Here is a 144,179-nt window from a genome sequence, read left to right as displayed (position 1 = left end):
TGTTTGTCCTTCCAAAAGAGGACACAGCTAGAAATCAGTAGTTACATTTACATTTACATTTATTCATTTAGCTGACGCTTTTATCCAAAGCGACTTACAATTAAGTTGTATTTACAACACTGTTCCAGAGCAATTCAACCCAAATATTCAGATGTGTGCATTGCATTTTATGAAGGACAAGTACTGTTTCTTGTGAGAGTAGCCTACAATGCCGGTGTCTGTTTCTATAAAGTGGGTCAATTCTGTAGTAGTTAATACTGTACGGTAATTATAGTACCAGTACTAGAGTAAATACGGTAAGGGGGATGGTGACTTTCCCCGGAACTTATCTGTTCAGTGAAGTACTACGAAGTAAACAGCACTCACCTTGGCTCTGTCTCTGTGTGTGTTATTGTTCCTCTGCAAATATTACAGTGGCGACGAGGATATAGAGTTAATGAATCCACACGAGGAAGGATATTGAAGATATCTGACGAGTGAAACTCAGTATAAAGGCAACATTCCGCCTGTTTTCGGGTTCAGAGGAAACCAAGACTGCTAGATACTCAAACGGCTAGGACAGGGACAGCGCATGAAACTGCATGAGCGCCCTCCTGTGGTGAGTGGAGGTAACTGAAAACAAAAACTGTGTCTTGCAAGACGAAGCAAGTTATAAATGAAAAGTGGAGATTAACAGAAGGAGCCATAGGAAGAAGTGTGCTGGAAGAGGGAAATTGTAAAGAAATTAAATAAAGAAAACACCTGAAGAGATGGCATTGATAGGAAGAGTTCCAGAATTTGAAAGTAAGAAAGAAGATTTTGATTCATATTTAGAACGATTTGAAAGATGGCTGTCAGCAAATGAGATTGATGCTGGGAAGAAAGCAGATGTGTTTCTGAGTGTCTTGGGTCCCACTGAATATGGACTGTTGAAAAATTTGATTGCACCTCAGAAGGTTACAGAAGTGTCATATGACAATATCACAAGTGCCCTGTCACTGCATTTTAAGCCGAAGCCCATTTTGATTGCAGAACGATTCAGATTCTACAAAAGACAGCAAAAGCAAGATGAAACTGTGGCTGAATACATTCTTGTACTGAATACATTAGCGAACACTTGTGAGTTTGGACAATTTCTCAATGATGCCCTCAGAGATCAGTTTGTTTGCGGCCTCTCAGGGGAGGGATATCACAAGCGGCTATTATCTGAAAAAGATCTTACATTCAAGAAGGCCTGCGATATTGCACTTGCTCTTGAGTTGGCTTACAAAGACACTATGGAATTGAGAGAACATGCTGAAAAACCAAAAGGGGCAGTTCACAGAGTCTTTAACACTTCTGGTTACCGGCGGCATCACAAGAAGAGTAACAGTTCATTTTACAACCGGCAGGATGATGGAGGAGCTAAACAGCGCATCTCTACAGAGAAAAAACAGAAGTGCTATCGATGTGGCAAGGACAATCATCAATCAACTGAATGCTACTATCGCACCGAAACCTGCCATGGTTGTGGAAAAGTCGGACATCTAAAAAGAGTCTGCAAGAAAATAAAGCATAGGGACAAAGCTAAAATGGTGAACGCAACTGGAGTAACTGATGATTCTGATGATTGTAAAGATGATGTGCTGGACTTGTTTACGGTGTACACCGCTCAAGGAACAAAAGATGGAATTTTTGTCAAAGTTGAAGTAGCTGGGAACCCAGTGAAAATGCAAGTTGATACAGGCGCATCTGTGTCCTTGATTCCAGAGTCTCTCTATCATGACCAACTGAAGGACTGTTCTCTGCAGCCAGTAGCCATTCATCTGTCTTCATACACAGGAGAAACCATTCCTGTACTTGGGAGAATTTTAGTGCCAGTGAAGTATGAGGGATACGAGTGGAAGCTGCCACTTGTGGTGGTGAAAGGCAGTAAACCACCACTACTGGGAAGAAATTGGATGCAGAAGATAAAGCTGAACTGGGGTAAGATCTTCAGTCTTCAAGGCGGCGAGAAAAATAACCAGCTCACCCTGCAAGCAATGCTTGAAAAGCACAAAGATCTCTTCAAAGACGGATATGGGAAGATTAAAGACTTCAGAGCGAAGATTAGAGTGCAAAGTGATGCCAAGCCCATCTTCCACAAACCACGACCAGTACCTTATGCGTTGAGGGAATCAGTGGAAAAAGAGCTGGAACGCTTACAGAAGAATGGCATCATAACACAAGTGGAAAGGAGTGAATGGGCGGCACCTGTGTCGTGGTACCCAAGAAAGACAAGGCAGTGTGACTGTGCGGTGATTACAAAGTGACCGTGAATCGATGCATACTCCCGGAAGAATATCCACTTCCAAATGCAGAGGATTTGTTTGCTACTTTGGCAGGTGGGAGAGTTTTCAGTAAGCTAGACCTGTCTTTCGCTTATCAACAACTGCAATTAGATCCAGAGTCAGAGCAATATCTTACAGTGAACACACACAAAGGCCTCTTCAGATTCCATCGCCTTGCCTATGGAGTTTCCACAGCTCCAGCAGTGTTTCAACACACAATGGATCAAATACTGAATGGGATGGAGAAGGTTGTGTGCTTTATGGATGACATTCTTGTATCAGCACCTACAAAGGATGAACACCTGGAAATTTTGAATCAAGTGATGGCAAGACTGGAAAAGTATGGTGTGAGAATCAAGCTTTCCAAATGTGCATTCCTGCAAGACTCAGTGGAGTACCTAGGGTACAGAATAGATGCACAGGGACTGCACCCAACCACAAGCAAGGTCGAGCCCATAGTAAACGCACCAGCTCCGCAAAATGTAACAGAGTTAAGATCATTTTTGGGGTTGCTTAATTACTATGGAAAATTTGTGCCAAATCTGTCCACATTGCTGCACCCACTTCACCAGCTGCTACAAGCTGAAGCACCATGCAATTGGTCTCCACAATGTGAAGATGCATTTCAGGGCTGTAAACAACGTCTTTTGAATAGCAAATGCCTTGCACACTATGATCCAGAGAAGCCTCTCAGGCTTGCTTGTGACGCCAGTCCATATGGTGTCGGAGCTGTAATTTCTCATGTGTTTCCATCCGGTGAAGAGCAACCAATTGCTTTTGCATCAAGAACTCTCTCATCTAGTGAGAAGAATTATGCTCAAATTGAGAAAGAAGCATTGAGCATAATTTTCGGTGTCAAGAAGTTCCATAAGTACTTATACGGTAGAAAGTTTGAGTTGTTGATGGACCACAAACCACTTCTGACAATTCTAGGCCCCAAATGTGCAGTTCCAACACTCGCTGCACTTCGCATGCAACGCTGGTCTTTAATCCTGTTGGCGTACGATTATGACATTCAGTACAGACGATCCAGTGACCACGCCAATGCGGATGCATTGTCACGTCTTCCTTGTGATCATGACACGGATGACACAACAGATGAAGGCGGAGTACTCTGTGTCTCACACATTGATGAGCTGCCTGTGTCAGCAAAAGACATTGCAGAAGAGACAAGACATGACCCGGTCCTTTCCAAAGTTCTCGATCTGACATTGTCAGTTTGTGCCAAATCCAGATCTTAAACCATTCTATCTGAGAAAGGATCAGTTGTCTACAGACCAGGGATGTATTCTCTGGGGGTCGAAACCAGAAGTTTGTGCCAAATCCAGATCTTAAACCATTCTATCTGAGAAAGGATCAGTTGTCTACAGACCAGGGATGTATTCTCTGGGGGTCGAGGGTGGTTATACCACCAAAGTTCAGACGGAGACTATTGTCTGATGTACATGATGGACATCCTGGAATAACACGAATGAAGGCATTAGCCCGAAGTTTCCTGTGGTGGCCAGGACTGGATCAGGAAGTAGAGAACTTTGTAGGCCAGTGTGCTGCATGTGAGATGACACTGAACAGGCCAGCAGTAGCACCCCTCCATCCTTGGTCATGGGCTGCATCACAGTGGGAAAGAATACATGTTGATTTCGCTGAGATCAATAAGCAGCACTACTTGCTGGTAGTGGATGTCTATTCAAAGTGGCTAGAAGTTCTGCCTACACAGCAGACAACAGCTGAGAAGACTGCACATCTTCTCAGAAACCTATTTTCATCCTATGGCCTGCCAAAGGTGTTGGTGTCAGATAATGGCCCTCCATTTACATCAGTAGAGTTTGAGCAGTTCCTCAAGAATAATGGAGTCCGACATGTTCTATCACCACCCTACCATCCTGCATCCAATGGAGCAGTGGAACGAGCTGTGCAGACATTCAAGAAAGCCTGGACTCGACTGGAAGCTCAGTCTGTGTCACCCCAGCAACGGCTTGCCCGGTTCCTGTTCACCTCTCTCCACTTTCAATACCACGACTTAGGTGCCCTTGAGCAAGGCATCGAACCCCCAACTGCTCCCCGGGCGCCGCAGCATAAATGGCTGCCCACTGCTCCGGGTGTGTGCTCACAGTGTGTGTGTGTGTTCACTGCTCTGTGTGTGTGCATTTCGGATGGGTTAAATGCAGAGCACAAATTCTGAGTATGGGTCACCATACTTGGCTGAATGTCACTTCACTTCACTCATACAGAAACACTCCTCACACAGTCACTGAGCGCACCCCGGCTGAGATGTTTCTAAAGAGACTACCTCGCACTCGCCTGTCCTTATTGAAGCCGGACATATCGGAAGTAGTGCTCAAGCATCAGCTACAGCAGAAAAAGGCTCATGACAAGCGAGCAAAGCCACTCCGGATGTTCTGAGCGAACTCTCTTCTCCTCACCATGGCGCGTCTCGGGTGCTGCGCTAATCACTCCGCCCAAGTAGCCACTCCGCCCAAGTAACGTTAGCTGTGCTCCTACGCCTAGTGAGAATATAGTTCCCAGTATTTATACGATTAAAAATGGTCTCTGTATCATATAGCCTTGTTATTTGTACACGCTGTGACTATACAGATCACAACATGTAAATAGGAAAATGTTTGCATTATTTTGTCACTTATTGGGATTACTATGCTACCAGTATCCATTTTACATCCAGTCTTTGTGCTAAGCTAGGCTAGCGGTGGGTGCGTCAAATAACACTTACAGAACGCACAGAAATGAAAAAGGTATGTATGGACTTATCTAACTCTGGGTGATACTGTGAATAAGCTAAAGTCCCAAAAAGTCGGAGTGTTCCTTTAACAATTTCTTATTAGCATGCCATTCACATTACTAGCATACTGGCTGTTTATTATTACTTATAAAGCAAATATTAATGCCTTATTCTGCATTACAATATTTTAGATCCCATAAGCCTACCCTTGACAACTAATATTAAGAAGCAGCAAGTTAGTGAGGCACAAGTCATAGTAAATAGTTAGTTCTATTATGATAAATGATTTTAGCATGATAATGGATACAACAATGTTAATGTATTTGGTCTGTTTAGATCTGCTGTTGTTGTACATGTAGATTTATGCCTAAGTGAATGCTTTCCAGCCATTTAAAAGTAAAGCAGTAAGCTCATTACCTGTGTATGCATAAACCAGTCATGTGCCAAGTCGTTTAACACTTGTAACATGGGTTACAAGTCCGACTCTCTATCCATAAGGCCATTGTCACCTTTCACAGGAATCAAGGAGCAAGGAGACGATGGAGTTTTCTTCAACATGGAATCTCTATTCAAAGATATGGAAAACACAGGAACTCATAAGACATTTAAGACCGGACATGGTATATCTGGAGACTCGGGCGGCCATTGCAGAACCTTACTACCACCATCCCCCAACCACCCCAGAAAAATATATATACTTGTGGAAATTTACAGGGCTATACTCGGGAACAGGAACCCATCCTGGGTTATGCTCTGGGGCTGGGCTGGGACGACATTGGAGCAAACTCTGGGGCCGGACAATATTTTGTACAACTATTTGAATATCTGGAATCTGAGGGTGCAAAAAAATCTAAATACTGAGAAAATCACCTTTGAAGTTTTCCAAATGAATTCTTAGCCATGCATATTACGAATCAAAAATTAAGCTTTGATATATTTATGGTAGGAAATTTACAAAATATCTTCATGGAACATGATCTTTACTTAATATCCTAATGACTTTTGACATAAAAGAAAAATCGATAATTTCGACCCATACAATGTTTATATATTTATTTATTTTATTTATTTGTATATTTTTTTTAGCTATTGCTAAAAATATACCCCAGCGACTTAAGACTAGTTTTGTGGTCCAGGGACACATGGACTGAACACAGGGAACACTATTTAAACACAACAGGATAATGGGAAGACGAGACACACCTGGGATCCAATCAAAAACAACAGGGAACACCGGGAATGAAAACAAAAAAACACACAAACCACTGGACAGTATGACAGCCATGTCTGCCACGTCATCCTTTTAATGAATGATGTTAATAATATGTATACTATATATAATATAGTGTTCCTGTAGCTCAATTGGTAGAGCACTGCACTATCAAGCGCAAGATTGGGGGTTTGATTCCCCGGGAACACATGATATGTAAAAAATGATAGTCTGAATGCACTGTAAGTCGCTTTGGATAAAACCGTCTGCTATAAATGCATAAATTTAATTTTAATTTAATAAAATGTTGTTTTCTTGTTATTTTTTCAAAATACTGCTCACTGGTAGAGAGACCTTTTTAACTCTTAAACTTGAATTTATCAGTTGTTTCAGGCATATGACTAAATTTAGAAATACTCCCTTATTTATTTTACAATGTCACAGAAATGCTAGTTACAAATATAAGTTTAATTCATAGCCTATGAAATGTGTAAATAATTAATTTATTTGTTTTCATTTATTGTGTTGGATAAAATGTAACATTGGAATGACTGGGCAATGCAGTTTAAGCTTAAAGGGTTAGTTCACCCAGATAGCAAAATTATGTAATTAATAACTTACCCTCATGTTGTTCCAAACCTGTAAGACCTCCGTTTATCTTTGGAACACAGGTTAAGATATTTTAGATTTAGTCCGAGAGCTCTCCGTCCCTCCATTGAAGCTGTGTGTACAATATACTGTCCATGTCAAGAAAGGTAAGAAAAACATCATTAAAGTAGTCCATGTGACATCAGAGGGTCAGTTCGAATTTTTTGAAGCATCGAAAATACATTTTGGTCCAAAAATAGCAAAAACGACGACTTTATTCAGCATTGTCTTCTCTTCCGTGTCTGTTGTGAGAGAGAGTTCAAAACAAAGCAGTCTGGATATCCAGTTCGCGAACTAATCATTCAGTTCACCAAATTGAACTGAATCGTTTTAAACGGTTTGCATCTCTAATACGCATTAATCTTCAAATTACTTAAGCTGTTAACTTTTTTAATGTGGCTGACACTCCCTCTGAGTTCAAACAAACCAATATCCCGGAGTAATTCATGTACTCAAACAGTACACTGACTGAACTGCTGTGAAGAGAGAACTGAAGATGAACACCGAGCCGAGCCAGATAAGAAGAATCGAGGAGCTGATGATACTGCGCATGTGTGATTCAGCGTGAAGCAAACCGACACACAGAGCGCCTGAACCGAACTGATTCTTTTGGTGATTGATTCTGAACTGATTCTGTGCTAGTGTTATGAGCGCAGGTAAACCGAAGGCTTGAATCAAGGACAATCATCGCAAATGACGCCATTACGTCTAGCGCAAAAGAACCGGTGAACCGTTTTCTTTAACCGGTTTATTGAATCGAACTGTCCGAAAGAACTACTGGTGATCCGAAAACCGATGCAACGGGTTCATGACTCGTGAACGAGTCAGTCTATTGTTCGTTATCTGGCTCGGCTCGGTGTTCATCTTCAGTTCTCTCTTCACAGCAGTTCAGTCAGTGTACTGTTTGAGTAAATGAATTACTCCGTGATATTGGTTTGTTTGAACTCAGGGAGTGTCAGCCACTTTAAAAAAGTTAACAGCTTAAGTCATTTGTGGATTAATGCGTATTAGAGATGCAAACCGTTTAAAACGATTCAGTTCGATTTGGTGAACTGAATGATTCGTTCGTGAACTGGATATCCAGACTGCTTTGTTTTGAACTCTCTCTCACAACAGACACGGAAGAGAAGACAATGCTGAATAAAGTCATCGTTTTTGCTATTTTTGGACCAAAATGTATTTTCGATGCTTCAAAAAATTCTAACCGACCCTCTGATGTCACATGGACTACTTTGATGATGTTTTTCTTACCTTTCTGGACATGGACAGTATACCGTACAGACAGCTTCAATGGAGGGACTGAGAGCTCTCGTACTAAATCTAAAATATCTTAAACTGTGTTCCAAAGATAAACGGAGGTTTTACGGGTTTGAAACAACATGAGGGTAAGTTATTAATTACATAATTTTGCTATCTGGGTGAACTAACCCTTTAATTGAACTGACAATGAATCAATAGGGTGAAAGAGAGTGACAGAGACAGGGTGAAAGAGAGACATGAAGACAGGTTTACTGAGGATATAGCAGATGAAATAAAGCTGAGCAAGATTAGCTGATATTTTGCTGTAGCTGATAGTTAATGAGACCTTCCTGGTTTGATATGTCTGCTGACTGAAGAGCACAAGCCAGTCTCAGCCCTGAACCTACCTAAAACCCTCCACTTCAGAGCTTTTTAAAATTGGAAAAGGTTACCTCAGCAAAACAGCAAGATGCAATGATATTTTTTACATTGTTTTTAAGCAATCCAAAAATGTGAAAAAAATTTTCCACACAATCATACATTAATATGCAAATGTTAATAGTTTACCCAAAAAAGAAAATTCTGTCATCAGTTATTCATGCTCATTTCATTCCACACTCAAATGATTTAGTTAGTCTTCTAATCACAATATAATTTTAATGAAACCTGAGAGGTTTATGTCTCTCCATTAAAAGTCCAGGTAACCAAAACTTAGAAGATCAGATAAGGTCATAAAGGGCTGGTAAATAAAAAAAGCCTAAATTAAATGTGTTCATCATACAAAGTGACCAAATCTCTTCATGAGACTTGGATTAATTGACTTGATTTACATGGATTAATCTTATAATGCCTTTATGACATTTCTGAATACTCAACTTTCAGTGAAGGGACGGAAGCCTCAGATATGTTAATGTTAAGTTGTTTTTCAAAGATTAATCAGTCTATGAAATTACAAAAGGAAAGTAAATGATGCAATAATTTTCTTTTTGGGGTGAACTGTCTCTTTCAGGTGGTTAACTTTTGCTTTAGTGTGCCAGTATAAAATATCAAATTTAGATTCACACATCCCTTCTGAGAATAATCTGGTGTGATTTTTGTATGAACAAGGAGCCCTACAGCAAATGGTATGACCCTCACAGAGATCTGATCTGACTGTAATAGAAATCATCTGAGATTACATGGAGACAGTAGCATATGAGACACTATAAATCCATAGAAAAGCTGTGGCAACTTCCTCAATATGCATGAAGTTACACAGTTAATTTTTAATACTCAAGGATTGAACACAATAGCATACCAGTGCAATGATAGTGCTTAAGTATGCTTAAAACACTCAAAAGTCATTTTTTGTTCACTGTTATCCATTTTTTTTACATGACTATGCCTATTTTTAAGAATAACTTAATAAAAGGTGTTGTGTATGCTATTGTGCTGAGCCATCCTTTTCCAATTTTAACAGCAATTGAGGTGCCTCTTCCCCTCACCTGTTCTCAAATCAGTTTGATGAGATCTGGGAGAAGCTGCTGCCACACATGAGACTGAAATATCCTACATCAGGCTTTTGTGTATAGCACACATTGCAAATCTGTGGAGTTCACACACCAGGGAGCACATTGTGTCTGTGATGCACTGTACCTGTCATATCAAACATGATGTTACAAATAAACCCAGCAACTTTGTTCATTTACCTCTCTTTATTGCTTTTTCATCCCTTTCTCTCTCTGTCACTCTATAGCGTACATGTCTATCTGTGTCAGGAAAAGAGAGAGTGGTGGAGTTTGCAGGCAGCCTGTGGCAATTTTGTAAAACGCTGATCAAAGGAGACGGTCCAATCCTAAACATCCTCTGCATCTCACATGTCCTCCTTGCTTCAACCACACACACATTACTTTATGAGGTAGGAGAGGCAAATGTAATTGGTATTAAGATGCAGTGGTATCTTTTTGGAGATGACTCATGTATACAGCTAACAAAAGAACAAAATGTGAATGAACAAAGCGACAGATAATTCATTTTTTTGTTCCTTTAGTTCCTTTATTATTCGTCATTTGAAGTGAATGCACACACAGCTCTGAGAAAAATTAAGAGAGCTCTCAAAATTTTTCTTAAATCAGCATCTCTACATGAATTACAAAATCTCTTTTTGCTTAATTAAGTACTGATTAGGTGATCACCTAAACCAAATCTTAATAAGAACAAGGTCACGGCATAGACATTGGGCACAACAAAGACCAGCAGAGGGCAAAAATGTCTCTCCACTGACCAGGATGACTTCCAACTCATTCAAAGGTCACTCAACAACCATAGGATGACATGAAGTGACCTACAAAAAGAACAGCAAATGGCAAATGGGTTTAAGTGTATGGCGAGGACGGTTCGAAACAGGCTCCTAGGGGCAGGGCTGAAGTCGTGCAAAATTAAAAACCATAGAACCATAGGACCATAAAAGACAGGCGTAAGGACATCTTCTCTGACGAGTCCAGGTTTCAGCTTTGCCCAACACCTGGTCTAATGGTTAGATGGAGACCTGGACAAGCCTACAGTACCAGCCACCCATTGTGAAATTTGGTGGAGAATCGGTGATGATCTGGAAGAACTTACTTTCTTCTGCTCTGACAATGTTCCCCAACTCTAAGGATTGTTTTTTCCAGCAGGACAATGCTCTATGCCACACAGCTCAGGTCAGGTCAGGTCAGGTCAGTCAATGTGTGTAGAGACCACCACTTCAAGACCCTGTCATGGTCAGCCCAATCTCCAGACCTGAACCATTGAAAACCTCTGGAATGTGTTCAAGAAGAAGATGGATGGTCACAAGAAATTAAGCAAAGCTGAGCTGCTTAGATGTTTGTGCCAGGAGAAGCATAAATTCACCCAACATTAATGTGAAAGACTGGGGGAGAGCATGCCTTTGAAAATCAGGGTTATTCCACCAAATATTGATTTCTGAACTTTTCCTAAAAACATTAGTATTGTGTTGTTTAAAAATTAACATGAACTTGTTTTCTTTGCATTATTTAAAATATAAAAACCATAGATATACGGTATGTACTGTACGTAGATGTCTCATTATCGACTGTTTCTATGGGATGCTATACGTAAGCCGTCCGCCATATTGTAATGGTCAACTTGATGTCATTCAGCATAGTAATCACTGAATATTCGAAAGATGCCACAGTCCAGCACAGAATGGTTCAACAGCTCTGTAAGAACCGACAGTGGTGAATGACGTCAGGTTGACCATTCCAAGATGGCGGCCACATCTACATGCCTGGAGCGGTCGAATGGGGCATCTATAAATATCTATGATAAAAACACTACATTTATTTTATTTTTTTTGACTAGTTATAATTTTTCTGCAAATATTAATAAATAAATAAATTGCTCTAATTGTATGTTTGTTTGGAAATTTTGGAGAAATGTTGTCAGTAGTTTTTAGAATAAAACAAAAATGTTCATCTATGGGGTTAGAATTGTTGCTTTATTCCAAATAAATAGATTATGATCCACAAATAAATGTAACAAGATTCACAAAAATATATCAAATTCACAAATAAATGTACAGAGTTTCACAAAAAAATATAAAACTCACAAATAAATAAAATGAGATTTGCAAATAAAAATATATATATTTACAAATGTGTTTAATGTCACAAACACAACTCTACCTGGTATTTATTTGTGAACCGCTGTCTGTGCATTTGTAAATCACTGCACGCATTTGTGGATCGGTTCCTGTGCATTTGTGGATTTGAAACACTTCTAGCGTCGACGTGCAGATTAATCCACAAATAAGTGGACTCCACCCACCGTTTACTCAAGCCAATCAAATAACGGCCACATTGAGCTGACCAATCGTAGCACGTTATCGCTTCAACCAATCACGTTTTCTATCTCGTCTTGCCTGATCAGCCATGTTGTGCGTACTTGTCTGTAACGTTACTTGTGGACTTGTGAAATGTCATCAGTCGCTGCCCAAGTACTGTTTCCCTTTTCAAAGTTCACATCTAGCCAAGTCCAGTTCAAATCCCCGGATGTGTTCTTGCTCCGCTCCTTTTACCGAGGATGCATGGAGAGGTGACTTGTGCGGACTTGATACGGGCCATAACCCAGAATTCAGCTCGAACCAGGTTAGCATCAATGGCGGAGGAGAAAACTCACAACTGTAAGTTATACATTTCGAAATACTATTGTTGTTTTATCACAAAATGTAACGTAGTTCTAAGAGCTTTGATGCCAGAATGTTGTTTAAACTTCAAAGCTACCGTCGAATTTTAAGGAACTATTTGAAAATTTGCTCAGACGATTTCGTTACGAGTTGAAAAGTAGCCTAACCCTCGGCAAGTCCTCCTAAAAAGTAGCTAGGCCCTGTAACATTTTGTAAAATATGGGGCTGCCTGTGTTGATTCTGTAGTGGATAAACATTTGATATATTTTGCTTTGGGTATATCTAATGGGCAATTGTTTTGCCTGAGGGAAAAGTTTCCTAACTAACGTTTGCCTAACGATACTTATATCAAATGCAAACCTTATTTTAGAGTGCTCTTGTCATTTTAACCAAATAGTTTGCTTGTCTTTATTTACATTTTTTTTACAAATTCTTTTATAATTGTATTATTTTTCATCAACTTAAATTAAGCATTATTTTTTATCAAGGGACTGCTGAGGAAACTCGGGCCTTGATAGAGTGGCGGGCGGCCAACGAAAGGCTTTTCACCGGGAGGCGCAATTCCTCCAAAAGTGGATGGGAGTGAGTATTCATTTTGAGTGCTTGTATAATTCCCTGCATGTCTGAAGGTTTGGAGCTAGATTTGGACAGTCTTCATCCATAAAAATGAATACGTTATTGAAGTGGAATCATGTAAATCTTTATGGTTTTGTTTTGCCTATAGGCATTTTGTTCCACTTCTGGTTTGGCCATAACTGCCAAACAGGCAAAGAAAAAATTGAATAACCTAAAAGATAAATACAAGGTAATCTGCCTGTTTCTCTACTTTCTGTTACTGAAAGAGGCTTACCAAGATGTGTGTAAAGACTTTCCGGTCATATTTGAAACCTAACATAGATGCATTGGCCCTTACATTTTATTTTGTAAAATGTAGTTTACTCCGTTTACATTGTTTACTCTGAGACTGTAAAAAGAATAGTTCACCCCAAAATGAACATTCTGCCATTCACCTACAATTTTAAGTTGTTTCACACCTGTATACACTATTTATTTATTCTTTTTTTTTTTTTTTTGCTTTACACAAAGGAAGAATATTTGTAACCTAAGAGTTCTGGGGCACCACTGACATGTGTAATTTTTTGGTGCCTCAAACTGTTAGGTTACAAAAATTCTTAAGAATATCTTCCTCTGTGTAGAGCAAAAATAAAAAATGTCTAAAAGTGTGGAACAACGTGAGGTGAGAACATGACAGCATTTTGCTTTATTTCAGGAGCTTAGGGACCCACCCACAGGAAAAGGGGTAGAGGCCGGTAGTGTGACTGCTGCCACCTGGCAGTGGTACACTGCAATGGATGCTGCACTCCAGGGGCAGCACTCGAGTTGTTGCATCAAACCCACTGCCACTACAGGTGGCTCAGTCAGCACACCAGGTTCAGCCCCTTCTGTGGAAGCCAGGAGTAGCCAGCAGTCAAGAAATAGGCGACGGGACAGCCAGGCTCTTCTTTAGTTTCTAAAAGAACAGGCAGAGAGGGAAGAGGAGAGGGAGAGAGAAGCATTGGCGAGAGAAGAGGAGAGAGAGAGGGCAGCAACAGCCAGAGCAGAGACATATTTCTCTTTTAGAAAAACTTAATAAATTCTAAATTAATGTTGTATTTAATGATAAATGATTTTATATAGATTATTTGAATAAAAAAAAATAAAAATGAATGTTTCAATTTCAACCCTGGCAAATCATTGTTATAGCAACAGTGTATTCTTTATATTTACAACAAAAACACAAATAATATAAAATAATGTAATATCCAATGTCTATAGTGGTATACAATTATTTACAATCATGCAGTTAAATCTCAAGAAGAACATACCAACATTAAGAAAACGTATAAATGTATCTATACCCATCTACTTGCACATTTATTCATACCTATCTTTCTAATTAATGTCATAGCTATTTCAACTGTTTATGTTGCTCTTTTAATGAACATGACAACATCTGGAAAGGTTTACTGTCTAGATGTAGTACTGTTCAGTTAGACACCCAGGCAGTTCCACGGGAGAAGAAAGCTGAGCAGCCAGACGTCCTCTGAGATGGTTCCCTGATAGGTCCCTCTCACCCACTGCTGCATTCTCACCATCCTCGCTGTCTTCTTGTCCTTGGCTTTCCTCCTCCTCCTCCAAGAGATCACCTCCCATCACACAGATGTTGTGGAGGATACAACAGGCACCAATCACCTTTGGGGCGAACAGTGGCCTGATCTCTAGGGCCCGCAAGAAAATTGCACGCCAGTGAGTTTTTAATATCCCAAAAGTGCGCTCGATGATGTTCCGTGCTTGTGCATAATGCCTGTTGTATCGGGCTTCAACTTGGCCTGTTAATCAAAAATCGTGTAGAAAATGTGTAGTGTATTGCAAATTCATAACAGTAAAAATTTGGTTTATCGTGTGTGTGTGTGTGTCTGTCTGTCTGACATTAAAAAAAAGTGTTCTTACTTGCGACAGGCTGGCGGTATGGGGTCATGATTGCAATAGGATGCTGCAAGCAAGGGTATCCCCCATCTCCCAAAAGATAGTATCCAGCTGGTGAATACAAAGCCTGCTGGTACATTGGTGATCTGCGCAGCACAAGGGCATCCTGTACAGAGCCTGGATTGCCAATATACACATCTATAAATATGCCTTTAGCATCACAGGTGCCCTGTAGAATGATGGAAGGGAAGATCTTTCTATTTATGTAGCATCTTTTTTGTGGCATTGCAGGAGGAACAATCCTGATGTGGCACCAGCAGCACAGCGGAATGCCTCATGGCCAGCAAGGCCCCCCACCTCATCCATTTCCTCTGCTTTTGGAAAATGAATAATTTTGTGGAGGATGGTCATCATCTCCTCCACAACATTGTGAACAGTCCTACAAACTGTTGAAAGTGGCATGCTGAAGTCATCTGATGTGACCCTGTAGGATGCTCAACAGGCAAGCCAATAAACCGTAACAAGTACTTCAATTTCACGGCTCCATCCATGGGCTTTTTGACGGGGCAGCATCTGTACCAGCATGTTGATGCTGTTCCTGGAGAGCCTGAAAGCTGCCTTTAAATCCTCTCCAGAAAAAAACTTGACCAGGATTGGTACCTGGTCATTGATCTGTGAATACCTGCGAGTGGGACTTTGTTCCTGTTAAAATATATAGATAATATATTAAGAATGTTTTTACTTTTGTTGTATTATGTATTTGTTATATGTATTGCTTTTAAAAAGTTGTTACTATATGTACTGTCGTTGCATTGTATTTATTATATTTTTGGATTTAATATAAGCTATATACTCTTTTAAGGATTTTGTCTAAAATTTACTAAAATCTGCCATAATTAAATCTCCCTCTAACATTTGCTCTTTTCGTGAAGTATTTCTTTATACTCTATTTCGGTTTCATTCATTTATTGATAAGCTCTAGCACAACATTCATCCCAGAGTCTAAAAGTTGTAGCCTATATGATTATTATAGATATTAAATTGTCCTGTTTGTGTTAATGCAGTAATATGATGTGCACCTAGCTATATAAAGATGATAAACTATAAACTTATTTGAGCACCACAAAGACAAATAAAAGGTGTGTGAAGTGTAAGCTAGTTAATTTAAATGTTATCAACTGTCAAACCTATTGTACTTGTCAGTTTATTTGGTATACTGAAAAATCTAATGTTGTCTCATTACATCCCTGCAATAGTTTACATAACTTTTTGTGAGATAGTACTTTGTAGTCTGTTGATAGGGTGCCTATATGATACATTATAATAAATTTTTATTATGACTTTTCATTTGGATATACCTAACTAAGTCCACATAAGTATATGGGCAGTTTATGAAGAAAGAATAATTAGAAAAACGTACAATGCTAGAGAGACATGCTAATATGGCACGTCTCTTCGCCATCCTCCGTTGCATCCTGGCTTTTCTTTGAAGGATTTGTCTCCTCCGTTCGGCAGCCTCCTCTTCAGCATCTTGATAAATAGCAATTGCAATGGCAATCCTAAGCTGTTCCATTTTGATTTACACTTATTTACAATTGATTTACACTTTTCAACCGTATTATTTAAATTGTAGCTGAGTGGGTTTATTGCTAGATTGTTCTTAATGAAAAGAGGCAGTTGTTTCCACATATTTTATTTATTTTGAACGACGTAAATATAATCACAGTATTAATGTTACCTGAACCACATATTAATGTTTAATAGTTTTTAAAATAAAAAAGAGACAGTCGTTTAATATTATATTCAATTTCATTATAAATATAAAGTGAAAATAATCAGAGTAGGTAAATATTAGTTTTTTAATACTAATATATTTAATATATTGAAAATAAAAAAGAAGTTAATTCAAGTAAAACATGCATGCTGAGTGAAGCTATCAAGTACGCTGCCGTTCCATTTGTAGAATGACTGGACTCGCGTCCTCCCGTCCTCGAGAGTTCGTTCTTCTGAGTCCAACTTGGCATGTCCAAACTCGGAAGGACGGAAGTCCAGACTCTGCGAACTTGGTATTGAGAAATGCCCTGACTGTCTGTTGTTGGTCTCAAGTTCGGTGTCTATTCCCGCAGTTCCCCTGGCTGTAAGCCAAAACGTGATTGGTTGAAGCGATAACGTGCTACGATTGGTCAGCTCAATGTGGCCGTTATTTGATTGGCTTGAGTAAACGGTGGGTGGAGTCCACTTATTTGTGGATTTATCTGCACGTCGACGCTAGAAGTGTTTCAAATCCACAAATGCACAGGAACCGATCCACAAATGCGTGCAGTGATTTACAAATGCACAGACAGCGGTTCACAAATAAATACCAGGTAGAGTTGTGTTTGTGACATTAAACACATTTGTAAATATATTTTTTTTTATTTGCAAATCTCATTTTATTTATTTGTGAGTTTTAAATTTTTTTGTGAAACTCTTTATATTCATTTGTGAATTTGATATATTTTTGTGAATCTCGTTACATTTATTTGTGGATCATAATCTATTTATTTGGAATAATGCAACAATTCTAACCCCATATTCATCCCATTAACTGCTATAATTTCACTGTAAACCATGGCTTCACGGGGCTTATTGCTTTTATAAAACGGTTATTCCATATAAGTAGTAAGGTTTCACAGAATAAAACAGAGCAAAGTGTAATGATATAAATAAAAACAGTATTCTTCCACTAAACAATGTAGTCCCTCAGAAACAACTGTAGTCCCAACAAAGTGCATTAGAATTAGCCAAAACTTAAAATATCAATTATGACTAAAGGCTGTATAGAAGGATTAAATTAAAGGTTTAGGGCAAACTTGTATTAATGCTCACGTTTTTTCTCGTGCTGATTTATGCAATCTCAATTGTGTCATACTTAAGTTGTTAAAATATAGAAATATTTCCAGCCCAAAGATCATTTAAAATAAGTTTGATCATCTTAATCGAGTTATATCTCTGTGACTGCGTGCAACAATTGAATGTCATTATGCTGTGAAAAAGAACGGGAGGTTAATCACAATGAATATAATGCAAAAATAAACAAAGTAATATTAAAAATAAAATTATTAAATCAGTCCGAGTATTCCTCTGGCAGTTATTTGAGCTGCGTTCTCTTCATTAATATGACTGGCAGTGCTGACAGTCGCGTCACTCAGAGAGGCTAATGATACACATTAGAATAAAGGATGACATGATACATGGAATGGAATCAGTATAAATACACACTAAACTCAATAGGTTTCATTTTCTTTACAAAACTGGCGTCTGTCCATTGAGAATAAAGCAGGCGTAAATTCCTTTACGCTATAATCGGAGATGGATGTGAAGACACACGGACTGTGATAAAGGCCTATTATGTGCGGCTGATGCTATCCGCCATCTTGCCCAACATCTAAGGCCAGTCTTCATAGAAATCCATGTTAAAATGGGGTAAAAAGTTTTTAAAAATATAACTAAATATAAATATGTGTGGAGGGTTAAAGGGATAGTTCACTCAAAAAAAAATTATTTGATGTTGATCTGCTTAACCCCAGGGCATCCAGGATGTACTGTAGGTGACTTTGTTTCTTCAGTAGAACACAAACCAAGATTTTTAACTCAAGCCGTTGGAGTCTATCAGTCTTATGATGTAAGTGGATGGGAATCACAGCTAAAAAATACAATAAAGTAAAAAAAACAAATTAAACCCACGGCTTGTGACAATACACTGATGTGTAAAGACACAAAAATATCGGCCTGTGCAAGAAACTTAACAGTATTTATTTTGTGTTTTTTTTTTCCGCACAGAAAATACCCAAGCCGAAGCTCTATCCCTTCTTGACTTAACCACAAATCAGTCAGGAGAGTAGATTAACTTTGGTGGACTTAAACATGAAAAATGGTGTGTTACGCAGTTGACTTAAAATACTTTTTGATAAAGTAAATGATATGGAAATTTGAATAGACGATTGGTATACGTGTTTAAAGTGAGGCAATAAAGTGATCTGTCACAACACACTGAAGAGCCACAAAATGGTATTTATTGTTTGAATTTCTTTAGAAATGCCAAAATTTAAAAGATGAGAGTCCTGAGACCTTGTTTCATATCAAAAGTAGCCAGGTCTGTATTGTCTGTCTACATGTTGTCCTCTCTACCCATGTTTTTTTCACCACGTGAGAAGAACGTGTAGTGTGAAAGCTGCATTATTTGTCTGGGATAGCAACAGTAACTACGGAGGGCGAGTCTTTGTGAACAGCCAGTTAAGCAACAGTTACAATATATGCAATGCCTTTTATTTAAATATTTAATTTCTAATTGTTAGACAAGACATTGGCAATAAGAATTGATCTTAAAGAAATGATAAGAGTGTCCATGATAAAAATAGGGGGAAATCTTTGTAAATTTATTTTAAAACACATTTTTTATAAATGCAACAGAACACAGAAACACAGAAACACTTATACGTCCAGTGCCAGGACAAAACATTTACACAAGTATTTTTACTGCTTATTTTCAGGAATTACTAATTCATATATATATGTTAATCATATTTCTGATAATAAGAAGAATAATAATAATGATTTTGTTTTGTTAAATATTGTAAATAAGATTTTCCTGACAAGAATGAGATGTTTTTAAGAAAAAAAAATAATTATATATATACTATATATATAATTATGTATATATATACATTTTGAAGGCTGAAATGTAAAAACACGATTATCTTGTAAGATATGTATTCCAGTCATTGCATGCATGAATTGCTTGGAATTTGAATAAATTAATAGATAGGATTAAATGTCATTGACCCAAGTGCAAAAAAGGATAATCTTTTGAATAATTGGTTTTCAGATGCCAACTTGGTTTAATATTTTATCTATCTACAGAAATTCATATGTTGTGTCCAAATGTATTTTGGGACAACTATATACAGGCAAACTAAACAACAAACATCTAGAATATATAGTATACACATCTGTATGCATAATTATGTTTGCTTGTCTGTATGTATGCATAAATGCATGAGGTGCATGTGTGTGGGAGTAAAGAAGTGTTCAGAGTTCACTCTATTAAACAGCTGAACCGACATGCAATGAGTTTATTTTAACTTATCTCTAAGTGTGTGAGGCAGAGATTTGGCAAGGCCTGTCACATAGATCACGTCAGTTTGACTGAATGGTGAGTGACTGCTGCTTTGAACTTTCTCTTCATCCCAGACCTGCCAAAACCCTAAATTATTATTAATATTACTCTCTCTCTCTCTCTCTCTCTCTCTCTCTCTCTCTCTCTCTCACCCTCTCATCGACGGAAACATTAAATAAGCCTGACGCTTATTTAGTTGCATGAAGTTGTTTTGCACACTATGAAGCTAAAGAGCTTGTTTTGAACTCCCACAGAAATTTCACCCACGCTCCAACTCTGACCAAAGCAAAACTCATTCAGTGTTTACTTTCATCTTTGTACATTAATAATTTTGAACTTTTTGTATCTTGTTTTGGTACGTTGTTGGATAATTTTGATGAAGGGAAGTAGTTTGACTAGATATCTAAATGGGGACACACATCTATTGTTTTTAGATCATTTTTAAATAATGATAAGCAGGCTGATACAAATATATAGAAGCTTTTTTGGAAGTTCACTGCAAAGTTTTATCTCACAGTTCTGAATGTATATTTCTCAATTCTGAGTTTATATCTTACAATTCTGAGAAAAAAAGTCTGATTTGTGAAATATAATAAAATTAACTTTATTTACGAGGTGTTGACTTTTGAACTTTTTGTCACAGAATTGCATGTTTATATCTTACAAATTGTAATTTTAATCTGAGTTTATATATAAGCAATTTTGAGAGAGAAAAAAGTCAGAAGTAAAAGGGAAAGTCAGAATTGTTAATATGTCTGATTTGTGAGATTTACAAAAAGAAAAATTCACAATTACCGTTTTTATTTTTAGCTTCCATATTATTATTATTATTATTAATATGAATTTTATTTCCATAATATTATTATTAATATGAATTGTATTTTATTTTTTATTTTTATTTATTTTTTATTTTCAGAAATGAAGCCTTTTCAGGATTTCCCTACATTAAGGTTTTGTCAGTTTTAGCTAACTTCTGGGGATAAATTTGTCCCCAAAGTAAAGCGAAATATGAACACCCACACACACGTCAATGTATTTAATTTTCAGATAAGGTGATCATATTCTAGCCTTGGGGTTTGTGGAAGAGATTTGTCATGTACTTTGCAAGCGAATACGTTTTTAGAATGCAATTCAAAGCACCCATTCGCTCGTCTGGTTTAGAGGGGGCGACTTTCACACACATACACATGCACCTCTGTTGTCTCGGATCTTCTGATGTGGAGGAACAGGAAAGGAAGTGCAGTGCGTTATCTGAGACGACGCTATCGAGTTTAACACATGAACACTGCCGTCATATCTCTTCACTCCCTGTCTCTATTTACACTTCAGCCTCATAAGTGACACAATGAGCAACAGCGAGGCAAGAGACCAAAACAGAGAGAGAAAAAGAGCGAGAGATTTACCTGAGAAGCTTTATCTGAGATGATTTGAACTGTGACATAATTCTTTATCTATTCTGCTGTGAAGACGGCAGAGAATAGAGTTTACCTGAGGACCCCAAGCAGTTTAAACAGTGAAATTTAAATCCCAGCATGAGGAAAGAAAAGAACACACACACAAGTACAGACCTATACAAAAATTAATCTTAATAATTATTTTGACCCTTTTTTATTTGCAAGCATAATTATAAGATAATAAAACATGTTCTCAGATTATCTTTATTGAAAATAACTTTGTAATAAAAAGTGTTAAGAATTTATTAAAAAACTATAATCTGAGATAAATTAAAATGTTTCATATAATGTCTGTTAAAATGGTTTATTTAAAATAACATGTTGCTGTTTAAAATGTTTTATATAGCATTAATTGTCAAGTAATTTTACTTTTTTTTAATAAATATTTCAATATTATTACTTGAAAATATGTTTTTACACATTAACCACATCTAAACATTAAACTTACCTAAAGTAACATGATAAACAGAGCAATGCAAATTCCATGATGCTGAAAACGCAAAGGAAGATGCAATTGTCAGGAATTCATCACAGTCACAGCCACCTCCATCATCACAGTCACCATTCCCACTCACACCAGATCCCTGTCACCTGATTACTGATCACCCACACCTGGCTGCACTCACCAATCAAGTCAGCTACATAACCACTCTCACCACAGTTTGTCAGCATCTGGTCTACTGTTCACCACCCCGAACTGTTCCCAGACTCTGTGTGTAATTACCTGTGTATACCAACCTATTGGACTCTCGACAATCCTCCTGTTATTCTCCTATGTTGCGCTCCTTAGTTCCTGGTTCTTATCTCAGATGATCCTGCAACGAAAACCATCATCAACCTTCAACTAAGACCCATTGAACTGTTTCTAAGTCCTAGATACTCACCTGCCATTTGCTCCTAACAATCTGCCTCCAATCCTGTCAATAATTCACCCTGTCATTTTATTTATTTGTTTTCGGCTCGATTTGTGACAGCAATGAACATGAACATGTGAAAATGTTATTATTAAAAACATTAAATTGTTAAATTGCATAAATTCCATGATTTAAAATTAATTAGACATGCTTTTTAATGATTAAAACAGATTAAAGAAAATGCAAACAAAACAGACAATTTAGGGTAAAGTATATTCGTTAATTAGTTCACATTTTATTAGGATTAGGATTGGTATTAAGGACCAATTCTCGCTATTACCAAACCATTAACTATGACTTTTGCATGAATAAACTAGTTTGCTTCTTATTAATAGTTAATAAGAAGTTTAAGTATTGGATTAGGGGTGTAGAATGTGGTCATGCAGAATGTGCTTTATAAGTACTTATTAACAACCAATATGTTAATAATAGGCATGCTAATAAGCAACTAGTTATTAATAAGAACTGGTCCCTTTACTAAAGTTACCTTTAATTATATTTAAATATTGACATGTTTGTGTATGCATTAATGTCTGTTTACATGCACACAATTCCCAATGATTTTTTTTTTATACAGAGCTAATGCTATTTTCTATCCCCAAACCTTTGTTTTTACATTTTTAGTAAGACATTATTTAGTATGTTTATTAAGCCTTGTGGGAACCGCTGGCTGAACCACACAATGAATGTAATTTTCAGGTCACACACAACCATGCCTGATTAGCTGGCACAGGTGACCTTGACGTGATGTCTCTATACTGAGGTGTTTAGATGAGACACACATCAGCTGCCAGGTGTGTGTGTATGGGACAGGCATCCCTCCTTCTTAGCAGTGCAATTTATCACTCACCTGGTGGCCAGACACTCCGTCTGGACAGAGGTATCGGTGACATTGGGCATGCAAACACATGGCATCTTTTTCAGTTTCTGATTGTTGAGTAAAGGATTAGTTCTGAATTAGTCTGTTCAACATTTCCAGAGGTATATTCATCTATGTTCGGGTGCAGCTTCCTGCTTATTTCATTTTCTTTACAAGTTATTTTTACTTGTGTATAACTCTATATGGATCCGTTTATAAATGCTGACAAATCTACCATCCACTTAAATGTATACAATCAATAAATGAATTGAGTCTTTTACCATGTACTCAGAGGAATTTTTATAAATGTTTTCATATGCAATATGTCTCTGGGTATTGACAAAAACTTGGATCACATAAACTTTAGGGGAAAACTGTAATTATATTGAAATGAATTTAACGCATTTGTTTAAAAGACATTTATATTTCTGTTTTTCTACATTTAATCTAGATGAAATATGAGTGCTGAGTGTTGATTTAGGACTGGTGAGTCATATCATAATTTTGATAAAATTAGGTGAAAATCAAATAAAATTGTAAATTGTATTAGATTTTAAAGTGAAAGTTTTGCCATTTAAAAAACTAATAGCATCACTGATAAATATTGTATTTTTATGGCTATATTGTACACAACAAAACAGAAGTGTACCTCTCTGTAGATATGCATTTTCCTTTTGGATAACATTTCAAAGAAATAAGATAAAAATCATGATTTGTCTATTTCACAGTTCAGCCATCAATACTGTTTATCCCTCTCTCCCCATTCTCTCTCCTTTATGAACCCTGGTCTGTAGCAGTCTCTCCTCGGTGAGTGAGTGAGGGGTAATTACTGTTAGATAAATGCCTGCGACCTGTTTTAATTAGATGCCCAGGGGAGTTCTGGATCTGCACCGAGTCCAGACAGTCACTGCAGCTAAAATGATCAGACAAATAGGACATGTGTACCAATGAACTCCTCGACAGAGACCTTTAACACTACAGTGTTAAAATAGACCTTTTCTACTGCTTCCTAGTAGCCATGTTTGATTTGTTGTATTTATGAGATTACACACATTTACAGCAATACAAATGCCTACCTCATGATTTGAGGCCATAGGAGCAGGAAGTGGGTCTGCTGCAGTATCCCCTGTTTTTTTCTGTGGGCAACTGTTTAACTGTTGGGAATAATAATAAAAAACTGAGTGTCTGTTTACACAAAGTGCAAAAAGGTCGCCTTGTTGGGAGAGATATGATTGGACTAGTCAACATTACAAAAGACTGTCATTTCAGCCACCTCCATCATCACAGTCACCATTCCCACTCACACCAGATCCCTGTCACCTGATTACTGATCACCCACACCTGGCTGCACTCACCAATCAAGTCAGCTACATAACCACTCTCACCACAGTTTGTCAGCATCTGGTCTACTGTTCACCACCCCGAAACTGGTCCCAGACCCTGTGTGGATTTACCTGTGTAAACTAACCTATTGGACTCCTGACGATCCTCCTGCGATTCTCCTATGTTGTGCTCCTTAGTTCCTAGTTCCTAATCTCAGACGATCTTGCAACGAAAACCATCATCAAACTTCAACTAAGACCCATTTTGAACTGTTTTTAAGTCCTAGATACTCACCTGCCATTTGCTCCTAACAATCTGCCTCCAATCCTGTCAATAATTTACAGTTATTTTATTTACTTGTTTCTGGCTCGATTTGTGAAAGCAATGAACATGTGAAAATGTTATTAAAAACATTAAAAGAAGGTCATCTGTCCTTAGATTCAATGCAGTAGATGATAAAGCGTCTCATAATCAATTTGATGTGATCGACCAGGGTTCGAATCTGCCTTATGGCAAACTTTTTTCTCCCTTTTCAAATATCAGAAAAGCATTTCTTTTTAATAAAAATTATGGATATAATCAAAAAGTTGAAAAGTATCAGGTAGGGTTAGGTTAGGGCTTTTGTCTCAGTAATGTGGCATCCGTTTAATAATTTGAAAATGAAATCAATACATTTATTTGAAATAAATCAATAAGTTATTGTTGCATACGGTTTTATAATGTATTACAGTGCTGAGAATTGCCACTATTTGCAATAAGTAATTAGCAGAATATCCTGCTATTTTAATAGTATAAAAAGAATCTAGCTATTTGCACTTAGTGTAAATAGCATATAACAAAAAATATGCTATTTTTACTTTGTGTAAATAAGCTCCATCACACAAACACAGGAGCGCAGATCACAAATAATTTTATTTAGATCAGAAGTTTGGAGCATGTTTCGCAAATCGTTTGATCCAGATCATGACTTGAGCATGTATTTGTCACACTACACTGCATAGAGCGGAGTATAATCGAAACGGTCTTTATTAATCTAACACAGGAGTAAATCCAACACAAAGAACAGGAGGAAGACACACGTATGATGGACGAAGGATGTACCCCCAGGAGGGGGCCAGCAGACAGACTACGGAGGGAGGAGCCAGGGAAGAGACGACGGAGAGAGGAGCCAGGAGAAGCTTGGAGCAGGAGGAATCCAGCTGGACCCAGGCCACAGCCATAGTGATGGCCCATGTTGGAGCCGACGGTGGGAGGAGCCATGGAGAAGGAATGGTCACTGACTCCAGGGGGCGGAACATAGGTGGCAGAGCAGGTCGAGTAGGAGCCTGAGGCGGGGACGGAGAGCCAATGAACCAGGGTGATGGCGAGGATCCGGGGGGGGCCAGGGTGGAGCCGAGGGCTCTGGCGACCGAGGCGGAGGCGAAGATCCAGAGATCCGTGGCGGAGCCAGGGTGACTGAGGACCAAGGTGGAGCTGGCGGAATGAGAGAGCAGGGTGGAGCTGATGGATCGATGGTTGATGGTGGAGACGAGGGAGCTAGGATTAGCATAGTCCCAGCAGCCTAGGTTTATCCGCTGGGACTCTGGGCCGAGGAGGAGTCCAAATCTCAGAGGATGTGGAGGTGAGGGAGACTCAGACCGCAGCGACGCTGGAGGATGGCAGTCCCGCAGGGCACACACTGCATAGATGGTGGCTGAGGGCGAGCAGAGGGGCTGCAAGATGACACCGGTGAAGGAGGCAGGGGCGGGTGGGAGGGCGGGCATTTTCGAGGAGCGAGCACTGGAGGACACTTTCTAAGAATAGGCACTGGAGGAAACTCGGAGCTCGGAGCTCCACTCCATGCTCACACCGTCTGCGGCTCTCTCCCTTGCAGTGGGCACTGTAACCAGCTCTCACGCCTGGTCTGATGGGTTAGGCTCCATATCAGTATAAAAACACAGAAACAAAATGGAGTGGAGACATGCAGTTTATTGTTGTTTGGTTGGGTCTTCTGTCACACTATGATGCCAGAAGGAACACGGAGCTGAGGATAATCAAATTGTTTTTATTAATCCAACACAGGAGTAAATCAAACAGGGAGAACAGGAGGAAGACACACTTATGAAACTGGTAGACCCGAAAAAACTGAACTGAAAGGACTAGGGTTTTTTAAAGGCAGGATAATGGGGAAAACACAGGTGTATGGAATGACTAAATTAATGGGGACATGGAATACATGGGAAGAAACTAGACGCACCTGGAATCAAATTAATAACTCATGGGAGACAGAAACTGGGTCACAGGGGCAAAAACACACAGACAGGTCCATAATCCTGACAGTATGAGTGTGGGGGTGAGTGGATGGGTGAGAGAGAGAGAGAGAGAGAGAGAGAGAGAGACAAAACAGTTCAACTCACAGATGAAGACTAAGCTGTAATGCAGTCAAAAATAATTCAAAAATGCTTATAGATCAATAAAATCATTAAAAATGCTCATACACAGCGTGCATAATATAACATCCACATACATTGTCTGATTTTGATCAAACTTCAGTGGTTTGTTCTTTGCATGATGCCGATCGCATAGATGTGACTTTTAGAAGTCAAAGTTATAGCTCCTTGAGGGCCTGAACATGCTCGAAAAGTCATATGATATGGTTTTCAGAAGTGGACATGGCAAAATGGCTCGATAGCGCCACCTATACATGTTAAACAGGCAGCGCCTCGAGTTACATTTCACATAGATCGGTACACACATGTAACACAACAGTACCTACAAAAAAGTCTATTGGAACAAAATCCGAAAGCATACATGAAGTCGGTTATTTTGAATTGTCTAAACAACAACAACAACAACAAAATACTGATTCTTTTTTTCTGGTGATTAAAGAGATGTTTATAAGTCTCTCTCTCTCTCTTTCTCTCTCTCACCCCCTCACTGACCCCTACACTCAATGCACACACTCTGTTGTGACCTAGTTTTCCTGAGCTGCCTGATTATGTCATTCTGTTCATCTGTTTTCTGTTAATAATCTCATTAGTTCCCTTTGTTTGGTTCATGCTTATAAGTCATCAGTTCTCCCTTAGTCTTCATCTGTTATCTGTCAATGTTAAGTTGGTTTCTGTGCCTGTTCTCTTGGGTTTATCTTATTAAAAGGCTTTACGTTGAGCTCCTTCATAATTGTGTAGTTTGTATCACCACGCGTGAAACATAGCTGTGACGAACCTTTTAAGCACCTTTATTTTTAGAGTGTACCATATAAAGATACAACAATTGCTTCCATTGGTTTAATACTTTGAAAATATCAACTCAAATATGTTTGAAATCAGGAAATGTAAACTGTAGAAAAAAATGTAATTGGAATTTCACAAGCATGCTTGAAACCACATTTGTAGTAAAGGTAGGTGTAGTTTATAAGTGGTTTTGTTTAGTCTCAAAAAATTAGCAAAGGTAAAAGTATTGAAAAAATGTGCCACTCATGGTATGAGATACTAAACAGCAACAAAAATTGATGACTGATGCTGACACATCTGTATAAATCTGTATAAAAGATGCTGACACATCTGTATAAAAACCCACCTTTAAAAAATATTGTACATAGAATACAATAACTTGTCATGTATAAAGTTTACCATGTACAAACGATTAAAATAGAAAATGTTTAATTGAAAAATAAGAAAATACATGTAGGTATTTACTGAAAAACAAGACAAATTCTTCCATCCATCCATCTTCTTCCACTTATTTGGGGCCGGGGCGCGGGGGCAGCAGTCTAAGCAGAGACTCCCAGACTTCCCTCTCCCTAGACACTTCCTCCAGCTCTTCCGGGGGGATACCGAGACGTTCCCAGGCCAGCCGAGAGACATAGTCCCTCCAGGGTGGGACATGCCCGGAACACCTCCCTAGGAAGGCATCCAGGAGGCATCCGAAACAGATGCCTGAGCCACCTCAGCTGGCTCCTCTCGATGTGGAGGTGCAGTGGCTCTACTCTGAGCTCTTCCCGAGTGGCCACCTCCTCACCTTATCACTAAGGGAGTGTCCAGCCACCCTACGGAGAAAGCTCATTTAGACCACCTGTACCCAGGATCTTGTCTTTTTGGTCATGACCCACAGCTCATAGCCATAGGTGAGAGTAGGAACATAGATCGACTGGTAAATTGAGAGCTTCGCCTTGCAGCCCAGCTCCTTTTTTACCACGACAGACAGGTACATCACATAACTACAGAAGCTGCACCTATCCGTCTATCAATCTCCCGCTCCATCCTTCCCTCACTTGTGAACAAGACCCCAAGACACTTGAACTCCTCCACTTGAGGCAGGAGTTCTCCACCAACCTGAAGGGGACAAGCCACCCTTTTCCAGGCTGAGAACCATGGCCTCGGACTTGGAGGTGCTGATTCTCATCCCAGCCGCTTCGCACTCTGCTGCAAACCATCCCAGCACATGCTAAAGGTCCTGGCCTGATGAAGCCAACATGACAACATCATCTGCAAAAAGCAAAGATGAAATCATGTGGTCCCCAAACCAGACACCCTCCTGCCCCTGGCTGCGCCTAGAAATCTTGTCCATAAAAATAATGAACAGGACTGGTGATAAAGGGCAGCCCTGCCGTAGTCCAAAATGTGCCAGGAACAAGTCTGACTTACTGCCGGCAATGAAAACCAAGCTGCTGCTCCGGTCGTACAGGGACCAAACAGCCCTTAACAGAGGGCTCCGGACCCCATACTCCCAGAGCAGCCCCCACAGGACCCCACGAGGGACATGGTTGAATGCCTTCTCCAAATCCACAGAACACACGTGAATTGGTTGGGCAAACTCCCATGAACCCTCCAGCACCCCAATGAGGGTATAAAGCTGGTCCAGTGTTCCACAACCGGGACACATTGTTCCTCCTGAACCCATGGTTCAACTATCGACCAAATTCTCCTCTCCAGTACCCTGACATAGACTCTCCAAGGAAGGCTGAGGAGTGTGATCCTCCTGTAGTTGGAACACACCCTCCAGTCCCCATTCTTGAAAAGAGGGACCACCACCCTGGTCTGCCATTCCAAAGGTACTGTCCCCAACCACCACATGATGCTGCAGAGGCGTGACAGCCAAGATAGCCCCACAACATCCAGGGACTTGAGGTACTCAGGGCAGATCTCATCCACTGCTGGTGCCTTGCCAGTGAGAAGCTTCTTAACTACCTCAGTGACTTCAGCTTGGGTGATGGATGATTCCACCTCTGAGCCCTCTGCCTCTGCTTCCTCAATGGATGACATGTCGGTGGGGTTGAGGAGATCCTCTAAGTATTCCTTCCAACGTCCGACGATATCCCCAGTTGAGGTCAACAGCTGCCAACCCCCACTGTAAACAGCTCCAAGTGGTCGCATTGACAATGGATGCAGAGAACGTTGTCCACCTGGACTCAATGTCTCCAGCCTCCCTTGGAATCTGGTTGAAGCTCTTTTGGAGGTGGGAGTTGAAAATCTCTCTGACAGGGGGCTAAGCCAAACGTTCCCAACAGACCCTCACAATACGACTGGGTCCGCCGAGTCTGTCCAGCTTCCTCCCCCACCATTGGATTCAACTCACCACCAGGTGGTGATTAGTTGACAGCTCCACCACTCTCTTTACCTGAGTGTCCAAGACATACGGCCGAGGTTCAGACGAAACAACCACAAAGTCGATCATCACCCCAGTCTGAGCACTTTCCAGCACCCCTCCCGGAGACCCCAAGAAGGCCGGGTACTATACACTGCCATTCAGCCCGTAAGCATAAATGACAGTGAGAGACCATTTTAGAATAGCATTTTATAGAAAAGCTGTACTGTTGAGTGAGTTTTATGAAGCAAAATCTAAATGCTGACATTTATAGCAGTAAAGAAATGAGAAAAATAGAGAAAGTCTCTGTTTTAATGCTGATATGGTAAACTCATGGTCTTGTGTACAGAGTCAAAGTGAGAGAGACTACATTATAATGTTCCTGTTGTTTTATTTAGGAGATCACTAATGGGTTTTAATGATTCGCAGTCAAGAGTAATGCTTTCATAGCCTCATTAACATGTCAGTTAGCCTAGCAATAGCTAACTGCTGTCCTGAGGCTGGTCACTTCTGGAATCAAATTCTTAGTTCCCATTATGAATGGGAATCATTTCCACTCACACAGACAGACATTTCACAGCGGGGTCAAAAGCTACCCTTTCTAAATAGTGTTTTCCTCTCAAAGTTCAATATATCTAAACAATAAACTAGCATAATATAAGTATTTCAAATTATTAGTCTGAATGATGTGAAATGGTGTGTTGCTTATTTTGCAGTCAGCACATGAAACATTTTGTTCAAACCAAATTCATCATGTATGTACACACACACAGGCTCTGGAATGTGAACTGGAAACATGCTGCAGTCTTTGGAAAAACATATTATGTATAGGCTTATTTTCAAAGACCCTGTCTTAAGTAAAGACTTTAATTTATTTATTTGTCAACTGTTTTCTGCAGCTTAGAACATCTCTATTGTTTTATATTTTATATTTATCAGGGACAAAGTAAAAGGAAATATTCAAAAGTTTTAGAAATATAAATATTTTAAAACATCCCACAAGTTCTTAGCGAAATGTACTCTTTGTATCAATGTTGGTTTTATATGTGGTTATGCACATTGGGTGTGAACATTTTAATCAAATTATGATTATCAAATTTTCCGATCTTATTAAGAGACTTAATGACCTTTGACCTCTCTATATGATATTTTACGTTTTAATTTTATGTTTTGTTTCTGCCCGTTGGTTGCACCACATGACTTTTGGTGCACAAATATTTTCAAATATATTTATAATATTTGAACAAAACTTCCCTGCTTTGTAAAAGATTATGCCAGACTACCTGAGATTTTTATTTTTTAAATAAGAATTTGTTTTAATGAGGTTCCTTTTCTTCATATGATATCAGGACAAAACAAAATGAATTGAATACTAGTAGAATTTTACTCATTTCTGCTGCAGGACAAAAATAAAAAAGTATATAATAAAAATTATATATTTTAAAAACTTTTTTCAAACTCTCTCAAAAAGATTCTTTCTTGCAATTTTGTGTTTCTGTTTTACAAATCATGAACTTTTTTTGACTTTTTTCTTTGCTTTTTTTTTTGCAGTTCTGATGTGAAGTCAGAATTGTGAGATATAAACATGCAAGAGATAAAAAGCCACAGTTACCTTTATCATTTGTTTATGATAATAAATATTAAATATATTTTATAATAATTGTGTCATAAATTTTGTCAAACATATTGACTGTGAATTAATACTAATATAAAGTACATTTTATTGTCCTATTCTGCATGAGCATATTTTAGATCCCTTAATCATAAATCATTCCTAAACTTACTATTTTAACTAATTTAACTAATTAGGAGTTTATTGAGTCAAAAGTCATAGTGAGAATTGGACCTTGAAATACAGTGTTACCAATATTTATTTTATTTATTTATTACTGTTTTTGGAGGCGAGATGACACACAATGATTTAGCAAAGTGTGCTCTCCACTGAGAAAATCGATTAAAATGGGCTGTCACTGGTGGCAGCTGCATTTAAAAAGTCTAAAGGTTAAAGTGACAATTAAGTAGTGGATGTTTCATCACCACTCCCATTAACATGGAGAGTTGTTTGGGTTGCTTGCACAAGAGGAATCACGCATGCACACATGCTCACCTGACTTCACTCAAATATCACCATCCCATCATACACCAAGCCCATGTACAAGCAACCGGCCTCCACACAGCAGGTTACATACTATAACCTATCCCCGTGCATATTGAAACTTTGCAACCCTGGCATTCAGCAAAGCCCATTACAGTCATTAGTTTGCTGTTTGTCTCCGTGCATTACACACAACAGTGACGTGCCATTTATTGAATGGCTTTTGCTGCTGGGTGAAAAAAGAGCACCAGGGAAAGAAAGCCATTACAAACAAGCGCGTGATTTATGAAATCAATCTCCCACGTGGCGCAGTCAGTGTCCCTCATTGTGTATGCGTGCTGTGAGACAGACACAAACTAAACACCTTATGCAAAAGAAAAATAGCCTTCAAGTTAAACAATGAGTAAGAAATAAGGAAAATAGCTGTGCTAAATCAGCTTCTAAAATTAAACATCAAAAGTACCCAAATTATTGTGTGTGGCAAAGCGATTTGTCTGCAATTAGGTGACTTGCACATCAGTCAGAGTGCAGAGAAGTGGAACAGAACGTTAATGGAATGGCAGAGGCCATTAAGACGTTTTAAAATACAGCCTGACCCGATGTTTTAAAAAAACATGCAGAATTAATAAGCAGGACAGAGTTAACAAGAGCCGCGGTAATTTGTCCCCTGCGACTTCATTTGCTAGTGAGCCATATTGAGGGTTTTTAAAGAGGTCGTTGTTTTTGTTTATTGTCTCTACGGAGGCATTTATTGAGGCGAGAGGGACATAGAGAGAGCGGGAAGGGAAAGATAATGAAATCCCGAGAGAAAGGGGTGATCAAAGTGCCAAATTGAAAGGCGCGGAGTGATTGAGGGTGGATAAAGGGATGCATGAGAAAAAGCTGCTTCTTGATTCGGCCAGTAAAGGTGCGATACAAGCATGTGACGTGACATTTATAAACAGAGAAGTAATGAGTAGGCTAACCATCACGCTCTCTTTTAGGAGGTGATAGCATTTTGTATGTATGTGTGTGTGAGGAAGGCTGGCCCTTTGCTTTGGCCTACAGGTCTTATTGGCACTGTAATTTAGTGTGACGGACCTCAGCTCGGGTGATAAAGTGTGACACACAAATTGTGTGCGCACACCCGTATGTGCTCTGGATTGCCAACACTGCATAATTGCGCAGCAGTGTGGATAATGAATTAGGCAGCGCTGTGAATGATATGTGCTGTATATTATAAAGATGGACTCAAATGTCTCTATCTATCTGCAACGTCTCATCTCTCTGCCAAACTTCCATTCTCACCCTTTTCAACCTCTCTCTCTTTTTCTTCTCTCCCCGGTTTTTGTCTCAAAAATCCCAAGAAAAGTTCATTTAAAATGTCAGAATAAAAAGTCCCTTGGGTTCCATTAATTTATTGTCATGAAAGAATACCACTGCCATTACTCTTGTATTTATAGGCATAGGTCTCCTCACACACATCACAGGTTTGCTGGACTTATCACATACCTGAACTTTTGAAAGTTAATTTAACACACCCTTCTTCTTGTAGACTGTTGTACCTCTATATCCTTTCTGCATGTTACCGTGTTGCATTTGTTGCCAAGTCTCTACTCCTCTTCATTTCCTGTAGTGTTGTTCGAATGTCTTCCATGTAGTTCCAGAAAAGAGAGGGCGGCACTGAAGAAGATGACAGGATGTTAAAGGAATGCTCTAAAGCCTGATCTGCTATGTTGCTGTAATATAATATATAAGAATTTAAATTGAGACTAATGTAACTTAAAGTAGTTAGCTTAGTAGTTCTACTTTTAAACTGTCTATTAATTAAAGAATCATATATATATATATATATATTTATATCACAGTTTCCATAAACAATTAAACAAATGATGCAGTGCAACTGTTTTCAACACTGATAACAATATTTTTTTATCGACCACTAAATAAGCATATTAGATTAATTTATGAAGGATTCTATTCACGGAAGACTAGAAAATATTCTACATATAAATAATTAAAAAAATATCACTTCTATTATATTACATTACATTTAATTAGTTATTATTTTAGTTCATCCACAAACTAACTGACCAGCATTCATATGCATTAAATATTCTTTCAAATAAAAAAGGTATTATGGACTCTTAACAGTAAATATTCTGTACTGGCATTGGTACCATGAAGAACGTCTAACATCCTTGAGCCTTTCCATTACACTTTTTTTTTATAGAGGAAAAGGGTTCTTAAAATTCTTAAAATGCTCTGTTACACAAAGAAAAGAAAAAAATTGTTCTCCGAACTAATTCTATTACCAAAAGAAACCATTGGAAGCTTAATTTTAGGTATTCCATTTTTTGCATTTATTTTCTTTTTCTTTTCTTTTTTTGTAGGTATAGCAGTCTCCTAGCAGTGATGCAAGCATTGCCAGGAAATAATGATATAGTCTCCATTTAAATAGTATAATATGAAAGAACATTTTTTCTTGTAATATGTAGATATTCATAAAAGAAACAGCCTGCAGGGTGCTCAGCCTGAAGCCAAGATCTATCTGTATTTTTAAACTTTGCTCAATATGATGTGCTGATAAAATTTTCATGTAGCAATGTATTTTGAGTCAATTTTATAAGCTCTGAGGATATTTTTAAAATTGCCAGATAGCTACATTTCAGCATCAAGGACAGCAGGCTGGAATCAAATTCCAGCACACCATTTTTTATTTTTTATTTTTTTGCTATGAGAAGAGCGAAACTGCAAAATCAGCTCCAAGTCATACCAAGTAAAGAGTAAACTGAGCTTACTGGTTTATTGAAAGTGTGACTCCTTCCCCTGACTCAGTGTGTTATTCAGCTTTAGTTTGATTCAGAATCCACCATCTTCTTTTTTAATTTTTTAATTTTTTTGTAATTTTAAAAACTATTGACAATATACATCATTACAACAGATATTGTGTAAAACTGTGACGATCGTGTACCCAGAGAGACACAGGGAGAGCGAGAGATCCAATTGCAAATGTCTTTATTCGTGGATAATCCAAATCATAGTCAAAAAACAATCCAAGGTCAAAACCAAAAGACAGTCCAAAAATAAACAAACAAGGAAAGGGACAGGAAAGGGAACTCGGAAAACGAGAGGACTCGGAGGACGAGCAGACTAGGAAGAATCTCAGGGAACGAGAATGCTGGATACATGAAAGGTAAGGACTCCATACAAACAACAAAAAACAACGAAAAGACTGGTATTTATAGGGAGGCTAATGACAATAAAGTGACTGCACCTGGTGCAATTAACAGGAGTGCAATTACTATGATGACAGGACATGACTAAAGGAATTCTAGTGCCTACGGTGAAGTGCCTAAGGGGAACTGAGCCCACTAGTGGACACCCAGGGAAACAGAGACTAGACAGCGTGACATTACCCCCTCCTCCAAGGAGCAGCTGCCAGATGCTCCACCCGAACCCAAGACCAAAAACACAAAGAGACCAGGAGGGAGGTGGAGCGGTGGAGGACCAGGGGGAGGGACGGAGGGCCAAGAAAATGGGGAAAACAGAGACAAGAGGACCAGGTAGAATGGGGAAACAGAGACAAGACGACCAGGTAAAATGGGAAAACAGAGACCAGAGAAGTGCAACACAAAACAAGGAGTCCAGGAGGGTGGTGGACCGGCGGAGGATCAGGGGGAGGGAAGGAGGGCCAGGTCCTTAGAGGGAAACAGAACGAAAGACATAGACAAGAAACCCAGGAGGGAGGTGGACCGGCGGAGGATCAGGGGGAGGGACGGAGGGCCAGGTCCATAGGAAGAAAACAGACAGAAGAACAAAAAAAAAACCACAAAAACACAAGTCCAAGAAGGACATCACGTGACGCCCACCACGGCGGAGCAGAAGACCACCACATCAGTGCGGCTGAAGCAGACGCCCCCCAGGGCGGAGCAGAAGACCACCACATCCCTGTGGCCGAATAAACAGGAGGATAAGTCTGATTGGGCAAGTCTGAAACAAAAAACATGAAGAAGTTAAGGGAAGCCTCCGTGGCCACAGCAGGATCAGTCGGGTGCTCAGAGAGTTCAACTGAGACGTGACGAGGCAATGGTGACTAGCTCTGACTCTGGAAGGTCAACGGTGACTAGCCCTTACTCTGGAAGGTCAACGGTGACTAGCCCTGAATCTGGAGGGTCATCGGTGACTTGATTTGACTCTGGGAGGTCCACGGTGACTAGCCCTGACTCTGGAAGGTCAACGGTGACTAGCCCTGACTCTGGAGGGTCATCGGTGACTTGACTTGACTCTGGAAGGTCCACGGTGACTAGCCCTGACTCTGGAAGGTCAACAGTGACTAGCCCTGACTCTGGAAGGTCAACGGTGACTAGCCCTGACTCTGGAGGGTCCATGAGCACCTGACTCGACTCTGGAGGGTCATCGGTGACTTGATTTGACTCTGGGAGGTCCACGGTGACTAGCCCTGACTCTGGGAGGTCCACGGTGACTAGCCCTGACTCTGGAAGGTCAACGGTGACTAGCCCTGACTCTGGAAGGTCTACGGTGACTAGCCCTGACTCTGGAGGGTCATCGGTGACTTGATTTGACTCTGAGAGGTTCACGGTGACTAGCCCTGACTCTGGAAGGTCAACGGTGACTAGCCCTGTTTCTGGAGGGTCATCGGTGACTAGCCCTGACTCTGGAGGGTCCACGGTGACTAGCCCTGGCTCTGGAAGGTCAACGGTGACTAGTCCTGACTCTGGAAGGTCAACGGTGACTAGCCCTGACTCTGGAGGGTCCATGAGCACCTGACTCAACTCTGAAGGGTCCATGAGCACCTGACTCGACTCTGGAGGGTCAACCGGAATCTGACTTGACTCTGGAGGGTCCACGGGAACCTGCCTCGACTCTGGAGGGTCAACTGGAACATGACTCGACTCTGGAGGGTCAACGAGAACCTGACTCGACTCTGGAGAGTCGTCTGGAACCTGACGCAACTCTGGAGGGTCAACTGGAACCTGACTCAACTCTGGAGGGTCAACGGGAACCTGACTCAACTCTGGAGGGTCAAAGGGAACCTGACTCAACTTTGGAGGGTCAACGGGAACCTGACTCAACTCTGGAGGGTCAACGGGAACCTGACTCGACTCAGGAAAGCCCACTGTAGCTGCCATCCTCTGCAGTGGCTCCGGGCTGGCGGCCACCTTGTGCAGTGGCGCTGGGTTGGTGGCCATCTTGTACTGTGGTGATGGCTCAGCAGACGTGACGTGACCACTCCTGGGAATCTCTAGGATCTTTGACAACATGGAGAAATAATCCAAAAACGTCTCAGCGGCCATCTTGGGCGTTGGCGCTGAGCTGGCGGCCATTTGCACCGTAGAGCTGGGCTGGTGACCACTTTGTGCTGTGGCGCTGTGCTGGCGTCCATCTTGCCTCGTGCCGCTTGGCTGATGGCCATCTTGTGCAGTGTTGCTGGACCTGCGGCCATCATGGGCAGTGGTGCTGGGCCGGCGGCCATTCTGCGCAGTGGCTCTGGGCTGGCAGCCATCTTGTGCTGTGGCGCTGGGCTGGCGTCCATCTTGCCTCGTGGCGCTGAGCTGGCGGCCATCTTGTGCTGTGGTGTTGGGCTGGCTTCCATCTTGCCTAGTGGTGCTGGATTGGCTGCCATCCTGTGCAATGGCGCTGGGTCGGCGGCTATTCTGCGCAGCGGCGTTGGGTTGGCGGCCATCTTGTGCAGCGGCACTGGACTGGCAGACATCTTGTGCAGCGGCGCTGGCTCGGCAGACTTGCGCCTCCTTTCCCCTCTCCGTCCACAATGGTGAGACGGCGGCTCCCATCCGTTCTTCCCGAACCCAGGGTCGACGGGGTGCCATAGTGGAGAGTCATGCCGGACCTCCTCTCGACCACTCACTCCTGAGCAACCTCCCCTGGTCCCACGAAACACGACCAGGCGGGTACCCTTGAAACCATTCCTCTCCCACTCGGTGACTGGGGAGGAAATATTAACAGACATTCCGCTCGATCTCTTATGATGGAGTCCTTCTGTGAAGATCGTGTACCCAGAGAGACACAGGGACAGCGAGAGATCCAATTGCAGATGTCTTTATTCGGGGATAATCCAAATCGTAGTCAAAAAACAATCCAAGGTCAAAACCAAAAGACAGTCCAAAAATAAACAAACAAGGAAAGGGACAGGAAAGGGAATTCGGAAAACGAGAGGACTCGGAGGACGAGCAGACTAGGAAGAATCTCAGGGAACGAGAATGCTGGATACATGAAAGGTAAGGACTCCATACAAACAACAGGAAAAGACTGGTATTTATAGGGAGGCTAATGACAATAAAGTGACTGCACCTGGTGCAATTAACAGGAGTGCAATTACTGTGATGACAGGACAAGACTAAAGAAATTCTAGTGCCTACGGTGAAGTGCCTAAGGGGAAGTGAGCCCACTAGTGGACACCCAGGGAAACAGAGACTAGACAGCGTGACAAAAACACACCGACCTCTCTGGAAACTACCCCATGCAGAAATCCCATCATGCATCTTCTTAATATATCAACTTAATGTGTGTGTGCATGTGTGTGTGTGTGTGTATTTGTGTTTTTGTTTAACTATCAGTTATTTTCCTCAACCCTTAAATGCTTAACATCATCCACTACCTTTCCCCTTTCCCCTTTGTTTTTTTATTTTTTAATTTTTATTTATTTTTATTTTATTTTTTTGATCTGATGACACCGCTGCTAGCAAATTATATTTTAAAAATATATTTAAAAAAGGGAATTTGCAAATTATCAATCTCTCAATGGCCATTTACTTTACATAAACTTAGCTCTTTATTAACATCATGTTCAACAGTTAATAATCAAGTTAATTATGCTGTTTTAGTTAAGTTATTTACTAATCAACTAAATCATCAAGTTAATTACAAACATGTAGGTGTCTAAACCAGAGCATATTTCTATGCATATTTCTAAGTCTAGTGCACCCTTTTATAGAAATGATGATGCCATTGCCACTACCATCCACTCAGCACTCACACATCTAGAGAAAAAAGACTCATACGTCAGAATGCTGTTCATAGATTTCAGTTCAGCATTCAACACAATCATCCCTCAACAGTTCATAAACTGGTCCAGCTGGGGCTCAACACTTTGCTGTGCAACTGCCTGTTAGACTTTCTGACTGGAAGACCACAGGCAGTATGGGTCGGCAGCAACACATCCAGCACCATCACACTGAACACTGGGGCCCCCCAAGGATGTGTGCTGAGCCCCCTCCTCTTCACTCTGCTGACCCACGACTGCACACGGTCACACAACTCCAACCTCTTTATTAAGTTTGCAGATGACTTGTGGAACTGTAGTGGGTCTCATCAGCAACAGAGATGAGACAAACTACTGGAGCGAGGTGAGCCGCCTGGCCGGATGGAGCAGTGACAACAATCTCTGAACGTGGAGAAGATGAAGGAGATTGTTGTTGGCATGCTCCTCTGACCATCAACGGTGTGATTGTGGAGAGGGTGAGCAGCACCAAGTTCCTGGGTGTGCACATCACAGAGGATCTCTTCTGGACCGACAACACCACAGCACTGGCCAAGAAAGCACAGCAGCATCTCTACTTCCTCCACAAACTGATAAGAGCCAGAGCCCCGGCCCCCATCATGTGCAACTTCTACAGAGGCACCATTGAGAGCATCTTGACTAGCTGAATCACTGTGTTATGGCGCCTGCAACATGTCCTGACAGAAGACTCTACAACGCATAGTGAGAGCAGCTGAGAAGATTGTAGGTGTCTCTCTTTTCCCTCCAGGACACTTATGGACACGTCTCACCTGTAAAGCCCTCTGCATAACAGGTGATCCCACCCACCCATCACACAGCTTCTTCAGTCTGCTGCCATCAGGGAGGAGACTGCGGAGTCTCCAGGCCAGGACCAGCAGACTGAAGGAAAGCTTCATTCATCAGGTTGTGAGGAAGCTGAACTCCCTCCAGACCTTGCCTCCCACCCCTCTTTTTCCCCATGCAACACTGAATACTGAACCTCAGCCCCCCCCCCCCCAGCACCCACTAACACACTGGGACCTGCACCAGACACTTTGTGCAGCATTGGTATGTTCACTACCTCATTCAGCATTTAACTAACCTCATTAAACTACCTCTTCTGTCATTTTAAATAAAGAACTGCTCTCTGAGATTTTTGACACTTTAATCAGACTGAATAAGCTCTTTTGCACTACAATCATTATATCTGCACTGTTTACTTGATTGGTTTGCACTCTTTCTTTACTTATATCTGCCAAGTGCTGCTTTACTTATATTTCTTTTTATATGACCTATTTGTGTATTTGTATAGTTGTATTTTATATATTATTATCTGTATTTAATGTACTGTTAGTGTTATCTGTATGCACCAAGGGTCTTAGAGTAACGCAATTTCAATTCTCTGTATGTATGTACTGTACATGTGGAAGAATTGAAAATAAAGCAGACTTGACTTGACTTGACTTGAAATGCTTACTAAATTAAAACACAAAATTTTTTAAATGTTGGAGTTCAAAACATACTGCATAACAAGTTTGGCCCATCTTCATATGGAGTTTTTTTTATGTATGTATGTATTGTTAAATATTTTATGTACATTTATTTTTTGTTTACCGAAAAATTAAAACAGATCGACCTTAATTGAAAATGTAAGGTTCTGGACGACTGGTCTTGACACTTTTAACACACATTCTGTCTCCTCCCAACAATCCTTACTGCGGGATGTTTGACCTATTTATGGTAAAAAAAAATAAAATAAAATTACAAATAATTAAAAATACTGCTGTGGTTGCAGAATTTTACTGAAAAAATATGGTAGCAACATTTTAGGTTTTACGGATTCAAGTTCTACATTTAAAAACTGCATTTTATTAACTGATATAATGTTAATATTGAAATATTTAAATCTGTTTAGTACCTTTGTAATATATAACCACTAAAGATGGTGATGAGGAAGTCACACGATGAACCAAAGCTCATCACAGCTTTTCCACAAGTTGAAAAGGAAAATATTAGCATATATAGAAGGTGCACAGTGTCATTGACACAAACACTAAACAGCATGAAAATTAACTAATGCATGACATCTCTCAAAACTCTTTAAAGGAGGTGACTATGAGATTTTACCCATCATACCATGGGGTGGGATGCAGTGTTGTGATTGGTTTCTAAATGGAATTGTTTCAAGGCCAATTAAGCAGCTACTGAAATTAATCTTTCTACAGCTGTTATAAATTAAAGTCTTTCATTGCTGGCCAAACACTGCTGCAGGGAATGAAAAAGAACTGGTGAAATGAGGGGTCTGGAAGATGGGCAAACTTATTATAAAGATGGGCTTGATGGAAGAAGTAAGGCAGAACATGCAAACTGAAATATGGAGAAAGTGTATGATCATTTTCACAGAGATTCAAAAGGTGTTAGTATGATGGTGAGACAACTGTGAACCTACATCACTGTTTTATTTTAGGGACAAATGTTTTTTTTGTACCCAAAAGTAAGGTAAATCTGACAAAACCTCATTTTGTGGAAGACCTATACAGTATAAAAATGTGATAAATAATGTTAAAAATAATAATAATAAAATTATGTTAGGGTTGGGCTGTAGTATGCATAACTATAACTTTATATAAACAATAGTAAGTGCAATCTTACCATTTCTATATTTTAGATTTATAGAACTGAATTGCATGTTTATGTGGTGCCACACACCATCAACTGACAGGTTTGACACCAACACCTTTGGTTTTCACACGTCCCTTAACTGATTGCAACATCCAAATTTCAAAATACAAATGAGGCTTAAGAGCTACTGTGTAGGGCAAAAATATCAAAAATCTTAGAGGGTTTAATTGGGATATTATGAAAGTCATTTCCCATGTTTAATTTTGAGATGAAGTAAATGCAGAAATGTTTCTCTTTTTCAGCTCTACACCCATAAGCTGTAGACAGTGGTCAAACCTTTTTTCCAATATATCCTTTCTCTCATGTTGAGAAGTTCAAATCGTTATAGTGAATCAATTCAGACAGGTTATTTATGTGGTTCAAACAAATGATTCAGTGTTTTACTTTAGTTTTGGCAGATACGTGACCACTGAAAAATGTGGTGTTGGTAAAAAAAAAAAAAATGTATGGAATAGTTCACTTAAAATTTAATATTTTCTGAAAATGATCATACATTCAGGCTATCCAAGATGTAGATCTGTTTGTTTCTTCATTGGAATAGATTTTAAGAAATTTAGCATTACAGCACTAGCTTACCAACTGATCCTTTGCAGTAAATGGGTGCCATCAGAATGAGTTCAAAGAGCTGAAAAAAAAAAGTAATAAGCTACACACAACTCCAGTCCATCAATTAACGTCTTGTGAAGCGAAGAAAAAAAAATGTTTGTAATAAAGTCATCAGTAAGATTTTTTTAATGTGTTTATATGTTTAGATGTTTACAACTAAAATATCTCTCTATCCATAATTCTGCTTTCTCCATTGGAAAAAAAATCTCATCTGAATTAGGAGAGAAGTATTAAAGATTAATAATAGATTATAATGACATTTTTATTATTTTTTTGTACTGAAGGCACCCATTCACTGCAGAGGACTGAATTGGTGAGCAAGTGATTTAATACGATTTTTCTCCAAATTTGTTTCAATGAAGAAACAATTTTAGATTTTCAGCAAATTTTCATTTTTGGAGAACAATTCTTTGAAGGAATCATTTTATGGAAAAATTCTAAGGCAGCCAATTTCCACATTTTACAGTAAATAATAAATAATAATAATAAATAAAGTATAATTGCAACTTTATATATCATATTTGTGACTTTATTTCTCAGGACTGCAACTTTATTTCTCATAAATTTGACTTTATATCTTGCAGTGTGACGATATCTCGTCATTTATTTCATCATCTCAGTTGTAATTTTGCTTGATTTATTACAAATATTATGTTAAGTCAGTTTTTGAACCCAGCATAAACATATCTTATGCATTTATAAAATATTTATAAGTTGTTTAAAGTGTTTTTGGTAACAATTTCTATGAAGCCCGTATTTATAATTATAAGGGAATTTTTAAGGTATTACAAGGAATGCATAATTCATTATAAAAAAAACTTATAATATGTTATATCATCTCATGAATATTCATGAGATCAGTTATATATTATAACGTTTACTTATTTGTGGTTATAGCTTTTAAGAGTATAATGATTTATAACACAATGAACACGTTGCATCAACATTTACGATGGACTATATTTCTCATAGTTATAAGTCTCATTTCATGCCATTTTTCTTATGTTACTTTACTTAAAGGGGTCAAAGACCACTTATAAGTAGTAATAATAATAATAATAACAAAAAAAAATTCCCCTCAAACAGCCATAATATCAGATCAGATGAATGTGTAATATGACACATTTGCTTCACATTTTTATTTTAATATCACTTTGATTATTTTGATGGTACAATTTAGACAGCTGTTGATAAGTAACTCTGACTGCAACTACATGTCAACTAACGGTCACTGGAGTATTACTATGTCTGCTACTGTAAATATATGCTAACACTTTATTTTAATGGTCAACCAATACATAAACAGATAAATAGATAAAAGTGTATTTGCAAGTACATCAACTAATTCTACCATACTAGATTCTACCATTCTTGAGCATACTAATACTCTAATGAGAGTTAGTTGGCATGTAGTTGCAAAGTTGCTTATAGTCGATTGATTAAGGGGATCATAAAAAATAAAATGTAACCGTATAAAACATTGTATTTCTTCAGTTGGAGTATTAAGCTCACATCAATTAATTAACATTAGGTCCACAGGAAACCCTCAAATAACAGTCTAACCACTCACAAGCTGTAGTAAGATACTGTGCAGATCTTAAATAAGCAATGTCAAGATATGATCCATTATACTGTAAATGAAGTAGATTTAATATGGTGTTCACTGTGTGTTATAAATAATCATACTCTTAAACTTAGAACCACAAATACACAAGTATTATGATGTATTATAATTGTTGTTATGATTATTCATGAGTTGATATATGTTTTTTTATATATAATCCATTATGCATTCATTATAATGCCTTAATAATACCCTTATAATGTATTATAAATACGGGCATCATAGAAAGTGTTACCGTGTTTTTTTTTCTTTTCTCCTCCTTAGTATTTTTTCTCACCTAGAAAGCCACTGAAGCTCTTAAAATTGAAAAAAAAAAATTGCAGAACTAGTCAATCCAATCAGCCACAGTACTACTCCAGCATTTGTGTGTGTTTCCTTGTGCTTCACATCTGACTTTTTCAACTTAAAATGAGTGTGGTGTGTAACATTAGTTTTATGTGTGTGTGCTTTGTTATAGCAGCAGGTGCTATGGGAAAGTTTTGGCCTCTGAGGAAAATAAAAAACTCTGCAGGGATCCTAGTGAGAGCCGTGTGTGTGTGCGTCTATCAGGAGAGTGTGAAGGAGACTATTGTCTATTAATTTTCAGCGGAGTGAATCTAATCTATGTGGCTGATTTTCTTTAAGATCCAGACACACTCCCGCAGTCTCACAGCATGAGACAGGAGTAAACAACGCACATATGCTAATGTATGATAGTTAGTCGAAAAAGTGTGGATGTCTTCCTGTGCATGACTTCAACATGTATGTGTGTGAATGTTGTGTAGCCATTTTTTCCTGAAAGGCTTTGCAAGCCTCTGAGCTGAATGCTAGCTGCCTTGCCTGGGGCACTACAGGCTACTACAACCTACACACACAGACACACTCTTGCAGGGTTAAGCACTGGTGAAGCTCTAGAGCCCCACTTTCATATATTTTTCAACAGAGGTTAGCTTCGGAGACACTGTGTGTGCGTGTGCATTTTTGTCTGTTGGAAAGAGATTTGTCTCCGTGATCACTTTGTACACATTTGTTTAATAATGGAAAACATAGTAATAAGTGATTATTTGATAATATTGTTTACAACTGCAAAGTTCTATTTAACCTGAAACCATGCTGTACCAGATTTGAAACCAACTGTTCTGATTTGTCCTGAAACAGATAGGAACCAACCAGGTTTGAATTAGTGGAGTTAAGTGCAAATAAGACTTGAGAGCTATATTCATTTAGAATATTATGGAAGTCTTATTCCATCTTTAATTCTGAGATGAAGTTAAGGCAGAAACAGGCCTTTTTTGAATATAATGGACCACATGGGTGGTGTACAATTTTAGTGAATCAGTTTGAACATGATAAAATGGTTCATTGGTTCAGTTGAGTTTCAGCAGATACATTACCATTAAAAAGTTTGGTATCAGTAAGATTTTGTAATGTTTTTTTTTTCAAAGGAGTCTGTGTATTCCTTGGTTTTCTTTCTTTATGTATTTTTCTATTTTATTCAATTTTATTATTTTATGTTTTATTTTATTTATTGCTTTGCATCACTATTGTATAAAATAGGGTGTTTTCTGCTTTCTAGGTGTGTGTGTGTGTGTGTGTGTTTGTGTGCGTGCTTGTGCATGTGTATAGAAAATAGCATTATCTCAGTATAAAAACTATTAAACTCCTTGTAATTATAGGTGTACCAACATGTGTGCATTTGTGTGTAAATTAATGTTTAATTTAATTATTTAATTACATTTGAATTTAACCAAATGTGTGAAATAACAACTTCCCCAATGCTGCTGTTTTCATAATATGAAAAAAGCAGCCTGGACTTTCTGCTAAATTTCACCTTAAGAAAGAGAATCACATGGGTTTAGGGCATTATAGGGGTAAGTAAATTCTGGGGAAATTTTCTTTCATTTATGACTGATACAAAAGAGAAAGCAAAAGTGGGAGAGTAGGTGAAGAAGGGATGCTCAAGACTTACAAGAAAAAGCTGTGTGTGTTGAACAGGTTGTGTGTGTTGGCAGTTATACGCCTACGTCCTTCTCACAAACATGGAGGAGGGGAGAGAGGGATGTGGTTCACCAGAACAGCAACCGAGGTGACGATCTACCTTAACACATAGAAATACTCACATGTACGCATACACGTACACACACACACGATGTCAAACTCCCACGCAACTCCACAACACCCACAGACCCACGTGCTTTCTTAAACATGTTTACAGTTTAAGCCACAAGAACACTTGTGACTGACACACACTTTAACCATACGCTAATAACACAATAACCCCCTACACACACTGTTACACAGCCACAAGGCAATTTATAAAGCGGTATGTCTGTGTTATATCAGTGTTACTCCTCAGAGTTTTCAAACAGCAGTTCATGATTAGATTAAAAAAAAAATTAAGCACATCTCCCACACATACGTTTAAATTCTCTGCTATTTTTGCCCAGATTTCGTAATTTCTTTTGACTTGATATAATTACATTCTGCACTCTCAATGGAAAGCATTTTAAAAAGATACAGCTCATCAAACTGTCTTAGCAGTCATGCCAGATTATTGTTCACAGTACAGTATAAGATGAATATTATGTCCGCTGTCTCAGATAATGATTACATTATGGATTTTAATGTCTAAATGTCTCCTTAAAAGATGTAACTTCAATTAAGTGCTTGACAGTTTTGGAACTTTGGAGTTGTTTATGTATTACATATATTATTAGCATCATTATGAGTGATAATTTCAGTTTGGGAAAAGCTGTTTGGATTTTTGAAAGGTTGTTACTTGGGAGATGAGGCCCTTTGGTACAGCACTAGTGATAACAAAACACTCTCACGAGGCCAGTGTTAATGTCATTGACGTAATTACTGACAAAAATTCTTGTTTTTAGATTTCAATAACAAAGAGAAAGTTTAAAAATGTGTCATTATGATAAAGCAATTTAATAATCTTGACCAAAATATGACAACAAAAAAACGGTGTGTGTGTGTGTGTGTGTGTGTGTGTGTGTGTGTGTGTGTGTGTGTGTGTGTGTGAGAGAGAGAGAGAGAGAGAGAGAGAGGTAGTAATGCTCTTTTTTTAAAGAAATTAATACTTGTATTCTGACAGAATTTTTCCTCTTCTATTCAATTTGCTGTTTTCTAGAATAATAAAAAGAAATGTTTCTTGATCACCAAATCAGCAAATAAGAATGATTTCTGAAGAATCATGTGACATTGAAGACTGAAGTAGTGGCTGCTGAAATGTAAAATATATTAAAATAGAAATCAGTTCATTTAAATAGTAATAATATTTCACAGTATTAAACAGTTTAATATAATTTGGTTAAATAAATTTGCAATGGAGAACATAAAAGAATTCTTTTGAATAATTATATTTGTGACCCAGGACCACAAAACCAGTCATAAGTAGCACGGGTATATTTGTAGCAAAGGCCAAAAATACATTGTACGGGACTATGGGTCAAAATTATTGGTTTTTCTTTTACGTCAAAAATCATTAGGATATTAAGTAAAGATCACATTCCATGAAGATATTTTGTAAATTTCCTACCATAAATATATCATATTTTTGTTTAGTAATATGCATTGTTTACAAATTCATTTGAACAACTTTAAAGACGGTTTCAGATGTTTAAATAGTCATATATCTCAGCCAAATATTGTCCTATCCTAGCAAACCATACATCAATGGAAAGCATATTTACTGTATGTGGAAAATGGAAATCATGTATGTGACCCTGGACCACAAAACAAGTCATTATTTTTTTTTATTATTTATTTTTTTATTTTTTAGATTTAAACATCATCTGAAAGCTGAATAAATAAGCTTGTGTGTGTGTGTGTGTGTGTGTGTGTGTGTGTGTGTGTGTGTGTGTGTGTGTGTGTGTGTGTATGTGTGTGTGTGTGTGCGTGTGTGCGAGTGTGTGAGGAAAATATTTTATATTAGAACATTACATTTTATATTAAACATTATTTTTATAATAAAGATCCAGTCGTTTGTCAAAATCAAATAATTTTAATTTTGAGTAAAAACATATATAAATATATATATATTCACTGCATAAACAACTGTAACAAATTTACCACTAAACAATCATGGTTTAAAAATACAAGCTCGAGAAACTACAAAATCACTGGTCGATTCTGATTTAACTGCTGTGAGATGAAACGTTTACTTTATGCTGAGAAAACATTTCGCTGTCACGGGCGCTTAATAAATCAGTTATCAGATCCCAAATATGCGATTACTGCCTGAGCCCTCCGTGTCATCATATTCATATTACTGCTCTCAGCAAAAGAGCAGTTGCCAAAAGTAAAGTGGTTTGGCCAGAGTGATGGAGAGAGAGAGAGACAAGGAGGGAGTTGGAAGGGAGAAAGATGGAGGGGAAAAAAAGAAGTAAAACAAGAGAGACAATGTGAGGTGGGAGAGACAGAGAGGGAGAGAGGAAGGAAGAGAGAGAAAGAGAGATGACTTGTATTGGCAGTGAAAAACGTGTCCAGAATGATCATATCTCAGTGACAGGGAAGCTACTCAGCAGAAGTGGGGAGTGTGTAAATGATCTGCCCCTGGACACACACACATACACATGCACACACACTGACCTTGCTCAGTCATGGGGAAAAAATGGAAAAAAAAACTTGAGTTACGGTGTGAAATTAAAGGCGATCTACTGCACCTCTCAGTCATAAATCACCATGTAATTACTAGAGTCCATCGATCCCTATCTCTCTCTCTCCTCTCTCTGCCTCCTCTCTACGTCTCTCTCCTCATTCCCCTCATTCCTTCCATCATTCTCTCATTTTTGCCTCCCCTTTGTCTCATCTCTTTCATTTAACCTTTTACAGTCAGCCCATCTCTCTCTCTAGATGTATCTATCAGTGGGGCAGAAGTGTAGAGGTGGGTGTAGGCTGAGGGAAGATGAGCACTTCTCCTCCTTAAGCTGTGAAGCTCTGCTTTGGTTGTCGAATAATGAATAAGGCCCTGAAGTTGCCGGAGGAAACCACTCGGTTATTATCGACAGCCTAGGGCCCACCTTAACGTGACTCTATCAAAAGCAAAGGCAGCAAGTTACATTCAACACTTCAAACACAAAATAATCATCAGAGTTTCTAATTATCACACATAAATAATGCACAAGGGTCATACTTAAAAGTGATAGTAAAATAAAAATCAGTCTGTGTTTACTTACTGTCAAGATGTTCTATCTATATGGCATTCCCTATATGCAGTGTTGGGGAGTAACTAGTTACATGTAACGGCGTTACGTAATTTAATTACAAAATAAATGTAATAGTAATTAGTTACAGTTACTAAGAAAAAATGAGTAATTAAATTACAGTTACTTATGAAAATTGTAACGATTACAAAGGGGATTACATTTGAATATTTACACACATCCACATACAGATTTAACTGGTTTCTTTCCCAAATTGCACTGACTATTCTGAGACATACCGCCCTAATAATTTCCGAGATGCGGAAATACAGTCATTCATAAAAACGGAATGCCTAACGCGGACGGAATATGCCACATTTTGGATGACTAAATCAAAAGTAGGTCAGTAGCCTACACTTGAATCAAAACATGACATGGACTAGTGTCTGTGAATATTAAGCCCCAAAAATGCAATATATGACTTGCACATTCTGCCTGTCTGTGGAAATCAGGCGCGGACTGGACACCGGGAGAACCGGGACAATTCCCGGTGGCCTGGCAGCCGATTTTGCCCCACTATTTAAAATCATTATTGTGTAATTGCCTGCCGAATGTACTACTAAAGCGATCATTTGCGAATCCGCCATTTGATAATTAAATCTCTCATAAGTCATGAAGTGTTAGTCATGACTCGCTCGCTCTCCGCGCCTCCGCCAAACGGTTCAGTCTGGATCAGACTCAGAGTAATCAATGCGAGAGAGAGAGAATAGAGTGGAGTGTGGAAGCGCACAGCTGGAGCAGAGAAGCAGAACTACTGTTCAGGGTTTCAGGTCAGTTTCATCTGTAAAGATGTTTTTTTGTCTTTGTTTTTTTATTTATTTAATCAAGCAGCAGCACGTTGCTCATCAGTCATCACTCAAAATACTATATAAAGGCCATCATTATTATCTGTTGTAATGTTACAGTAGGTATTTAGCTGAAAAAAAATCTGATTTTTTCATAGGTTTAGGGGGAGCTATGACAGACAACACAACCCTTACGAAAATTAACATTTTAATATTTAACTATAAATCCAGAGAAAATGGTTACTATTGTTTAACTGTGGTAACCAAAAATGTAAAATTATTTTACAAATGTATTTATTTAAAAATAAATACAAATCCATTTGCAAAAAAAACAAAAACAAAACAAGGTTATTTTACTTTTATATAGGCTAATAAAAGCATGTTTAACTTTTGTAAGGGAAAAACATGACTCATGTACAGTATTAAGATTTTTCTATAAAGATATTGTATTGTAGAGTATTGTATTGTAAAGTATAGTTTTGTTCAATCTTGAGTATTAAAGTCACGAGAGAGATGGATAACAGGGCAAAATAAAGAGACTGAAGAGAAAAATGGAAGTGAAGGTGCAGTTCAGGAGAGAACTTTTAATTATTTTGCATGTCCCCAAATTAAAGATTTAAACCTTTTTTATGTCAGGTCCATACAAAAAAATAGTTTTGTCCATGAATTTGTTTGTATGAGTTTGAATTTTCCAGTCTGAATTTTTTTCCCAGTCCGCCCCTCCTGTAAATTAATGGCAAAGACATGGTTTCATTTACTACACATAGGCCTACTGAAGCTCGCAGTGTTTTCAACCTCTGCTGCCTCAATATAGGAGTACACGAGCACATAAACATAATTTCTAAAACTGCTTTGTGTCACTTAATGTGCATTTTACTTATTTTGAGAAAACTATCATCATATACAAAGAGACAGCAGTTTAAAAAAAACACCAATGTTTCAGGAGTTTATTACACAGAATAGGTCACACTCTTATTAGATAACTGTATTTAAGTTGATGTATATGCTTTTATTTATTATTCTTTAATTTTCACAAATTTAGACAAGTAATCAAAAAGTACTCAAAAGTAATTAGTTACATTACTTTAATAAAGTAATTGAAAAAGTTACACTACTATTACATTTTAAACAGGGTAACTTGTAATCTGTAACCTATTACATTTCCAAAGTAACCTTCCCAACACTGTTTATTGTATAATTGCAGGCCGAATATACTAAAGCGATTATTTCCGAATCCGCCATTCGATAATTAAATCTTTAATAAATCATGAATCGGTTAGTCGTGACTGGCAATGGTTGGGCTCGCGCGCTCTCCGCGCCTCCGCCGAACGGTTTGGATCAGACTCCGAGTAATCAATGAGAGAGAGAGAGACCGGAGTGAACTGTGTAAGCGCACAGCTGGAGCAGAGAAGCGACACTTCTGTTCAGGGTTTCAGGTGCAGGTAAGTTTCATCTGTAAAGATGCTAATGTAGTTTTGTCTTTGTTTACTTAGTCAAGCAGCAGCAGCACATTGCTCGCAATCACTCAAAATACTGTATAAACGACGTCATTATTATCTATTGTAATCTTACAGTAGTAAGTTAGCAGACAAATCATCATATTTTATCATAGGTTTAGGGGGAGCTAGTGCAGACAAAAACACAACCTTAGGAAAATTAATGTAGCCTATGGTATGGCACTAACCGTGGTTTAACTATGGAATTTGTAGTAAAATAAGTACAAGTAGTAATTCATTTGCCAAAAAAAACAAAATTGCACTTACAAAACATGGTTAAGTCAAATAAAAATCTTCAGTAGGCCTATTAAAGTCATGAGAGAGATGGATGGATAATGGAAGTGAAGGTGCAGTTCAGTAGAGAACTCTTAATTACTTTGCAAGTCCCCCAACCTAAGGATTCAAATCTTTTTCATGTCAGGTCCAAAAAAAAAATAGGGTTGTCCATGTTTCAGAATGGGTTGTGGGTGTATGAGTGTGAGATTTCCCAGCCTATTTTTTTTTCCCAGTCCACCCCTCATGGAAATTAATCTCTAGAACAGTCACTTCATGAGCATTTTTTACTTATTTTGAGAAACTATCATCATATCATATACAAAGAGACAGCAGTGTTTCAAAAAGACACCAATGTTTCAGGAGTTTAGTACACAAAATAGGACACATGCTTATTAGATAACCGTATTTGAGTTGATGTATATGCTTTTATTTTTTTATTAACTTTTTCTCCAAACCATTGTTAGATGCAGTTAGATGCCTGTAGTTATGCAAAGATTTGGTTTCAAAAACAGTATCTATAAACTATTTCTTTGATTTTAAATCTGCTTTGAACTTCAGATCAATCTCTAAGTAAAAAGCAGTACTAAAGTCTGATTGTGTGGTGGATGTGTTCAAATGTAATCATCTTAATTCAGGTGAAGAAGGATGGTGAAAGTCTGACAGTATTGAGCACTACTTTAAGGTTAAACCTGCATGGTGTAAAATGGTTGAAGATGATTAACAGTTGCAAATTAACATTCATTAGAAATTTATAGAAGTAATCAAAATGTACTCAAAAGTAATTAGTTACATTACTTTATTAAAGTAATTAAAAAAGTTACACTACTATTACATTTTAAATAGGGTAATCTGTAACCTATTACATTTCCAAAGTAACCTTGCCAACACTGCCTATATGGTCTATATAACCTATATGACACTCATTCTTCTGTGGAACACATAAGACATTTTTGTGAAAACAACTTTTACTCCTCTTCATAGATATATTATTACAATGGCAGATTATTGATTCAAATCGCAAATTTTTGCACAGTTCCATGAATATTATGACCTCAAAACGAGGTATTTTTTAAACTTGCTCTGTAGGTCACCCAGTACAATAATGCACTTGCGATACAGAGCATTCAAGTACATGTCATAATAAAAGATTTGCAGAAGCAAGAAAAATGGCATGGTTGCTTCAGTAAATATGTTTTTATCTCACATTTGTTTCAGTTAATACTGTCTATAGGTTTATGGTAGTGTTTGATGTAGGTGGTATGTAATTTTCAAATACAATATAGCATTAACCTTTTAGCTTCACTCAACTGCTGCTATACAACAACCAACATAATACAAAGGATGCCAGATTCATAATTTATTTATTTTTTCAGATAAAACTTAAAGCCACATTCATTGGACATTTCAACTAAGAGTGTTGCGAAATATGCAAGAAAGAAATATAATTTTGCTGAAATGTCACCATAGGCAAATTATTTCAACTTTATACACAAACCTGGGTGGTTAGGCTATATAAAGTACAGTACTAGCATCAAATTTTACATCTAAAAGATGTTCTGGACAATGTTCAAGAGCAACAAAGATTTCTCCTCCATTCTGATGTACAAGATCTGTACAGCTCAGTCATGTAAGTAAAGCTCCTGTAACTGAATAGAAAATACTGAATTTTAAAAAACTGCATGCCAAACTCACATTTCATCATATTTCAAATCAGCAAAACATTTTTGCCCATAAAAAGACACTAAAAACCTGTTTATGTTTCATGATTTCAACCACCATCAAACAGCAAGAACTGAAAAATAAATGTTTGAATTTTTTATTTGGTAATTGGCTCTTTTATTTGGAAAGCAAGGCTTCCTTTTCGAGAGCCACCATATCAGCATTCTCTCATTTATTCTAAGTGACTTGTCTCAGATATATATTGTCTCTGTAGGAACACTGTCTCTAAGCAATCCTGAAACGAGAGAAAACAGTCGCTTCCACACACACACACACAAACCCCACACCATTTACATACTTTTGCATGGTACGCATCAACAAAGACCAAAAGGAGCGATACAATCAGTGAAACTTACCAGTGCTGTTGGACTAAATATCTTAGAATACCGCTTGTCCTAACAGACTAACAAAAAAGGTAATGCTGTGAATTGAGGTTTCTGTTGCACAATGACACCAACATTTATCGTTCACAAAAACTTTGCTCAAAACCAAAAAGATAAAACTGGATGAATGAGTCAGTGAGTAAGGTGAGTGAGAACAAATCTGTGTGAGTGTGTTTGTGTGTGTGTGTGTGTGTGTGTGTGTGTGTAGCTGTCTGTGTGCAAGGCTCCTGACACAATGACTAGTGCAACTACTAAAAACATGCACACGTTCACACCAACTGAAAAGAAGTATGACAAATATGGAAAGAATCTGCATTGCTTTTGTAATACTGAAACACATGGTGCAGCATTGAAATGTATGACTTAATTCATTGATAAATACTTTTATATTTTATCAGAATAGATAAAACTCTGCAGTTCCAGTCAAATCTTCCTGACACAAAAGCATTTCTTTCAGGTGACAATAGGTCAACCTAATGTGCTTAGCTCATTCTCATCTGTTACTGGGTGGATAAAAATGCACCCTCTTGTTTGTCACAACTGAAATGGAAATGCATTTACTCTTGATTGTTTCAAACTGTTTATATATATATATATATATATATATATGTTTTCAAAAACTGTATTTGTGTAGTCTTGCATGCAGGAAGTGCTTTTATTTCTACTGCACTAGATTCAGTTTGAGTAGAATAATTCAAGTATTTTCTCTAGTAGTACAAAGCTCACAGTGTCTTTACATCTCTAAAAGGCAAATTTTCACCTGACACTGACTAATATACTACCTTATACATTGAGAAGTTTTAACCTTCTCTTCCAGTTAAAGTGAGCTGAAGTACAGAAACCTACCAACCAGTTAAAAATAGCTAATCAATTCAGATATTCTGTATACATAATTCTAGGCCTTTTATTTGCATTGGTCGGACATTCTCATTGATGGGTAATGCTGAGGAAAAACATGGTCTGTTAGTCTCAGGCATAACCAGTTCTCTGCAGCCATAACCTTAGTTCATAATGATGTCTTAAGTGAGTTAGCGATGAAACTTTAAACTGTTTTAGGTTATTCTGCAGCATCAAACAGAACTGCAAAAAATGTATCTGGATCTGTAAGGATTCTTGATTATTTCAATGTCAGTTGCTTGGTTGGCTCTAACTTTGGATGCTGCAATTTTTTGTGTATTATTTATTATTTTATTTTGCTTTATATTACAAAGCAAATTATATTAAATTGTTTATATTATTGCTTTAAGGCTAACTTATTACTAAATATTTTACTTATTAGTAATTTATTACTAAACAGTAAAATACCCTATATAATGGAAATAAACAAGCATATTTACAAAAATATTTACAAATAAAAATGTTCAATGGACAACCAATTTTTTTTTTTTCATTTAGGTCATTATTTTATTTTATTTTAATCAATACTTCTAAATGCTACTTATGTGTAAGTGTAACAGAAATAGCCAAACAAACTTAAGAAAAAAAAATACATGAACATAATATAAAAAATATTGATAGAAAATGTAATTTCCAATAAATAACCAGATGATTTTTCTGATGTGAATATCACTCATGATTATTTTAATTTATTTAATTTGTTTAAAATTAATAAAATTGTATTAACTTTTTATTATTATTATTATTATTATTATTATTATTATTTTGGAATTATTATTATTATTATTTAAGAAATTTCACTTAAATTTATGGGTTACTGGTTGTGCAAATGTTTTTAAAATGCAACTTCAAATGGCTTACTCATCTCTGCACAATAAACAGGGATTAGATAAAGTATTTTTATCATTAAAAAGATTTCAGCTTTATTGTAAACTTTTCACCAACAAAAAAGACCATCTGATGTTTTCATTTTTTTTTTTTATCTACATCTATTATAGACCCATTTAAAGTGCTTGTCAAGGATGCCTGAAGAACTCTCAAAAATGTTAAGAGAACGTTTACCAGATAAGCCTGGCTGATTTGCTGATGGAAAATGATGTGTGTCTGCTGACAGGCTGCTTGAAGTATAGTTGTTGGCTGTCATAGTGATGCTATCTCTTCACCTATCAAAGCGCAGGTAGGGGATGACAAGGAATTTATCTCTGTGTTAGAGAGCTCTATATCTCATGGCCTCAATTACAGCATAGAGTGTTAAACCTTCATTCAGAGGAGTGTGTATGTATGTGCGTGTGTTTTTGATGGTGTAAAAGAGGAAGAAAGACATGAATCAACAGCAATACCCTGACAGCAAGCAGGGGGTTTTGAAGCCTTGATAGCGAGATCACACAGTAGCGACGTGCTTGAGTGTGTATGTTTGTGTGTGGCAGTGAAACAGAGACTGGAAAAGAAAGCTATAACATGCTGAAAATGTGAGACTAAAATTTGGCAGTTTAAATTTATTGTTAGTATGCATAAAATTTATGCTGTATCTGATATGCACCATTTCAAATGGAGATTGCCAAGTGGGGGAAAAAATATTTTATTAATAGAATTTCTTTTTTTTTTTTTTACATAATTAAGGGATAATAATAAAGGGGTCATATGATGCAAAGTTTTCCTTTCTCTTTGGAGTGTTACAAGCTCTTGGTGCATGAAGAAAATCTGTACAGTTTCAAAGACTAAAGTCTCAAGTCCATAAAGATATTCTTTATCAAAGTTAAGACTTGTCTACGCCCCCTAAAACGTTTAAACAACCCCCACATGTCTATGTCACGATGTGGGAAGATTTGCATGATGCCACCCAAATGTTCACACAAAGAAAGAAGGCATAACTTTTGATTCTTGCTGTTGCCGCCAGTGCAATGTCGTGGAAATGTTTCGTTGTGAAGGTGAAAATACTTTGTTTGGCCTTCCAAAATAGGACACAACTAGAAAAAATTGGTTAAGTTGTATTAACATGTTGACGCATCACAGTATGGCAAGGGGCATGACATTTCCGTCACACGCATTTGGCATTCGGCCAATCACAAAGCACTGGATAGCTGGCCAGTCAGAGTACACCTCACTTTTCAGAACAATGAGCTTTGTAAAAAACAACTATTTCAGAAAGGCGGGGCAGAGAAGAGAAACAATAATGTACAGTATGTGTAAAATAATGGGATTTTTGAACCCTAAACCACATAAACACATTTCATTTCACCAAATACACCAAATAATGTTATTTTTAGCAACATCATATGACCCCTTTAAAACCAGATAAATTTACATAAACTAAATTATGAAATAATTTTAGAAAATATAATGTCAGTAAATATTCATGTTCACCAAATTGGAAAATAGTTTCTCAAGTTTTAAAGAATAAACTTAACTAAATTTTCTTAAAAAAATGCCAGTGATGTCAAAAATGTATTCAATATATACTATCTAAAAGCAAGTCTTAATATTTACACATTCTTTCTTCTTAAGTGAGGCATTTTTATTAATGGGTCACCTCTGCATAGGGCTTAATTAGTATAGAACCTCACTAAGCCCATCTCACGTGAGTCAACAAAATGTTCATGGTTTTTCCCTGACTTTGATGCCAGCTCACAAGTGAAATATTACAGAGACATTTTCCTGTTGAAAAACAGCTTACGACAGTATGAATTTCCATGCTGGTTTATGCTGTTTAATTCTGGTTTAGTGCTGGTCAAGCTGGTTCACCAGCACAGCCTGTCTGCATTTTTTTTTTTTTTGCTGATTTAGCTATTGAGGCAGCCTTTTATGGGACAAACATCATATCATTATTCAGGGCTTGAGGACAAGAATTCAAAACTGGTGGCCAGCTATGCTTTATTTTTTGTATTATTATTAAATTTAGTCATATTTGCTTGAACTATGTTGATCATTGTGCACTGGTGTGACTATCCAGGTTAAAATTCCTTCATTTTAAACAACGTTATTTAAATAAATAATACATTTAATTTGTATACATTTCTTTTTCAAATAGAATCAACCACATTTTATTTATTTATTTTTATTTTGTGATGCTTAAAAAGTACTTTTAGATATTTTGTTTTACAAATGTGTTATAATTTTTGTGCATGAAGTTTTTCTATACTCTACTTTGAATATTTGTACTTTTAAATTATTTTAGCACACCATATAGAACCATTTAAAATATTGAAATATTTGATAAAATGTTAAATTCAATTAAATTCTATATTTTAGAATTGCAATGCATTAATCACATATTTATTGCCAGTGCGTGAACAGCTTGCATCAAAACTAAAAAGTCTACATGAATTCAAATCTCCAATATTTATTTTGTTAGTGCACATTGCTAATCTTGAGGTGAACAATTAATCTGTGCAAGTGAACCCACGGTAAAAAAAAATAGTTTTCTTGGTGATCTTTAATCAAAATCTGAAAATTTGCTTCCACTCTGGAATGGCATTTCTTCTCTGATGACATCAGTTTGATGGCTTTGGGCAAACTACCTTAACCAGTCCCTTCTAACCCATTAGTTTAGCTATTTAGTTTTGCACCATGTCGTAATTACCGTATTTTATGATAACAACACATGATGTTGTAATTGGAGTTGCCCTCGGTTATGGCTGGTAGGGACACAGCTATGACCAGAAGTGACACAAACTCTTGCCACAAAATAACAATAAATTAAATTTGCTATATCACATTGTATTTTATTAACGTCTACACCTTCCCCAACCCTAAACGCACCCTTACAATAATGCAAATACAGTAATTGTTGTTCAGCATGACAAAAATGTCTGCGAAGGCACACTGGCCGGTCTAGCCTGAAAAATTGTTTTTTTAAAGACTATTTTTGCAAAAACAGCATTCATGGGGCAGCCCATTTCAGATTTTGTTGCTGATTTTGAAATAGGACTTGGTCTTGTTTGAGCTGCCTGGAGGTGTTGCAAATATGGCAACTAAGTGAAATGACTTTCCATGAAATTTTAGTAATTACGACATGGTGCAAATGCAGCCTTTGCTGTGAAAAAGAAAGGGTGAAGAGGAGCACTAAAATAAAACTTTGCAATCTATTCATTATTCTGTTCCTGTTGGAAATACAAAAAAAAAAAAACTTTTTAAATGTAATACAAAAATATGTTTGAAAAGACTTCAACCTTCTTATTTGTTAACTACTCATATGTATAGGCATTCAGAGCTGTATCAAACCTTCAAATACTATGAGTTGCATTTATATTATATTCAGGGCTGGTAATTTAATGCGTTAATTAGATTAATTAATTATGGAGAAAAATAACCTGTTAAATTTAACACATTTAACTCACTTGCCCCGCCCCAGACCTATGTGGATCATCTGCCATTTCATATAGTCCATTGATGTCTAATATGAGGCAGGGCAACAACTTACTGCGTGATGGAGCCTAAATATCCCTATTCAAGATATGGGGCAAAATACCCCGTTTGAAAATTTGACTCATGTTTACATTACATAGTTAAGAAATATCACATGAGCTGTAGGCTACGTGCAATATCACACGAGTGCAAATGGGATACTCATCTTATACAACAGTTAATTAAGTGTTATTTATTGTGTTATTTTAGACAATGTTGTCTGTTTTGCTTGGTATTGCCAACCAAAATATAAAGACAAATCACAGTGGCAAGCGACAGTGGCATTTAATTTCTTAATCCACGTTTTGAACTAATCTGGTGAACCATTTGGCGGGTTGAACCACTGGCCATAGTCGCGTTGGCTTTGAAGTGGTGCTGCACAGACCGATCGGTGTATGACATCAAAGTAACACAAGAGCGATTCAAAAGCACAAGGAGTCGTCTGCTCTATAAGCTCTTGCAGTTCTTTGACTTCACCAGAGCCTGTCTACGGAGAGCCTCCCCACGCCCTATTAAGTCCTATTGTACCGAATTTTGGTTGCAGTACCACCAGAGTTCCACTGGGGGCGATCGCCATGAGTGCAAAATGAATGGGAGTCTATGGGGCTAGACGGCTAAATTTGTCCCTTTCACCCGATTGCCGTTGAGAAATCTCAGATCTGATTGTAGGTTTTTGCAAGTTCAACATGGGTTATAGGTCGAAAGTTGAATGAACGAGTACTTATGTCCTTTCGATTTCTTACAGGTTGAATTGTTGTTGCCCATAACATGTTAGCATTCTGCTAATGAATGTGAATGTGTATGACATCATTGACATTTTAAAAGACTTTTTAAAGCAAATAAGTGACTAAAAAATCGTAACACCCAGCAATGTGTAATTTCTTTGCATCTCCTTTCGAATACAACATTAAAAATTACTAAACAAAAAATTATATCTTGAGAAAAGTGGATTTTGAGGGGTATACTAGTGATGCACGGGTCAGGGTTTTTTCCAACCCGCGGGTCCCGCTTTTATGAAATTATTTGGTCCGCCTCAGCCCGCCCCGCAAATAAAATAAAATTTCTTGACCCGCCCCGACCCGCCCCGCGCATCAGGACACACATGGAAGTTGCGTTGCTACTTATACCTTCGTATCGTAACCTTATCAAAGAACCTAATAAAATATGAAAATATCTATTCCAGATATTTAATATAGGCTATAGGTAATTGCACTATGATGAATCGTTCGTGAACAAATCTTTTAGGTGAACAAATCGTTCTCGTTTACGTAATCCACTGACCATAGACAGTAAAAGACTCATTTCTCGTTCAATGAAGTTCCTCCCACAGCAACGCGCGAGCGCGGCGCTATTAGCAACGCATGCGCAGCTCGTGAACAGCTCTGTGAACTGTTTCATCCTGTCAAAGAGTTACTCAAGATGTGACGGAGCATGTGATTTGTTGAATGTACTGAACGAATACGATATTCGCGTAGGTGAAAGAGTTGAATGAACTGATACATCTCGTTCGTGAATGAAATGAATGAGAGTATACAGGGTCAGTCGGCCAAGCATGTAAATCTCGATCAGCAATCAGCAGATACAAAGTGCAGTTATTGGTGCACATACACGTGTTTTCATATTTGGAATACAGAACATAACTCCACGTTTAATCCCAGATAAAACCTCGTGCTTTGTTAATCTGAACAAATTTATTTAGACTATTAATTTAATGCGATCATGCACACACTAATAAAGCCAAATCAGTTTTTGTCACAAGTAAATACATTCGTTGACTTAAGACATAACACATAAGACACTCTTTTTCGCCAACTGCTGGCGTATTTGTGTAATATGAAGCAATGGTCACTGAACGAATCAGTGAATGAATCATTTTGGTGAACGAACTGAAAATCAACGAATCTCTGGAAAGAATCAAAATTTCCACCACTAAATTCCATGCAACATAAATGGATTTTTAAAAATTTTGTTTCTCGGGTTTACCCGTGGGGCCCGCGGGTTATGAGACGGCCTGCGCATCACTAGGGTATACTGCCATTGACCTCCATTCATTCTGCACTCATCCTGTGAGCGCCCTCATATGGAATCAGAAGCCGGAAGTGTAGTGAGAGTGAAACTTCTCGCCATATTAGACATTCTCTGATATCACACACTGATCGGTCTGATGGTGATGATCCGCTTCAAGTCGAACAAGCCTAACGATTCAATGAACCATTCATAAAGAACCATTTACCTCACTCCTAAATGAATCAGCCATTTGAACGAATAAAAAAAAATGAATAAATGACTCGATTACTTAATCATTAAGACATTTACCACCACCTACTGGCAGTTTTAGTTTATTATTTAGAGTATAATTTCATTAAAGAAATAATTGTATATTTTCAAAGTAATAATAATAAAATTAAGAAAATAAATTATTAAAGTTATAGTTCACCCAACCAAAAATGACAATTCTGTCATCATTTACTCACATTGTCCACAATAGTAAATGTCATAAATTTTATCAAACAAAATATTTATTGCTGAACCTACTTTTTGTAATCTCTGTTTGATGCTTTGCACAACGATTTAAATTATCTTTTCAGAGTAATTTCTCCAAATTTGATGTGCAATTAATTAGATTAATTAATCACCACATCATTTAATTAATTAGATTAAATTACCAGCCCTAATTATATTTTAACACACTGAAAATGGTAAACTAAAATGGTAACAACTTGATAGTTAACTGGTTTTATCCAAGTCGAAAACCTTATTTAATATCACTGAATCAACCTTAATGCATGAATTTACAAAACTTGCAGTGCACTTGCTTATGTAAAGCTGTTTATAAAGACTTACAACATATAATTTATGCAATTCATAATGAAACAGCAAATAACATGCAACATACGTACTAGAAAAATTCCACTTGAGATGTGAAAATTTCTTAGTTTAGAGTTTAACAGGAAGTATATGTTAATGTTTGAGGAGGGAGTCTGGCAGTTCATAATTTGCTATAATTTCTTTTCTTCATGTGGGGGATGGTTTTGAAAAGTTAAAGTGTTGGTCCTGGGTTTAAATCTGAACGGTTGACTTGAGTGTAGCACAATGGATCCATAGACAACTGAGGAGCCTCAATTAGAATAACAAATACTAGCTGGGCTTCTCCTGTCACACACACACAATTTCCCTCTTACACACTACACACACACATAGACATTCAGAGTTTTCTCTCCGTCTCGCTCACTTGCGATTTTCACACACATATTCTCCTCAGTCTTTCTCTCACAAACATACACCTTCTCTCTCTTTTTCACTTTCTTCAGACTCTATAGGGCAGAAAACAATAGGTAGTAAATAATCAAATTAAACGCATGTTTTAGCAGAGAACTGCTGGAAGCTTTCAGCCCCATTAGCTCCAGAAAGGAAGGAGGGAGAGGCGAGAAAGGGGAGGAATGGACAGGGAGGGAAACAGGGATGGAGAGGAGTGGTGGGAGAGCAAGAGGAAGGAACGCTTGCCAGACCATCACATTTGGCCCAAATGAGGCATACACTAATGCTGCCTCTTCAGAGTATCTAAAAACTGTGTGTGTGTGTGTGTGTGTGTGTGTGTGTGTGTGTGTGTGTGTGTGTGTGGGTGTGTGTGTGTGTGTGTGTGTGTGTGTTAGAGAGAGAGATTCTTTGGCTCCTGTCTGTATCAACTCATCAGACTTGCAGGCCACCCAACAGAAGCTCTCATCCTGCTTTAAATAGCTGTTTAACTTTGAACGTGTGTATGTGTTTGCATGCCCATAGTGAGTGCTGGTTTGTTCTAATCAAATCACACAGGGTCTTAAATTGTGGAGTGCACTCATGTTTGTTGTACTGCATTGTAAACATGTCTCTAATGACCTCCTAGGTTGTGTATGAGTACAATAGTTTTTGCTTCCTTGTATATTATCAGTTTAAATAATCTCTAATCATCAACCAAAACTGCACCTCCCTTCATCCTGTATAAAATCACATCAATCTCTTTATCCCAGTTGTGGTTAATTCTGCAGAACAGTTTGGTCCATGCTGCCTTTAGCATTTCCGCAGTAGTCAGCACTGTCCTGATTCATTTTGATTTGAACCCTCAAACCGTTTTGATTTACGAAACGCAGAACAGAAATTCCTACTCATGGAAACCAGACTGAGTGCTTCTAAAGGCCATTGGAATTAAATGCTAAGATAGGTTTTAAGAATCTCACACTGGAGCATTTTTTTTCTTCTTAAAAAACTAAAAGAAAATCACATGTGTCTAACAAATACATTCTTGTTTTTTTATTCTCTTCTGTCCCATAGTCCTCCTTGCTGTGGCAATTTTTAATCTTGGAATTGTATTATGTGTAATGTTCTTAGAGTCTGAAATAACAGGAATTTAAAACAAGCATGCTTTTTGAGGAAAATATGATTGTCTAATTATACACCAACACACTGCCCAGCAGGGGCAATGTGTTTGTCTAAGAAATATTATGGATCATACACATTTTTGGTTTAAAAGAAAAGAAAAGAAAAGAAAAAGAAAACTGGCAGCTGTTTATAAGCATTGCAGGATTCCTTCTTTTTTTTCTTTTTTAATTGTCATTAAATTATATGGTCAATAAATCAACATATTTGAGATATTAAAAAAAATACATGTAGGTTATAACAGATCAATTATATTTAAGATTAATGGCTTAAATAATCAAAATAAAATAATGACAGATCACAATTTTACCATCCCAAAACCCCATCATGGTGATGCACATGACGATAAACATAAACAATAGGCATAGGCAAAATGCATGCATTCAACATTAAAAAAATATTTTAAAAAATCCAAACAAATTTGATGTTCATGCAGGGAAATCTGGGAATGCCCATTTAGCCATGTTATTTTATGTTATGTTACTTATCAAAAACATAATTTTACAAATATTTCACCATTAATGTATTTCCTGAAATATAAGAAATTACAATTAAATAATATATAAATTATAAATAAATATAAGACATTTGAATAATCTTGTGAAGAAAAAATACACGTATTGTCTTTTAAAATGCAGTATGATTTATGGTAGGTGACTTAATCAGTTTTAAGTCTGACAAAATAATTAATATAGCCTATATTTTTTTTACATTAGTAACGCTATTTTTATGAATCAGTATACAAAGGCTTAATGTGGTATTATTTTGCTGCTTGCTCATTATAATTTAAACAATACTACCTTCTTGTTATAATTACCATTATTAAACTAAAATTGTGTAACTAGGAATTCTGTATTTTAAAAAACAAAGTATTAGCATTTGTCACACCTTGCATATTGTACCATACAGCTTACATTACATTACATGTCATAACATAAAGTGCCAAACTCTCAGCATTTATCTCTCTCTCTCTCCTCCGCTCTCTTTCTCTCTCTGTTTGTAGGTGAGCTAAAGCGCAGAGAGCGGCAGCGCACTATTCAGTCACTGGTGACAGTGGAGGGGAGTATGTCTCAGCGCTCCTCTCGGGAAATTCTCTTTAGTTCGTCTTTTGAGCGCTCCTCCTGTCTCCAGTCCTGTCTCTCCTCCTGTCTCCAGTCCTGTCTCCCCCTCGCGCTCCTTTAATCCGTGTCGCAGTGAGAGAAAGGGAAAGAGGGCGCGGAGAGAATAGCGAACCGGTCCCTGCATCATTCCAGATGGCTGCTTCTGAATCAGCGGATGAGATTGGGCTCTTGGGTTCAGAGCTGTAAGGAGCTGGTGTTCCGTAGAGAGAGGCGGTTTTGGTGTGACAGCTTCCCGTTCAGCAGTGCTTCGGGTTCGGCTTAAGGTAAAGTCTCGTCGGCTGATGATAGCGAAAGTGCGGATTAATGTGAGTTACGTTTAATGTTGTAACTTTGTGCTGAATGGGGTGCTGATTGCTGAACGTCTTTGTGTGAGAGATTTAGAGATGCGCTGTGTTGGAATGTCACGTTACCGGTATCTTACCGGACCTGTGCTTGACTCGCGTTGTCTTTAACCGCTTTATTGGTCTTTATTAAATTATAATTTATCTTACGCGAAATCGGTTCTTTAAGCGCGACTGATAACGGTCTCAGGTTTAGTTTTGGAAGAGCAATCGTTAATGCACAAGCACATGTGTAGCTATGTTTGTCGCCATCAGTGTCTTGGACTCAATTAAATTAGGCTATTTGAAAAAAAAAACTATTTTTTTTAATAGCCTTTTTAACTAAACTAAAAAGGCTATTATTTTGAATAACAGAAAATCGTAAACATTTCAAGATTTACTGGTCTTTTTAGAAACCTTGTTTTAGACTGGCTAATCCGCTTTTGTTTTCTTTTTTCTTTTCTTTTTTTCTTTTCTTTTCTTTTCTTTCTTTTTTCCTTCTTTTTTAGATTTAGATATTACCTCAGGTTATTATTTGCGTAAAATGTTAATATATTAAAATGTTTTTAATACAAACGAATTGATGCATTAAGTCTGTAGAACATGAGAGGACCGAGCCAAGAAATGTATAAGACGTTACAATATTATTAGTATTAATGAAAGTTAAAGCAGGCAAAAGATCTCATCTTTGCAATGTTTCCCAGTTCAAAGAATGCGCCGCCTCGCGGGGAAACACGCGTGCGCACGTTGCAGGTTTATATATATATATATATATATATATATATATATATATATATATATATATATATATATATATATATATATATATATATAGTGGTGCTGCTATTTATTAAACCTAACCCTTACACAAACTTGTTGACGTTAGTTCTAAAACTAAATATGACTTGGCTGATTGTTGAGCCTTAAAAATTTTGAAGGCCACTTCAAATATTTAAATGTAATGTATTTTCAAAAGTGTTAGCAAGTTATAGCCATATCAGAACAACCTGCAGAGTACATTAAACTCGATGATTATTCTGTTATTAATAAACATGGTTGAAGAGTAAAGTAATAATATGCACATCCAAAAATCACTTGTGATTTGATAGCGTGTTATGTAAATGAACATTTACTATAATGTCACAATCTCTAATATTCCACTCTTTAAGTAAAGCCTGTGTCTCAGTTATAATGTGTAAAAATTTTCTTTTGGTAATCTCAGTTTTTCTACCGCTATGAAATTAATCCTGTGCCTCGATCTCACATTCCCACCTTCTTGAATTCCCCTGTGAAGTTCTCGCACAACGCTGTAATCTGTTATATCAATCTCGTGTAATTCATGTCCCTTTAATTACGTACTCCGATATCACACAGACAGTGACGTGCACATTGTCGCACACACACACATAAACAGAGAGTGTACAAGATGGTGTACTTGTTGGATGTTCTAGATTTAATGTGCTAATGCATTTAATGCATGTACTAGTCAATGCATTTAATGAGTAATCAGCCTTATTGTATTTGCCCCTGCCTGTTTTAGGGTGTCTACAAGGGGAAAACGAAAGTGTACACTTTAGCCTCCATCTCTTTTTTTATGCGGAAGCAACTTTAAAGATAAAATGCAGTCGTGTGGATTACCTGATGTACACAAAGTATATGTGTGATACAGTTGATTCCCATTAGACAAATGATGAATTTCTCCCTCAGAGCCACCCTGAGGCTCCTATTGGCTCATCCTCCAACTTCCTATTTATATACAGCCAATCACATGCTCCTCCCGGGAAGTGTTGGCCACAGCTTGTGAAGTGCTGATTGAAAACAACCTGAAGGCTGACGGCTGTATTGCCCCTCAAGAGCATCCATACACACCCTTGATGAACACTTCTGTGACAGAAAAACACACACATCTCAGGGAGGCTTAAAGTTAGGCCTATACTAAAATATGAATTTATTTGTCTTTTGTCATCTGTATTCTCTGCAGGTTTGTTGGGGGTTAGGAGAAATCTCAGGACATGGAGGGTTGCTAGTTGGATGAGGATTCATTTCGGGAGTAGCTGAAAGTTTTGTGTCACATTTTCAACAAAAATCTCTTTCAGTGGCCTGTCTTGGAAGCAAATTTGCCAGTTTTGTGAGATGGTCACATGACTGCAGCATGCTTACCAAAAAAGCCAATTTGCAGCTTTAGCCCACCTCAGCGAACAATCAGAGACTCCCACCCACACACACTCCCACACATGTGTGCCGTTTGCCATGAATCTGGCCACCAAGCTGCGGAGGAATCTGAGGAGGCTGGTCATCCTCCTCGCCACCTTCTGTATGGTCAGCATTTTAGTCTCCGCCTACTACCTTTACACAGGCTCCACCCAAGAACTGGACCTCGCGGACCGTGCCGCAGGTCCAGACTGTGCAGACCTCCGGGTGCTCCCTTTCCGACAGTCAGAGCCTCGGACACCTAAACCGATCAATCCTTCACGTAAGGATCCAGTGGTGTTGGTATTTGTAGAGAGTCAGTATTCTCAACTTGGACAGGACATCATCGCCATTCTAGAATCCAACCAATTCCGTTACCATGCCGAAATTGCACCAGGAAAGGGTGACATCCCACCTCTAACGCACAAAGGCCGTGGACGCTATGCACTGGTCATCTATGAGAATCTTCTCAAGTATGTCGGGATGGATGCATGGAACCGTGACCTTCTGGATAAATACTGTGCCGAATACAGCGTTGGAGTCATCGCATTTCATCGTGCAAGTGAAAACTCCCAGCCTTCACTGCAGCTTAGGGGTTTCCCTCTGACATTGCGAACAAATGTTGCTCTTCGAGACTGCTGTGTAAACCCCCGCTCACCTCTGCTTTACTTAACTCGGGCGGAAGTGGATCATGGCCACTTACCCGAAGAGAACTGGACTGTGTTTCAGTTCAACCATTCCACGTATGAACCAGTCCTATTAGCTAAAACTCGTCCCAATGAGGGTGGAGGGGCCCAGATAATACCAAGTCCCCAGGGTCTCCATGCTACCGTTGTGCAGGACTTAGGCCTGTACGATGGGGTGCAGCGTGTGCTGTTTGGACATGGGCTGAGCTACTGGTTACACAGACTTATACTGGTGGATGCCATCTCTTATCTCACAGGCAGGAAGCTGTCACGATCTCTGGAACACTACATCCTGGTTGACATAGATGATATTTTCGTGGGGAAGAAAGGGACAAGAATGAATGTGAATGACGTGAAGGTAAGAGAACTGTTCAAAGAATTAGTCTTTTAATTTTTTTTTTTTTATATGATTTTTTTTTTGATCAAAATAAAATGTTCAGTCACACTTCATTTAAAGGTCCAGTACTGTAGGATGTACTGTAGAATATGGTCATGCAGAATATGTGCTTTTTAGGTACTAATAAATAGACAATATGCTAGTAATATACATGCTTATATGCAACTAGTGAGAATTGGTCCCTATAATTTTCTTAATAAACAAATTATTAATTAGCGCATTTAAATGGTGTCATGATAGGATGAGTCAACAGAGACATTCTGCATTAAACACACACACACTACCATAAAATTATTTCCAGTCTGTTTCAACTAAATCACCAAAGACAAAACAAAGACTAGTACCCAAGCTCTAATTAGCTGTGTGGGATTTTGGAAGAAGCATTTGGTTTATATTTAGTTCCCTTTCGCAGGTGTTCACGTCTGAATTACTGAATGTGAATGTTTTTGTGGACAAGAAGGGGATGTTGTGTGTGTGTGGGCGTGTTTTTGTGACATAATAGGACACAACTTTGTATAATGACATGGGTATGACACAGGTATTACAAGGAGAGGGTGACTTATGAGGACATAACCCATGTCCCCATTTTTGTTAATGCTTATAAACCATACAAGAATGAGTTTTTTTTTTTTGAGAAAATAAAAATGCACAAAGTTTCCTGTGAGGGTTAGGTTTAGGTGTAGGGCGATAGAATATACAGTTTGTACAGTATAAAAACCATTACGCCTATGGGATGTCCCCACTTTTCACAAAAAAAGTGTGTTTGTGTGTGTGTGTGTGTGTCATGGAATTGAAGTGGGTGTTTGAGTTGGCGTAAGTCAGTATAAAGAGGCTATTTAGAGGGACAAGAGCAGTAAAATTGTGTTCATTCTCTCTTTCACACACTCATTCATAATCCCGTTCCCACGTCTGGCCCCTCTCTGAGGCTGTTCAACAGATTGAAGGGCTGCTCACACTCCATTGTGAGATGACTTCATGACTCCCAGAGCTTTCAGATTCAAGTGCATGCACATGAGTGTATATAAATAAATGCAGGCATTATGCAACAATAAGTAATGCATACACTGATAGGAGAGAGTCAAATATTTAAAATAGCAGTTTTATTCTTTCTTTTTTTTTTAAGGAATTGTTACACAGCTCTTTCCAAAGTTTGTAGTGAACTGTTAAAAGGACAGAAAACCCCATAAATGTAATATATACAACTTCTTAAAGTCTTCTCAAGCTTTTGTGAGGAACAGATTAAAATAAAATAAAATGAATGAAAATTTAATGAATATCCACTTGGGGAAATTCAGTACAATGGCAGTACATTGTGACTCAATTTAATGCTTAACGGAGCATTTAAAGAGTGTCACCAAAAAAAGGTTCCAGGTCTGAAAATGGCAAAGCTCAGAGTCCTAAACGCACACTAAATCTAAGTCTAAGTGGATTCCATCATTTTTGGGTTAAACTTTGTTAATCTGTTAACAGTTTTACAACATTTAAATGGACATTTTGGTAAGTACAAATTGAGAATACGCATATGTCTGTGACGCTCCCATAAATATTTAATAAGGGCAATTATAAATGAGGTACCTAACATTCACACATCTTTGTCACATTATAAAATATTAAACCCACTGGACACAGGAATTGCACATTCTTTATACTTTCTCATTATGGGTCATTTCCTTGTTAACTGTCCCTCTGATTTCAAACTAAGATACTCTATAAACAGTGTGATACCTTTATACCTAGCATTTAATTTCTGAATCTAACATTCTCTGAGAAAGGTTGGTGACTAAGCACGTGACACTTTCCCAGATGTTGCTAGCTAAGAATGTGCACTGTCAAATTCTTCCCGATTGGTCGGGGCTAATTTAGACCTGGCAAATAAGCCAGTGGTAAGCTGGAGGTTCTGGAGGGGGTGCTCAGGGAGAGAATTAGAGCTAGTCGCTCTGGAGCACGACTGGAAATGTCAGCGGAAAATTCCCGGAGGATTCTGGGGAAAAACAAGGCGTGTAGTGATGGGGGAGAGAAGTGGGAAGGCTTTGATCCACCAGCCATTGTTTTTAGCCACTGTTACTGCTGGTTATAGAGAAGCCCCTGACTGTTTATGGCGGGGTGTTCCAGAAATCCAGAACAGGTGCATGTGTTTGTGCATGTGTGTGGAAAGGCCGATACTAATCCTGGTGAATGAAACGGCAGATAACAGATAATCAATGGAAACCCGTGGTTCTTAACTGGTGGGTCGTAAACCAACATTGGGATATGAGGGTGTTCTGATAGGTTCAGGATGGAATAAACAATGCTAAATACCAAAAATATAATGCAACTAATCATATAATCACACACTAGTAGGGTAATGAACTTTTAAGGGGGGAGAAAACATTCCCTATTTTGCTGTGTATTAGTAGAAACTGCTTTGTGGAAAGTAGACAACTTGTCGTAATTCTCAAAAACTTAGTAAAACAGCTTAAAACAAAACACAACCAAACCATGTCAAATATGTGTTCACTTAAATTAAATCTATTTTAAAGCAAAACCAGTTGAGAACCACTGGTTTGTAAAATATCACAAAATAATTTTCTCTGTTAGACTACTGTAACAATCATAAAACAGATACTTCTTGACTTTTGTTGGAATAGGCTCATCTCATGTATTTGTAGAGAGTATAACGATGAGAGAGAAAAAACAAGAGCCAGAGTGAGAGAGAAAGGAACCATGTGAGCTCTAGATGTAGGTGTTGTAGATTAGAATGTCACTCTTAGTGACTGCTTGCCATATCTCCCATCAGCCCATGGGGCAGGCTGAAAAAACGGGGGACACCAGTGATAAATGACTTGATGCACATTTGCACACACTCACAAACACAAATGGGATTTACCCTCACTTTATGTGTGTGTGTGTGTGTGTGTGTGTGTGTGTGTGTGTGTGTGTGTGTGTGTGTGTGTGTGTATGTGTGCATGTGTGTGTGTGTGTGTGTGTGTGTGTGTGTGTGTGTGTGTGTGTGTGTGTGTGTGTGTGTGTGTGTGGTTCCCCAAGCAGAGATTCTGCTGAAATTCCAGTTAAAGTGACCTTGTGTTTGATGATTGTATAACATGGCATCTCAGTTGTGTGTGTAAGGCAGTTGTGTAAGTGACAGCATGTGTACTGAACTTAAACTATATGAGTATTTATGAATTTTATTATGGACACTTGGGGAATATAAATAAATGCAACAATATTATTTAAATTAAAAATAATTGTTTTGTGTGACATTTTCAGCAGTCAGACTCATTACTTGAAATAGAAATCTTCTGTAACATTTAATGTTTCCTTGGTGAATGAGATATTTGTCAAACGTCACCTGTTATGATACTCTTGGTATCTCCTTTAAAGGTATCTTTAGTAAAACGGTGATAAACAAAGCATACACAATGACCTGGACCGGAATGAATGCGACCCGTTTTACAGAATGAGGAAGTTTTGCCTATTTATATCAAGTATGGTGCTAAAATAAAAAAGCAACAAATAATAAAGATGACTGTTATCTCTTCAGCTGCACTTTGTTTTAGTTCATTTAGGTGAATCAGACTATCTATTTCAGTGAATGGATTAAATGATTAACTTTTGCCATCACTCAAAAATGTTCACTGTGCAGCTTTTCCATGTATTAAAATGTTTTAGGTAAATAAAATAAAAAAATACAGCAGTTTATTACTATGCTTACAGTTGTGGAAAACCATGGAATGAATTAATTGTTGTTTAACTAGATTTTGATTGTATTTGACATCTTGCATGAATTCTAATTGGCAATGATAGTTGGTCAAAATAATGGTTTCTCTTAAACAATCGCTCTTTTAATTTCAAAGCAAATGCATAAATATCGAGACTGCTAGCTATACTGTATCTTGTGGTCCTAGCTCACTTAAAGCAGGTCTTTGTGTGTGTGTGTGTGTGTGTGGTGTGGTGTGTGTGTGTGTGTGTGTGTGTGTGTGTGTGTGTGTGTGTGTGTGTGTGTGTGTGTGTGTGTGTGTGTGTGTGTGCCTGCATGGTGAGTATGATTCTTGGCTTTGAAGCAGCATATACTGTAGCTGAGGATTAAAGTCAAAGCTGCCACTTCTTCAACTGCACACTGACTTCAGCATGTACAGTAAGACAGAATCACAGTGAACAGAATCACAATATCAAAGCTATACCTGCACACATTCAGACAGAGACAGAGAGCATAATCAAAGTGACTCCTGAAGCGTTCCTTTCACATACCAGCTCAAACATACACACAAATGGGTTAGAAAACAAGGGAAATGAGAGAGAAGAACAGAACAGCCACTCATTTCCGTTACAGAAACTTCTGAAGAGAGAAAAAGTGATTTAAAGGGAGTTAAAGAAATAGTTCACCCAAAAATAAAAATCCTGAAAATGTAATCAATCTCAGACCATTCAAGATATAGATGAATTTGTTTCTTCATGGGAGCAGATTTGGAGAAATTTGGAAATACATAATTTGCTCAACAATGGATCCTCTTTGGTGAATGGGTACCATCAGAATGGCAGAACAAAAGACTTATAAAAACATCACAAAACTCCACATGCAATCCACACCACTCCAGTCCATCTGTTAATGTAAAGTGTGTGTGAAGTGAATAATAGTGTTTTTATAAGAAACAAATCCATCACAAAGGCATTTAACTTTAAACCATTTAAAGTTTTCAAATTCCATAATCCATAAATGCATCCTTCAGTAAAAAAGTAAATCCCCTGTTGTCCTCATATTGAAGTCTACAGTTTTGGACTGTGTTCACTTCTAAACAGTGTAAATTTCTCTCCTTATTTAGATTAGATGACTTTTTCACTGGAGAATGCAATAAAACAGATAGATAACTTTTTTATGAGTGTTGAGGAATAGTCTAGCCTGAAGCAATGTTGTGAAGTCACAACAGTTTATTGATAAATGTTTATTACAAACAGCTTTTTGCTTCACAAGATGTTAACTGATGGACTGAATGGAGTTGTGTGGATTTCTTGTGTACTTGGATTATTGTGATGTTTTTATCAGTTTGACTCTGTTTCTGATGGCACCCATTCACTGCAGAGAATCCATTGGTGAGCAAGAGATGTAATGCTACATTTCTACAAATCATCTACATCTTGGATGACATAAGGGTGAGTAAATTGTCAGCAAACTTTCACTTTTGGGTAAACTATTTCTTCTTAGGCCCATAGGACTAGCAGAAATGGATTTCTAGAATGTTCCCTGTGAATTTATTCTGTTTTTGTGTTGTGAATGCCAGATAAACATAGAAAATTTACACTGAAATTTGAATGTGATCTTGTTAAAGAAAAAAAAACGTATACTCATGAGGTCTAACCTACAGTAAAGCTGCATTTGACCAAGAACCGCCCACTTAGACTGGAAGAGACATTTTGTCCGACATGTAAAGCTCTAAAGCTACCCTCACCAACTGCAATTTTTATGTTTTACTTGCTGTTTAGCGGCAACTTTGTCAGATGTGCATCACTCTCCGCAATCTGTTGTATAAAAGTAGCAGAAATGTGGAAATGTAGGAACTTATATTCATCTCAAATTCTTCCCTGAAGTGCTTGAATTGTGATTGATTGAATGAACGAGTTCCTTGTTAACGTGACTTCTCTTCCCTGTGGACTGATAAAAAACCCTTAAAAAAAAGTGAGCCCTTACACCTGGAAATTGTCAGAGATTAGAGTTTGCCAGATTGAGCAAGTGCTTTTCCAGTTTTCTTTCCACTGTGGGTGGTTCATGCCATCTGTGAATGTAGGACTAACAATTTTAGTAATAGTTATGCTACAAATTTATTTGCATTTGTTCAGTGATTAATTCTGATATTTTTGCGACATTTTAAAATCCTAATGTTTGGTATTATTGGTGCACAAACTTGTAGTGAGAAAAAAAATTACAGAAATGTACTGTAGCAACAATGACTACAGCCAATGATGAAGCGGAAAAGGAGGAATTGCTTTCTTTTTTTTTCTCACAGAGCATGTGGGAAATGTACTTTAAATTACCTGGTTCGAGTACCAGATTATGTTTTCTTCCAGTCCCATTGCCCATTTTCCACTTTGCTTCCTGTCTAGTCCAATCTACTCTAAGTCTAAATAAAGGCAAAAAAGTAAAAAATTAGTGCACACACCAACTTGGACAGCCACCTGTTTCTTAGACTACATTTGTGGCAAAGTCCCAATTTCAGTGGCAATTCCTCTTTTCTTTTGTATAAACAGACTCCACTGAACAGGAAAACCTCTAGGTCAGAGATTTTGTAAATTGTGCTTGATTGTGTAGTGTGTGCTGCATTAAGCTAACAAGTCGACAGACTGAAAGAATGTTGTAAAATGGTAGTTTGAAACTCATGTGAACCTGACACTTTTAAAGCAGATTGAAACTGAAGCATCAGTCTGATGTTAAATCGGAGCTTCAGGAGGTCAAATACAGACCAACCAGAGAAAAACTCAAACACCAGACCTATTTTCAGAAAATATTGATCCAATGATATTTCTGTTTTGAGTAAGATTGAGCTGGTGTATGTGTGTTTCCGTTAAAGGGCTACGAAGGTTGCTAAGCAGCTGTCTTCATTTTCAGCCGCACACTTACGTCAGCAACACACTCACACATGTGTGTCCTCTCACACTTGACACATTATGAGCCGTGTTCGGGAAGCTATTCACCAAGCTACATAAAATTTAAAATACAGACAAGCTACCCTTAAGAAATGTTTTTGCAAATAACAAAAAGTAGCTACTTTTTTCAAAGCAACTACATTGAAGATAAGGGGGTTATCTTTAAATGTATAAAACAAAACAAAACAAAAACAAGATCAATTAGGGCACCAACCTCAGTATATTGATACACATAGATTTACACTAAACCTATAAAACTGAAAACAATGCAATATCGGAGTTGAAAACATAATGGGAAATAGCAGTGTTTAACAAAATGTATTTTTTCATTTCACTATATAAAAGAAGGCATACATTCCAATTTAATAAATGAATGTATTTCTGTACCGGTTCTTCAGAATGAACTGTCTGAAAGAAACTGTCTCACTAAAATGAATCATTTACATTTAGTCATTTAGCAGATGCTTTCATCCAAAGTGACTCAGAATCAGACTTACAATTTGTTTGATAAACAGATATTTTAGTAGAGGGCATTGTGGGTTTTATATTCCAAGACTATAAAAAATGTTCTTGCAGTTTCAGCCAGTTGACATATTTAAAAATGTTAAATTTATTAAAAAAAAAAAAAAAAAGGAAAAGAAAAGAAAATATTTGAAGGCTCTGGCCCAATAGAGTAGGTTATAGTTTTTTTTTTTTTAATAAAGTTTTGCTACGATAAGATGCCAGTATAAATATTCATGGATAGATAAACAGAGACAGAAAAAGGGTGGTAAAGGGAGGGGAAACAGAAAGCTGTGTTGCTGAGAAAAGAGTGTTGCTGTGACAACAATATGTTTGGCATTTGTGTGGGATTATTTCTTTTTGCCAGCCTAATGTTTTAAAATGTACAAGCTTTAGCAATCGCCTGCTTTAAAAAATTATTGTTTATCTCGATGATACTCATCCTCTCTGCATTTGTGTCAGGGTTAATGCCCCTTCTAATCCAGATCTTACCCGAAAAAGAGCCTGCAGTGCTGTTAAAGTCCTGTTGTAGAGATGCCCCTGTGTAAGCAAGAAAGATACACATTATTCAAAGCTGTCATTTCAACTGCATCTCAGGTCAGATGGAGTGTTTTCTGTTGCAGCTATAACCCTCTAAAGGAAAGTTCTGTTAAAAACATTCAACCACCTACGGTACATCTGTGAACACAATATAATCGTAACAGCGTCAGAAGAATCATGTCCATTCAAACTGAGTGGGCACGTGCCTCCTCAGATTTCTAAGCCAGGTGAATTTTGTATGCAACTTCATAGTTGCTAGCTTGAGACTTAACTACTTACTTTGGTATAAAAAATATACTGCACATTTCTTAATATTAAGCATACAATGTGTTTTAATGTCAATATTGATGAGGATTGTGTGATATTTGAATAATCTCGGTATTTAAAGTATACCGGGAGAATACTTGAAATAGTTCCACTTTAGCACATTCAAATATACTTCTAGCACTAGCACTACTTCTGCACAATTAAAGTGCATTAAGTACAAAATTAGTTGTTTCAATTTAGCAGGCTTTAAGTATATCAGTTTAGTATACTAAAAGTAACATTGCATGGTATTTTTATTAAGTACATAAATATGTAAATGTATTTGTAGGATAATTAGCATGAAATAAATGTATTTCAAATACATATTTATTTTTCACTAGGGGTTGCATGAATATCACATGTCAGATCTGCTGTTTTCCATAAGAACATGTAATCACTGGCTGTAATGGTACACAAAAATTATGGTTCAGTGTATGCTTTGGTTTTGATGTCACAGTCCAGTATGCTTTAACAGAAGAAAGAAAATATATGTTTTTGGATGCTAAATATTTCAGGAAAAAAAAGTATATTTAGTCAGAATTATGCTCTGGAATAATTTTATTGCTGAGATCAATACATATAATGTTTAAAAAAAAAAAAGAAAACAAGAAGAAGAAGAAGAATTACCTTTTAGTAAGGTACCTTTTAGTAAGGTAGTTCTTTAGTAAGGTGAAACTCCATAGCTCAGTGCTTAGAGCACTGGTCTTGTAAATCAGAGATCATGAGTTTGATCCTGTGAATTATTTGGGGTGTTGATGGCGTAGTGGATAAGACACATGCCTTTGGTGTGAGAGACCCGGGTTTGAATCCACTGTGAGACACCAATGTGTCCCTGAGCAAGACACTTAACCCCTTAGTTGCTCTAGAGGCATGCAAACTCTGACATATATAGCAATTGTAATTCGCTTTGGATAAAAGTGTCAGCTAAATGAATAATGTAATGTATCATGAAATGGTCGTGTTTTATATATATATATATATATATATATATATATATATATATATATATATATATATATATATATATATATATATATATATATATATACAGTACAGACCAAAAGTTTGGAAACATTACTATTTTTAATGTTTTTGAAAGAAGTTTCTTCTGCTCATCAAGCCTGCATTTATTTGATCAAAAATACAGAAAAAATAGTAATATTGTGAAATATTATTACAACTTAAAATAATAGTTTTCTATTTGAATATACTTAAAGAAATAATAATTTATTCCTGTGATGCAAAGCTGAATTTTCAGCATCATTACTCCAGCCTTCAGTGTCACATGTAACTTCCAGTCTATCACACGATCATTTAGAAATCATTCTAATATTCTGATTTATTATGAGTGTTGGAAACAGTTCTGCTGTCTAATATATTTGATGAATAAAAGAACTGCATTTATTCAAAATAAAAAAAGTTCTAATAATATATATTCTAATAATATATTTTCTTTACTATCACTTTTTATCAATTTAACACATCCTTGCTGAATAAAAGTATTGATTTTATTAAAAAAAAAGAAAAAAAAAATTACTGACACCAAATTACTGACCAGTAGTGTATATTGTTATTACAAAATATTTATATTTTAAAAACATAGTTTTTTTTTTTATTCATTAAAGTATCCTAAAAAAGTAGCAGATGTTCTGAAACAATATTAAGCAGCAGAACTGTTTCCAACTTTGATAATGAATCATCATATTAGAATGATTTCTAAAGGATCATGTGATAATGATCCTCAAAATTCAGATTTGCATCACAGAAATAATTGATCATTTAAAGTAAAAATTTAAAAACAATTATTTTAAATTGTAATAATATATCACAATATTACATTTTTTCTGTATTTTTGATCAAATAAATGCAGGCTTGATGAGCAGAAGAAACTTCTTTCAAAAACATTAAAAATAGTAATGTTTCCAAACTTTTGGTCTGTACTGTGTACATGTATGTACAACCCGAATTCCGGAAAAGTTGGGACGTTTTTTAAATTTTAATAAAATGAAAACTAAAAGACTTTCAAATCACATGAGCCAATATTTTATTCACAATAGAACATAGATAACATAGCAAATGTTTAAACTGAGAAAGTTTACAATTTTATGCACAAAATGAGCTCATTTCTATTTTGATTTCTGCTACAGGTCTCAAAATAGTTGGGACGGGGCATGTTTACCATGGTGTAGCATCTCCTTTTCTTTTCAAAACAGTTTGAAGACGTCTGGGCATTGGACTATGAGTTGCTGGAGTTTTGCTGTTGGAATTTGGTCCCATTCTTGCCTTATATAGATTTCCAGCTGCTGAAGAGTTTGTGGTCGTCTTTGACGTATTTTTCGTTTAATGATGCGCCAAATGTTCTCTATAGGTGAAAGATCTGGACTGCAGGCAGGCCAGGTTAGCACCCGGACTCTTCTACGACGAAGCCATGCTGTTGTTATAGCTGCAGTATGTGGTTTTGCATTGTCCTGCTGAAATAAACAAGGCCTTCCCTGAAATAGACATTGTTTGGAGGGAAGCATATGTTGCTCTAAAACCTTTATATACCTTTCAGCATTCACAGAGCCTTCCAAAACATGCAAGCTGCCCATACCGTATGCACTTATGCACCCCCATACCATCAGAGATGCTGGCTTTTGAACTGAACGCTGATAACATGCTGGAAGGTCTCCCTCCTCTTTAGCCCGGAGGACACGGCGTCCGTGATTTCCAACAAGAATGTCAAATTTGGACTCGTCTGACCATAAAACACTATTCCACTTTGAAATAGTCCATTTTAAATGAGCCTTGGCCCACAGGACACGACGGCGCTTCTGGACCATGTTCACATATGGCTTCCTTTTTGCATGATAGAGCTTTAGTTGGCATCTGCTGATGGCACGGCGGATTGTGTTTACCGACAGTGGTTTCTGAAAGTATTCCTGGGCCCATTTAGTAATGTCATTGACACAATCATGCCGATGAGTGATGCAGTGTCGTCTGAGAGCCCGAAGACCACGGGCATCCAATAAAGGTCTCCGGCCTTGTCGCTTGCGCACAGAGATTTCTCCAGTTTCTCTGTATCTTTTGATGATGTTATGCACTGTAGATGATGAGATTTGCAAAGCCTTTGCAATTTGACGTTGAGGAACATTGTTTTTAAAGTTTTCCACTATTTTTTTATGCAGTCTTTCACAGATTGGAGAGCCTCTGCCCATCTTTACTTCTGAGAGACTCTGCTTCTCTAAGACAAAGCTTTTATAGCTAATCATGTTACAGACCTGATATCAATTAACTTAATTAATCACTAGATGTTCTCCCAGCTGAATCTTTTCAAAACTGCTTGCTTTTTTAGCCATTTGTTGCCCCCGTGCCAACTTTTTTGAGACCTGTAGCAGGCATTAAATTTTAAATGAGCTAATTAAGTGGATAAAAGTGTAAAATTTCTCAGTTTAAACATTTGCTACGTTATCTATTTTCTATTGTGAATAAAATATTGGCTCATGTGATTTGAAATTCCTTTAGTTTTCATTCTATTAAAATTTAAAAAACGTCCCAACTTTTCCGGAATTCGGGTTGTATGTATGTATGTGTGTATGTATGTATGTATGTGTGTATGTATGTATGTATGTATGAACCAGTCACTGCTATTTAAATACTTATACTTTTTAGTGTGCAGGGAAAATATGCAACTTAAAAAACTATTAGGCTTTCTTGAGGAAGACCACTTTTGGTCCTACAGGAAGCAGTCGAATGTCACCCACAATCCTACATCAATGGCTTCATCTTCCTGTATTCCTGTAACTGTATTCTTCTGCTCCTCATGATATCAGTAGGATTTAACATGCTTTGTATACTGTGTATGCATAACGAATGAACAGTGTTACCAAAAATAAAGGGCCTCATGATACACCTGGTGTTTTTGCTAGTTTCAGCACAACACAATTCCCATTTTCCCGCCCTGCGCCGCGTTGTTTAAATAGCAAATGCATTTGCGTCCATTTGTGGGCTCATGGGAATGCTGGTCTGAAAACGAGGTGTGTTCAGGTGCATTGCTGGTGCGTTGCTATTTTGAGTAACTGAAAATAGACTGTGCCATAGACCAACTCAAACCTGGTCTAAAGTCTGTCTTTTTCTTTGTTATTTAAAGAGCTTGTTAGTATATGCAGGTCCACAATATGCATACACGCTGCTTATTAAAGCAGGGATGCACAGCAGCACACAAATATGCCAAATATTAAAAAATAAAGAATTACAAGGCAAAATAATATTATTGTGTAGGCTACATAAATATAAAAATGCCTACATGTCATAATGGATAGACATCACATGTATTTGAATTAAGACCAATGTATACTTCTGCATCGAACCTACACCATACGCTATGTGTAGTATGCCGTAGCCTGACGTGCACCTCTCCAAAAATGTAACAGTGCGTCAATTCTATGCGGATTGCAAGCACTGTGATTGGTCTGCTAGAACCCCTCCCTTCGTATGTACTGGAGTTTTGTGTGCGTTTATGTCTACTTAAATATATTTTAATGTTACCATTTCTTATATAAAATAAAACAAAGCAAAGAAAAAACATATCAATTCTTATCATTTATTATACTACATAGCATTATACATCAATAGTTGTCCGCGACCAACAATGTTGATCTGCCATGATACAAGTCCTTGTGGAGACTGAAAGAATGCCATCTTCTCTTGTTTTCCGTTGTTGTCTCCTTTTAGTATTTTTAAATAATGATTTAATGATTTGATATTAATTTGCCACCGTCACGGCTATAATGCTTCTCCGTCGAGCCGCTTCTTCTTCGGCTTTTGTTGTGATATGCGGGTTACACCAGCAACATGCCCATGGACACTACAGACTAGCGGTTTGCATGTGTACTGCACATCGACCAGGACAACGATGCAGAAGTATAAATGAAAACTGATGCATAGCCTATGGCATAAAGGCTACATCGTAGGTCTGACGCAGAAGTATAAATCAGCCTTTAGGCTTCCTATTTGCTTGTGCACGAGCAGCTCCATTTCCTCTCTGGAGAGGAAATAGCAAATCCGTCGTGGCACGAACGCAACTGTCTCTTAAAAGGAATGGAAGATGAGACTCTGATTGGTTTATTACACGTTACGCCCAAAAAACACACATTACTCATTAAGAGAATATTGACAACCCGTTCAGACAATTTCCCGTCATTAAACTAGCAAAAGTCGATTCGAACACGCCCTGAGTGCACCTTCCATGTGCACTTTAGACCATGCACTTAGATCGTTACAGTTTTTCTCTGTTGCTTTGGTACATTTCTCGAATCATCCTTGAGATTTGCAAAACAGTAAGTGCATTTCTCAAAACAACTTGTAAAAATAGCAAAACACTATGGATTACCTGCAAAAGCCAGTCTCCTGCTCAAAATCCTTAGTTAATCGCTCAAAAATAAATATCTGTGTCAATGAACATGTCAGTGCCATCGAATGACAAGTCCTTGTGTCATAGTTTACAGATAAGACAGTCAAATTGCTTAGTCATGTTGTCAATATAACAGTGTACTCTGGAGGGATGTTCTGATGTAAACTATGGCAACATTTTAGATGACAGTGACTGTATGCCATATGCTTATGTATGCCATATATCCATTTCAAAAGTAGAAATTTACACATTACTGTATGTTTGATATTGATTGAAAGAGACTGGATAGAATTCCCAGTTACACTTTTACTAGTGGTCTGACCCAAAAATTTATAATACTGTAAAAAAAAAACGATGTCACTGTGAAATATAAATGGAAAAATAAATATGGGCACAAAGATGAAAATAAGTCAATTTTCAGAATGTGTAACTCTTGTGTTGTCCTCTGTCTATACAGTATATGCTTTCTAACTGAAGATTCATGAGATGAACCTTTGAGCTATTTCAGAGAAATGGTTTATCATTGGTTTATCATCTACATTCTCTTCATTAGTAAAGATTCACTTGCACAATTCATGCCAGATTGACAAAAAGTCTAATAATAATGTGTAAAAAAAAGTGTGCTTGGCAGTTTATGACAACTAGATTAACCATTTTGCATTTAATGACTTATACGATGAACTAAAGACCCGATGTTTTGGGGGGTAAGACTAATGCACAGAAACCTATATAATACATTTTGAGCAACATGACATTAGCAACTGATAAAGTTCAGAAGGCGAAACCTGAGCATTGAGCAGAAAGCATTTTCTTTCCTCCCGATGTCTGCCATGTTCATCCACAGATGTCTCTCCACTGCAAGCATGGCCGCCATAGTCCCGCCCATGGCGGAGGCGGCCTGCTTGGTAGCACGGAGAGAGATCCTTGGTGCAGCGCAGCTCAGCTACCTGATCAGAAAAAGGCCCCTGCCTCTATCCAGGTATCTTAGCAGATCAGTCTGATATGCTTGAAGCACCAGCATTGTGTGTAATAAAGCCACAGCCTGACCTGCTACTGCGTATGCCTTGCCATTTAAGCGAGATGATTTTCTGAAGGGGCTTAGCTGGCAAGGAGGGAGATTAAGAGAGGATGTTTCCCCTGCAGAAAGAAAAAATTTTCACAGATAAAAATTATTTATAAATTATTTATAAAATTTTTTAGCTCTTTCTACAGGGGGCATTCCCTCCTAGCTGCTTTCGCGCATCACCTCGATGTTGGCAGATTACTTTCATGTCGAAACTGATGGATGCGAGAAGAAAACGGCATCTTTCATTTCTTTTTAATCTCTGTATGGAGATCATGCACAAATGAAAGGCTCACCTGAGCTGGAGGGCTATGGTCAAAAGGTAATTTTCGCTCAATAACCTCCAACAGCTCTACATACGCAGGGCAGGAGAATTGAGAAGGCTCAGCCTCAGCTTCTTCACCATCCTAAAATATCTCCTGCTTTTCCTGGGTAAAAACCCAGCAGAGCACTAACCTCAGTATGAGAAAGTGTTAAAGATATAACATCATCCTCCCAAGGCTCTCTCTTGTCCGCCGCCCTTTTTTTATTTTTTTTTTACGAGCGCAAAAGGGAAAGTCCCTCTTTAAACCATTCAGACAGATCCACCTGTATTTTCACGAAGTCATTTTCTTCTACGCCTCAGCGCGGACAGATCCTGAACCGCGGGAAGCAGATGGCTGCCTTTTTTTTTTTTTTTTTTCAGAAGAGAGACGAACAAGAGCGGAGCTTTTTCCATTGAAAAAACGCTCACAATGCATGCAGATTGCCTCCTCAAAGACATCGCGTGCGTGCTCTTCACCCAAACAAATGACGCAAAAATCGCGTGTGTCATCGGGCGTCAAATAACGCCGACACGGATGCACACATCATCTAAATGCTTGCTAGTTGTCGCCATGATAAACAGAGAAAGATCGCCCTTACCGGTTCTTTCAGATGCACGCTTCAAACAAAACAGTCAGTGAAGATGAAGAAGATAATGACGTCCTCTCCCGGTGCTGATTTACAGTCGCGCCGGTAGTGACTTCGGAGGCTGTCGCCGGCCAACAAGTTGGTGTTTTTTTAATCTATGCTTCAGACACGGGTCACGACGAGGTGTTCCCAAAGCGCCCCCTAGAGGACGCAGTTCGAAGTTCCCTCGAAAGGGAACTAAAGACTAGATGTTTTGAGGGGTAAGAATATTGCACAGAAACTGTATAATACTTTTTGAGCGACATGACATTAGCAACTAATAATGTAGGAAACCGCAGATAAATGTGCATAATCAATTGCATGAATGTACAAAAGCAATCGCAATTTGTTCAAAAGAATGAGAAACTGGTTTTATGATGTGTATAAATGACCAGATGATGTAGAAATTGTACAAGTAGTTTTGAGAATTTCATTTCTGATTTTAGAAATGCACCAAAGTGACTGAGAAAAACTGTAAAATAGGACACAAAGAATGCACACATAAACACACAGCCAAACATAAAAAAATAATAATTGACAGATATAAAAGTACCATTTTTCCTCCAGAAATCTGAGAATGCGGTTTCACTGAGGTAGATTAATAGGCATGTACTATATATGCGCATGCTCCTTTTTCTCATGGCCTCAGGAATAAGCAATGATTTCATGTCCAATAAATATTACATGTGGAGTCTTTCCCGGATCCTCTGGTTTATGCACACATATGTATACGTATGCACATAGTCTGCCTTTGAAAAGCATATTTGATCCACAACAGACCATGTTGAGCTTTATGGATTTAGAAAGTCATTAAACACAGACCTAACATAATCTGGCTGAGGTAAGATTGTATGGATGGATGGATGGATGGATGGATGGATGGATGGATGGACGGACAGACGGACGGACGGACGGACGGACAGACAGATAGATAGATAAAGTTGGTTTGTCAGTTTAATATTTAAGAAACATGTTGCTAGCAGAACTCAAGAAATGGCTGTCTCTCTCTTTCTTTTTCGCTCTCTCTCTTTCATTCTCTTGGGGCATGTTCATCTTCTTGCCTGCCCAGATGTCTTCAGCTATTTGTCATCATTTCAACAGGTCCCCTCCTCCTTCCTTCCACCACTTTCACTCTTTTCTCCCTCCTTCCCTCTCTCTCTATCTCTCCCCTGTGAGGAATCGATCAGTGCTTTCAGGTCATTAACATGCATCTCTGTCACTCTATCTTCTCCCTGATCAGGCCTCAATGTCAGCAGAGAGATGCGAGAAGAGAGGAGAGTAAAAGAAATGTTCAGATGAAAGAGTGAAGGATGAGACGAGACATTTGTGTGTCTCTACATATGTGTGAGAAATTAAATGGAGCACAGGTGTTTTGACAATCTTTAAATGTAATTTGCTCACGCCTCAGTCTAATAAAAGCCAGTCAATCTGATTAAATCTGGTTAGCAGTCCCTTTCTCCCCCTCACTGTTGTTTTATGAGGATCTAAACACTATGAACTCACTGATAGACTTACAGTTTGGCATATTGACTGTCTCTTTTAACCTTCTGTATAACAATATCTAATAAACTTTTCCCCAAATTTTATTTTCTTTGTAAACACGACGTATATACAATAACAATAATGTATTCAGTAAAGAAAGTGTGACATATCCACATTTGTTAATGAGTAAACTTCAGTTTCAAACATTTAATCTAAATTAATTGTATGCTATTTGCTATTATATTTTTTGCCTAGAAGCAATTTGTGCAACAGTCTAATGGATATGAACATAACGAAGGCCAGCATGATTAGTATACTATTCAGATGGGGTTTTTTCATCATCCATTATTAAATAAGTTTAAGTATTTACTTAGCATTTGATAAAATGAAAAAGACAATTTTCATTAGTTTCCGTCATGTAACAGTGTTTGATATTAAGCAAATGGCAAAGAAGTAGATTAATTAACAGTGTTGCCTCCAGGAAAAGAAGCCCCTAAATATTACTTTTCAAAAATTGTTTCTATGAAACTCTCCAACATTATATTAATGAAGTCTATTTTATGCAAGAATATTGGACTTTTATTTCAACATTGCCTTCAGTCAAAGACAATTCAGCAAAAAAGTATTATGAAACTGCCCCTTTGTATTGCATACCTGCATTGAGCAAGTGAATTATACATCTCTCCATTACGTCTTAAGGGCACTGATTAAATTTCTGTGGAGAAAAATTCAGTAGAATGCACTTTCCTTAAAGAAAACGTATCATTGTATGCTCTGATTACTTTGTCTGATTATTAGCTCAGTGGATGAGAGTCTGTGTGGTTACTTATTAGGCTGAAGCTGATTAATGAATTCAAACAAGTGATTCCACCACTTTAGTTCATCCAAGGCATTTTAGGTCAACCAAAGACAATAAGTTTAAAAATGAGCTCTATTGTGTGTGATCTCTATTTGAAGCTGGCAAAGACAGCTTGTAAGTGTGGAAATGAGGCTTTTGTGTATGTGTGTTTCTTTCTGAAAGCCAATGGCAATTTTCCAATGCCACAAGCATGCAGAAACAGCATCTGGATTAGTGCAGGCCATAGAAGTGATACCAGTCTTAATCTTGGAAGAAACACCCATTCCTAGTGGCTGATGTTGGCATTTACAAGTTACAAATATTTGTTGATATATATTTTATATATTTCCCCCATGCTTTTGAGTTATTCAAGAAAACTGCCATTAAAAAAACTGAAATTATGCAGAACTATTTTATGGCATTTTTGACTAGTTAGAAACATTAAAGACATTATTGAACAGTATATGTTTTTTTCTGATGTTTATAGATTATAAAGCTTACCCAGAGTGGTGTGAAATAACAAACTATAAATATTTTAACCCTTTCATTTATTAAAGCAGCATATTTTAACATAATAATGCTAAAAACGTAAGTTAGATTACATAAAATCAAATATTAAATATGAGGTTGCAAATATTTACTGTTTATTTGTAGTTTAAATAAAATCAATTTTCAGGACACAGCCTGTGGAGGTTAGTCATGTTCTTCTGAAGGTTTAAAACGTTTGTGGTTACTTTTTTAGTGGTTTCTTATCTAGATTTTTTTCATGACATTTTGTTCTATGCATTTATATATTAGACAGCTCAGGCAATGTCAATAGAATGACTCATAGGGGTGGATGAAATTATATTGTATTGTTATAATATGATATATATTAATTATATAAAGCTTTACAAGCTGTTTAAACTTAAAATGTCAAATTCAGGCTGCTAAGCATAAATGTTTTTTTTAATCATTCATTTTGAAATCAGTTTTATCAGGTTTCCTCTTTAATTAGATTAACTAGATCTCTGTATTCCTTCCTAAACCTCCTTGTAATTCACACCCAGTGCAAAACTGTTGTCATAAATCCTGTACATGTGAATGCTTTGCACAATGTGTTAAGTAGGTTCACAGACTTAACATTGTTTGTTTGTCCTGGAAGAACCTTCTCAACAAAAAATCATATGCTGAACCCCATAAACACCCACATGGAAAGAACCTATATGTGGATATATGCGCATATATGAAACCTATAGGCAGTGTATATGCACATATATGCTGCATATATGCACATATATGATAATATATATGCTGCATATATGCGCATATATGCTGCATATATGCGTATATATATACTGCATATATGCTGCATATATTTGTATATATACTGCATATATGCTGCATATTTGCGTATATATGCCACATATAGGCAAAATTGAGGTGCATATATGTGCATGTACAGGAAATATAGGTCTCCTGTATTGCTTCTTCATATCCACATATAAGCCCTATACATACAAGATATGTCTCCTATATAGCTAATGGCAGGATCTGGTCATTTTGTAGCTCATATCCCATTTTTGACTGTCATACATGATGCCTAGCTCATATTTTCTATTATCAAGGCAAAAACTAAGAATTAACGAAAAAAATTATGCAAGAACTTATGTATGTGCGAACATGTGAAATTGGTATCACATGTAATTGGCATGTTATGGAATTTAACTATGGCAATATATTAACATGATATACAGAGCCGGACAGGAACGGAGTACATTTACTTAAGTACAGTACTTAAGTACAATTAAGTACAAAATGACTTTACTCAAGTACATTTGAGAGGCAAATATTGTACTCTTTACTCCACTACATTTCTATCCATAACCGTAAGTACCCGTTACTTCTTCGGCCCTGTCCACACGGAGACGGAGCCCCGATCTTTTTTTCCCTCGTCTCAAGAAATATCCACGTCCACACGAAACCGATGTAGTACACATGCCAGACCAGCATGTGGTGCTGGAATTCTGCCACAGAGATACACTTAAAACGGAGAATAAGACATGGATTTGCTGATGAACCCAGGCGGGAAGGAAGTCGACCGGAAGTTGAAGTCGGCCGCGTGCCGCCATCTTGTAGCAGAACTTCACTTGCGTTAGCATCCCATTGACTCCCATTCATTTTGGCGTCACTTTGACAGCGAATAACTTTACATCTAAGGCGTTTAAAGACTCCATTTGTCCATTATTTGTTTCTAAAGATACACGACAATGTATAAAGGGCTCCATTACCTTCTATGTTACATTATGGCCCCGTAGAAACAGTTTTTGTAAAAATAGGCTAATGATTGCGTCATAACCACTTGACTCTCTGTCGCACAGTAGAGAAATTACCATACAGACATGAGGAGAAACTCGCAGGCAATCGGGGAGACGTCAAGAGAGAAGCCCATAGATACAAGCCCTGGTGTTACATTTTAAAATACTATACAAAATAATTAATCAGAATACTTACTCCTGCTCACTCACGCCAAAGAACTCCCCGCTCAAGCTCACCGTCTCTGCAAGATTAACGATGGCAGTTTGCACGCACAGCTACTAGAAGATTTACATCTGTCCGACAGGTTGCTGACGTCATCAAGCTTAGTTTGAGTCTGTGCATCAGAAACGGAAGTGCTAAAAATCGCAAAAAATGGGCTTCACTTGTCTCAATTGAGTTCCAATGGGGTCGCTGTGTCCATTTCTTTTACTGTCTATGGATGAACCTTGTGCGTGGTACACCAACGAACATGGAACAATACATTTATTAATCCGTGTTAATGTTAGCGTTCAGTGTTTGTTCATGTTTTTGTTGCTGTTACGTGATGTAGTGGTGTTTGACTAGGGGCGAGACGTGGGCTGATGACGCCATATTTTCAGAAAATGTACGGATTCGCCGTCCAGACGCAAAGGTGGCGTTTTCAAATATATCCACTCTGGGACCCAGTTTCAAAACATCGGTTTCACTCTTTAAAAACGCCATATCCGTGTGGACGAAAATGCCTATCCGCTAAAAAATTTGGACTTTTATTTAAGTTGCCTAGCAGGTTTTTTGTCTTATTTTTGTTCTTGTACTATATTTTTTGTTTTGTACTATCTGATTGATCTTGAGTAAATAAATAATGTACATTTCTACATTTTGGACTTTTATTTATGTTGCCTAGCAGCTATGGATTTTAATTTTACTATTATAGGTGAACATATAGGTGCATATATACGTGCATATATGTACCTATATAGGTATATGTATGCACATATATATGTGTACATATATGTTTAAATATATGTGTGCATATATGTATGTACATATATATGTACATATATATGTGTGCATATATGTACATATATATGTGTGCATATATGTACATATATGTACATATAATATAGGAAAACGGCCAATTTTATATATGTCACATATATTAAAAACCTATATTAAAACCTATATTGATATTGTTTATATAGGTTTTTTCCATGTGGGGCACCCTTAACCATAAACTGTGCCTGGAGTGAGACCCAAAAGACTGGTTTATAAAAATGTAGTCCTAGCCAAAGGCTCAACATTTACAGTTACCCTAAAACCTCAAAACCAGAAATAATAGCTGGGGTAAAGCATGTGGAGGTTTCGGTTATTATAAATTACAATAAAACACATATTATTAAAAATTTAAACATTTTGGCTCTTTGTGACAGTGTGCACTGCATCTCCAAACTGACGGGAAGCATCAGAACTATGCCATTATGAAGCTGCTTCTTTGGCTTATTAATGCATTAATGATTCATGTGCACTTTTGAAGTGTGCGCAGTAAATGTAAGGAATCGATTTAAGACAGAGCTGTTTAAAACCTAACCATTAAATAATTAATTTTGCTCAGTTTGTTGCATTTTAATCAAGAGGACCCTGACAGTGGATGCAAATGCAGACTGTAGAAATAAGCTGAGGAAGTTTCGGTAACTTTTCAGATATGTTTGTTGTTTGTGTTGCTATTTTAGAGGCACATTTTAGAAGAGTTTTGCGATTTATGCATGTGTGTGCATGTCACAGCTTGCTTAGACAACAGGAAACTTTGTGTCTAAAAATCTCCTAGAATAGCTATCTCTTTTTTCCTTCTGTCATCCATTTCAGGTTCACTCTCTTCTCTCATCCTGTCATTCCCCTCCCATCTCTCCTGCACTTGGCATTCTTATCTTATGATGTCAGATTCCCAACATCCCAGATTCCCACATCAATATTAAATGTGTTCTCTCTCTTTCTTTTATTTGAGCTCTTCCCTCTCACTCCTGCAACACAATACATCCCATCTACATTTTGCAGGGAAAGATGAGGTCCCGTTTGTTGTCACTTTTTAAGGTGTCTATTATCATTGAATAAAACAAGACTCTCATTGGATAAATTCAAGATTAAGTATATGACAGAATGCCACAAACATATGGCTTTTTTGAAGTCAAATTCCACATACATTATTTCTTATATTTCATTTTTCAGCATTAACCTATTTATTAATTATAAAATATTTATTGTCTTCCTTTCTTTCATGATTTAATTCATGGAAATTTTTTACATTTTTATTTTACATGCATATTAATATAAAATAAACCACACAGAGTTTGACTCTGATGCTTTTTACTACTTATATACATTTTTATTATATTTGTATTATGTATATTTTTCACACAAAAAAAACATACAGTATACTGTAGGTAGACAAAAAAAATATTTTAATATATATATATATAATAGTTTAATATTTAAGAAACAGGTTACTGGCAGAACTCTAGAAATTTCTCTCTCTCTCGTTCTTTTTTGTTCTCTCTGTGTCATTCTCTGGAGGCATGTTCATCTTCTTGCCTGCCCAGATGTAAAAAAAAAAATAAAAAATAAAAAAAACACTCCTTTAGGTTATCTTATTAATTACAAATATCATAAACAAGGCCATTATTGCAATAAATTAATTTTAATTCAAATATGTTGCTGAAACCAATCAAATGTTTTAGCAAAGAAGTCATTAAAACTTCAAATGTTAAAAAATATATATAACTTTTTTTATACTTATAAAAATGTTATGTTTAATTCAATGTGTTACTTTCTGTTTCTTTGTAATTATTTGCAAAATGTATTAGCAATTTCTGAGTGAAAATTGTTTCTACACCAAATTTCTTTTGCCATGTTCTTGAATACTGATTAATACTTCCTAATATATAAACATATGATCACATGAAGAAAAAAAAACAGATACCCTGATGCAAGTGTTGGTGTAACTTACTCACAGGTTTATCTTACCCACTCCCCTTTACCTTGCTTCCTGAGCCATGAAGCATCAAACATCAGGCTGAACCTCCCGAAAGACACATAACACACTCGGCTCAATATTTAAAAAGGCATCTCACCAAAAGCCTCCGTTTTAGTAATATCATATTACGGCATGAACATTGAATTAGATGAGGCCAGATCATTTTAAATTAATGAGGACTAGATCAAAATGCCACTCTATTAGGTTAGGATGCAAAGCGCACATAGACTGGTGCACTGTCACGTGGGTGAGCTGATTTGATTACCAGGATGCGAGTACCTGTGCTGATTTTGTTGCTGATGTGTAGTTGAATGTAAATGGAATTAATTACCAAAATGTCATCAGAGATAACTGCCACATTCTCACTGAAGGATAAAATCAAATATATTACACCTGTCTCCTGGGTCCCGTCCGTGTGTGTCTGCCTGTGTGCCAGAGTGTGTGTCAGCATATCTTCCCGAGCTCTGTGAGTAATGATTTGATGACACCGTCTAAGTCAGCCAACACGCCCCTTCCTTCCTTCTGCGATATTGCCATATATCGTACAAAACAGTGACATACACGCTCACACTCACTGTCAGTTGTCAGACAGATATTGATTGTATTTGCATGGTGTCTTAGGCTAGAAATATATGAGACTGTTTTATTGGAACTGCTGCAATGAGGCACCTGCCAAACCCAAATGCCATTACTCATCCGGGAAAGATCGATCACATCCTTATACGCATATACTCAAACTGTGAGCACAAATACTACTGCATGATGTTAATCCAAAAAGTTCAATATTGTGGTGTATATTATATTTGATTGATATATAATAGATAAATGGACATGTACTGAGCAGTGGATAGGCAGTCAACAGTGCAATCTTCAGCTTCTAATGTTTGATGTTTTTATCTTCCAGGCTCTTCTGGAAACACAGAACATGTTGAGGTCGTACATTTCTAACTTCACCTTTAACCTGGGATTTTCTGGGAAATTCTTCCATACAGGTAACCATGTGTGTGTTAAAAGATAAAATGTGTTAAAAGATAAAATGTAAATCATAATTGGTTAACGCATACATAATCACACTGCTATAAAAAGGTGTTTTGTAATATTCTGACTGGCATGGTAACAGAACTCTGCCATAGCAACTCTGAAGTTTCTCTGGTTAATCGTGTTCTATTTTTGAAGTGTGTGTGTGTGTGTGTGTGTGTGTGTGTGTGTGTGTGTGTGTGTGTGTGTGTGTGTGTGTGTGTGTGTGGATAACTAAATTAAATTAATATTAGAGTCACTGATTACTTTAGCAAATTGAACCTTATTCTGGACAAGAGCCACGTACATAGACAGGAAGAGACCAGTGTTATTTTAGTTTAGTTTAGATATTTTATTTAAAGTATTAGTAATTTCATTATTTTAAATCAGCTTTATTTTTAAGTGTTGCTTGTTAACCTATTAAATTAAAATTAAATAAGTATATAAGAATTCAATATGTTTAAGTTTAAGTATTTCTATTTCATTGGTCATACTTTATTTTAAGGTCCAATTTCCTCTATTAACATAACATTAACTGCAACTTTTGCCTCAGTAAATTCCTAATTTGCTGCTTATTAATAGTAAGGTAGTGGTTAAATTTAGGTATAGGGTAGGATTAGGGATGTAGAATATAGCCATCCAGAATATTTTTTTTGTAAGTACTAATAAACAGCCAATATGTTAATAATAGGCATGCTAATATAACCAACTAGTTAATAGTGAGAAATATGAATTGGTCCCTATACTTAAGTGTTGGTTTAGTTTTGTTAATTTAGTAAAGTAATGAAATATGTAAAAAAAAAAAAGTCCCCACAATTCACAGAAACAAATGTGTGTGTGTGCATATAGCATAATATCCAATCAAATCTTATTTTGTCAAATTATATAAAAAGTACAAATATTTAATTGTATAAGAATACATAAAATGCTATGCATACATAAATACTATGAAACTATTAAATTCGCCTTAACAGTACAAATGAGTCTAAAATTATATTTCCCTCACCATCATTTCCACCACAGAATCCTATTAAACTAAATAAATGTTTGAGCAGTAGTGGAAGTGATACTTCAATGGAAGTGACATTTGTTCTTCCATGATGCCGTTAGAAACTGACTAAGAGTTTTAGGAATTCAAGATTTTGACATTTAGGAATTCCACAGGCCCAAAGGAAATCCACAGTATGCTAATGAGCTAATGTTTGTTTGTTTAGGTACACAGGAGGAAGATGATGGAGATGATCTGTTGTTGAAATATGTTGATGAGTTCTGGTGGTTTCCTCATATGTGGAGTCATATGCAGCCTCACCTCTTCCACAATGAATCCTCTCTGATGGAACAAATGATCCTGAACAAAGACTTCGCTTTGGTGAGTAAATCTACACCTCTAACTTGCCCATACACAATCAGTGAACAACCATCATCCAGGTATTATCACGTCCGGCGAAATACCCATTCACCTAAGGTACCATTAGCCCGCCAGCGAGTCGTGTCATTTACTGGGAGAAAATGAACACTAATTATGCATGTTTTACATGTGCTTTGAGACTTCAGTTGTTCCTCAACTAGAGAAGTGCCTCTTATGATTTTGACAGAATCATTGAAACCTACACAAGAACGGTGGAAGTGTGAGTGTAAGCGGGTGTGTTCTCATTTAGTTATCTCTCGGTAACACTCCTGCATTTATTTGTCCCCCTTTTTCTGTGAAGCAGCACTCTCATGTCACATTCAAAGACACTTTGCTAGCAGAATGTAAACTCTGACACATATATTTACCCTTCATGTAATTTAGAGTGATACACATTCTCTAAATTGATGCAAGTGACCCGAGTGCAAATCCGACTCATTCCGTTTCCTGATCCCTTACACTCGTCTGCTCCTTTTTGTTCCCTGCCTATAAAATGGACAAGATATATCATATATAAAAAATTAGGAATGCCCTATTAAGATTTCCAAGAGATTTTCAAAGGAAAAGAATCTAGCTGTATGCTGGCACACAGTTGGGTGATCATTGGCATTCTTCGTTGTCACACAGCCTGTTTTATTTAGTTATGAGATGTTTGGAAGCCAAACACTATGGCTAAACCCTAAAGAGAGGATATCTGCATGACCCACTGAACAAGTAAATTGTCACGCAAGTAAACTACCTATCCATTGTGTTGTGCAATGCCACTTGTGCACTTGTGGTGTAGTTTGGCCTTTTGGTTCTTTTTGTAACACATTGTAATAAAGGAATAGTTCACCCAAAAATAAGAATTTTCCTAAAAATGTATTTACCCTCAGGCCATCCGAGATGTAGATGAGTTTGTTTCTTCATCAGAACAGATTTGGAGAAATGTACCATTACATCACTTGCTCACCAACGGATCCTCTGCAGTGAATGGTTGCCATCAGAAAGAGTCCAAACAGCTGATATAATCTACAGTTGACAATACTCCAGTCCATCAATTAATGTCTTGTGAAGCAAAAAGCCAAGTGTTTTGAGCATGTGATGTAATGCTACATTTCTCCAAACCTGTTCTGATAAAGAAACTTAACTCAGTTTTCATTTGGGGGTGAACTACATCTTGTGATGGTGAGTTACAGAAAGAAAAAAAAAAAGATTCAAAAATCTGTTTATATATTGATATGTGTACAACAACGTATTGTAGATGATTCTGTACTCACTAGCTGACTATGTATAGACTTTACTGTTAGTTTGTATATTAGCATCACTGTCACTTGGCTTTTTAGAAATATAATAATAATATAAAAAAAATTATATTAGAAATACAGCCATGTGATGTGAATGCCAGAGTGAGTGATAAACTACAGAGCGTAAAGTGCCCCTGCTGAAAGTCACAAACAAGCACAGCCTCTGTCTGAAAACATAACCACCAGCTAAATTATAATTTGAGTAATGCCCTACGGCTTGAGCAGTTTAGCTAATAGTTTTTTATGCAAATGCAGTTTGCATTAAAATTTGACTAAAATTAAGATTTAACAAAGTTCTTATGAAAACAATAATCTGTTTCATAAAGCTACTCATTGATTTAGCCATATAATTATTATCTTTGTTGTTTATTTCCAATATATATATTTATCCATAAAGAGGCCTTCATGTTACAATACAACTTTAAACGGCTTTTAGTGTTTAGCCATCTGAGAAATAGAAATATTAGAAATTAAATTAGCTTAAAAGGTTAACTTTTTCAGCAGCAACAAGTTACTTTTTTCTGTCAAGTACAGTAGTAATGTTGTATACCAAAACAATGCATTTCTGTAAATCACTTTGTTTGCTTTAGAGCTGAGACAATAATCATACACATTCTCTTATGAAAGCTGTCCCACAATGTCCTCTCTTTCATTTGTAGCTTTGGAGCCAGATTAACTTTAGTAATTCACTTTGTTCAAATGATTCATGAAATGAACTGAATAAAAAAAGATGTTTCACAGATGCAAACCTTTGCTTGTGGTATCAAGTCTCTTGTGGTATTTTCTGTGTTTTTATAGCAAAATATTGCATTTAACAGTGCTGTTCATTACTATGTTTTTGACTCTAGTATTCTAGTTTTTTGTTGTATTTTGTGTAAATGTAACTGATTAAGTTAAAAGTTTTAATCACTTTACACATGAAAAGTCTATTAAAAAAACATAGTTTTTGTCGCAGACCCAGACTTTCTATCTTAAGATATACAACATACAAATTGTAATTAGTTTATAATTAATAAATAAAGTAGAATAATTATCAATCATTTAACTGTTTATTGTGTGAAAATGAACAGAAAATAGAAATACCCTTGAGATTAAAATATTTAACTACTTTAAAACCATACCCTTTCAAAGTAGCTCCCCCAAAACTGGTGTTCCCTTTCAAGGGAACTTCGAACTGCGTCCTCTGAGGGGACACTATGGGGAACACCTCGTCGTGACCCGTGTCTGAAGCATACTTTGAAAAACGCCAACGTGTTGGCCGGCGACAGCCTCTGACGTCACTACCAGCGCGACTATAAATACGCGCCCGTAGGACCCGTCAACATCTTCTTCGTCTTCAGTTGACTGTTTTGTTTGAAGCGTGCATCTGAGAAACGACCAAAACGGTAAGAGCGATCTATTACTGTTTTCATCATGGCTTCCACTAGCAAGGCGTTTAGACAGTGTGTGCATCCGTGTCAGCGTTATCTGACACCCGATGACACGCACACTCTTTGCGTCTCTTGTTTGGGCGAAGAGCACGCGCACGATGTCCTTGAGGGGGCGGTCTGCGTGCACTGCGAGCGTTTCTCTATGAGAAAGCTCCACTCTCGTTTGTCTCTCTTTTCGAGGAAAGAGGGACAGCCATCTGGATCCCGCGGCTCAGGTCCCGCCGTTGCCGAGGCACGGAGGAGAATGAGCTCGTGGGGATCACAAATGGATCTCGCTGAGGGGTGTAGAGAGGGACCTTCCTTTTCACACTCTCCGGCGGCCAACGAGAGCGAACTTCGGGAGGCAGATGTTGTATCATTAACCCATTCTGACACTGAAGTTAGTGCTCTGCTGGGTTCTACCCAGGAAGAGCAGGAGATGTCTGAGAGTGGTGAAGAAGCTGAGGCTGAGCCTTCTCAATCCTCCTGTCCCGCGTATGAGGAGCTGTTAGAGGTTATGGATCGCGCCACGGCAAAATTAGATTTGCCATGGAAGCGTGCCAGCAAGGTGGCGCCACGAGGTCGCCTCGCTGAGCGGTACTTGTCTGACCATAGCCCTCCAGCCCAGGTGAGCCTTCCATTCTTGCCTGACTTACATGCAGAAGTCGAAAAGGAATGGAAGAGGCCGTTTTCCTCTCGCATCCACCGGTTTCAGCATACGAGCTATGCTAATATCGAGGGCTTGCATGAGAACGGCTATGAGAGGATGCCCCCTGTAGAAGAGACGCTGGCTTGCTATCTCTCTGTGGGGCAAACATCCTCTCTTAAATCTCCCGCTTTGCCATCTAAGCCCCTCCAAGATACATCCCGCTTAAATGGCAGGTCATACGCGGCAGCCGGTCAGGCTGTGGCTTCACTGCACACGATGGCGGTGCTCCAGGCCTACCAGGCTGACCTGCTGAAGGACCTGGATACAGGTGAGGGCCTTTCACCTGACCAGGTAGCCGAGCTGCGCCGCACCACAGACCTCTCTCTCCGAGCTACCCAGCAGGCCGCCTCCGCCATGGGCAGGTCTATGGCGGCCATGGTGGTGACGGAGAGACATCTGTGGGTGAACCTGGCTGACATCGGGAAGGAAGAAAGGGGGTTTCTTCTCGATGCTCCGGTCTCGCCTTCTGAGCTTTTTGGTACCTCCGTCGAGATGGTGGTCGGGAAGTTCAGGGAGGCAAGGGCGCGCTCAGCGGCCTTTAAATCCTTCATTCCACGAAGGTCCAGGTCCGAGCCCGAGCAACTCAGGGGTCCTGGCCCATCTCGATCTGAGGGTCGTAGAAGGGCGCAGAAGGCTAGTGTTGCGGCTCGCGCTCCTCCCCCGCCTAAGGGCAGGGGCAAGAGGAACCGCGGGTCACGGATCGGTAAGCAGGGTCTGAGGGACGTGATTCAGCCCCGCAGCGGGACTCCAGTACAGGAGGGTGGGTGAGTAGGTAACCCTTGCTCTACCTGTTTATGGACGTTATGTTGCTGGTGGTTATATGTCTACTAACAATCTCTGTGAGTTTCCTTTACAGTAGCTAGGTGGCCAAAGAATTGGCACAGCACTGCAGGGAATTCCATAGATGTCCGGCCAGGTCACCCTGAGGGGCCGCCTGGCGCATCCGGGGAGGTGGTGGTTACGGCAAGAAGCTCTGTATTTACTGCCTCAGGTGATGCTCCCCTCGCCTAGAAAAGAGGGTTGGAGCTCACCGCTCCCGTGCGATCCAGCGCCTCTGCGATGCTTGGGAACCTCTCTGTACACACGCTTGCCTGTGTACTTTCTCAAAGCCACATAGTGGTCAGTGTGCACGTTAACGCTTTGCGCACTGTCTGAAATCCACGTAAAGTGGTAAGTGTGCACGCAAGACTCTGCGCACTTTCTGAAATCCACATAAAGTGGTAAGTGTGCACGCATGACTTTGCGCACTTTCTAAAATCCTGTATGGTAGGGGTTACGCGCTTCGCTTCGTTCCCTTTTTTTGTGATGATTAGCCCTGGGTTCCATGGGCTTCATTCAACCAGTGTGTATTTGTTATACACCTCAAGCATCGCTTCCCTTAACATGAGGGGCTGGGTGGACTCCCACATATTGTGGTTATCAGGTGGTAGGCTTCATCAGGCCTCCCTGATGGTGAGCTCCCACATACTGTGGTTGCCAGGTAGTAGGCCTCACCAGGCCTCCCTGGAGATTTGGCTCCCACATACGGTTCGTCTCCACTAAATAGCATATTGTGGTTTTCAGATAGTAGGCTTCACCAGGTCTCTCTGAAGGTGAGCTCCCACGTTCGGTGGTCGCCAGGTAGTAGGCCTCACCAGGCCTCCCTGGAGATTTAGCTCCCACATACTATGCGTTTCCACGGAATAGCATGTTGTGGCTTTTTCAGATAGTAGGCTTCACCAGGTCTCTCTGAAGACGAGCTCCCACATACTGTGGTTGCCAGGTAGTAGGCCTCACCAGGCCTCCCTGGAGATTTAGCTCCCACATACTATGCGTTTCCACGGAATAGCATATTGTGGCTTTTTCAGATAGTAGGCTTCACCAGGTCTCTCTGAAGACGAGCTCCCACATACTGTGGTTGCCAGGTAGTAGGCCTCACCAGGCCTCCCTGGAGATTTAGCTCCCACATACTATGCGTTTCTACGGAATAGCACATTGTGGTTTTCAGATAGTAGGCTTCATCAGGTCTCTCTGAAGACGAGCTCCCACATACTGTGGTTGCCAGGTAGTAGGCCTCACCAGGCCTCCCTGGAGATTTAGCTCCCACATATTGTGCGTTCCACTAAATAGCACATTGTGGTTTTCAGATAGTAGGCTTCATCAGGTCTCTCTGAAGACGAGCTCCCACATACTGTGGTTGCCAGGTAGTAGGCCTCACCAGGCCTCCCTGGAGATTTAGCTCCCACATACTGTGCGTTTCCTAAAAAACGAGCTCCCGCGATTTGTGGTTGTCAGGTAGTAGGCCTCACCAGGCCTCCCTGGAGTTGAGTTCCATATTGCTTTCAGTTTCCACTGAGGTGGTTATCTGGTAACAGATAGTAGGCCTCTCTAGGCCTCTCTGTAGGTGAACTCCCACATATTGTGGTTATCAGGTAGCAGGCTTCACAGGCCTCTCTGAATGTGAGCTCCCACATACTGTGGTTGTCAGGTAACCTTTCAGTACACACGCTTGCCTGTGTACTTTCTCAAATCCACATGGTGGTCAGTGTGCACGTTAACGCTTTGTGCACTGTCTGAAATCCACGTAAAGTGGTAAGTGTGCACGCAAGACTCTGCGCACTTTCTGAAATCCACGTAAAGTGGTAAGTGTGCACGCAAGACTCTGCGCACTTTCTAAAATCCTGTATGGTAAGGGTTACGCGCTCCGCTTCGTTCCCTTTCTTGGGATGATTCGCCCCGGTGTTCCTTGGGCTTCATCCAACCAGTGTGTATTTGTTATACACCTCAAGCAAGCATCGCTTCCCTTAACATGAGGGGCTGGGTGGACTCCCACATATTGTGGTTGTCAGGTGGTAGGCTTCATCAGGCCTCCCTGATGGTGAGCTCCCACATACTGTGGTTGCCAGGTAGTAGGCCTCACCAGGCCTCCCTGGAGATTTAGCTCCCACATACTGTGCGTTTCCTAAAAAGCGAGCTCCCGCGATTTGTGGTTGTCAGGTAGTAGGCCTCACCAGGCCTCCCTGGAGTCGAGTTCCATATTGCTTTCAGTTTCCACTGAGGTGGTTATCTGGTAACAGATAGTAGGCCTCTCTGTAGGTGAACTCCCACATTTTGTGGTTATCAGGTAGCAGGCTTCACAGGCCTCTCTGAATGTGAGCTCCCACATACTGTGGTTGTCAGGTAACCTTTCAGTACACACGCTTGCCTGTGTACTTTCTCAAATCCACATGGTGGTCAGTGTGCACGTTAACGCTTTGCGCACTGTCTGAAATCCACGTAAAGTGGTAAGTGTGCACGCAAGACTCTGCGCACTTTCTGAAATCCACGTAAAGTGGTAAGTGTGCACGCAAGACTCTGCGCACTTTCTAAAATCCTGTATGGTAAGGGTTACGCGCTCCGCTTCGTTCCCTTTCTCAGGATGATTCGCCCCGGTGTTCCTTGGGCTTCATCCAACCGGTGTGTACTTATTGTACACCCCAAGCCCCCTGAACTTGGGGGGGCTGTGTGGGCAATTCTCGGGTAGTTCAGCAGCGCTCCCCTTTTCTGAAAGGGTCACCTATGAGCATGCTGCTCGGAGCTCGGAGTCTTCCTCTCTTGGGAGACTGATTCCCGGTTCTTCAGAGCGCTCCAGTACCACATACTGTTTGAGACGCTCTGTGAGAGCAGGCATCCTGCTGGGGCAGGGGCTGAGGCCTCCAATTGCTCTGCTCCCGGGCCATTCTTCTACGAGCTGCTCTGACAGAGTCCCACGAGAACCCCTCCTTAGAACAGTATTTTAAATCCATGTTATGGTAAGTGTGCACGGGAGTCTTTGCGCACTTTCTAAAATCCACATTGTGGTAAGTTCGCACGCTAGTCTCTGCGTTCTTTCTAAAATCCCTAGATGGTAAGGGCTTCGCGCTGCTGCTTCGTGCCCTTTCTTGAGTTGGTTTAAGCCCCGTTCATCTTGGGCACCACTCCACCTAGGTATCCTCGGATACCTATCTAGAACAGGGCGCCGCTACTAGAGTGCTGTGGGGACAGCCCTTTCGGCAGGTTTTTGCGAAAGCTAGCAGTAGCCCCCTGTGTGACAGGCAAAGACTTGGTAGAGGAAAGTGCCAGGCTTTTAGCCGTATCCCTTTAAAGGAATCTCTGTGATTCCATGCCTTTAGCTCTACCCCGGGCCAGGGCCCTACAGGATAAGTTGGGTATGTAGCTTAGGCCTTTGGCCGTAAGGGATAATGTCATAAGGCAGCCGTCAGACCGTCCCAGGGGCGACTCCCGGTGAAGAGAAAAGCGGTAGAGTTGGTACTTAGTGTTTGCCATGATTCTGGTCTGCACTCCCCTCAGCATGGCGGCGTGGGTATACTGTTCCCCATAGTGTCCCCTCAGAGGACGCAGTTCGAAATTCCCTTGAAAGGGAACGTCTCAGGTTACGAATGTAACCATGGTTCCCTGAGAGTGAACGAGACACTGCGTCCTCTAGCTCCCTGCCATGCTTCGGACACAAGCTTCACGAAGAAGATATTGACGGGTCCTACGGGCGCGTATTTATAGTCGCGCTGGTAGTGACGTCAGAGGCTGTCGCCGGCCAACACGTTGGCGTTTTTCAAAGTATGCTTCAGACACGGGTCACAACGAGGTGTTCCCCATAGTGTCCCCTCAGAGGACGCAGTGTCTCGTTCCCTCTCAGGGAACCATGGTTACATTCGTAACCTGAGACGTTTATTGCCCTGTGTATGGGGGTCAGGTTTTGCCTAAATAATGCAATCCAAATGTCCCCACAAGGATAGTAAATCCAGAAATCAACAACATTTTGGAGAGCAGCCAACAGTGCCTGTATGGAAAAGCACAATAAATATAATAATAATATCTTAATTAAGATTCATGTGATGGTTATGTCATTTGCAGGTTTCAGTGAGGGTTTGGGAAATAGAAAATATAATTAGCACAGTATACAAAAAATAGATGCCAGTGGAAAGTCTACACCATTATAGACAAACAAACATGTGTATGTGTATGAGTTGTGTATTTCTCTAGAAGTCTAGATGTAATATAAGTAGTAACGCATGCTTTTTTCAATATTGTGACGCACATCTGAGTAAACCAGATTATTTAAAAGAAAAATGTACAATGGGGTATTGGTTCACTATATTGGTTGCTGATTGGATGTAGGCAGGCTTAATGTGATCTTAAAAAAATGAAACATATGCATGGATGAATAATTCACAATGAGTTTATGAATTTAGAAAATAGATTCCATGTCATGCTGACTTTAATACATTTTCCTTTCTCAGAGCTGCCATAAGGTTCTTTTCACAGTCAATGACAATCAACAAACTGCACACTTCAAAAATTTCCCAGTAAAAATCTCCTACATGAGTGACCAAGGTCAAGCAGTTAGCATGCGCTTGACTCTGGGCACAGAGTTAAACAGACTAGTGTCTGTCTGCTCAGAGGGCAGAGACTGAGAGTAGGGCTGACAGAGAATTTTAATGGGACATAAGCAGAAGTTTGATAATCTAGAGAAGACGGCTTTGATTAGCCTTTATTGGTTTGGGGGTTTGATTAAATCAGAGAGCTGTGCAGCTAAGCTAACAGATGAGTTTACATGAGAGGATGTAGAATGTGGGTGGCTGTGTGTGTGTTTGTGTGTGTGTGTGCGTGTGTGTGTGTGTGTGTGTGTGTGTGTGTGTGTGTGTGTGTGCGTGCGTGCGTGCGTGCGTGCGTGTGTGTGTGTGTGTGTGTGTGTGTGTGTGTGTGTGTGTGTGTGTGTGTGTTCTCACATTCTACATTCTCTTGAGGGAAATTCTGTGGATTACTGGATCCTCATGATATGGAAGTTACATCTGAGAATTCACCTCAAAATACAGTTATCGACTCAGCTGTTCTTTAGATGTCTTTTATCTCACCTATCTGATTTTAATTAGTTAGTCCAGAGAAATTTAAAAATGAAAATGGATTTTTCATAAAAATCATAAAGTCTCGAATCAATAGCTCAGAGGTAGGTCTGTGTAACTCTGAAGATAAGTGTGAATGAGCACACCAGCTATAAAAATGTGTGTGTGTCTCTGTCAGGGAAATGGGATTTTTGGTAATTTTGTCTACTCAAGCACTCAGCAGATGAATTAATGCAGTATTAACAGTACTAAATATCTATATACATATATGTGTCACAGTGTGTTCTAACCAGTTATGACATATAAGCTTTCTCTTCAGTGTAATTCTGAGGGTTTTTTTTGTCATGTCCAGCCACAATCGTGACAAGCAACAATCAATAGGATGTATTACAGTGATTTCTGATGTATCTTGTGGCACTGAAGACTGGAGTAAAAATTCAGCTTTTCCACCACAACTGTGAAGACGACGAGTCTGTGTTCCAATTAATCTCTTAAACCAAAAACAAAGAAAGCACTAGTTTAACAATGAATTATTAAAATGTAAAAGCAGCCTGCAACCTGCATTTATTTGATCAAAAATACAGAAAAAAAATGTAATATTGTGATATATTATTACAATTTAAAATTAGGGATGTCCAGATCCGTTTCAGACTCGATCGGAATCGGACGTTACCTCCCGATCAGGACTCGGATATATATATATATTCTCATTCATTTTTAACACATCTTTTGTTATCAATGGCACAGAGTTAGACCCTTTTGACTCCACACAGAAACAGCGATGCGTGCGGCATGACATCACTTTGTTTTCAAGAGCTGGTGTGAATAAATATAGATTCAAACTCAAAGAGACATGATAGTTTGCGCATGACCTGATATTTCATTCGGACTCAGGATACAGCGAGATGAACATCACAGAGCGCTAAACTCTCATGCAGTGTGTGTTTCATTCATACTCGAAGCCGGAGCGCGCTCTCGCGCTGATATCAGGAAATTCCTAATATGGACAAAAGCGTCCAGCTATGCTGTGGTGCGCACAGGAAAAATGAAACTTATGCAAACACGAAGACGTTAATATACGATCACGACAATAAATTATTCTTCAAGTCATCTCCAGCAGGTGATAAATAAAGTATGAACAATGCAGTGCTGATTGACATAGTATTTATTACAGTATAGAAACTATTCTGCATTATTATGTGATAAACAGTGTTTGTAGTATATAAACAAATCATTATTATTTGTTATTGTCCAGCATTTATAGATTTCTAAGCCAATTAAAAGCTAGAAATTAGAAAAAAAATAAAGTTGCCTATACTACCAGTCAGAAGTTTTTGAACAGTAAGCTTGTTAATGTTTTTTTTTAGTTTTTTTTTTTAAGAAGTCCCTTCTATTCACCAAGCCTGCATTTATTTGATCCAAAGTACAGCAAAACAGTAAGATTTTGAAATATTTTTACTAGCCTATTTAAAATAGCTGTTTTATATTTGAATATATTTCAAAATGTAATTTATTGAACATCCTGGATCTGTTTTTTCGCTCTTCTTTATTCTTTTTTTATGTATTATAGAAGTATCGGATCGGGACTCGGTATCGGCAGATACTCAAAATCAAATGACTCGGACTCGGACTCGAGGACAAAAAAACCTGATCGGGACATCCCTATTTAAAATACTTGTTTTTAAATTTATTATACTTTAAATTATCATTTATTTCTGTGATGCAAAGCTGAATTTTTAGGATCATTATCACATGATCCTTTAGAAATCATTCTAATATGATAATTCATTATTAAAAGTTGGAAACAGTTCTGCTGCTTAATATTTTTTCAGAACATGTGATACTTTTTTTAGGATACTTTGATGAATAAAAAGTAAAAAAAAAATATATATATATATATATATATATATATATAAATATAAATATAAATATAAATATTTTTAATAACAATATACACTACTGGTCAGTAATTTGGGGTCAGTAATTTTTTTTCTTTCTTTTTTTTTATAAAATCAATACTTTTATTCAGCAAGGATGTGTTAAATTGATAAAAAGTGATAGTAAAGAAAATATACTATTAGAATATATATTATTCAAATTTTTATTTTTATTTTGAATAAATGCAGTTCTTTTTAACCTTTTATTCATCAAATATATTAGACAGCAGAACTGTTTCCAACACTCATAATAAATCAAAATATTAGAATGATTTCTAAATGATCATATGATAGACTGGATGTTACATGTGACACTGAAGGCTGGAATAATGATGCTGAAAAATCAGCTTTGCATCACAGGAATAAATTATTTTTTTTAAGTATATTCAAATAGAAAACTATTATTTTAAGTTGTATTAATATTTCACAATATTACTGTTTTTTCTGTATTTTTGATCAAATAAATGCAGGATTGATGAGCAGAAGAAACTTCTTTCAAAAACATTAAAAATATAATTTATTTCTGTGATGCAAATCTGAATCTCCATCAGCCAATAATCCAGTATAAAGTGTCACATGATCCTTAAGAAGTCATTATAATATTCTGATTTATTACTAGAATTATCAATGCTGGCAACAGTTAGGCAGCAAAATATTTTTTTGAAAACTGGAATACTTTTTTCAGGATTCTATGATCAATAAAAATTTAAAAAGAAAAGCATTTATTCAAAATACAAATCTTTTCTAACAATATAAATCTTTGCTATCACTTCTTATCAATTTAACACATCCTTGCTGAATAAAAGTTGGAATTTCTTAAAAAACAAAAAGAAAGAATATAAAAATGTATTGACCCCAAACTTTTGAACGGTTGTGTTGTTAGAAAATATCTCTATTTTAAATAAATGCTCTTGTTTTTAACTTTTTATTAATCAAATAATCCTGAAAAAAACTATCACAGGTTCCAAAAAAATATTAAGCAGCACAACAGTTTCCAGAACTGATAATAAATCAGCATATTAGAATGATTTCTGAAGGATCATGTGACACTGAAGAGTGGAGTAATAATGCTGAAAATTCAGCTTTGCATCACAGGAATAAATTAGATTTTAATCTATATTAAAATAGAAAAAAATTATTTTACAACGTAATATTATTCTAACAATATTTTTTTCCCTGTATTTTTGATCAAATAAATGCAGCCTTGAAAAGCATAAGAAACTCCTTTAAAAAACATACAAAATGGTTCTGATCCCAAACAACCAAACACATATGTTTGCGCGGCCCACTGCAAAAAAATTAACTGACCCCGCTATTGTTGGGTTAATAACTTAGTACTCAGAAGCTAGATTGTTAACTGTCTTTATTGAATGAACTAGGGCTGTGCGATATAGACAAAAAAAAAAAAAAAATTCTATGATCAATTTTGCAATTTTGATTTTAATCACGATAAGGCGCATCACAGATAATGTGTGAACCTGGAGTTAGGCATATGCCCAGTCTGTTCTGTTCTCGCGCTAGGCACGTTGCATTCTGATTGGATCGGATAGCATACTGCGGGAGGTCAGGGCCGCGGAAAATCATGCTATAAAGCGATTTAGAAATCGCGCACGCTCAAATCCTGATTTTATTACGATTTCGATTAATCACACAGCCCTAGAATGGACTGGAAATTAACAGAAAATAACTCGGGCTGGCACCGCTCAGCAAAACGGGAAAACCAGATCCAGGCAGAGCAAACAGTCAGGAGGGAACATGTTGACAGCCATTTATGTTGACCCTGTTGACAGCCATTTATGCATGTTTGAATTTGTTGTTTTGTAGCATATGCAACAAAAATATCTAAGATAAATTGGTGGTTTATTCTTAAACCAATCAGCGAGCTCGAATAGTGGAAGCATAGTAAGAATTTAATATTTATTTTTTGTTATTTAATTAAATATATGAAATTAGGTTATTATGTTATGACTTAGACATTTTTATACACATTAACAATATTATTATTTCTTTTTAATAGTAATTGGCGTAATTTGCTATAAAGTATATTTATTTCTGTGTATTTCTCCTTACAGGAGCATGGTATTCCAGTAGATCTGGGATATGCCGTGGCCCCTCATCATTCTGGTGTATATCCAGTCCATATTCAGCTGTATGAGGCTTGGAAGAAAGCATGGGGGATACGAGTTACCAGTACTGAGGAATACCCACACCTCAAACCTGCACGCCACCGCAAGGGATTCATTCATAACGACATCATGGTACGGCGCAACATACAGAGGACACATCATTGCACAACACAGAAATGTTGCGTATGCATATGACAAAAAAAGTTCGTCATCGTTTTTTTTTATGTTGAATAAAATACTATTTCTCTGGGATCAAAATTGCAGGAAACAATCGCACACTCGAAAGGTCAATATCACAGAATATTAATATTGGAAAGTGTAATAGTTTAATATTTGATTTCATCCACAGGCAGTGTCGTACATGATCCTTCCTCAAATCCTGATTAAAAATGTAGCGGGTCTCATTTGGTAAGCCAATCATCTCTGAGTTAAAGAGAAAACGCAAATGAGTGCATCCACTCATTCATCTTCAGTGAAAGATTGCTTCAAACCTTTCCTATTTGTTCTTTCAGACTGGTAGAACAATGGGTAAGCAAGCCTTAAAGTCTCTACCGAGACCACATCCCCACCATATGGAGGTGAAATGTGGAGATACTGATATGAACTGACCCCGGGGGCAGTACTACATTTGGAATGGGTCTCTGAGGCAGGTCCTACATTAGAGTAGGGATGGAACGTCTGCTAGAAGAGACTGACAGAGTGGGTTTGTCAAGTTAAGACATGAGTTTACAGAGAGGGACACCTTACCATGGAAGAATATAAATATGGGATTACCCGTAGGGAATCAAGTCATATGTACATCTATTCCAGTACAGGGGCTGACCGAAACTCAGCATTCTAACACCAGTACTGGGCCTGGCGTCAGACTACTTTGCCAAGTCTGACTGCCGATGGTGATAGAGAATGCTCGACCAAGGTTCGCCAACCGGGGAACTCTACTGGGAGAAGAAAGGTGCTCGCATCCCCGTGTGAGGGGGAATGGTGCAGCAAGCGTGACAATAAGCCAGTCCTTTCAGCCCCTTACCTGTTACCCAACACACTGGAAGAACCAGCTCTGCAAGAAGGTTGTAAAATCTTGCGAAGCTGTTAGGTGTCATCCAGCCCACAGCTAGACAGATGTCTGCCAGAGAGGCACCATGCGCCAGCGCCCAGGTGGAGGCAAAACTCCAAATGGAGTGGACTCTTACCCCCCGGGGGTCGCCTAGGGACTGGTATGCCAAGGAGATGGCATCCACTATCCAGTGGGCCAACCTCTGCTTGGAGACAGCCTTCCCTTTCTGCTGAATTCCAAAGCAGACAAGGAGCAGCTAAGAGCTTCTGAAGCGCTGGGTGCAGTCCACATATATGCATAGCACTCTTACGGGACAAAGCAACGCCAAGGCTGAATGTGCCTTCTCCGGGGGCAGCACTTGCAGGTTCACCAACTGATCACGGAAGGGAGTGGTGGGAACCTTGGGCACGCATCTAGGCTAGGGTCTCAGGACAATGTGAGAGCCAAACACAAGGAACTCGTCACTTACCAAAAATGCTTGGAGGTCCCTGACCCTCTTTATAGAAGTGAGCATGATCAGGAGCGCTGCCTTAAGAGACAGGAACTTCAGCTCAACTGAATCAGGCAGCTCAAATGGACCCCTCTTGAGTCCAGCCGGGACAACAGAGAGATCCCAGGAAGGTATTAGGGGTGTCCTAGGAGGATTCAACCCTCTGGCACCCTTCAGGAACCTATCGATCATGTCATCCCTTTCCAGGGACCAGCCACGTCCTTTGATAGCAGCAACATACACTTTCAAGGTGGAGGGTGACAGCCTACACGCCAACCTTTTTTGTAGGAAAGAAAGCACGAGTCTGTCCGAGCATCTCCGGCGATCTTCTCGGCCAGAACACCACCAATTTGTGAACAGACTCCACTTCAAAGCATAACCCTGTCTCAAGTGGCCTCGTATGAAGCAATCTGAGTGGCTTTACTGTGGCTGCGGATGTCATATGCCCTAGGTTGTTTCAGTGGGACCACTGTCCTGCCTCTGAAGGAACTCAGGCAGTTCAGCACTGACTGGGCACATTCGTTGGTGAGACATGCCGTCATACTTACCGAGTCTAACTCCATACCGAGATACAAGATTCTCTGCGCAGGGAAGAGTTTGCTCTTCTCTCACTTGACCTGAAGCCCCACTCTGATAATACGTTTCTGCTTCAACATCTTGAACGTGAGCTTGTGAAAGGCCCAATTCAAGACTTGCAGGTTCAAGATAGATCGAAGGCAACAGCAGCTTGGCCCGCGGCACTGTAAGCTTTGGCAGCGAGAGCTACCGACAGCTTACATGCTTTGGACAGGAGATACGGACGATTCCTCCAAGTGGCTGTGTTTTGCAGGCACAAGTGCAAATGTCAACATACCCCCTGGCTGCCCAGTGTAGAAGCTCTCACAGTCACCCTCAGATCTCCCAGAGCACTAGCCAGCGGTACTGTGCTCATGGCAGAGAATCTGTGATGGGTAGTGACAGAGGGGTCTGCTGCACTCACCTTAAGGAAAGAGAGATGATATCGCAGCCCTGCCATGGTCATACACCCACAAAAGATGCATAACTCATCCATAAGCACCGCTTCAGCGTGCTAGAGGCCCAGACACTGGAGACAGTGATCGTGGCCGTTGACAGAGGAAAGGAAACAACCACATCCAGAAGGACACGGACGAAACTCATCCATGATTTGCTCTTTTAGAGGAAACTGCTCTTTTAGTTGAAGCGCCCAGGGTAATCGCTGATAATGCGCCAAAATACCATCCAGGAACAGCCCTTCGAACACAAAGATGAATGGCTTTGTAGTGAATATTGAACATCAACTACTCAGCTCCGAAGCAAAAATCTAATAAGTGGATGCGTGCTGTCGCCTTATATACCCACAGGCACAGGGTTTGAACCAAATGCAAAATCCACTAACCAATTTTCATTGGCATTTTCTCTTTAACCCTCTGAAGTCGATTAACGTTTCTACGCGTTATGAGTCATTTTCTCCTGATAACCCCGAAAAGAACTTAAATTACACTTTCAGTTTTGATCGTACAGATCGTACAGCAATACATCAATCGAATCTGTAAAGGGTTTACTTTTTTTGTATACAGAGGTAATAACAACAGAACTTTGTGCACTTATAAAATAAAGATAACAAACAAGGTGTGCTGTCTGCAGCCTTTGTCTGCGCTGATCTTCATTTAGAAAACAGATATTCTGTGATAAGGTAATCCATATGAAAACAACGCGATGTCCGTTTTTCACGTCTCCCTTCATTATCTTCTAATGTGACCATGCCCCCGCGCTGAATGCTCTATTCAGATTCTAATGTTTCACTGAAGCGCGCAGCTTGAATACGCCCACACAATTGAAGACAACGCAGCGAGATTGTTCTTCAAGTTTTTTTTGTTTTACTGTTTGCTTTGCGATGAGAGGAATAAGACATAATTCACTCCGAAAAGATGTGATGTGGTTGAGGATTTGAGATTTGGATTTCCTCAGAAAAAAAAGAATAAAGCACTTTATTCAGCAGAGATCATAAACATGAGTAAGCCTCTTTTTATTTATTTATATACTTGTACTAGTTTTCACATAACGTGTAAACATTTTACTAGTTAGACTTTTTCCAAAGACTTTTTCCAAACTATAATTCCTGACTAAATGTATAATCAAGTGAAATATTATGAAGTTTCAATAACAATATACAATACTATACCATTTAAAAGCTTGAATAAATGTAACTGTAACGAATGTAACAAACAATGCTGTTCTTTCAATTTATCAGCCCTAAAAAAAGAAAACATATTCAACATTAATAATAATAATAATAACAATAATTTTTTTTTGTAGAAAATAAGATTGTTAAAAGGATTTCTGAAGGATTGTGTGACTGGAGTAATGATGCAAAAAAATCTGTTTGAAAGTCAGCTTTGATTGTTCCTAATAAAATGTTTAATTGCACTCGCAAGTGGATATTAAATTATGTTGTGGGATAATTAAATATATTTTAAATAAACTACAAACATAAAATTATATAGATTTATTTTGTCCTCACATTCTTTTTCTTGTAACTCCTCCCTCTCAGTGACACACAGCTGACTGAAAGGCTCATTATGCAGCTCATTATGCAGGCCTTTGTCTTCTCAGGTGTAAATCACAATGATATTCATGATAGTTGACGCCTATTTGCATAGGACTTTTACTAACAAAATCTGTCTCAGAAAATTTAAATCAATATATTGTTTTCTGTAAGTGAGTAAACAAGATGATTTTCACATAATTTAGAAAGAAAAATTCCAGGCTACAAGCTCCAGTTCTCAAGTGATTTTACATTTTTAGTTTTTCACTAACCACGCATAACATTTTTTTTTCTCAAAAACACAATCATGTACATACATGCTGCTCACATATTATTATAGCCCAGTATGTGCTGATTACAGTGAGATTAGACTTTAGCCATTTAGATGTGTATAAGAAACTGAAAAAAGCACAAATGTCAGGGCATGACAAAACTTCTCCAGGCCCCAAAAATACCCTTAGACTCCAGAGGGTTAACTCAGAGATGACTGGCCTCCCAAGCTTAAGACCCCTTATGTCATTCGACATGACTCGTAGTGACAGACAGATAGGGAACTTTTCTTAACCCGTTAGTGCTATGCTTGCAAGCTAAGCTGTCAATAACAAACTTACTTAACATACATAACATCAGTGATTATGGACAAGACCCATCTCATGCTTTGCAGGAGGCTGTATAGATTTGCAAACTGCCACTGGTTGCTACACAGGTAGTGTTGTGAAAAAGCAATGAGAATTTCCTGCAAGAGACTGATACAAGATACAAAATACAAAATACAAGCAACATTTAGCATATTGAATCAATGAAACACATATACACTCCAAAAGAATTAATGATGATGCACTGGGACTCAGATGAAATACCCCACAGTACATTCACCACAGCCAAATATATTAGTGGTACACACACACACAGAGATCTAGACTAGATGTCCCCAACCGCAGCTTTGAATAATTTTTTTAAATAACTTTCGCTGTCTCTGTCCCTCATTTCTGGTTAAAGGCTCTATAGTTATCTGAAGATTTCATTTAAAGTTATAGCTCACCCTGAAATGAAAGTTCTGACATAATTTACTCAACTTCATGTAACGTTCAAACTCAGATGTATGGAGCCAAAAGAGTCTCAATAAAGATAAATGCACACACTACATTCACATATGCACACACAGGATTCATACATGCACACACATGATTCATAAATACAAACACAGGATACACAAATGCACACACAAAATTTACAAATGCACACACAAAATTTAAAAAGCACAGAAGATTCACAAATACATACAAAATTCAGAAATGCACACAAAATTCAAAAATACACACACAATTCAGAAATGCAAACAACATTTACAAATGCTCTCATGATTCACAAATGCACAGGACAAGATTCAGAAATGTATTTCTGATGCACACACACATATATCTTGATTTACAAACTGCTTGCGGTCTGTGAACTTCACTGCATTTGTGTGTGAATTTTGAGACTCCCCTGACTTGGCTCGACACACAAATGCATTTTTTTAAACAGGGAATGATCTGCAACCAATCAGATATCTCCCTTCTTTTAGCCAATCACAAGAACGCAATCCACCTGGGGGATTGTTTACTTATAAGCCAATCACATGAACGCATTCACACAGCGGGATATGCCTGTGGTGCGGCATATAATAGCCTACTTATTTATAAAATTGTATGAAAATACAGATGTTTAGATTACAATTCAGGTTTATTTTTTATTATTTTTTACAAAATATAAATTTAAAAATGTCTCAATACATATAGCCCAGTGACTGCAGAAAAAAAGTTAACCATGGATTCATAAATTTGCAATAGGCAATTATTTCATTTTATTGAAATATTTTAATGAAAGTAACAAATTTTTTTACACCTTTTTACACCTAAATATTCTTTTGGATGATATATACGAGTCACTTTAAATTATAATATTCGGTCCCTACATGAAGAGAGAGTCAGTGGTCCGCTGCTAGAGGAAAGTGACTCTCCGACTGCGAAAAGTGGGTCTCCGGCTGCGTGAGGAAAGTGAGTCGTTCGTTTAGGAAAGTGAGTTGATCGCTGCGTGAGGAAAGTGAATCGTTCGCTGAGGAAAGTGAGTTGCTCTCTGCGTGAGGAAAGTGAGTCGTTCGCTGCGTGACTCGTGAGGAAAGTGAATCGTTTGCTTCGAGAGGAAAGTGAGTCGTTCGCTGCGTGACTCGTGAGGAAAGTGAATCGTTCGCTGCGAGAGGAAGGTGAGTCGTTCGCTGCATGACTCGTGAGGAAAGTGAATCGTTCGCTGCGTGAGGAAAGTGAGTCGTTCGCTGCGAGAGGAAAGTGACTCTCCGGCTGCGGAAAGTGAGTCTCCTGCTGCGCAAAGTGGGTCGCCGGCTGCGTGAGGTAAGTGAGTCGTTCACTGAGGAAAGTGAGTCGTTCGCTGCGTGAGGAAAGTGAATCGTTTGCTGAGGAAAGTGAGTCGTTCGCTGAGGAAAGTGAGTCGTTCGCTGCATGAGAAAAGTGAATCGTTCGCTGAGGAAAGTGAGTCGTTCGCTGCGTGAGGAAAGTGAGTTGTTTGCTGATTGGCTTATAAGTAAACAATCCCCCACGTGGGGTGCATTCTTGTGATTGGCTAAGACAAGGGAGATATCTGATTGGTTGCAGATCATTCCCTGTTTAAAAAAAGGCATTTGTGTGTTGAGCCAAGTCAGGGGAGTCTCAAAATTCACACACAAATGTGTGTGCATCAGAAATACATTTCTGAATCTTGTCCTGTGCATTTGTGAATCTTGAGCGCATTTGTAAATGTTGTTTGCATTTCTGAATTGTGTGTGTATTTCTGAATTTTGTGTGCATTTCTGAATTTTGTATGCATTTGTGAATCTTCTGTGCGCATTTGTGTATCCTGTGTGTGTATTTATGAATTATGTGTGTGCATGTATGAATCCTATGTGTGCATATGTGAATGTAGTGTGTGCATTTATCTTTATTGAGACTCTTTTGGCTCCATACAGATGACTTCTTCTGTGGAACACAAATGTAAATGTTAAGTAGAATGTTGGAGACCTTTTTTTCTTTTCTTTTTTTGCCATTCTGAGTGATATCTGTTTTGAGTACCACTAAATAAATAAGGTCATAAAGGTTTTTTTTTTAAATGTATTTTCCATTTGCTTGAATCAAGATAAATGTAGAAGTAGGGCCTTTAATTTTGTTATAGTACTTAAATTTATATAACAATATCTTTAATTAAGTCATTTTATTTCTTACCCAATGGACCTTTATCACAGCGGAATTGATTACCGGAAGTGCACATCAAAGCAGTGTATCGATTCTTCCGGTTATGTATATTATTCAATATGCTGTAATCACCTAGTTGAATAAAAGCCTGTTAAAATGAGCATCTGCAGGATAATTTCAAAATGAAAAAAAAAAAAAAAAATGCAATTTTAGTGAATTCGATTATTTTAAGATGTTCAGATATTTTAATGAAAAAAAAAACTATTACTGATTAAGAAAACGAGTTTTTGAAACACAGTGCAATCAATTTCACTAGCGTGTTTAGCTTGCTTTAAAATGATGGTTTTTATTTTTATGCGAGGGTCCGCGTACAGTTAATGCACCATTAAAATTAACATTGAAAGTAACAAAAGTTTGTACAATACAATATTATATTGTATTTCTGTAGCCAACATTTGTAAAAAATGACAAATGCTGTGAAAATACAGGTATTGGTATCCGTATCGACAAGTACCAAAATGTAAAGTATCGGTATCGGTATTGGAATCCTTTTGAAAAAAAAGTTGTATTGGTGCATTCCTAGTTCTTATGAATACTTGTGTCTTGTCTTTGTTAGAGCACCAGCCCACTATAAAATGTCTTTCTTTCTTCTTTCTAGTGAATTAGAAATGTGTCACTTTTTCCTCATTCACAATACAAAAGAACAAACGCTGGCAGACCTAGCTCGGATAAGATTTTTTTGCATGCAATTTAGCTGTCATCATCATTTCTTTTTATGAGCGTTCTGAATTTAGCCAAAGGCAGATTTTTTGCAGCAGGTGTTTGTAAGCCCAAATCTCTGGCTTTTTTTATTTAACAGATGCACCAAAACAGGTTTTAGGTCAATTGTTCGGACACCTGTGGCCTAACTACTGGCCTCCTCGGTGCAAGCATGACAGTTCTCAGACCAGAGAACCAGAGCACTGTATACTGATGAGTGTGGATCCATGGGTCTATGAAGCATATCAGGGTGTTACAGTCTGATCTGGCTCTGCAATACAGCAAGTCGACAGCGTGCCATAGAACTAACTGCTTCTTTCACAAACCACCACAATAATATACTGACAGGGCAAGTTATATTCAATGAAAAGAAATGGCAGGAAATGTGGTTGGCAGAAAAGCATACAGTAAGGACAGAGCACTTGAATAGAGTTTAATAAATTCTTCAGCCATGCTGGTGGGACAGACAGTTTAGTGTGTTTGCACTGGAATTGAATTTTAGAAGATGGAGTAGATTAAAATATTAAATCAAGACTACATGTGTGCAATACAATTGTTCTCTGCCCGTCAAGTGTGTGCGCATAGTTTCAGCAACAGCACACGTATAGTGGAACATGCGTGCCGCACAATAATACACAGAGAGAGATGTTAAAGTGAGAAAAGCAATTAAGTTTAAGTTAAATGGAAAGATTGGAGAGAGTCCCAAAGATCTGTTCCAGGTCAATCAAACAGTCCGAAAACAAGCATATGGGCGATGAAAGCTCTTATCAGTGCATTAGAGCCCAGTGTGTTTGTGGGTGTGTTAATGTAATAGATTTAGCTTTTTTAGCAGTTTGTTGTAGGAGTCTAGCTGCCTCTCTGATATTTACACACTGTTATGGTGTGTTGAGAAATTGACTCTGGTTGGTTCTTATAAATGTACCAGCATCTCTCAACTTTCTTGTCAGAGGAAGTACAAGTACAATTTGTCAGACATACAATATACTGTTCGAGAGCCGGGAGTTTGTAGGACAAAAAAAAATGTTTTTGAAAGTCTCTTATCAAATGTAATTTCAATTAAAAATATACATTTTATATAATTATATATATATATATATTTGTAGGAAAAAAATTTTTTTTAAATTCTCTTATCTAATGTAATTTCAATTAAAAATAAACATTTTATATAATTTTATATATATATATATATATATATATATATATATATATATATATATATATATATACTGTATATATATATATATATGTGTGTGTGTGTGTGTGTTTGTGTGTGTGTGTGTGTGTGTGTGTGTGTGTGAGATGGCATAGCTGAATTTTAAGCAGCGTATTACTCCAGTCTTCTGTGTCACATAATCAGTCTAATTTTCTTGTTCTCAAGAAAAAATTCTTATTATTTTCAATGTTCAAAAATGTTGTGCTGCTTTAAATTGGCTGATATAAGTTAATTAGTTCTTGGAAGAATCTGATAAGAAATGTTAAAGAAATGTGAAAATGCTAAGAAAAATCTCCTTTCCATTTAATCTCATTGCTTTAAGGGGAAAAGTTATAATAGTAAAATTAATAAAAAATTAAAACCTTTATATTTAGTGACCTTCATGCTGTTCCGAACTGTATTATTTTTCTTACTTCAATACTGTATGACAACTTAGCAAATTTCAAGCAAAAAAGCAGTCTAGATTTCTAGTGAATTTTTGTAGTGAATGATGAATTACATTTCAAATTGCTCACATAAAGCTATTTCAGAACATTTAGAATATACTGAACATTGAACTACTTTAATGATACATTTGTGTATTGAAACCTGAAAGCCTCAGTCACATTCTTTTTGTAATTATATCGCAAAGAGCAGTTGTTTTGTCAAAATACACATATGTAAAGTGCTTTACTGTGCCTGGTCGTGAACTAGAAAAGGAGACAGCAGTTTTTCTGTTGTTGCCAAACAGTCATTTTGTCAAATTGAGTCAGTGTATATTTTTTATTCTCTTTCTCTTTTCTTCTTGTCAGTCTTTGCCTGTTTGCCACATATTTTATTGAAGGATTCAGCTTTTTCCCACTGAGAAATGATTCTGTTTTCTTTGAGTGATTTAGACAGAAAGTGAATGGATGAATATATATGAAATTGTTTCCTCGCAACACTTGAATACAGATACATAGACATGAGGCCTAATAAAATGTCATGTGTAGAACTCAAATTGGCAGTATTAGATGATAAAAAACAGAGAGATTAATTAATACACCATTAAAAAATTCATAATTTGGTTTGCACTGTATTGACTGCAAATCTTTGTAGCCTTAAACTCTGTGTGTGTGTGTGTGTGTGTGTGTGTGTGTGTGTGTGTGTGTGTGTGTGTGTGTGTGTGTGTGTGTGTGTGTGTGTGTGTGTGTGTGTGAGCAGGTGCTGCCCCGTCAGACATGTGGTTTATTCACACACACCATCTTCTATAAAGAGTATCCGGGAAGCCCTAAAGAACTGGACAAAAGCATACGAGGAGGAGAGCTTTTTCTGACCGTCCTTCTCAACCCTGTGAGTGTAAAACACACAAGACATACACACACACTGCTACTCCCTGTCGTCTCGGCTCATTTCATTCTATCAGCCTGTTCTATTGTTTTTCTCTGTCTTATTCTGTCCTCATGCCCCCTCCTCTCTCTCCCTCTCTGAGTTTCCATGTTAGTGTTGCTTATAGATTTGTTCTCTCAGCAAGAATCACTGTTCTTATGTTGAAACCCTGCTCTGCTTGAATCAGCAGCGAAATGAAAAACAAGAGTGTGGGTGTACATGTGTGTGACGTGTATGTGCGCTGTGTTTCTTTCTACGTTAATTCAGTTCTTCTGAACTAGTAGCTTGCGACCCAGAATTGAGTCACAGGTCTATCCTGATAGGGTCATGAACTGCAGCAAAGAAATTATAATGCATCTAACCATATAGTTTACATAGAAAAAAGAGGATATTAAATTTTGAAAGAGAAAGAATGCTTCCCATGTATTTTGTTGTGCATGTCAAAGGTCACGTTTGGCCCAAATCTGCCTGGATTATGTTTGTTTTGTTGCTGTGCTGTTCTATTACAAATCATTATTGGTAAGTGAAATTAAAAATAAATGACAAACGTAAACAAAAAATGTGTATTGTTAACTAACTGAAATAAGCTGAAGTACAAAACTTACTAACACTTAAACTGGAAAAGCTATATATATATATATATATATATATATATATATATATATATAAAGATTTTTAAAAATCAATAAATACTATAATCATTTATAAATACTACTGAAATAACACTGGTTGTCTAATGTCTAAAATCCTGAAGAACCATTGTGATGCATTAATGGATACTGTAAATGGGCTGACGAATAGATAAAGTACTGTATGTACTGTGAACTTCTTGCACTAACATCCTGTGCCGTCTTTATGTGTATAAGGTATGAAAAGTTAATGTTTAAGAGTCAGTGTGTTTGTTTGTATGAAGAAAGCATCAGAGTGAATCTTCTCCGTTGGCTCCTCTGGCCATTAGGAAGGGTTGATTCATTCCCATGGTACAGCACTGACCTGAAAAACCAGCTGAATGTAATCAGAGATTGTGTGTGTTCTCATGTTTGCACAGATCCTGATCATCTGCTTTATACCAGCAATAATAAACAACCCACAGAGAGAGCGGGTGAAATGAACATAAGGAGCTATGGAGGTGTGAAGATGTAGTATATTGTTGTCAGTGTGTGTGGAATGAGATTGTTCACTTCACACTTACCTTGCCAAATCCAACAGTGTGTGATAGTGTGGTAATAGTGTGTTAAGTGTTTGTGGTTGTCGGAAAAAAAAAGAGGAATCAATGAGAAAAAGATATTGAGAATATTATTTTTCTTCATAGTGTGGAACAGTTTCTGCATTTAATTGTATTTATTATTAGTTATTATTAATATTAATTCATGATTATTCATGTTGTGTTATTGTGGGTGTGGCTTTAGAGTCTGGACTCCACCCCTAGTGAATTAAACATGAGTCTTCAATCTCTAGTAATTCGATTTTCTAATTCAATCAGAACATCACACCGAATGAAAGATAAAGCAGACAATTAGATTCCTTTGTGGATTTTATTTGAATACCAATTCTACAATAGGCACCCAAACCAAACTATTATTGAGCTTAAAAGTGCTCTGTAGAAGCGCATTACCAGTAACATGACCACACATCTGTCTTTCTACGTTAAACTCAAACCCATCACATACATTCATTAATCTGACCGTAGGCTCTCTGATTTATTCATCACAGCCACATTCTTGTGTGTAAAAATGAATCACTGTTAACATGAATACAGAGTTCTACTTATTAATGACATACATCATTCTCTTCTCTTCTCTTCTCTTCTCTTCTCTTCTCTTCTCTTCTCTTCTCTTCTCTTCTCTTCTCTTCTCTTCTCTTCTGTATCAGCATTGATTAAAAATTTCATGGCAGTGATGTTATTACATTGAAAAAACATTGGTACAACATTGATTGAAAAAGGAAAAAGTGTCCACCGTGCCTTGAGCTCTCTTTGTCTTTCTGTCCAGAGGGCTTTAAGGGAAACTCATTTATCTGCCCATTCATTATTGAGGTCCTCTCCCTGAAACTAGGTGTGTGTGTGTGGAATGAGTTTGGGAGCATGAGGTTAACAGAGCATAAGATCAGTTACAGAGGGGAGAACATTGTGTTTTTGACACTCCATTTTACCCTCATTTATGCCCTTCCCAGAAAACAGGACAGTATGCATGGGGCGTTTGTTACAGGAATATTTTACACTAAAATGAACATTCTGCAATTACTTGCTCACCATTATGTTGTAACAAACTCGTATCCTGTTTTTTTTTTATTATTATTCTTCTTTTTCTGTTGAATCCAATGAGAAAAGAACAGACCTAAATGTATTTAATTATACTCCTGTATCATATTATTTTCCCCTTAGCCATAGCTCTCAGATCAAATATATATATGGTCCATTGTGTTAGGCTATATATATAAACAGGGGTGCACATAATTTTTTCAGCCTGGTTCTCATAAGAGAACCTGGAGATTTGTTTTGGTCCTCACACTGCATATAGCATGACCCATTAAATGCAACTATAAAAAATTAATTAATAATAGTTATAATATTATTACAATTTATTTAGTTTTTTTTAATTAAATAATAGTAAATAAACTAAATAATAGTGTGTGATAATATTATTAAAAAAAAAACAGTCCTAGCATTAAATACAAATGCATTTATTTTATAGTAAATAAACTTACAAAATGCTAATATTTACTACTACTTTGTTTGCCTCTTTAAGAAGAATCGCTTTATCTATTCCCCAATTTTAGGTCGCTTTGGAAAAAAAGTGTCTAAAAATAAATAAATAAGCGTTTTCATTATATTCAAACTTTATATCAACAGGCTTTTATTTTGGCGGGTGGTGCTTCCGGATTTAGCGCTGCTGATTAAAGAGCGTCAGTGGATGAATGTTACAGTTTTGTATTGTGCTTTGAAAAGGTAGATTTATGCTTTCAGGTTGAAAATAAAACTTATATAGTACAGTTTTTGATCTAAAATGATAATTGTGCATTAATAGCTGTAAACCATGTCGTTACGCAAATGCGCTGTCAGTACATATTTATATTACGCATTTTTTATTTTGGTCGCGCATGCAGACCTGCAGACCACTTATGTGCATCCCTGTATATAAATATATATATATAACATGATGGACCACATGACTTTTAAGTTTCTGTGACAACAGGTTTAGAAACACTTTTCATTTGAAATCTAGTAAAATGTTGTAATCAACAGTTCACAAAAGTCTTGAAATCTGTGTGAATGTGAAAATAAACCATATTTGTGCACATAATGCACATTAAACTCAAAGGGTATGCGGAGATGGAGTCTGCTGAATTTACAGTGAATTATACATGTGTAATTAGCAGTTCATGAGCTGTTCACGTGTAAATGAACACAATGCCTCGCATCACGCTGGAATACAAAGTGCAACAGTCTATATACTTAATTAAATTGCAGCCTTTTGTTTTTGATCTGCACACTATGCCAATATCACAGTTTTGATTTTAGTTTGATTGAAATGCTTTGCCAAAGCTATGATGCAAAATGCAGTGTTATCTTTTATGTTATTATGAGAAGCTTAAATGTATTTTGGGTTCATTGTGAAACTGTAGCAGGGCCAATTAGACTGTGGCAGATCATTTGTCTAGGTAAATTTATTAGAAAATAATTCTTAAGATATGTTCTATTTTCCCAGGAAAAATATTAGAGTTTTGAACAAGATGGGGGTGATTTATTTTTATTTTTATTTATAGCAATACAACTCAGCAAGTTCAGCTGAGATCATTAAGTATGTTGATGTCAACTTTAAATTATCCTGATAATGGATGGTCATAGAACATCAGCACTGAGAGAGCGACTATAAGTGGAACTGAGCAGTTTGTACAGGAAATGAAAGGGTGTCAAAGCAGAGAAAAAGATAGAGGGAATATGTGTTTGTGTCTAAGCAAGAGAGAGACAGCATGAAGGACAGAAACGCTTGGGGACAAAATTTTCCAGCTGGACTCTCCTGTTAAATGAGCTGATGGTGTGTGTATGTGTGTGTGATTCTGAGTGTTAAGTAATGCTATCATAGGGAAAGTTAGAGAATGATACAAACAACAGAATGGTTGTTCAGCACCACTATTTTTTTAATCTATATTTAAATGTCAAAACATTTAGCTGTGAATGGAACAGCTGTAGAATAGCATAAGAATATATAAACACGAAAATTCTACCCCTCTTGCATTGCTGAACTTTCCAACCTTTATGCATGAAATGCAAAATCAAAATTTTTGAAGAATTGTACTGGACTGCGAAGATTTTCTCCTGTTCAGCTTACTCACTCAATGATCTGGTTGCAGCAGTTAACAGTTTTGGGTGAACTGTTCCTTTAGTATTATATGCTAGCAGAAGAAATTTGTGTGCGTGCGTGCGTGCGTGCGTGTAAGAATGTTAGTTTTTCTAGTTAAATTGATTGTTGCCTAAAGAGAAATGTATGACTGTGTCTGGGTTTGTGTTTGTTTGTTAGTTTGATTTTCCAAGGGCACAAGCTACTGTCTATGTTACAACTTAGCCTGGTTACTGAGTATTTGTGTGTTCTACCATTAAACTTATATTTATTGCGGGCAATGAACCAGCAGTTGGTGGATGAAAATTTTTCTCAAACAGATAAATGGCCAAAATTGTATAGCATGAATATGGCTTTAACTGAAACATAATTCCAAATAGTAATTATCCCAGAAGTTATGGTAAGAATAAAATGATCAATATAATAAGAGTTATATTAAAAAATTATGATATAATTTTATAACTATATAATATAATAATATAATTATTAATAATTTATTTATAACTATTTTATAACTTATTGCCACGTACTATTTTTAGATGCCGTTGTTTAATATTTGTTATATACATATATAAAAATAATATTTTTGCATTTTTTAGTTTTTATTGACCGTACATTATTGTAGGTCCTCTATGCCCTGTCTCTCTCAAACCTGTCATATTTTACAAAGTCCCTTCTTCTGACATGTGCAGTCTGATCTGATTGGCCAACTGACCTTGTGCATTGTGATTCGCCGAACACCGCAAGCAATCGTCGGTAATGTAACGCCCCTTTCCATAATCGCGAGCTTCATCTTTCAGAATAAATGTAAACACAGTTAATCATTTCCTTTGTTTTACCATCAGTTCAAGCCCAAAAGGGGAACAGAGTGGCGTGACAGACAGTGATGAAGCTTGTATGTGTTTGCAGTACACGAGCTACGGACGCATTGGATGGTTAAAACAGCTGACTCCACTGTGTGACCCTGTCTCTCTCTCTCTCTCTCACATACAGTACATGCGTGCACACACACACACACACACACACGAGATGCTCAAAGCTCAGCTTTTGAAAGTCAATAGAAAATACTTACACTAATAACAAAACATACTTACAGTAGCTGATTCAGAAGCACCAGATTGTAGTTGCAAAGTCAGAATGACCTCCTCTCCTGGGTTCACGTAAAATTTTATTTTATTGTTCCATAAAATGCGTTGCTGTTCTGTTGTAGGTAATCTTAAAGATTCCTAAATGCATCTACTCTCAGAAGGCCAAATAAAGTGCTTTTGTTTTCACCTAGATAAACACTGCATCTCTCTGACATGGCTGCTTCGACACTAACTGCGGTTACTGAAACCACACCTTCTTTCTTTGCGTGAACATTTTGGTGGCATTATGCAAATAGTTCCACATAGTGATGTAGACATGTGGGGGCGTGTTTGAATGAGCCGTTTTAGGGGGGCGTGGCAGAGGCTTAACTTTGATAAAGAGTATCTCTTTTTACAGATCTTTTTCATGTTCCAAGAGCTTGTAACACTCCAAAGAGAAAGGAACAATTTAAATCGCATCATATGACCTCTTTAAATTCTATGGAAATTTAATTTTGCTGCCCCTGACTGTCAGCATGAGATAAAAGAAGTTTGAAACATCAGTTACATCAAGATGTTTGTTGGATTAATGAATGTTAACATCCAGTTAACTTCTCATTACAGAAAGCTTAAGTATTTCTTTAAGAACAACTGATGCAAGCAAATTGCAGTAACTATAGTTATTATGCCCCTTGTGTGAACTTCATATTCCATTTTAAGTTACCTTTCTGAAACACTAGCCTGTAATGCTCATCGTCACAGTGAAAGATGAGCAGTGGTAATTGGAGGCTCTCATCCGTGTGTGTGTGTGTGTGTGTTTGTGTTTGCTGGTTAAATTTTCATGTCTTTTCCAGGCTAGTGATTTATAATTCTGTCAGGTCCTGAACCTCTTCCAGAAGGAACATCTGTTTGGAACCCTTTAGATCCTCTCGATGTGTGTGTGTGTGTGTGTGTGTGTGTGTGTGTGTGTGTTTGTGTGTGTGCATGCTCAATAGGTAGTCCAAATTTAGCTGTTAAAATGGTGGCTTGTGCTTGTGATGGCCCCGATGCAGCCACACATCAGTGAGCGGTAATGTTGCACACGCACATGCATACAAACACTTATTATTCATATGTTCTTGTAATTTATCCTGCACATTCTTTAGTATTTCGTTTTATTCTCTCAATAGTTTCTGTTCATATATTTATTTGGCAATAAGACTCAAACACAGTTTATTTTTCATTAAGATATTTATTTGAGTTGTAGTTCATCACTGACTGATTGAAGTGCACACAATTTAGTTGGTGTTGTGCAGTACACACATCAATTAATATTATTTTCTTTGAGTTTAAGTTACTGCTGTGTTGCTGAGGAGTGGATGACTGGAGCTTCGGATGGTTCGGCTAGTTCCGGTTGTGGTCCGCGTGAATTAAGTGCTGGCATGCCGCCTCAACCGCTATTTTAGTTAAGTCTGCTACCAACCAGCAGATTAACTGGGGGGGGGGGGGGGGGGGGGGGGGGGGTTCTCTAATGTTTGTGTTTGTATTTTCTTTCCTAATAGTTTGTTCTTTCCCTAGATTTATTATTTGTGTTCAAATTATGCACTTAATTATAGTGCAATTATTTAACTGACCTTGGTATTGATTTTGTTGTTGTATTAGTGAAGTTGTTGGTTTTGTCTTCCCTTATGTGTTAATGTGGACTAGACCATTTGTATAAATGTGTCCCTTATTGTTTAACTGGTAGATCAGTTCAGTTTGTCTTTACACGCACTCAGTGTTTGAGTTTAGTTTGTTCTGTTGATCTCTTTTATAGGCCTAAACATTTGTTTTGATGATTTGGACTTTGTTTCCTTTTTGAAACCTTTGTATATGATTTTTTTTAATTCAGTAAAATATATATTTTTTGGAATATATTTCTATGATCCTCCTTCCTTGACTGCTTGGTCCCTCACAGTGCTGGCATTCTCAAGTGTGTGTTGGACAAGCAGGATAGATGCCTTTGGACCTGAGATCCTTTAAGGATTCTTTTTTGTTGTTGTTTTTTAGTTGCTCACTCACTCTCTTTCCCTCTTATTGCTTGCTCTCTTACTTTGCCCTGGCTTCTAGCACGAGGTAAAATGAATCATACAACCTATGGCTGTGTGTATGTGTAGGGGTTGTTGGTTTCTGGTGTCTATTTTACAAAGCTTATGTGTGTGTTTATTGATTGCTGAAAGCGCAGCATAAATCATATCTTGATCAGTCTGTTTGTGCTACAGCAGAACTTGTTCAGAGGTCAGATGATGTTGTACATATGGGAAAAGCCTGTGTTCTTATGTGTGTGGAGTGAAGGCGAACATTCACTACAATCCCACCAAAATACTTTATAATGGTTGACATCTTTTTAATGTCACGGGTCCCATTCGTTTTCCTGTGAGGGTTAAATTGAATTCGGCAGCTGCGAGTGTGTACGTTAGAGTGTGTGTGTTACACCGGCCCGGCATAAAGCATGCCAGTGTGACAGAAGCTGCTAAACTTGTCTCATTATCCCATAAATATTCCCCACCCTGCTCACGGTCACCTAGCATCCCATCCATCAATCAAAGCCTGCTGCCATTGCCGTGCCTCCAACACATCCCCGGCAGCCTTCTGAGGGAGCAGCACTTAGGTCCTGATACAGAGTCCATAACATGCACCAACCAGATCCTGATTATAAAACACTTTTAGTCTACAGGAGACAGTGTGCTCTAATCTCTTTTACCTTCAATTAATTAACAGTTATATAATATAGCAGATCTTATTTCTAGATACATTTAAGAGTTATATGGAAAATTAATTGATGTAAGTGGTAAAATTATGCTAAAACATGTGAATGCTTAGTTGGCTGTACAGCTTGTTCAGCTTCTGACTGACTTCTGCTGCCTTTTGCTTATTAAATATTATTTTTTGTTTAACAACCATTACTAAAATTGATTTTCTGCTTGTGATAAAAATACAGAACCGTTTTTTCATTTCGCCTTTTTGACAAAATAAAAATGAAATGATCATTGCAAAGATAAAAACATAATATCTTTATTATTATATTTGAATTATATACAGTATATAATAATATGGTGATAATAATTGTTTGCATTATTTTATTTCATATTGCACATTACTGTTGTTGTTGTTGTTATTATAATGTACTGTACTTATTACCAGTGAAAAGTTTGGGGATGATAAGATTTTCTCTTATGCTCAGCAAGGTTGCATTGTTTTTTTTATCAAAAATACAGTAAAACACTAATATTCTGAAATATTACAATTTACAATAATTTTCTATTTCAATATATTTTAAAATGGCATTTATTTCTGTGGTGGTCCTGTCTTCAGTGCCATATGATCCTTCAGAAATCTTTTTAATATGATGAAAGGGTGCTGAATAAACATTTCTTATTGTTTTCCTTTATTAACTTTATTTTTATCTCATCTTATTGTCTTATTTAGTGCTGAAAGCAGTTGTGCTGAATATTTTTGTGTAAACTGTGATAAAGAATTAAGGATTCCATGTTGAATAGAAATATCTTTATTGTTCCTTTTGATCAATTTAATGCATCATCTCTTAGTAAAATTATTAATTTCTTTAAAAAAAAATTCGTACTAACCCCGGACTTTTAAACGATAGTGTATACATTATTATTGTTATTATTAATGGCATCATGCAGCATTGTTTTGCTTGTGAGCACAATATTTTCTTGTTTAATTCACAATGTTTTATAGCATTATCAGGTACGATTCTTTAAAGACCGATATGGGAGAGTCTGATATAAAAGAATAGCTATAGAAGTAAAAATATATAAATCGACTATTAGTCTATCTTTAAGGTTTAGATGAGCTTTTATTGTAGAAGTGAAGGATGCCTAGCTTCGAGGCCGTCATTGAGGAGGGACATCTGGGAATGCTGTCCCAGACCCTGTGACAAAGGGAGGCCCCTAAGGGCCCCTGTCTCATAGAACTACTCATTGCACCTGGACGAGTGTGGGTTCACCCATAAAAACTTTGTCCCGGGTCAGGTGAATTTTAGCGTCAGCCCTGCCTGGCATTACCAGGAGTGTCTGTTTTAAACTAGGCCACATATTCCCTCTCCTCTCCTCTCCTCTCCTCTCCTCTCCTCTCCTCTCCTCTCCTCTCCTCTCCTCTCCTCTCCTCTCCTCTCCTCTCCTCTCCTCTCCTCTCCTCTCCTCTCCTCTCTCAATGCAACCTACTAAACCAGTCAAGCATAGAGACCCAATAAAACTTTGCCACTCTTCTTTTTTCTCCTGTCTTTCCCTCCTCTCATCTTTTCTCTTCTCTCCGCAGACCCTTGTTAATTGTATTGATCCTAATCTCCACAGACACTGTCCGCAAGTGACCTTACTCTAGTGGATTACATCAGAATTACAGCTCCACTCCACATGAAGTGGACGCATCCACTGAGCTTACCTCACATGAAAGACCACTGATCAGCCTGCTGTAATTGAATGTGCCCCAGGGGTGCTCTGAACCGCCTCATAAAGGGCCAGATGCAGGAAATCAGTGCAGTGTATACGATTACCAAGCGACATTTAGCCTTTATCAAAAGACTGCCACCAAACCAAATGATCAACATCACTTTAACTTCTGCATATTTCATTGTATTAGCAGTAATGTTATAATAACAGAAGCTGCTGTTTACTGATGATGAATGAATGAAAACTCAATTTCTCTTTTTCTTCCTCTGTAGATCAGTATATTTATGACTCATCTTTCCAACTATGGGAATGACCGCTTGGGCTTGTATACGTTCACTAACCTGGCTAACTTCCTGAAATGCTGGACCAACTTGAGGCTGCACACACTTCCTCCCCTGCAGCTCGCACACAAGTACTTCACACTCTTCCCAGAACAGAGACACCCACTATGGCAGGTCAGTCTTTTGAACCATATCCTATTTTTGAACCATTATCCCATATAACTATTTTCATTAACATTTAATCAATATGAAATAAATGCATTCATGGTGAGCATAAGTCACTTCTTTTCAAAAGAGTTAAAAACAGTTCCCAACCTTATTGTATTTCTATGGATACCAGTCAATGATTTGAGGCTTATTTTATGATTACTTTTAAGATTACAGCCTTTTTTCACCTTACATAAAATGTCCTCAAGAAATTATCACAGGGAAAAGCAATTCTGTGCAAACTGACATAAAAAGCCCACTCTTTGTGACCTGTAGCCCTTGTAACTGTTGTACATCAAGCACTCCATGTGTCTCAAGTGAATGCAGACCAATGAAAATCCACCAGAAAATGAAAAGATGCACTTTACAACTTCTCACAGGGACAACGCTTGAATTTATGGGGGTTTTGCACAATTTTAGCTTATTTTTGCTTGGTTATCCTAATTATGTTTTATATTGAAAAGATGCAGCATATAGTTGTTAAAGAAATGCTAGTATAGTTAACATAATAGTTATTGAACTAAAAAAGATTTTAGGTGATTTTTGTATTGTTCTGTTTTTAACATAAATTTCTAGTCATGTGCAAATTGATACATGCAAAAGTCTGCAGTAAAAATTACTTTAAACACACACAGTATGTCCTGAAAACCAATAATATCTGAATAGGCCTCTAGAATATCTATTAATATCTGTCATATGAAATCTGAAGATGATTTCCATATATTGTAGTCGTTAAGCTTACAGACCTTGTCTCGTCTACTCTCTGTGCTTCTGTTAATAGATCCTGTATTAATTTGATAGAACTTTACGCATCTCATTTACAATGTTGTTCTTCAGAACCCATGTGATGATAAACGGCATAAGGACATCTGGTCCAAAGAGAAGACCTGCGACAGGCTGCCCAAGTTCATGGTGGTCGGGCCTCAGAAAACAGGTAATTCTGTTCTTCCGTTACGAGAGCATGATTCCTCCGTCTTTCCTTTTGCAAGGCTTCAAAGTCGTGTGTGTGTGTGCATGTGTATCTTCTCGCTTCGCTGTTCCCCTTGATCCTGCTTCATATCTCACCTTGTGCTGCTGGAAATGATGAAAGTGCAACCACGGGTGTTCAGCTCTAGAGGAGAACAATACTGACACATCCCCAGAGGTCTTGGGAGGTAAAACAAGGGAAAAGACAGAGCGCTGTTTTGGGGCTGTAAGATTTTGATTGGTGTCAAGACACTGTCTTGTTAAACACTTCTCCTCTCTGCACTCATCTTCTTTCCTGCTGTATCACAAACTCGCAACTCACACAGAAAATAAAATCCATAAGGTAAATGGTGTATTGATCCCATGTCTCTTAGTTTCTCTGTCTGTGGGCTGAATCTCCAGGCCTAAAATGTTTTTCTCCTGCGCTATCAGCTGCACATATAATTTCATCATTTGCAAGGGAAGGGCTCGTTGATTTACTTCTCCTCCTTCTTCCTTTCTCTCCTGCCCACCTCCTTTCTCCCTTCATCTCTCTCTCTCTCTCTCTCTCTCTCTCTCTCTCTCTCTCTCTCTCACCAGGCACGACAGCGCTCTACCTCTTCCTGATCATGCATCCCTTCATCTCCAGCAACTTTCCCAGTGTGAAAACATTCGAGGAAGTGCAGTTTTTCAACACCAACAACTACCACAAAGGCATCGACTGGTGGGTGTGAAGTGTGCTCCTGTGCACCAGACACATTTGTGTGTGGGTTTCACTTGTTAAAATGTTTTTGGAGGAATGTACAATGGTTATGACGTCACAAAAATGTTTAAGGCATAGCTCATTAATATTAAGTAGGTCAAGCCCAAATAATTAAACACGATCTTCCACTGTTTTGGTAAATACTCTGTGTAATTTATTGATCTGGAAGACAGATCTGGAGTATTGTTTCTTATCCAAGTCAAAAGTTTAATGTAAACAATATTATTATAAATTGAAGTGTTTATAAATCATTTAAAATTTCTGTTTGAATTGCTATGCTCAAGTCATTTGTTTAATCGGTTATTCTCAGATTTAAGTGCTTAAGTTTTTAGCATTTTTTTGATTTGCTACTGTCAATTTTAGGGTTTTGTAGGTCAGGTGATAAATTATTATTATATTATAAATTGTTTGACTAGTCTTAATGTATTGTGGCAACCTGATAATTACAAGAAGTCAATTTTTAATGGACCAAATGAAATCATATACAGTAGTGCTACCTACACATGCAGAAAATGATACAATAGAGAGAACGAGAGGGTGTCTTTTTTTTTTACTTTGAAAAAATATGTTTTATAATAAAAGTGTACACTAACATGTACAGAGCCACACACATGGCATGCCATGAATTACAAACTCACTTCCATGATATTAATTCATGGACACATTTAATTAATGTGTTCCTTCATTTTAGATGAAATGTGGCCACACTTTATTAATTTGTTCCCTTGAGGAACAAATTACTATAACATGGCCATGATTTATGTAAAACTAGGGAACAAATTAATAAGTTGTAGGAACAAATTCTTAATTTAAAATGTTGTGCAGGGCTCCACACACAAGCTGTAAGGGAAATGTTTTGCTTGATGGTTAAACTAGATTTTTTAAAGATTTCCCTTTTTTTATCTTGGATAGGTTTATTTGTCATTGACCTAGATATATTCCTGCCACAAGCACTTTTTATAAAGTGGTGAGGACAGAATCATCCGTGGCAAAATGTCCCACTGTAAATGATACGTATGTTTGTGTGTGCATTTGTCTTTGTATGAGTTTTCTCTAACTCAATACACCTCTCTTTTCAAAGGTACATGGAGTTCTTTCCTGTCCCCTCTAATGTCAGCACAGATTTCCTGTTTGAGAAGAGCGCAAATTACTTTCCTTCTGAGGAGACGCCCAAACGAGCCGCTGCTCTCTTACCTAAAGCCAAAATCCTTACTCTGCTGATCAACCCTTCAGACAGGGCATACAGCTGGTACCAGGTATGACACTGACCAATCACAAAGCAGAGACTTGTAGAATTGACCAATCAGAGTTGTGTGGATGGCAGAAAGAGACTGCTGTACAACAACAACAAAACTTAATGCCTTTGACCATGTTGACATGTACAAGAGTTTTCCAATATTAATAAGGATTCATTCATATTTTATGTACACTACTCTTCAATTGTATTTATTTTTTACGAAAAAAAGTATACTAAGATAAAATATATACTTGCAAATTTTACTTGTGCACCAAATCAGCTTGCCAGTATATAACCAAAAGTTTAAAATAGAAAATAGCTATTTTGAGTGGAGTAGTCATTTATATCATACATATCCAGACAAAGATAATTCTGATTGCTTTGCAAAGCTGCTGCATTGGCAGATGTGAAAAGTCAAGCTACAAAACAAATACATCAAAATACATCAAACTTTAATGTTATAGGTACATGGAGATTAGAATTAATATGCTGTGCAGAATTACTCAAATACGTACAGAGGTATTTATCATTCTATAAAGGAACAAAAAACACACTCATGTCTTTCATTCATATTGTTATGTTTGTGTTATTATAAATATATTATTTTCATAATAATATTCAAAAATGTGAAGCTAAATCAGAAAGTAATGTGCATGTTTACTTTAGGAGACTTGACTTTAGGAGAGCAGGCTGCTTTGAATTTTAAATAAAAAGGCAATACAAATTCATCCATAGAGCCAAAAAAGAAAAGAAAAAATCTATTTAGCATCTGAGGGTAGCTCAGAAAATAACTGTACAGATACACACTACTCTGTTTGACCTATAGAGGGCAGTGTGTTTGATATTTTCTTAATCCTTTACTACACGTTTTCACTGTTTAATGCAACTTAGTATATACACAGCTTAAATATGTCACGGTGCAGGGTGCCGTCTCAGCTTCCCCTGTCCTGTCTGTTCGGTAGCTCGTGGTCTGGGCAATCAGCGCTGATCATGGCGGGGGTGTGCCGGCCAGCTCGGAGATCTCTGTGTGCGCCAGAGCATTTTACTATTGTTTATGTTATTTTGTGTTTTGTGGCGAGAATAAAGATTCTCCTTTTTTTCTACTCTGCATCTGAGTCCTCTGTCTAGTACGCACCCTGACAAAATACATGAAATCATGTATTTTGTGTATATGTGTCATGTGCTAGGTGGATTTCCGTAGGAAGCAAGCCTGCACATGTTCATGTGTGATACTGTGGAGAGATTGAATATGTGTAAGTGGGAGTGAGAACATCACTGGGTGTAAACGCAAGTTAGTGTGAGGCAGAAATCTCATCAACAGCATGCACAGGAGGGCACAGCATGAAGCTGCTAACGCATACCACGAGAACTTGAAAAGAAAGATTTTTTGATCACATCTAATGGATTAAAAAGAAGATTAAATCCAGATTAAATCCCTGAAACCCTGTACATTATCTTGCTTATTACATGGCTACTTAACAAAAAAATACATGCAGAGTTGTGATTGTTTTATAATAATTTATAATAATATTTAAATCACTGTGCAGTTGGTTTTGGTTGGTAAAACAGTTTTAATTTCACTGGCAGCATCAGAGGGCTCATGAGGACCCAGCAGCATTGCAGTTCAGTTTCTACAAGGTTATTTCAGCAGACCAGCTTGCTCCACCCGAGCTGCGCTCTCTCCAGAACCGCTGTCTCGTACCTGGACTCTATGCCACACACCTGGAGAGATGGCTTACATACTACCCTCCAAACCAGGTAACCAGTGTTGGGGTAGTTACTCAAAAAATGTAATTAGTTACTAGTTACTTCTGTAAATTGTAATGAGATTACTTTACTAGTTACTGCATTTGAAAAGTAACTTCACAACTTATTACTTAACTTTACTTTTTTTTTGTATCTTTTAGGGAATTTTTTCCAAATTCCGTTTTCCATTTAAATTTTTCTGGATTCCATTTTTTTCTGTTTTATTTTTTTCTCAACTCCTTTTTAATGGTTAAATTTTATTGTATTAATCAAAAAGCATGTCTAATTAATTTAAATCATAACACTTATACATTTTCACAGCAATTTATTAAAAGTAAAAAAAAAAAAAGTTTAGGGCCCTATGAAATGTTTTATTTTTTCTTCACCATATGTTACATTTTTTTAGCATGTGTAATTATTTAAATGCATAAAAACAACTTAATTTATTCAATTTTTCTTAAAACAGCCTTATGAAATGTTTTTTTTTTCCCTCAGAAATTCTGTTGTGTATTTAAATTTCTCTGGTTATCCAATGAAGGCATAAAACATTCATTTAGATTTTCTTTTAAATATTGAAAATTAAGCAAACTTTATTTTTTGGTAAACAAAGGGGATTTACTATTATAAATAAAGCATTGAAGAAATGTTAAGCAGGAGATGCTTTAAAGCGTGAGAAATAGTGGTTTCCCCAATAACAGCTGGAAACAAAGCAGCGCTGAGCTCACAAACACTGCTTTATCAGGCATATAACATGCAAGTCTTCCTTCAGAAATACAGTAATATAACAACACCTGTGCCTCGTTTTGATATTTAAACATATAAATGTAAGGAATTATTATTATTATTATTAAACGTGCAGTACGTGCCGATGTTTATTCAACAAAGCCTTTTGAAAAATCATTTAGTTTTAAAATCATGGCGAATCTCCAAAAATAAATGAACTCAGGAAGTGAACTCAGGGCCAGGCGCGTGCGCACCGTCTATAAGATGACATTTCAGCACTTGACAAATGGAGAGTGACTCCTACGTAGCACTTGAAGCACAGCTGTGCGATTGCTTTACGTGCAATGTTGGGAAACGCACGTCAAACAATAACGAACGATCTTAAAATTACTCGTAGAAAACACTCTTAAGCGCTAAGATCAATCGTTATCGGGAAACCCGGCTCAGAACTTTACACACAGGCAAACATGGCATGTTTAAGGCAGGAAAGTGCATTCCTATAGTCTAGTAAAGTAGTATAGTTACCAATATTATTAGTGCAATGCGTTACTTTACATCGTTACCCAAAAAAGTAATATAGTTACTGTAATCTGTTACTTTGTAAATCGTTACCCCCAACACTGCAGGTAACCAATCTGGACCAACTCTTGCTGATTTCAGAATTTTTTCTGTACATTTTCTGAATCGTGTACTTCCTGTCTTTCTTTTCTTTAGCTGATGATTATTGATGGACAGCAGCTGAGGAATGACCCAGCTAAAGTGATGGACGAGCTTCAGAAATTTCTGGGTGTCACTCCCTATTACAACTACTCCCAGGCACTCACGTAAGGTCACACACACATGAACATTTTATATCAAGTGGGGACCTCCCAGATGTGCATAATTGCAGTAATTCTATAATATCCCAAAACATGAATTTCTTTGCTTTTTTTCATAAGTTAAATAAGTACACTACCATTCAAAAGTTTTGGGATGTTAAAATATTGTTTCTTGTGCCCACCATGACTGTGTTTATTTCATCAAGAATACAGCAAAAACAGTCCACTAGTGAAAAATTACTACAATATCAAGTAATTTTACATTTTCGTTTATTTAAACATTTATTTTATTCTTTTCAGCAACCATTCCATTACTGCAGTCTTCAGCGTCACAGAAATAATTCTAATCATTCTGATTTGGTGCTAAAGGAACATACATTATTATTATTATTATTATTATTATTTATTTATTTTTATTTATTTATTATGTTTTCTTGCTTAATATTTTTGTGGAAAATATGTGTCATTATACGAAGTACTTATGGAATCTTTAAAGAGTAGAAAGTTCTAAATAATAGCAAGTACTAAAATGTGTAACATTATTGTTAAATGTAACACATTTTATATCTTTATAATTAAGCCTTGCTGAATAAAACTATTAATTTATTTTTAAAAAGTACAGATTGAAAATTCCCTTAAATTGAAGAAAATTTAAAATTCCCTTAAACTATATCAAAATGCACAGGAATGACAAACCACTAAAAAAAATCACTTTTTCCCACACTTTATGAATGTAATCTTAATTATGGAAAGAAATTTCAGCCACTAGTCTGCAATCCTTCTCTGATGTTTGCATTAACATTTCAGTAAATGATGTTGTTTCACTACTTGGTGATATTTTGCTGGTGAATTTGTTGAAAAATAATGAAACAGTTATAATATCAAATTCAATAAATGTTAATAAGTACAAAACATATTTAATACATTTCATGCATTAACTCTGACAGCTAATAATATGTTTCCCGAATGCAGCTGTGTGATGTACAGTCGTGGCCAAAAGTTTTGAGTATTACATAAATATTGGAAATTGGAAAAGTTGCTGCTTAAGTTTTTATAATAGCAATTTGCATATACTCCAGAATGTTATGAAGAGTGATCAGATGAATTGCATAGTCCTTCTTTGCTATGGAAATTAACTTAATCCCAAAAAAAACCTTTCCACTGCATTTCATTGCTGTCATTAAAGGACCTGCTGAGATCATTTCAGGAATCATCTTGTTAACTCAGGTGAGAATGTTGACGAGCACAAGGCTGGAGATCATTATGTCAGGCTGATTGGGTTAGAATGGCAGACTTGACATGTTAAAAGGAGGGTGATGCTTGAAATCATTGTTCTTCCATTGTTAACCATGGTGACCTGCAAAAAAACGCATTCAGCCATCATTGCGTTGCATAAGAATGGCTTCACAGGCAAGGATATTGTGGCTACTAAGATTGCACCTAAATCAACAATTTATAGGATCATCAAGAACTTCAAGAAAAAAGGGGTTCAATTCTTGTAAAGAAGGCTTCAGGGCGTCCAAGAAAGTCCAGCAATAACCAGGATCGTCTCCTAAAGAGGATTCAGCTGCGGGATCGGAGTGCCACCAGTGCAGAGCTTGCTCAGGAATGGCAGCAGGCAGGTGTGAGCGCATCTGCACGCACAGTGAGGCCAAGACTTTTGGAAGATGGCCTGGTGTCAAGAAGGGCAGCAAAGAAGCCACTTCTGTCCAAAAAAAACATCAGGGACAGATTGATCTTCTTCAGAAAGTATAGTGAATGGACTGCTGAGGACTGGGGCAAAGTCATATTCTCCGATGAAGCCCCTTTCCGATTGTTTGGGGCATCTGGAAAAAGGCTTGTCCGGAGAAGAAAAGGTGAGCGCTACCATCAGTCCTGTGTCATGCCAACAGTAAAGCATCCTGACACCATTCATGTGTGGGGTTGCTTCTCATCCAAGGGAGTGGGCTCACTCACAATTCTGCCCCAAAACACAGCCATGAATAAAGAATGGTACCAAAACACCCTCCAACAGTAACTTCTTCCAACAATCCAACAACAGTTTGGTGAAGAACAATGGATTTTCCAGCACGATGGAGCACCGTGCCATAAAGCAAAAGTGATAACTAAGTGGCTCGGGGACCAGAATGTTGAAATTTTGGGTCCATGGCCTGGAAACTCCCCAGATCTTAATCCCATTGAGAACTTGTGGTCAATCCTCAAGAGGCGGGTGGACAAACAAAAACCCACTAATTCTGACAAACTCCAAGAAGTGATTATGAAAGAATGGGTTGCTATCAGTCAGGATTTAGCCCAGAAGTTGACTGAGAGCATGCCCAGTCGAATTGCAGAGGTCCTGAAAAAGAAGGACCAACACTGCAAATACTGACTCTTTGCATAAATGTCATGTAATTGTCTATAAAAGCCTTGGAAACGTACGAAGTGCTTGTAATTATATTTCAGTACATCACAGAAACAACTGAAACAAAGATCTAAAAGCAGTTAAGCAGCAAACATTTTGAAAACGAATATTTATGTTATCCTCAAAACTTTTGGCCACGACTGTACAGTCGAACCAAATTTTAATCTGACCCCACTTTAACATTTCTCACATTATATCACAGTTTATTCGCAATAGTTCAGAAAATGGTAATAAAATATGACGAACTCAGAATTAAACTGTGTCAGAACAAATTCATCTTGATAATGTCAGATAGCTCTTATGGAAAGGTGTGTAATGGATTACAATCAACCAAGAATTATTCAGCTGTTAAATTTAAGTACACAAACCAATTTAGGTCAACTGATTTCCAAGCAATTTTTAATTTTGTTCAGTCTGTGATGTAAAAAATTTGCATTAGCAATTAAAGAAAAATAATAAAGCTAAACATGGTCAGGTCAAAGTGTCTGATTAACTTTTGAACTCAAATTTTACTGGCAGTCCACTGTATGAATAATTTTTGGGGATGATATGTCACACTTCACTTTATTTTGCTATCCTCTCTTACATTTATGAACTATAGTGTCCAGCACCCACTAGTAAAAAATGATGTCTGTGTCTGAATAATTTTTGCTTTAACTGTAGGTCCAGAGATGGTAGTTTTTTAGGTTTCACCATCGCTGAGGAAACATTTGGTCCATACTTGGATACACAAACGAGACCATACACACACCCACAGATGGACACAGGCTCATCCAGAGATGTGAAACAGGAGCAAGCCTGTCATCCATGCTGTCTCTGGTCCCATGTGTTTGAGAATCAGCTGATTAAATGAGTTGATAGATCCATGTTCCCAGCAGTTGATGCCTGTATAATCTGTACAGAGCCTGAATGAGATTAATTGTGATAATCTGGCTGTAGCCGTTAACACAGCATGAGAGCAAGAAGATTAACTTCATCTGGCCTCTCCAATTAAAAACAGCTCGTTAGGCATCTGACACTTTCTCTTTGTGTTAGATTGCTCTTAAAGTGTCATGTACATTCTTACAATCTGCATATGTGTGCAAGACAACAATTTGCTGTGGTTCATTGTCAAAAATGCTTCTTAATAGCTGAAAAACCACCTGTCAGAGGATGAGGCCACACCTTCTACTAATTAAGATTTCAAAATAAACACTCAGCATTTTCAATCATGTTTGAACTGACTCTTGCTGTTACACTTGTGACTCAAATCAATTTCATACAGATTGCAAAAAAGAAAACATCTGTCAGAACTCATGAATTACAAAAACCGACAGATAAACAGAGAAGTTTATCTGATACCAGGTTTTTATCTCTCTCTCTTTCTCTGTCTCTCCAGAACATCATGTGGCAACACATGTAGAATATTCCTCACATGAAACAAAAAAAAAAATTAAAAAATAATTAAAATGTGAAATTCATGGTTATAAAAATGATTGAACATACCAAATAAAATAATACATGGCCAGTGTGAAATGTTTTGTGGACCATATGTTGTTTTGGACCATATGTATTAATCATATTGTACTGTAATACATTTAATATATTTCATGAAATTCAATCAAGTGAAAATGACATTCGCTCATCTCAACTTTGGGACAGAAAATGATTAAAAAAATTAAGACAAATTAAATTTTTTTTATATATTTTTCATTATAAAAAATTATATTTTCTTTGAAATAATGCACACTATGATTTAAAAAAAAATAATAAATATCAAATATTTGTAGTGGGTTCTAATCGACCTGCATTGTGACAAAAAAGAAGAAACCGTGGTATTTTGAAATGAAGCAATGGTTGTCTCACATTTTTCATTCTGCAGCCATTGATATAAGAGGCCAAAACATTGAACTCAGTATTACCTGTGTCAGATGTAGTCTATTTCAGTGTCACTCTCTCTCTCTCTCTCTCTCTCTCTCTCTCTCTCTCTCTCTCTCTCTCTCTCTCTCTCTCTCTCTCTCTCTCTCGTTTGAACATTCTGTGAGTCTCTGCATGTGTTCTCTACGGCAGACAGCTCCATCAATCTTTGGCTTTTAATAATAACCTCCCTCTGTTTGAGTCTTTCTCACTTCATCTCTCCACACATCTCTTCTCTTTCTCGCTCTCTAAGTCTCTCATCATCCCTGTTTCTACTTTTTCTTGTTTTCTGTCAGTTTCAGTTTCACTTCTTTTTGTGGCTTCACTTGCAATCAAGAAAATACCGATTTGCAGTAATTCAGTAGCAAAACTATTTTAGCCACTGGCCTGCAGTCCTCAGATGGTGCTTGTTGATTATATCACACAAATAATCCAAATGATGTTTGTTAAACATTCTGTCTGGCTTTGATTTATAAATAAAGAATCTACATTTACTGAGCAGTGTGTGATCTGAATGCTCCCAAATCAGTTTTGAATGCATAATTTGACAAAATTACAGATTATTAAATATAATTTTTTGATAAGACTTTATAAAACTTTGAAATGAATATAAATTATTGTACACTGACCTATTAATTTTTTATTAGATTATCACTTATGAAATAATAATATTTTAAGAGTGCAACCAAGGCATTTAAATAAAATGTTTTTACCTTGCTAAAAAAAAGTAGTAAAAAGTTTTCAAGGCAATTTTAATATGACACTCATAAAGTAAAAAAATAAATAAAAAATCTTGGTTTTAAAATAAATCACCCTGGGGATATAAAAGTGCCCAGAGTTAGAAAAAAGGCTCTTATGTTCTTTATTCTCTCTGTATTTTCTGGGACTGAGACTAAACACAGAATATCTTAAGAAAACTGTAGAGCAGGGAGAAGAAAGAGGATTGAGACCAAAAAAAAGGAAGACAGTGAGAGAGTAAAACAAAACAAAAAAAATGCATTGTGTCACAAATGTGTCGTAGTTCATGTTTCAAAGTACCCTCTTGCTTACTGCTTTGCCAAAGAACTAACACACACACACACACACACATACCATACACACTCTCTTTCTATCACATTTTGCTGAGAGCTGATAGAGATTGCTGATGTGTTTCTGAATGCTTATCAAACCATGCAGGCCATGTCTCATCTGACAGACAGACAAGGTTAAAGCAGACATCTGTCAGTCAGATCTATGTGTGTGTGTGTGTGTGTGTGTGTGTGTGTGTGTGTGTGTGTGTGCGCACGTGTGTGCGCGTGTGTGGAAAAACGTTCTGGACTTTTCCCGATGTCCTCCATTGCTGAGTGTAGAAATCAAAAGGTATCAAGAGACTTAATATAGATTGACACAATATATAAAGTAGGCTATATATTACAGTGAATATGCAAATTGTAAAAATGTTTTTGATGTCTTTTAGATTGTAAATAGTTCTCTCTTTGTTCACAGGTTTGATCCTCAGAAGGGCTTTTGGTGTCAGCTGTTGGAAGGGGGCAGGACTAAATGTTTGGGGAAGAGCAAGGGCCGCAAATACCCACCCATGGACTCTGAGGTACCACCTGTAAACTTTGAGCAAAATAGAGCCTTTAATCTTTAATGATTACAGCTGCATTATAGAGGTCTGCCATCATTGAGTAATATGGGTCACAGAGAGAGAGAGAACTCATTCTGACCTCAGACTGTTCAAGCTTTTTTGCAACAGCTAACATGTCTGTAGCTCATGTACTGAATAACTGATACCTACAGAACATCTCTGACTCTCACCTCTTATTTCTCTATTTTTTCTTCACCAAAAAAAAGCTTACATTTACTCACTCTTGTGTCATTCCAAACCTACATTCTCACAAAAAAGGTACAAAAGCTGGGGAGGTGCTTTTTCAAAAGGTACACCTTTATATTTTGAACTGTTTTTGTCCAAACTGTAATAGTCAGTGAAGTTCGACTGTGTGGCCAAAAAAACACTGACATTTCCCAAAATATATTTTGTGTTCCACCGAGGAAGAAATTCATACAGGTTTGGAATGGAATGAGGATGAATAAATGATGACAGAATGTTGTTGTTTTTTTGTTGTGTTATTTTGGTGACCTATCCCTTTAAAAACATTGTACATATACTAGTAGGGTTGTAATAGTACACAAAAATGATGGTTTAGTATGTACTAAGTCATAGTTTGGTAAGTTTTTGGTACAGCGAAAAACATCAAAATTCCTTTGTTTTTCCTGTTTTATTTAAAACAGTGGTTTACTAAAAAGATGTCTGAAGTGCTTCCATTTTAGGATGCAAAATATTTTATCAAAATGTTTTTTAGCCTGAATTAGCAATTTATTTAACAACTTTAACAGGCACAGGCCAATCTTTATGCAAAATGGAAATACTCACGTTACTTCCTAACATTTGCACATAAGAATACAACCATAAGATGCAAGCCATGTACTGAGGAAATCACCTTTAGAAAAGCATTACATATCATGCATCTGACATGAGGTCAAGAAGATTTAATCTGTATGCTTTCGAGTTAGTTTGAAGCACTTGATTTAAGCACATCATGTTTAGGACAACTTGGACTGTTTGCTTTTCCTGAAGCAGTTCAGTCTGTGTCCTCTGTTATTTTCCTCTCGCAACATCAAAGTATATTGATATAAATGCTATTGTCCCATATTTCTTGAAAATAAATTATACCTTACAAAATCTACTATATATACCGTCCAGCCCTTGCAAGCTGAACCAACAATATCCAGTCCTTTGTGAAAGTTGCTAGGGGGAAAAGGAGTTTCAAATTAAGTTAGTGAAAACATTTGTTCGGTACAGGTGCATGCCAAACCATAACACCCATACCGAAATTGAAAATGTGTTCCATTTCACCCCTATATTCTATATAAAAATCTGTAGCTGTTCTGCACAGTAAAAAATGTGTTCTTTTTACTCTTTTCTTTTTCTAGTCACGAGCATTTCTCTCCAGATTCTACAGGGATCAGAACATTGAATTATCTAAGCTGCTGCACAGACTGGGTCAGCCGCTACCGGCCTGGCTCAGAGAGGAACTACAGAAGGTCAGGTAGCCCTAACCAAACCACCGCTCCCCTGGGTCAAAGATCCAGATTCAGCCCTCAATGGAAACTAGACACTTGAACAGTACTCAATGCCACCTACCTGAAAGCTTGCAGAGCAAAGGTCAGAAATTCAACTCACCAGTCACTGGTGCCTCTGGAAATCGAAACCAAACAGTATTGTGTCCATGGCAACATGAAATTTTTGTTGCAAAAGGTCAGTTTTTTTTTTTTCAGTGAGGTACGGTGATGTAACTGTGACTCTTGAACTTCAGATGCAGCTAAACAAAGACTGCATAAAAGACTGTAACTGAAAAATGAAAATGTCCTCAGACTTCTCCCTATACATTTTCCCCCGTCAGTCACTGGATATAAAGGTTGGGCTTTAGATTTTATAAATCTTCATCGAGAGAGATTTAGAAATGCACAACCACTGTTCATAACCTCACTCTTGCAAATATATCAGTCAATCAATCTATCAGCCAATCAGAGTGAAGGTGCAGAATGTTAAGAATCATTATGGAGAAATAAAGAGCACAGTCAAGATTTCTGCATCAGCTTTAAACCGGTTAATGGAGTGATGTCATTGTGATGTCAATGTCACAGTCCACGTCCCAGTTACTGTTCTAGACACAATGGCCTCAAGAGAGGAAATGATTTCAGTTTGTGTGTGTGTGTGTGTGTGTGTGTGTGTGTGTGTGTGTGTGTGTGTGTGTGTGTGTGTGTGTGTGTGTGTGTGTGTGTGTGAGGGTAAATACATAATCCCTTGTGTGCGTGTGTCTAGGCATATGTCTGTAGCCAGGTAGCCTTAGCCCCGCCCACTGGACTGCAACTGGTTGGCTGATGAATTTGAAATGTGACTTTTATTTTTGAAAACAATTTGCCTCAATAAGGTGAGAAAGTGCTTTGAGAAATATGTAAATAAGTATATATATTCAATAAACACTGGAGAGATTCATGTTTCCGTAAAACATTTCTTGCAAAAGTTCTGTCTCTGTTTGATATACCTACATAATGAGCAGACAGAGAGGAAATGGACGTTACAACACTCGGATATTATCTTATATTTACTTTATTATGCACCGTATGAAGAAATGGATCACATGCTATTAAGGTAGGTGCACGGATTCAGTTATATAAAACCTTAATGCTAGGCTGTGTTAGGGATTCGTTTTAATGATTATGTTTTTAATGAAACACCTCTCTCTAGTGGTCACAGGCCGCAATGACATTAAAATGGGCTTTTTTTTTTCAAGAAATGTATCTGTAATGAAGCGATGTGTTAAGATCTAAATCTTATTCTACAAATTATTCTCAGTGTCATATAAAAATCATCGTACTGTTCTTTATGCAGGCAGATAGCTGTATGAGTCTCTCTGTGTCTCTCAGATGGATCGTGTGTGCTCTGTACAAATGAACACAAAGGTTGTTGTGTCTGTGGGCAGAGGAGGATATAAAAGAAGTAGGCCATAAATATTTATTGGCTGACCTTAAGTGCAGTTTTTTTAAAAATGCACTTTTACTTAGAAAAAACTGTTTTACGGAAGTACGCATGGAACGGGGTGCCAGGCATCAAATTCCTAAAATGAACATTTTAATCAACTATGAAACTGCTGGTACTCAGCAACATTTAGATCACAGGAACCAGAGAGTTGGGTAACACACATTTTACCAACAGAAGATTCAAATTTAATACATTAATGCATAAAGTACACAAAATGGGGATTTTAGGCTGTGTAAATACATTTACAAATGACTAGGCCTACTAAAAACACCCATAAAACAGCTCCTTAAACTTGAACAGACCTACTTCATTAATTATTCAAATACAACAACCATGGGCAATCATCCAGCAACAGACCTTTTCAGAAGGCTATTTATATTTTTGTGTTAAAAGTAGGCTAGTTTTGTTTAATAAGATTACAACATGAAATTCGGGTGTAGCATGATGTATAAAAATCATATAAGATAGGTTTATGTCATAGTACATGATTACTCTGAAGAAGAAAAAAACTTTGCTCATCTGCGGATAATATCTCCTATACTGCAAAATAGCATACTTTTTCTTTTTTTAGCAAAATGCCATCATTGGAAAGACTCAGGATGTTTTATCAAGCCCTCAGGTTTTTAACCGACCGACCGGCATAAAAACAACACTTTTATTCAAATTCTAAACGGAGTGCGCTCCCTTTATAAACACTAAATGCCTTTATAATCAATTTAGTTGTCTACACTCAGAGCTGGGTATATTACTTCCAAATGGTAGTCCATTAGGCTAGTGATTCCAAATTACATTTCACATTTTATATAATATAATCAGATAACTTTTAGATTACTTTTCGATAACTTTTTACCTAACTTTATCACATTAAATTAAACAAGAGAATCGTGTACCATATTGATATGTAAGAGTAAGAAAATCTATTACATTTGTTGGAAATGAAGTGCATAAACATTACATTACGATGGTTTCCTAAATTGGAGTTTGTAGATTAATTGCAGGGGGTTTGTGAGTTTAATTAAAATGTAAGATAATTCAATAAATAAGTACTTTTAAAATAAATTAAAATTATCTGCG

The 144,179-nt window shown here is 37.7% G+C and overlaps 1 protein-coding gene across 3 annotated transcripts; it reads left to right on the top strand.

Annotated features, from left to right (window-relative positions):
• Positions 1–64,619: 64,619 nt before the first annotated feature.
• ndst3 (N-deacetylase/N-sulfotransferase (heparan glucosaminyl) 3) lies at positions 64,620–143,385 on the top strand. 3 transcript variants are annotated; one of them, XM_059553903.1, is made up of 15 exons: positions 64,620–64,982; positions 67,021–68,273; positions 92,189–92,276; positions 93,516–93,670; positions 106,981–107,166; positions 117,499–117,627; positions 127,773–127,955; positions 128,826–128,922; positions 129,534–129,657; positions 130,778–130,952; positions 132,521–132,691; positions 134,117–134,226; positions 140,003–140,105; positions 141,494–142,293; positions 142,351–143,385. In XM_059553903.1, the coding sequence occupies exons 2-14, from the start codon at positions 67,290–67,292 to the stop codon at positions 141,611–141,613; spliced, it is 2,625 nt and encodes an 874-aa protein (XP_059409886.1). In that variant the 5' UTR covers positions 64,620–64,982; positions 67,021–67,289; the 3' UTR covers positions 141,614–142,293; positions 142,351–143,385. The 3 variants fall into 3 exon arrangements, with proteins under 3 accessions (XP_059409886.1, XP_059409885.1, XP_059409884.1); XM_059553902.1 differs by having other exon boundaries at positions 141,494–142,301; positions 142,351–143,384; XM_059553901.1 differs by having other exon boundaries at positions 141,494–142,305; positions 142,351–143,384.
• Positions 143,386–144,179: the final 794 nt, after the last annotated feature.

Source organism: Carassius carassius, chromosome 7 (genome assembly GCF_963082965.1).
Source record: "Carassius carassius chromosome 7, fCarCar2.1, whole genome shotgun sequence".
Classification (NCBI taxonomy): domain Eukaryota; kingdom Metazoa; phylum Chordata; class Actinopteri; order Cypriniformes; family Cyprinidae; genus Carassius; species Carassius carassius.
This window is presented reverse-complemented; position numbering and strand designations above follow the sequence as displayed.

Bases quoted from the DNA above. Each gene is read 5' to 3' on its own strand.
- ndst3 (XM_059553903.1), top strand. From the start codon at position 67,290: ATGAATCTGGCCACCAAGCTGCGGAGGAATCTGAGGAGGCTGGTCATC. The intron at 92,277-93,515 runs GTAACCATGTGT...TTGTTTGTTTAG, and splicing joins TGGGAAATTCTTCCATACAG to GTACACAGGAGGAAGATGAT. The intron at 140,106-141,493 runs GTACCACCTGTA...TTCTTTTTCTAG, and splicing joins ACCCACCCATGGACTCTGAG to TCACGAGCATTTCTCTCCAG.